Source organism: Pan paniscus, chromosome 4, assembly GCF_029289425.2.
Source record: "Pan paniscus chromosome 4, NHGRI_mPanPan1-v2.0_pri, whole genome shotgun sequence".
Classification (NCBI taxonomy): Eukaryota; Metazoa; Chordata; class Mammalia; order Primates; family Hominidae; genus Pan; species Pan paniscus.
This window is the reverse complement of record NC_073253.2, coordinates 131,446-274,253: the sequence shown is the minus strand read 5'-3', so window position 1 is coordinate 274,253 and position 142,808 is coordinate 131,446. Positions and strand designations below refer to the sequence as shown.

At 45.3% G+C, this 142,808-nt stretch overlaps 2 protein-coding genes, 5 long non-coding RNA genes and 2 pseudogenes across 27 annotated transcripts; 7 read left to right on the top strand and 2 right to left on the bottom strand.

The window, feature by feature from the left end:
- Positions 1-7,315: 7,315 nt before the first annotated feature.
- On the bottom strand, positions 7,316-8,120 carry LOC134730408 (transcription factor Spi-C-like; annotated as a pseudogene).
- Positions 8,121-26,370: 18,250 nt separating this feature from the next.
- On the top strand, positions 26,371-36,487 carry LOC134730407 (uncharacterized). Its single transcript, XM_063604357.1, has 4 exons — positions 26,371-26,792; positions 27,538-27,670; positions 33,121-33,152; positions 34,146-36,487. Exons 1-4 carry the CDS (start codon positions 26,371-26,373, stop codon positions 34,273-34,275), a joined length of 717 nt encoding a protein of 238 aa, XP_063460427.1. The 3' UTR covers positions 34,276-36,487.
- On the bottom strand, positions 34,355-34,834 carry LOC134730336 (protein FAM87A-like; annotated as a pseudogene).
- Positions 36,488-48,121: 11,634 nt separating the features above from the next.
- Positions 48,122-94,978, top strand: LOC134728417 (zinc-regulated GTPase metalloprotein activator 1A-like). Of its 21 annotated transcripts, none has more exons than XM_063604086.1 (13): positions 48,179-48,454; positions 51,487-51,573; positions 53,925-54,021; positions 55,122-55,213; positions 63,230-63,289; positions 64,822-64,859; positions 70,744-70,790; positions 72,473-72,559; positions 75,190-75,234; positions 81,100-81,156; positions 92,385-92,532; positions 93,479-93,702; positions 94,704-94,978. In XM_063604086.1, exons 1-12 carry the CDS (start codon positions 48,316-48,318, stop codon positions 93,491-93,493), a joined length of 912 nt encoding a protein of 303 aa, XP_063460156.1. In that variant the 5' UTR covers positions 48,179-48,315; the 3' UTR covers positions 93,494-93,702; positions 94,704-94,978. The 21 variants fall into 21 exon arrangements, with proteins under 21 accessions (XP_063460169.1, XP_063460156.1, XP_063460154.1 ...); XM_063604084.1 differs by lacking the exons at positions 92,385-92,532; positions 93,479-93,702; positions 94,704-94,978 and adding exons at positions 79,222-79,361; positions 80,081-80,200; positions 89,374-89,502; XM_063604090.1 differs by lacking the exons at positions 92,385-92,532; positions 93,479-93,702; positions 94,704-94,978 and adding exons at positions 49,451-49,548; positions 89,374-89,597; positions 90,599-90,891 and having other exon boundaries at positions 48,316-48,454.
- A 506-nt stretch (positions 94,979-95,484) lies between these two features.
- LOC134730340 (uncharacterized) lies at positions 95,485-99,167 on the top strand. Its single transcript, XR_010112095.1, has 3 exons — positions 95,485-96,637; positions 97,584-97,807; positions 98,809-99,167. It is a non-coding gene; the product is annotated as an uncharacterized LOC134730340 (long non-coding RNA).
- Positions 99,168-99,589: 422 nt separating this feature from the next.
- LOC134730339 (uncharacterized) lies at positions 99,590-103,272 on the top strand. Its single transcript, XR_010112094.1, has 3 exons — positions 99,590-100,742; positions 101,689-101,912; positions 102,914-103,272. It is a non-coding gene; the product is annotated as an uncharacterized LOC134730339 (long non-coding RNA).
- A 403-nt stretch (positions 103,273-103,675) lies between these two features.
- Positions 103,676-107,377, top strand: LOC134730341 (uncharacterized). Its single transcript, XR_010112096.1, has 3 exons — positions 103,676-104,847; positions 105,794-106,017; positions 107,019-107,377. It is a non-coding gene; the product is annotated as an uncharacterized LOC134730341 (long non-coding RNA).
- Positions 107,378-107,798: 421 nt separating this feature from the next.
- Positions 107,799-112,229, top strand: LOC134730337 (uncharacterized). The gene is made up of 3 exons (XR_010112092.1): positions 107,799-108,952; positions 109,899-110,122; positions 111,124-112,229. It is a non-coding gene; the product is annotated as an uncharacterized LOC134730337 (long non-coding RNA).
- A 212-nt stretch (positions 112,230-112,441) lies between these two features.
- Positions 112,442-115,613, top strand: LOC134730338 (uncharacterized). Its single transcript, XR_010112093.1, has 3 exons — positions 112,442-113,054; positions 114,001-114,224; positions 115,226-115,613. It is a non-coding gene; the product is annotated as an uncharacterized LOC134730338 (long non-coding RNA).
- Positions 115,614-142,808: the final 27,195 nt, after the last annotated feature.

Genomic DNA, 142,808 nt, shown 5'->3' with positions numbered 1-142,808 from the left:
CCAAGACGACCGAATAGGAACAGCTCCAGTCTATGGCTCCCAGCATGAACGACGCAGAAGATGGATGATTTCTGCATTTCCAACTGAGGTACTGGGTTCATCTCACTGGGACTTGTTGGACAGTGGGTGCAGCCACGGAGTGTGAGCCGAAGCAGGGTGGGGCATCGTCTCACCCAAGAAGTGCAAGGGATCGGGGAATTCCCTTTCCTAGCCAAGGGAAGCCGTGACAGACGGTACCTGGAAAATCGGGACACTCCCACCCTAATACTGTGCTTTTCCAATGGTCTTAGCAAACGGCACACCAGGAGATTATATCCCGCCCCTGGCCGGGAGGGTCCCACGCCCATGGAGCCTTGCTCACTGCTAGCACAGCAGTCTGAGATCAAACTGCAAGGCAGCAGCGAGGCTGGGGGAGGGGCACCTGCCATTGCTGAGGCTTGAGTAGGTAAACAAAGTGGCTGGGAAGCTCGAACTGGGTGGAGCCCACCACAGCTCAAGGAGGCCTGCCTGCCTCTGTAGACTCCACCTCTGGGGGCAGGGCATAGCCGAACAAAAGGCAGCAGAAACTTCTGCAGACTTAAATGTCCCTGTCTGACAGCTTTGAAGAGAGGAGTGGTTCTCCCAGCATGGAGTTTGAGATCTGAGAACGGACAGAACTGCCTCCTCAAGTGGGTCCCTCACCCCTGAGTAGCCTAACTGGGAGACATCTCCTAGTAGGGGCCGACTGACACCTCATACAGCCAGGTGCCCCTCTGAGACGAAGCTTCCAGAGGAAGGATCAGGCAGCAACATTTTGTGTTCTGCAATATTTGCTGTTCTGCAGCCTCCACTGGTGACACAAACAGGGTCTGCAGTGGACCTCCAGCAAACTCCAACAGACCTGCAGCTGAGGGTTCTGACTGTTACAAGGAAAACTAACAATTAGAAAGGAATAGCATCAACATCAACAAAAAGGACATCCACACCAAAGCCTCATCTGTAGGTCACCATCATCAAAGACCAAAGGTAGATAAAACCACAAAGATGGGGAGAAACCAGAGCAGAAAAGCTGCAAATTCTAAAATCAGAGCACCTCTTCTCCTCCAAAGGAACACAGCTCCTCACCAGCAATGGAACAAAGGTGGACAGAGAATGACTTTGACAAGTTGACAGAAGTAGGCTTCAGAAGATCAGTAATAACAAACTTCTCCAAGCTAAAGGAGGATGTTCGAACCTATCACAAAGAATCTAAAAACCTTGAAAAAAGATTAGACGAATGGCTAATTAGAATAAACAGTGTAGAGAAGACCTTAAATGACCTGATGGAGCTGAAAGCCATGGCACAAGAACTATGTGACGCGTGCACAAGCTTCAGTAGCCAATTCGATCAAGTGGAAGAAAGGGTATCAGTGATTGAAGATCAAATGAATGAAATGATGCAAGAAGAGAAGTTTAGAGAAAAAAAGAGTAAAAAGAAATGAACAAAGTCTCCAAGAAATATGGGACTATGTGAAAAGACCAAATTTACATCTGATTGGTGTACCTGAAAGTGATGGGGAGAATGGAACCAAGTTGGAAAATACTCTTCAGGATATTATCCAGGAGAACTTCCCCAACCTGGCAAGGCAGGCCAACATTCAAATTCAGGAAATACAGAGAAAGCCACAAAGATACTCCTCGAGAAGAGCAACCCCAAGACACATAAGTCAGATTTACCAACGTTGAAATGAAGGAAAAAACGTTAAGGGCAGCCAGAGAGAAAGGTCAGGTTACCCACAAAGGGAAGCTCATCAGACTAACAGCTGATCTCTCAGCAGAAACTCTACAAGCTAGAAGAGAGTGGGGGCCAATATTCAACATTCTTAAAGGAAAGAACTTTCAACCCAGAATTTCATATCCAGCCAAACTAAGCTTCATAAGTGAAGGAGAAATACAATCCTTTACAGACAAGCAAATGCTGAGAGATTTTGTCACCACCAGGCCTGCCTTACAAGAGCTCCTGAAGGAAGCACTAAACATGGAAAAGAACAACCAGTACCAGCCACTGCAAAAACATGCCAAATTGTAAAGACCATCAATGCTAGGAAGAAACTGCATCAAGCAACTGTTTCAACTAATGAGCAAAATAACCAGCTAACATCATAATGACAGGATCAAATTCACACATAACAATATTAACCTTACATGTAAATGGGCTAAATGCCCCAATTAAAAGACACAGACTGGCAAATTGGATAAAGAGTCAAGACCCATCAGTGTGTTGTATTCAGGAGACCCATCTCACGTGCAGAGGCACACATAGGCTCAAAATAAAGGGATGGAGAAAGATCTACCAAGCAAATGGAAAACAAAAACAAGCAGGGGTTGCAATCCTAATCTCTGATAAAACAGACTTTAAACCAACAAAGATCAAAAGAGACAAAGAAGGCCATTACATAATGGTAAAGGGATCAATTCAGCAAGAAGAGCTAACTCTCCTAAATATATATGCACCCAATACAGGAGCACCCAGATTCATAAAGAAAGTCCTTAGACACCTAAAAAGAGACTTAGACTCCCATACAATAATAATGGGAGACTTTAACACCCCACTGTCAACATTAGACAGATCAATGAGACAGAAAGTTAACAAGGATATCCAGGACTAGAACTCAGCTCTGCACCAAGTGGACCTAATAGACATCTACAGAACTCTCCATCCCAAATCAACAGAATATACATTCTCCTCAGCACCACATCGCATTTATTCCAAAATTGACCACATAGTTGCAAGTAAAGCACCCCTCAGCAATGTAAAAGAACAGAAATTATAACAAACTGTCTCTCAGACCACAGTGCAATCAAATTAGAACTCAGGATTAAGAAACTCACTCAAAACCGCACAACTATGTGGAAACTGAACAACCTGCTCCTGAATGACTACTGGGTAAATAACAAAATGAAGGCAGAAATAAAGATGTTCTTTGAGACCAATGAGAACAAAGACACATACCTAGAGATTTAGGACACATTTAAAGCAGTGTGTAGAGGGAAATTTATAGCACTACATGCCCACAAGAGAAACCAGGAAAGATCTAAAATCAACACCCTAACATCACAATTAAAAGAACTAGAGAAGCAAGAGCAAACACAGTCAAAAGCTAGCAGGAGGCAAGAAATAACTAAGATCAGAGCAGAACTGAAGGAGATAGAGACACAAAAACCCTTCAAAAAATAAATGAATCCAGGAGCTGGTTTTGTGAAAACATTAACAAACTTGGTAGACTGCTAGCAAGACTAATAAACAAAAGAGAGAAGAATCAAATAGAAGCAATAAAAATGATAAAGGGGATATCATCACCAATCCCACAGAAATATAAACTACCATCAGAGAATACTATAAACACCTCTATGCAAATAAACTAGAAAATCTAGAAGAAATGGATAAATTCCTGGACACATACACTCTCCTAAGACTAAACCAGGAAGAAGTTGAATCCCTGAATAGACCAATAACAGGCTCTGAAATTGAGGCAATAATTAATAGCCTACCAACAAAAAAAAGTCCAGGACCAGACAGATTCACAGCTGAATTCTACCAGAGGTATAAAGAAGAGCTAGTATCATTCCTTCTGAAACTACTCCAATCAACAGAAAAAGAGGGAATCCTTCATAACTCATTTTATGAGGCCAGCATCATCCTGATACCAAAGCCTGGCAGAGACACAACAAAAAAAAAGAATTTTAGACCAATATCCCTGATGAACATCGAAGTAAAAATCCTCAATAAAATACTGGCAAACCGAATCCAGCAGCATATCAAAAAGCTTATCCACCACGATCAAGTTGGCTTCATCCCTGGGATGCAAGGCTGATTCAACATACACAAATCAATAAATGTAATCCATCATATAAACAGAACCAAAGACAAAAACCACATGATTATCTCAATAGATGCAGAAAAGGCCTTAGACAAAATTCAATAGCTCTTCGTGCTAAAAACTCTCAATAAACTAGGTATTGATGGGATGTATCTCAAAATAATAAGAGCAATTCATGACAAACCCACAGCTAATATCATAATGAATGGGCAAAAACTGGAAGCATTCCCTTTAAAAACTGGCACAAGACAGGGATGCCCTCTCTCACCACTCCTATTCAACATAGTATTGGAAGTTCTGGCCAGGGCAATCAGGCAGGAGAAAGAAATAAAGGGTATTCAATTAGGAAAAGAGGAAGTCAAACTGTCCCTGTTTGCAGATGACATGATTGTATATTTAGAAAACCCCATCGTCTCAGCCCAAAATCTCCTTAAGCTAATAAGCAACTTCAGCAAAGTCTCAGGATACAAAATCAATGTGCAAAAATCACAAGCATTCTTATACACCAATAACAGACAGAGAGCCAAATCATGAGTGAACTCCCATTCCCAATTGCTTCAAAGAGAATAAAATACCTAGGAATCCAACTTACAAGGGATGTGAAGGACCTCTTCAAGGAGAACTACAAACCACTGCTCAATGAAATAAAAGAGGATACAAACAAATGGAAGAACATTCCATGCTCATGGATAGGAAGAATCAATATCGTGAAAATGGCCATACTGCCAAAGGTAATTTATAGATTCAATGCCATCCCCATCAAGCTACCAATGACTTTCTTCACAGAATTGGAAAAAACTACTTTAAAGTTCATATGGAACCAAAGAAGATCCCGCATTGCCAAGACAATCCTAAGCAAAAAGAACAAAGCTGGAGGCATCACACTACCTGACTTCAAACTATACTACAAGGCTACAGTAACTAAAACAGCATGGTACTGGTACCAACACAGAGATACAGACGAATGGAACAGATCAGAGCCCTCAGAAATAATACCACACATCTACAACCATCTGATCTTTGACAAACCTGACAACAACAAACAATGGGGAAAGGATTTCCTATTTAATAAACGGTGCTGGGAAAACTGGCCAGCCATATGTAGAAAGCTGAAACTGGATCCCTTCCTTACACCTTATACAAAAATTAACTCAAGATGGATTAAAGACTTAAATGTTAGATCTAAAACCATAAAAACCCTAGAAGAAAACCTGGGCAATACCATTCAGGACATATGCATGGGCAAGGACTTCATAACTAAAACACCAAAAGCAATGGCAACAAAAGCCAAAATTGACAAATGGGATCTCATTAAACTAAAGAGCTTCTGCACAGCAAAAGAAACTATCATCAGAGTGAACAGGCAACCTACAGGATGGGAGAAAATTTTTGCAATCTACCCATCTTACAAAGGGCTAATATCAAGAATCTGCAAAGAACTTAAATTTATAAGAAAAAGTCAAACAACCCCATCAAAAAGTGGGTGAAAGATATGAACAGACACTTCTCAAAAGAAGACATTTATGCAGCCAACAGACACATGAAAAAATGCTCATCATCACTGGCCATCAGAGAAATGCAAATCAAAACCACAATGAGATACCATCTCACACCAGTTAGAATGGCGATCATTAAAAAGTCAGGAAACAACAGGTGCTGGAGAGGATGTGGAGAAATAGGAATGCTTTTACACTGTTGGTGGGAGTGTAATCTAGTTTAACCATTGTGGAAGACAGTGTGGCAGTTCCTCAAGGATTTGGAACTAGAAATACCGTTTGACCCAGCCATCCCATTACTGGGTATATACCCAAAGGATTATAAATCATGCTACTATAAAAGACACATGCACATGTATGTTTACAGTGGCACTATTCACAATAGCAAAGACTTGGAATCAACCCAAATGTCCATCAATGATAGACTGGATTAAGAAAATGTGGCACATACACACCATGGAATACTATGCAGCCATAAAAAAGGATGAGTTCATGTCCTTTGCAGGGACATGGATGAAGCTGGAAACCATCATTCTCAGCAAACTATCAGAAGGACACAAAACCAACCACATGTTCTCACTCATAGGTGGGAGTTGAACAATGAGAACACTTGGGCACACAGCAGGGAACATCACACACTGGGGCCTGTAGCTGGGGGAAGGATGGTATTAAGAGAAATACCTAATGTAAATGATGAGTTAATGGGTGCAGCAAACCAACATGGCACATGCATACATATGTAACAAACGTGCACATTGTGCAGATGTACCCTAGAATGTAAAGTATATTAAAAAAAAGCCCCTTCTCTACTAAAAATACAAAAATTAGCCATGTGTGGTGGCACGGGCCTGTAATCCCAGCTACTTGGGAGGCTGAGACAGGAGAATCGCTGGAACCGGGAGGCAGAGGTTGCAGTGAGCCAAGATCACACCACTGCACTCCAGCCTGGGCAACAGACCAAGGATCTGTCTCAAAAAAAAAAAAAAAAAAAAATACACACACACACACACACACAAATAGCTGATAAGCTAAAAAAAAAATCACCAAAAAAATCTCATAATGTTTAAGAAAGTTTACATATTTGTGTTGAGCCACATTCAAAGCTGTCCTGGGCTGCATGCAGCCCACAGACCACAGGTTGGATAAACTTGCTCTAAAACTACCAGAAGAAAACAGAGAGTAAAAATTACACGACATTGGTGTTTGCAATTTTCTTTTGGACTTAACACCAAAAGTGCAAGCAACAAAAGTAAAACTAAACAAATAGGATTACATCAAACCAAAAAACTTCTACCCAGCAAAGGAAACAATCAACAGTGTGCAGAGATGACCTAAATACTGGGAAAAGCACCGGCCATACATCCACAAGGGGTCAATATCCAACATCTATAAGGGGTAAATATCCATCATCTATAAGCAGCTCAAACTTAGCAAGAAAACAGAAACCAATTTAACAATGGGCTAGGGATCTGAATAGACATTTCCACTGAAGTTTTTAAAGCCATGAATACATTTTGGCACAAACACTGTATCATATGCCATTATTTTCTGTAAATGATTTCTTGTGAAGCCATCAATACATGTTAGAGTGATTTTTCATCTATGAGAGGAAAATGTTTAAATCAATATATAAAGTATCCATATATATTGCATATTTAAATATCTATTTATATATCTATGTATTTAAATCAATGTATTCAGTATCTGTATTGGCACTTTAGTGCAGAAGAAAGTGACTGCATAGAGAACAGTTAAGAGCAAGGCCATTGAGCCTATATTCTCAAATGGGGCTTCATCACTCAAAACAATAAAGTTGTTCATTGGCAGAATTTCTAATCAAGTTAGTATAGATTTTATGCCATTGGATACAAGATAGCAACAATGAAATTAATTGGTTTCTTATCTTCAGTATTTGCTTTAAGGGAAAAAAATCTCAGGCTCATAGGGATTTCTGATACCAGGAAACCATGAAATGTGAGACTATATTTTGGAATCAGGGTGGCTTAGCTTCTGGTAATTGGCATTTGTATAGTTATAATCTGCATCACAGTTATAGAAACCAATATATTCTTAATCAGGTTGATCATATTGTAAGTAGAAGAACTCTTTCCCCAAGAAATAAGATGGAGTTTTTGGAGAATGGCCTCACTGAAATGGTACTGGGTTTCGGTGATTTCCCCAGTTCTTCCACAGCTCCTCAGTGCCCTGGCCATTTCTGGAAAGTCATGGTACTCTGGTTGCTTTTTCTCTTCCCCCAAAGTTCAGAAGTTTCCTGGGTTTTTGTTACAAACTGAAAGGTGTCTTTGGTTTTATCTTCCCAGTGAATACAAGATGCCATCTCAGAATTACACAGGGATTTGTGAAGGTATTCAATAGCCAGAGCTTCTTCCTGCCTTTTCTTCCTCTTGCTGGAGAAGAGCAGGTTGTACCAGCTGGTTTTCAGTTATGCTCTGCAGAGGCTGATGAATATTTCCTTCAAAATAGAAGTCCACAGTCCTGCTATTACAGTTCTCCAATTGTAGACAGGTTCCTCTGTAGGCAACACTCATAGCAGCTGGAATTTCCTCTGATATGAAGACAACAGTTAATGAAAGACACGTAATTTTTATCATCAGGGGAGTTCTGAGGATCTAAAGTTGGATGTTGCCTCAGTACCTCAAAAGCGTCTTCAAATGCTTGACCCAGCTTATCTTGTTCAATCCAAGTCATGCTTCATGAATAAATTGATGATTAGTACAATTAGTTGTGGAGGCTGAGAAGTCCAACGTTGAGAGACCAAATCTGGTGAGGGCCTTCTTCTTGGTGGAGACTCCCTGCAGAGTCCTGAGGCTGTGCAGGACATCAAACAACCAGGGGGCTGAGTGTGCTCTGTTCTTTACTGTAAAGATATTTTTATATACCGACAAGGGAACTGGGGCAGGTAGGGATGAGGGCATTTCAGGGACCACTTGTAGAAGGTGGAGCTGCCTTCTCTCCAAGGGACTCTCAGACACGGACAGGAAAGAGTTACTAGGGAGACAGAGATGGGGAGCAAGTCCAGAGAGAGATGGACCAAGCTGAACAAGAAGAGATATGGAGAGGGCAACAGGTAAGAACAGCAGGACCAAGTGGGATGAAGGCTGTGGGGGTTTCTGGGAGGAGGCAGGGCTCTCCTACCTGGCAGGCACCACCTTCCTTGTTCAAAAGACATGAAGGTGCCGGCGCTTGCCCCTCCTGGCTCCACCATCTGGCTAGCAGTTTATATAACTTAGTTATGTTTTAGAGATTCTTATCCAATGGTATTGGAATCATCATTTTATTTTTAATAAGTTATTCACAAAATTGTCCATTTCCTACCTATTTCAAACCATGTCATAATTTAGTTTATCATGATGCCCTTACATGCACAAATGTTGCATCTATCCATCTGTTTTGAAACAGCTTGAGGGCTCCTACATGGGAGAAATATCAATATGGATGCCATAAATATCAAACGCTATTGGAGTCTGAGGCATTGAGATTATCCATGGGGATCCCAAAGTCCTGCCATATACTTACACGTTCTGGGCCTACCATCTTTTCACGACTCCTGAAACTAAGCTCCTTGTGACCTCTACCTTAGGTAAAAGTATCGAATTTCAGGCTCAGTCAAAAAAGAGGGCAAAGCTGATCTGAGAAAGACCTTTAAGCCACTGGAGTCCTGAGCAGAGAGAGTTCCCATCTTGAGGACTGGAGCTCTCCAAGGTCCTGATGTGGGCAGATCCTCCAGCTAGTCCGTGCCTCACCTGTTTGTCTGTCCATCTGATATTTACAGGACAGCTTCTGTGTGCTGGATTCTGTGAGGGTGTTGCGTATACAGAGAGAAACAGCTCAGACCCAGCCCCCACCTCTGTTCTGCTTACAGTCTAGGGGAAGCCCTATTCAGTCTGAGTCTTCTTCTGAATCTGCCCATGCCAGTGGTGAGTCAGAGGTCGTGCTGAAACATAATGTTAGTTATCTAGGGCCACCATAACAAAATATCGCTTTCCCCTGAGGCTGCATGAAGCCTTGTGCTTTTTCCCAGCTTCCCAGAACCACTGGAGAACAGGGTTGCTGCTGCTTTGAATTTCTACCTGATCTACTGGTCTGTTGCTTGCCCGACAGAGCAGCATGACCTCAAGCAGCCTTGACGCTGACCTTCCTTGGCGGTCTGCCACCGATACTCTCCTGTTTCTGACAACAGCTGGCCATGGACTTTTCCACACTCTCCCCCAAATCAAGTCAGCTCTCCTGGTGGCTTGTCTTCCCCTCTAGTGCTACCATGCCATGGACCTGGGGAGACAGGAGCAGTCCCCGCTGAAATGCCAGAGGCTCCCACTGTTCTTGCCAATGGTTTCAATGCCTCTCAGTTTCTTGCAAGCCTTTAGTCCATTTCCAGAATTCTGAAATGACTGTTTTTGAAAATTCTTTTCAGCTTTGTGGTTGCTTTTGGGGAAGAGAATTTGCCAAGTTCCTCACTCAGTCATCCTGGAAGTCCCAGGCCCTCTTGTAGTTTATTGTTTCTAAGGGGACCTGTTTTCCATGGGGAAGTGTGTGTGTCTCTGTGTATGTGTGTCGAGTCTAACTGGAATTTGTCTGGGCAATACAGAGTGGTTGGTCCCCTTTTGCTTGTCAACTGTCACTTCAGTACATGTTATTGTAATAATTAAATCACTGCAAATTCTCTCCTTTTATCATATTTAGAATTAAGGGTGAAATGCACAGTCTTTGCTTCTAACACTTACATAGAGGAACTGAACCAGAGACAATCTGTCATCCTGTTGGCTTTTGGACTGCCTGTTATCACTTGTCCTAAAATTATTTATATCTTTTCTTTATAAGATATACTAATATTCCTTAGAAATTCCATTGAATGTAAAATAAAACACCCTAAATTTCCACCAACAGAGGGAAGTAGGTGTTAATCATTTTTAGTAAATACCCAAATTCGTCTATGTAAACATGAAAAACAACAACGTATATCTACATTTACTGTCATGGAAATGACACCCCTGACGCGCCGTTTCCGGAGAGAGGCAGGGCGCAGAGCGGCAGGTGCCATTTCCCCCATGTGACATCACTCACAAATACACAGTGTCATCAGGAGATTATCTTTCGGTGATAAAATTGTTAGCTCTGGGTTGAGAGAAGGTCTCAAGATTCAAAAGCGTCACCCCCAACCCCCTCTGACCTCACTCACCTCACACTGCAACACCCCCTCTGACCTCACTCACCTCACACTGCAACACACCCCATAAGATACACTGCCCCACAAGCACACTCTCACACAACCCACACAAACACTGGCAGTCCCCAGGGTCAAGAGCTCCACACCCCACGCTCTGACCCTGGCCCTCCTCACAGATCTCTCCTGATCTGCATGCTCTGTGGGCACCTTGCCTCAGACGCAATCCACACAAAACCTCTCACCCCCATCCCCTTCTGCAGAAAGCACCAGTGTGCAAAAAGCATGCAGAATTAGAAAGAACAGAAAACGAATGCAGGTAAAGCAAAAACAAACAACAAAAACTCAGGATACACAGCTCAGAAGAAAGCAAATACAAGAAGAAAGATTGAGTCCACGTGGGCAGGCTGGGAATGCCCAACTGTGCCTGGCAGATGACCAGGCCACTTGCTGCTCCGGAGCCACAGGGAGCTCCTGGAGAGCCTCTGCCCCGACTCCAGGCCCCCAGTCTGCCAAGCCTCCAAAACGCCCTTGCGTTTCCAATCCCCAGGCAACCTTAGGTCCCTCACAGCCCCAACCAACAGCCAGTGCGGACGCAGGTCCTCGGGCTGACGTGGCCGTCCTGGGAACAGCGGGCGCAATGCCGGGGTTGCAGTGACTGACCCTTCCCCGGTAACACCGGCGTGGACGCCCGGCTTTTCGCGCATTACATGCTGGAAACTGTTCACGGTACTTACATTTCCTTACACGGCACTGCAAGATGCCTACGTTTTGTGATTCAGTCACATCGCCTACAGAAGCCATAGGGAGGCGGGGGAGGCCAGACAAGCCGCAGTCCAGCCTTCCCTGGGGCCCCTGGCAACTGAAACTCGCCACAAATGCTCAAACATGTCTGACTTTGTTCAAAGTGTTAATTTTCCAGGCCTTTGCACAGGAGTTCATGTGGCCCAGGAGCCTCATTTCCACAGAAGCACGGCTTCCGGTTTGAAGCACAGGCCTAGGGACGGTCATCTGTCCACTCCCACCCCAGTTGCAAGGAAAAGGAAATCTCCCAGAAGCCGGAAGTGGCCGGGAGGCGACCCTGGTCCTGGCCAGAGCTGTGGTCTCTTCCAGAGTTGATGCCCCCCACCTCCCAGCGACCCCCGCACAAGTTGCCCCTCCTACCTGAGAGGCTTAGGTGTTAGGTGTGGGCAGAGACTTCCCCACAAATGTCAGGCTATGAAGGACTGCATATGGGGGGCGTGCCTGTGAACACGAGGGGCTGCCTATGAATATGAGGGGTTGCATATGAGGGGCTGCCCGTGGGCCCGGCGATGAGGGGTTGCATATGAGGGGCTGCCCGTGGGCCCGGCGGTGGGGGGGCGCTGCCTGGCCCTTCACGTTCCGCAATATTCATATGGACCTGACTTCCATTACCCTGAGGGTGCCCGGGCCACGGCGGCCCCTTCCTCTTCCTCCTCCTGGGTGGGGTCTGCAGTCTGGCCAGGCCCCTCTCGCACACAGGAGCGTGGGGGCTGAAGCAAGTGGAAACAGAATAAGGCAATTGGGGTTTGGGGGGCTGGGGCGGTTTTTGGTTGTTCGTCCTGGACGTAGCCACAAAGGAATTGCTTTCTAGGGGACTCACCAACTTTAGGGGCTTCCCTAGAAGGCGCGGGAGCGTAGGACCCACGGGGCGCTCAGCAGTCGGGCCAGGGTTCCAGGGCTCCCGGTTCCGCGCTCTCCTCCCGCAGCGCCGGGCAGCAGGTGAGTGTCCCGGGGAGCAGCGGATCTCCGGCGTCCCCAGGCGCCGCCCCCGGTCTCAGCAGCTCAAATCCTCCCTCTGGAAACTTCGCGCTCCGTCCCCTCGGCCCCGGCCCCCGGGCCCGCCCCTCTGCCCCTTTCTCTTCCCCAGCCTCCTCCCCGGTTCCGGCGCTCGCAGGAACGAACCGCCCCGCACGTCTGCGCGGACGCAGCGTGGACTCCCCGCACCCCCTCGCGGAGTCCAGGACTGGGGCGACTACCCCCCATCTGCTCGCCGGGCGCAGCGCGGTTACCTGGGCAGCAGCTCCGGGCACCGAGGTCCCCTTCACGTTTCAGTTCCTGGAGCTGCTCGGGAACCGCGCGGGGCCACACAGCCGGGAATGAAAGCCGGGGCGGAGACTCGGAAACCTGGGGGACCTCCCCGCCCCGTCTCCTCCTCACCCTCCGCCCCCGCCCTTCTCCTCTTTAACACCCGCCTCCCCCTAATTCCCCGCCCCCGCCCCCTCCTCCCGCCGCCGATGCCGCTGGCCCTCGGACCCCCGCAGGGGTAGGAAGAGCCTGGGCTGGGCCCGCCCGCCCCGAGCGCTCCGAGGTTCTCATTCTCTTTGCGGCGTCCGCTTGGGCTCGCGAAGCCCAACCCCAACCCCCACAGCCTGCCTGAGAAGGGGACTCGGGGGCGGCAGCGAGGCGGGGGTGGGGGGCGTTTTGCGCAGCCCCGGCCGCAGGGATTCTGACCTTGGGGACACAACAGCGAGCAGAGGCGGAAAAGACCCTCGGGCCCTCCCGCGGCCCAGAGGTCAGCCGAGGTCTGAGGCAGGTGGACGGTTTCGTGCCCGTCCCCGGTGCGTGGGACGCCCAGCAGGACCCGAACCCGCGGCCCTGAGCCCAGCGCGGGTGGGATCCAGGACCGGGTCAGCGCGGCGTCCCCGCCCTTGCCCCTTCTCGCAGCAACACTCCCCAACACACACATACGTTTTGTTCCCGCGTCCTTGTCTCCACCCGGCGGTCCCGAACAAGTTCTGACCTCAGGTTAGGGGCGAGCCCTTCCCTCCGCCAGGTGCGGAGGCTGGAGATGAAGAAGCCGGGCCCCAGGAGCCTTTCCGGAGCACCCTCACCTGTGCGGGTGGAGTGGGGGCTGAGGTGGAGGCGCAGTAGTGCTAGGGCCAGGCTTCCTGGTGTTTAGGTAAACGCCATTTCCTTAAAAATAAACTTCCAGCCTGGGCAACATAGTGAGACCCCCTTCTCTACAAAAAGTAAAAATAAAATTAGCCTGGCGCACCTGTGGTCCCAGCTACTCCGGAGGGTGAGGCGGGAGGATTGCTTGAGCCTGGGAGGCGTAGGCTGCAGTGAGCCGAGATCGCGCCACTGCCCTCCAGCCTGGGCGACAGGGCGAGACCCTGTCTCTAAAAAAGAAAGGAGAACAAACTTGAAACTCTGCTCCTCTGGGCAGTGAGCTTCGGGAAGCCCCTGTCGCCCTGACTCTCCCCCGCCATGCATAAAGGTCAATTTCTTGCCGAGGAAGCGTTTCAACTGCCTGCTTTTTTTTTTTTTGAGACGGAGTCTCATTCTGTTGCCCAGGCTGGAGTGCGGTGGCGCCGTCTCCACTCACTGCAACCTGTGCCTCCTGGTTCAAGCGATGCTCCTGCCTCAGCCTCCTGAGTAACTGGGATTACAGGCGTGTGCCACCAAGTCCAGCTAATTTTTGTATTCTTAGTAGAGACGGGGTTTCACTATGTTGGTCGGGCTGGTCTTGAACTCCTGACCTCAGGTGATCCGCCCACCTCGGCCTCCCAAAGTGCTGGGATTACAGGTGTGAGCCACCGAGCCCGGCCTCAACTGCTCTTTACGGACCTAAAGTCTCTCCATTGCGGTAGGAACTTAAGATTTGTTGAAAATAACATAGTTTACCTGATAACATAGTCCTGTTTGAGGTTGAAAGACGTTTATTAAGGCCATTTTTAATGCTTTTTTTTCATTCTTGTTAGCAAAACACAGTGAAGAAGTAGAGACACTTAAAATTTCCAAACTCTTTGTCCTCACAAGTGGCTCCAAAACGAGCACATTTTCAGAAAGGAACTGAAAAAACATTTTTGGTTTTATACCTTCTCTTATTTCCAAAAAGGATTGGTCAGTTTCAAAACTGCCAAAGGCAACGTAAAATAAAATGTAACAGAAGGTCAGTGACCCGCCATGGAGTAGAGCGGGCCGTTTCCCCCTTGTCCTTTCAGAATCCACCCAGGGACAACTTGAACGGTAATAGCGGAGACTCGGCTGCAGCGAAAGGAAGGGCTGCCCACACCGCGGGTCTACACCCAGACGTGGGAGACGCAGCCGGGACCTGCTCCAGAGTCTGGGCTAGAGAGGAGGCGAAGAGGGAGAAACAGCGTGTGGACCAGGCGCCTCTGCGGGAACCCGGCAGGACAGAGGCGCGCAGGGGCCATGGGTGCGATGAGCGCTCACACGCCTCGCAGGAGCAGGGCGCACACCTGGAGCCCACTCAGCACCACCCACCCCGAAAGATGGAAGATTTAGACAAGCCAGAAGGAACCGCTCACTCATACCTAGAAAGAGTGAACGAGGAACCAGCCCAGGAAGAAAAGAAAAAGAACAAGGAACCAAATACACAACAAAAATGGAAGTCAGAACAACACGTGATAAAACGTTGTCATTGAGTAGATGGAAATGATGACTTAACATTAACGCATTGCACATGGTTTAAGAGCCATTTTGAAAACGGGAGATGATGAAAAGGAATGAAGGATGAAAAAACAGACTTTCAGGAAAAGGGGGAAAGATATAAGATCAGTGGTGTGCTTACCATGGAGCCACAAAAAAACAACCAGAACTGCAGACCAGGGAGATGCCCCACCCAGGCCGGCCCCTCCGAGCCTCCGCGGGGATACTACGGCCCCGCCGGGACGGAGAAGGCGAGGCCGGAGGAGACTGCGTCCTGCAGCGCCGCGCCGCCACCGCCCATCTCTCGCCGCGGGGGCCCTGGACCGGGCAGGTCCCCGGGAACCGGGCAGCTGAGGTCGCCGGGTCAGCTTCCCTGGCCCAGTGCCCAGCGGGATGAAGATGCCGGGCCCCAGGCATCCCCAGGTTTGGGATTAGGATTAGGTGTTGGAGTTAGCCGGACTCCGCGGAGTTCCGGGGACCCGGAGACAGCGTGGGTCTCAGCGCGCAGTCAGCAGAGGCGGTCCTGGCGCCAGGGTGGGTGAGGGCACAAGCACCGAAGCGGGTGGGGCAGCAGCCGGGCGCCAGAGTGAGCGGGGGCACGGACGAGGGACAAGGTGGATAGAGGCGAGACCCGGCACCGGAGTGGGTGTGGAAATGAGCACCCGGGCGAGTTAGGGTTTGAGGTTAGCGTTAAAGTTAGGGTTAGGGTAAGGGTTAGGGTTGAAGTTAGGGTCACGGGTAAGTGTTAGGGTTACAGTTAGGGTTGGGGTTGGAATTGGGGTTAGGGTTTAGGGGCAGGGGTATGGGGTTAGGGTTAAAGTTAGAGTTAGGGAAGGGGTTAGGGTAGGGGTTCGGGTTAGGGGTTAGGGTTATGGCTGGCGCTAGGCTTGGGGTTGGGGTTGTGGTTTGGGCGGGGTTGGGGTTAAGGGTTAGGTTTATGGATTAGGGATTAGGGTTAAAGTTGGGGTTAGGGGATTGGTTTTAGGTTTAGGGTTAGGGTTGGGATTTATGGTTAGGGTGAGGTTCGGTTTGGAATTTTTTTGGGGTTTGTGGGGTTTTAGGGTTTGGTTTAGGGGTTAGAGTTAGGTTTTGGGTTGGGGGTGGGTTTAGTGTTAGGGGTTAGGGTTTTGCGGTTAGAGTTAGGGTTGGGGTTATGATTAGTGTAGTGTCGGTATTGGGGTTTGGGTTGGGGTTAGGGTTAGGGTTCAGGACTAGGGTTTGGTTTAGGGGTTTGGGATTAGGGTTAGGTGTTACAGTTAGCAGTAGGGTTAGAGGCTAGTGGTAGCATCAGGGTTAGTGGTAGGGTTAGGGTTAGCTTTTTGGTTAGGCTTAGATTAGCAGTGTGTTTTCAGAAAGAGTGGAATAATTTGTACGTTTTGAAAACTTATTTCGTTTATTTTCCTTTAAATATGCAGCAGAAGTTTACTACAACTAAATTATGTGGGTTCTCTGGCCACTTATTTTACCTCGATTAATATGTGGTTTATTTCAACTTGATGTTTTTAAAGACAAGCTTGTGGTTTGTGAGGGTTAGAACATGCACCATAAGCAAGGAGGCCGCTGGCAGCGCTGGAAATGCTGTACGCTGACCCTGACCCTAACCCGGAAATGCTGTACCCCAGGGTCTGCTCAGGGCCCGCTGCTCTGAACCTTCACACTTCTGAAATGGCTGCGCCTCCCGGAAATGCTGTACCCCAGGGTCTGCTCAGGGCCTGCTGCTCTGAACCTTCACACTTCTGAAATGGCTGGACGTCTCTGTACGAGCTGCTTTTACCCAATTCCATTTATTCTTATATTTTACAAGCATTTAGTAAATTCTTGAGCTAGGCCCTGGGGACTACCAAAGGAATAAGATATCTGCTGTTTTTATTTTATTTTATTTCAATAGTTTTGGGGAACAGGTGGTTTTTGGTTACATGTGTAAGTTCTTTAGTGATGGTTTCTGAGATTTTGATTCACCCATAACCCAAGCAGTGTACGCTGTACCCAATGTGTAGTGTTTTATCCCTCACCTCCCTCTCACCTTTCCCCTAAGTCCCCAAAGTCCATTTTGTCATTCTTATGCCTTTGAATTCTCATAGCTTAGGTCCCACTGATAAGTGAGAACATACAGTATTTGTTTTTCCATTTCTGAGTTACTTCACTTAGAATAATGGTCTCCAACTCCTTCCAGGTTGCTGTGAATGCCATTATTTTTTAACCTTTTATGGCTGAGTAGAATTCGATGGTGTGTGTATATATATAATATTTGATTTATCCACTCATTGGTTGATGGGCATTTAGGCTGGTTCCATATTTTTGTAATTGTGAATTTTACTGCTATAAACATGTGTGCAAGAAGACATCTGCTCTTAAATTGCTCACAGTTTAGTTAGGAATACTTAAAATAGCTGCAGTGCAGGATAGAAAGTGTGCACAAATGATCACCTTTTAAATAGATGCATGAGAAGAAAGAACTCTGAAATGCAAGTGTTACCTGGAGGAAGCCACAAAGGCTATGAGACCAAGACCTCACCTGGAAGACACTTGATAGTTCAGAAGCCGAGATCCTGTGAGGTGTCTCAGAGAGCTCAGCTGTGACCCCGCACTGTATGGAAGGGCAGGCAGTGGGGCCCAGGCAGGTGAAGAGAATTGTCCACTGTTGAGCAACATCAGCCTAAAACCCACATGCAATGCTATTGCTGCAAAACCGCTGACTGTTGAAGCCAAAAACCACAGAAACAGACTCCCTTTATGGTCCTCACTGTGTAACTGGTGACTTTTCAGAAGATGAAGATTAAACATATTAATCATAAATTCAAAGTATCACAAGAAATACTAGGAGATTTTCTAACCTCTGCTACCATGACTTTTTTTTTTGCAAGATTCGTGAATTGTTGTAAATAAGCTCGCAGAGGCCAAAGTGCTCCCCTGAAATCATCCAGAAAGAGGCAGGCTGCTAATCCCCACATCTGGGACATCTGTGTTTTTTATGATAATACAAAAATTAAAGATAAGGAAGAGAGAGAAGGACAGAAAGACACAGAGAGACAGAGAATTGGAGCTAAGAGGAAACATTTTCAGGTTTTGCCCCCCAAAATTCCCAGTGAACAGTCCCATTGCCAGCGGGTGAAATCCCAGGCCCTGGCTCCAGGATCCTGCTCTTTCGTTTGGTGACTCCTGTGCAGATTTGGCACTGAAACAATATGAAATTGTTACACTTCTCTGGACAAGTCATTATGCTTTCGGCTCACAGGCCCCACTTCCCTGGACACCCCTTCACGCTAAGCTTCAAGTAATTCAGCTTCACCCTTCAGAGCAGAGCTCAGCTGTCACTTCCTCTAAGGACCTCCCCACCCACCTCTCCAGCAGAAGGGCCCCCACCTTGCTCTTTGCACCTCTGTCCCTCGAGGTGCTGCTGTCCTTTGTGGAGGGTGGGACCCTGGGAACTACAGCCCTTCTCATGCTGGAGACACTCGGCACTCAGAAAGTGTGTGCTGAGTGGATACAAGTGCAGCAAGCTTGCACAGCCTTACAATGTGTACTCTCATGTCTGGAATAGATCCCCATTTTCATTCTTGGTAAAATGAGTAAGTGGGGCTGGGTGACCCATACTCTCTTTTCAACTCAGAAGTCCACATCGAGCCTGACATCAAATAGCTTCCCAGCCAGCGCCAGGCCAGGACCCAGGTTGTTCAATGTGCCTGTGTCCCCCACAGAGTGGGGAAAGCATAGAGAAATGGGACCAGCTCTGCTGCCTGCTGCCCAGTGCCAGCCAGCAACTCCAGGCTCACAAAGCCAAGGCAAAAGCACCTGCAGGAGAGCTTGGTTATTCATTAGCTGTGATTGGGCTGTGAGGGGAGTGTGTTCACTTCTAATTTTCCAGGGACTAGCATGAGACAGTAAAGTTTGAAATGTGGTGTTTTTTGGTCTTGGCTAAAAAAAAACAAAAAACAACAAAAAAACGGCTTTTTACTTTCTCATCCTTGGAGCCACTGGCATTAGCTATGGGCCTGATAGTTTAAGAAAACTTGAAAATGAACTATGTGAACCAGTAATCTCCAAAGTAATATTTTGATAAATAGTGTAATTCTTTATTACAGCAAAACCATTTCAACTAAAAATGCAAAAGTAGCCGGGCATAGTGGCGCATGCCTGTAATCCCAGCTACTCGGGAGGCTGAGGGAGGAGAATTGCTTGAACCCAGGAGGCAGAGGTTGTGGTGAGCCAAGAGCACAGCACTGCACTCCACCCTGCGCAACAGGGCAAGACTCCGTCTCAAAAAAAAAAAAAAGAAAGTGAAAAGACAACCCACAGAAAGGAAGAAAATATTTGCTTGCATGTTATATATCTAGCAGCCTGTTAACCACAATAAACAAAGAATTTGTATAACTCAACAACAAAAACGAAATTAAAAAAGGAGAAAGAGTTGAACACACACTTTGCCAAAAAACATGCAAATGGAAAACAAGCACATGAGAAGGTGATCAATATCATTATCATTATGGCCATCAAAACTGAAACCACAACCACATACTCCTTCACACACACTAGAAAGGCTATAATCCAACAAATGTAAAATAACAAGTGTTGGCAAGGTCAGAGGGAAATCACAACCCTTAAATACTGTATATGGAATATAAACAGTACAGACTATTTGTAACATAGTTTGGTATTTCCTCAAAAAGTTAAAAATAGGCCAGGCATGGTGGCTCATGCCTGTAATCCCAGCACTTTGGGAGGCAGAGGCAGGTGGATCCCTTGAATCCGGGAGCTCAAGACCAGCAAGAACAACATAGAAAAACCCCATCTCTACTAAAAATACAAAAAACAGCCAAGCATGGTGTCACACACCTGTAGTCCCAGCTACTAGGGAGGCTGAGGCAGGAGGACTGCTTGAGCCCAGAATGTGGAGGCTGCAGTAAGCTGAGGTTGCACCACTGCACTCCAGCCTGGGCAACAGTGCAAGACCCTGTCTCAAAGCAAACAAACAAAAAAGACCTGCCATGGTGGCTCACGCCTGTAATCCCAGCACTTTCAGAGGCCGAAGCAGGTGGATCACTAGAGTCCAGGAGTTCAAGACCAGCCAAGATGACATAGCAAAACCACGTATCTACTAAAAATACAAAAATTAGCCGGGTATGGTGGCCCGTGCCTGTAATCGCTGCTGCTCAGGAGGCTGAGGCAGGAAAATCACATGAACCCGGGAGGCGGAGGTTGCAGTGAGCCAAGACCGCACCACTGCACTCCAGCCTGGGCAAAAGAGCAAGACTCGGTCTCCAAAGAAAAAAAGAGAGGCTGAAAAGACAACCCACAGAAAAGAAGAAAATATTTGTGCATTATATATCCAACAACAGTCTGTTAACTACAATATATAAAAAATTTGTATAACTCAACAACAACCAAATTACAAATGGAGAAAGAGCTGAACACACACTTCGCCAAAAAGACATGCAAATGGAAAACAAGCACATGAAAAGATGATCAATATCATTATCATTATGGCCATCGAAACTGAAACCACAACCACATACTCCTTCACACACACTAGAAAGGCTATAATCCAACAAATGTAAAATAACAAGTGTTGGCAAGGTCAGAGAGAAATCACAACCCTTAAATACTGTATGTGGAATATAAAATGGTGCAGCTTATTTGTAACATAGTTTGGTATTTCCTCAAAAAGTTAAAAATAGGCTGGGCAAGGTGGCTCACGCCTGTAATCCCAGCACTTTAGGAGGGTGAATCAGGCAGATCACTTGAGCCCAGGAGCTCAAGACCAGCCAGTACGACACAGCCAAACCCCATGTCTACTAATACAAAAATTAGCCAGACATGGTGGCACACAGCTGCAGTCCCAGCTACTTGGGAGGCTGAGGAAGAAGGACTGCTTGACCCCATAATGTGGAGGTTGCAGTAAGCTGAGATCGCACTATTACATTCCAGCCTGGGCAACAGTGCAACACCCTGTCTCAAAAATAAAAATAAAAATAAAAAGGGCCAGGTAAGATGGCTCACGCCTGTAATCCCAGCACTGTGGGTGGCTGAGGCAGATGGATCACTTGAGGTCAGGAGCTGGAGACCAGCCTGGCCAACATGGTGAAACCTTTTCTCTAGGAAATAATAAAACAATTAGGGCCAGGCTCTGTGGCTCACACCTGTAATCCCAGCACTTTGGGTGGCTGAGGCAGGCGGATCACCTGAGGTTGGGAGTTCGAGACTAGCCTGACCAACATGGACAAACCCCATCTCTACTAAAAATACAAAATTGGCTGGGCGTGGTGGCACATGCCTGTAATCTCAGCTACTCAGGAGGCCTAGGCAGGAGAATCGCTTGAAGCTGGGAAGCAGAGGTTGTGGTGAGCCGAGATCGCGCCATCATACTCTAGCCTTAACAACAAAAGCGAAACTCCGCCTAAAAGGAAAAAAAAAATAGCCAGTGTGGTGGTGCAGACCTGTAATCCCCGCTACTCAGGAGGCTGAGGAAGGAAAATTGCCTGAACCTGGGCGATGGAGGTTGCAGTGAGCCGGTATCAGGCCACTTCACTCCAGCCTGGGCGAAAGAGCAAGACTTGTCTCCAAAAAACAGAACAAGAAAAAGGAAATGCATGGGACAAAGTGGTATATCCTGAAATGAGGACTTTCCTTCTGGACTAGGGTTTCCGATGAAGGTGACAGTTTATCCTTCAGTCTCCACAGGTTACAAATTTGTCATCCAGCAAGAGGCAACAGAGGGAGCCCCCCCAAGTCCCATGCCAGAACTATGACATAATTACATTCCCTCACTCATTTCAGTACCTAAATATTAATAATTCATCAACTTAAATATCTACACTTACTTTACCAATTTTCCATTGCATAGATGAAGAGGTTTCCAAATTTTATATAGGTTGTCATGATGTGGACAGGACTTTTTGATAGTTAACTATACCGAATGACTAAAATATAAGTGTTTAAACCTAAAATACCTTGTAACTGCTAACACAGGGCTAGAGAATACAGCAAGGTAACAGTCTGTCCAGTAAATTCTTCTGAAATTTCCTTTTTTTTTTTTTTTTAATACACGGAGTCTCACTCTGTCACACAGGCTGGAGTGCAGTAGCACGATCTCGGCTCAATGCAGCCTCCACCTCCTGGGTTCAAGCGATTCTCCTGCCTCAGCCTCCCGAGCAGCTGGGACTACAGGTGCGTGCCACCACACCAGGCTAATTTTTGTATTTTTAGTACAGATAGGATTTCACCATCTTATCCAGGCTGGTCTCGAACTCCTGACCTCAGGTGATCTGCCTGCCTCAGCCTCCCGAAGTGCTGGGATTACAGGAGTGAGCCACTGCACCCAGCCCTCTTCTGCAATTTCAATAATCAATTGTGCTATTTGCCTTTCTATCAGCAATGAGATTTTATTTTTCTTTCCTAATTATTTCAAACATGAACTTTGGTTCCAGAGAACTAGTATTTCCTTGATTTATAAATTGAGGGCAGCTGGGCATGGTAGCTCACGCCTGTAATCCCAGCACTTTGGGAGGCCAAGGCAGGCAGATCACTGGAGGTCAGGGGATCAAGACCAGCCTGGCAAACATGGCGAAACCCCATCTCCACTAAAACTGCAAAAAATAGCCAGCCATGGTGGCAGGTGCCTGTAGTCCCAGCTACTCAGAAGACTGAGACAGGAGAATTGCTTGAACCCGAGAGGTGGAGACTGTGGTGAGCCAAGGTCGTGCCACTGCACTCCAGCCTGGGTAACATAGGGAGACTCTATCCTCAAAAAAAAAAATAAAAAAATTGAGGGTCGTCTCACAGACGATCTAATAATGAATTATTTTTTTGTCTTTAGAAAATCAACATTAACTTTTCTACTTTTAGATATCGTAACTGCTGTGACTTGAAGGACTTATCTAGAAAAAGCCTTAAAAAAGTACGGTCAGCACTGGGTGAATGGGTTGGGGGAACCCACATAAAATCCCCAAGACACCTGGGAGTCCATGTCCCCATGAGTGGGACTGCAGGCAGCTGTAGCAGACTGGATGGGAGAGGACAGCAGGCAGGAGAACTCGGGGTCTGGAGTCCACGGTTCTAAGGCCAGGGAAAACCACTGGCAAAGTGAAATGCGGAGCTTGACAGGATGAAATTTGTGATTGTAAATGAATATTTGCCATTTCCAAGTGAGATCGCCAGTGGTGGTGGGATGGATGGGTGCTCCTCCAAGTGGGCTGCAGTGAGGAGAGCGCAGCCCCAGGCCAGGATGTTCCTGCCAGGAACACAGGATCTGGACACGTTTAGGAGGAAACGCCGGGCAGACCCAGCTTGGAGTCATCTCTGCTCTTTACATCTGTTAAGGCTGTGAAAACTGAGAGTCGGCCGGATGCAGTGGCTCACGCCTGTAATCCCAGCACTCTGGGATGCTGAGGCGAATGGATCACCTGAGGTCAGGAGTTCAAGACTAGCCTGGCCAACACGGTGAAACCCCATCTCTACTAAAAATACAGAAAATTAGCCGGGTGTGGTGGTAGGTGCCTGTAATTACAGCTAATCGGGAAGCTGACGCAGAAGAATATCTTGAACATGGGAGGCAGAGGTTGCAATGAGCAGAGATGGCGCCATTGCACTCCAGCCTGGGTGACAGAGGGAGACTCCGTCAAAACAAACAAACAAACAAAAAAAACCCCAGAAAACTGAGTCTCAGGAACAGTTCCCGAAAAGGAAAATTGGGCCCGCATGGAAATAGACATTTTTCTCCCACCTAGGGCAGGGAGTGAAGTGAAATAGGTCTGTAGACTGGACTTTCACATAGAAACTGTGTATTTCCTAAATTGGGGGTTATTTGGGGATCACCTGGAGGAGTATTCCTGCTTTTGGTGAAACACACGGGGGTATTTTTTGTGGAGCTGCAAATCTGGCACAGCAATAACAGCTGGGGAACTGGAGATAAAGGAGAAGGCATACTAAGTGCTGTTGCAAGTTTCCCAGAAGTATGACATTATTGGGAAGTAAACTACTTTTTAAAACAACCGTGGCAATACCACATCAGTAAGGCAGAGACAACAACATGAAGTCTCATGACAGAGGCCAAATGCAGCCCAAACCCAGGCCAGCAGAGGCTGTCAACTCAGCACCCCAGCGAGAGCCGGAAGGTTCCATCCTCAGAGCTGCAGACCCTCTCGTGTGGGCTGCAAAGGCCATGTCTGCATCCCGGGTGGTATGTACGCTCTGAGAGATACATGCGTGTTCCGGGGGTTATATGAGTGTGACGGGTGTGGTGTGAGTCTGACTGTGTCACGGGCGTTCCAGGGGTTACGTGTGTGCTCTGAGGGACACATGGGTGTTCCGGGGATTATATGAGTGTGACGGGTGTAGCGTTAGGTGACGATGTCACCTCCGCGTTCCAAGCGTTATGTGCGCACTGAGGGACACATCCATGTTCCCGGGGTTGGATGTGGACGGCAGCTTCCGAGTTACCCCGACGGGTGTGCTCTCTGTATACAACGGGTGCTAACACTAGCATCACAGATGCAGTGTTATTAGTACTACGGCGGTTATTATCAGTGTGGCGGGTGTTCTAGTTGCTTTCCTGATGCTACATTTCTGTTCCAAGACCGCAGCTTGGCCCTGTGGCTGCCTCACCTTGGGTGTGGAGAATGAACCTCGAGTGCGCTGGATTCACAGGGGATTTTGGTTTCTAATTTTCCACATGAAGGGCCAAGGCGGGTGGATCACTTGAGATCAGGAGTTCAAGACCAGCTTGGGCAAATAGCAAGACCCTTATGTCTACAAAAAAAAAAAAAAATTAGATGGCATGCTTGCACGTACCTGTAGTCCCAGCTACCCAGGAGGCTGAAGTGGGAGGATTGCTTGAGTCCAGAAGTTTGAGGCTGCAATGAGCCAGCCATGATCGCACCACTGCACTCCAGCCTGGGTGACAGAGTGAGACCCTGTCTCTCTCTCTCTCTCTCTCTCACACACACACACACACACACACACACGTTAAATTTGTTGGATTATATAGGGGGTTGAGCACTTTTGGTTATAAAATATTTGTGATTGTGGGAACAAGTTAATAAAGACACGAAGCTTATTTAAATGTCCCAGAACTTTAAGAACAAAAAGCATTATTAGTTTAAAAATAAGTTTTACTTTAAAGGTAATAGTACACACATAAATTGTTGTTAAAATCGACAGTAACAAAGAGAAGTACCAATACTAATAGCCTGTCACAAACTGATTCTTAATAACCTATATAAACAAACATTAAGCCCGGGCGCCGGGTGGCTCATGCCTGTTATCCCAGCACTTTGGGAAGCCGAGGCAGGCAGATCACTTGAGGCCAGGAGTTCCAAACCAGCCTGACCAACATGGTGAAGCCCAGTCTCTACCAAAAATACAAAAAATTAGCCGGGTATATTGGCACGCACCTGTAATCCCAGCTACTTGGGAGGCTGAGGCAGGAGAATCCTTGAACCCAGGAAGCAGAGGTCGCAGTAAGCCGAGATCATGCCATTGTGACAGGAGAGAAACTCTGTCTCAAAAAAAAGTTATATGTTTACAACAGGTGCATTCCTCCTCTTGCTTTCTGAAGACGCCCTGCTATGTAGCTGAGTAGTCGCTAATAAACTATCTTAACTTCACTATACTCTGTGACTTGCCAAAAGGTCTTTCCCATGTGAAATCCAAAAACCTGTTCTTGGGGTCTAGGACAAGACCCATTTTATAATGACAAAACTATACAAATTCTAGAGGAAAACATGGAAAGAAAGCTATGTGACCTTGGGTTTGGCCATGAGTTTTAACACGACACTATCAGAGGCATTTGAACCCCTCCTCTATATGAACTCCAGGGTGGTTTATGTTCCACTGGCTAAGAGAAAGTTTTCTTCAAAAATGTGACATGATTTGAGGTCAAACATTAATATCAAGTACACTCAAAAGATTGAGAAGCTAGCATTAGTTCTGGGAAAACCAGAAGTGTGCCTTTTTTGGAAATAATCATTGGTAGCACAAACTTAAGAATCTCCAAAGGAAATAAAAATGAGTTATTAACTTACAGTTTTCACCAATTAAGATATAAATGAAGCTAATGAAATCCGGAAATACAATTTCACTGTTTTTAATGTTCATTAAAAAAAAAAATTCTTATCAAATAGCCCCAGTAAGTCACCAATTAAGTCAAAATCCACCTATGTCCTGAACTACTTAAAAGCAAAATCCACCTGTGTCCTGAACACTATCCACTTTACAAGCCTCATTATATGTACTGGAGACAAAATTCAGAAATAAATAAATATATATGTACATATATACAAATATATTTCAAATTAAAAAATACTTTTAGAGAGTGGTATGTATTACATTTAGAAATTAATAACGAAGTAAATTATGGGATGTCATCCACGCCTGTCCCAAAGGTACCGAATTTATAAATCATCTCAGGTGCGGAGCAGGACAGGTTGAAAATAGCAATGACATGAACTCGCGCGGAACAGCTGCCGGCGCGGTGTCCAGGGCAGCACCCCGCCCGGTCCCGGCCCCTCCAGCCCCGGGCCCGACCCCTACTAGGCCTCTGCCTCGACGCGAACGCGGAGCCCGAGCGCGCGTCACGCCGTGTGGGGCCGAAGAGGCGGAGTGCGGGCTCGCGAGGGTCCCCGCCTCACTCTCGCTCCCGCCAGCACCAACGGACTCGCGTCCCCGCCGCGCGCCGACTCGGGAGCAGCACCGCCCCCGGCACAGGGGCCTCACGCGCCTCTTACCTAACAGGAAGTTGGGTGGAAGCAGCGCGGACCCACGGCGCACCGAACGCACTCCAACGGAACCCGACGCAGACACGCGCTTTCAACCGACGGAGACACCGGCAGGGCCAGAAACGCGGGCAGCGGGCGCGGGAGGTCGGTAAGCTACCCGCCCCTGCCCCGCCCCGGCCCGGCCCCGGCCCCGCCCCGGCCCCGCCCGAGGCCCCGCCCCTGCCCGAGGCCCCGCCCCTGCCCGAGACCCCGCCCCGGCCCGGCCCCGCCCCTGCCCGGGACCCCGCCCCTGCCCGAGGCCCCGCCCCTGCCCGAGACCCCGCCCCGGCCCGGCCCCGCCCCTGCCCGGCCCCGCCCCTGCCCGAGACCCCGCCCCGGCCCCGCCTTTTTCTCTGCCTCCCCTCCCTGCACGTACGGGCCCCGCCCCTCGCGCGACGTGTTTTGTTGACCGGGAAACGGGTTCTCCGGAGCCAAGGTCCGCTCGGGTGAGTGCCCTCCGCTTTTTGTGGCCAAACCCAGCCACGCAGTCCCCTTCCTGCGGCATCCTCCACACCCGGGGCCTGCTGGTCTCCGCGGATGTCACAGGCTCGGCAACCGCCCTCCTGTCGGCGGGGAGTCCCGCGACGCCCGGAAATGCTCCGGAGCCTGTCGCTCAGCTGCCAGATCTGCGTCTGTGTCCGGTTCCGTCACTGAGGTCGCCCCTGTCCGGCCCTTCCTCCCTAGGTCTCTTCACCGTCCGCCCATCCTATCGCGCGCGGCCTCAGGTCCCCATTCGGCATGTGGCTTGTCTTCCGTCGTCCCCACCCTCGCCCCTCTTGGCCCCTCAGGGCAGCCCTGGGATTCGGCAGACGCCAGTCCTCCCTGAGATGCTTCCCCATCCTTCCCTCCGCCAGGCCCTACGTCTCCGCAAACCCCACGCTTCGGGGTGGCCGCCTCAGACAGGACCCTGAGTCCGAGACTGGGGTAGGGGACCTGCCCGATCCTGTAACAACCCTCGTGCTTCTGCACAATCGCCTCCCACTAGCGGTGAGTGTTGGGTGTTTACCTTCCCGGTGTCCCACTGAGAAGTGGGCTCTTCCTTGGCAGGGGCTTCTTCATTGCCTCGCTGTGGATGTCGAGGTGGGGCAGGAGAGTGAGGAGAAAACAGAGAGGAGGGAGGTAGAGCCAACGAGCGAGAAAAGGGGAGGGAAATTTAGATGGGAAGTGGATGGGTCTGAGGAATTTGAACAAACATTGACAATGAAGGAGAGTGACCTGAGCAAGTAGTAGTGGGGTAAATGGAAATAGACAAAATGGGAATCAGCAGCGATATGGAGGACAGAATACAAGGAGGAGGCCTTGACCGTCAGTAGCAGAGAGGGCAACAGAAGCCTAATTCCCAAATTCCTTAGATGGTTTTCTGATTTCCAAACTAGTTTCCCTTTTAAATTTATTGTGTCAGGTTCAGCTTATGAGGCCTCAATACTTTTCAGTCTTAATTGTATACTGAAAATACTTTTTGTTTACTAAATACTTTTTACATTAATTCAGCGTGCACTCCGTAAGGATATTGATGATTTGAGTTAGTTTAGTATTCAACAGCTTCCTCTATTCCTTTATATGATCTCTGTATTTAATGGCTGTGGCATAAAGTTTCCAACTAAGTATAAGTATCAAGTTTTCTTTGTGCTGTTTTCTGCAAATATTGAAGGATGACCTGGATTGTCCTAGAACTTTGTTCCGACAGATTACATGTGTTCATAATGAATAAATTGCTCAAAGATATTTCCAAAGCTCACCTTTTATGTTTTTCAGTTCCAATAATTACATCTTTTTAAGGTTTATATTTTTTGATGACTTAATGTGATGTTCTGGAGAAGACAAATGCTTTTAATCAATATGATTAAAACCGTGAAAGACAAATCGCTGTTACTTAAGAGTGTGACATATGATCTGAAATCTTTAGGGGGCAGGGATGTTAAGGGAAAACTGCCGCTATCGTATCAAGGTCATGCCATTCCTGTGAAGCTGGTGCTGGTTACTCTCTACTGGCTTCTGTTCACCTTTCCACCGGCCCCAAGACACACACATAGTGACACAAGGCAGTGGATAGGGAAAGAGCAAGACTTTATAAAGTAAGCACAGAACAAAGGTATCTTTCTAATGAGGAGGAGGTGTTGGTTCTGGGAAGGAAGCTTGGGATTTGGGTATTCAGGATCCAGAAGTGAGAGAGCCTGGGAAGTTCAGGAACCAGAGAAAGAAAAAGACTTGCCCATTCTCACCCATGACCCTGTGCTCAGCAGGTACTAGCAGAGACTTCAGGCTCTGTGACTAAAAGGGGTCAGACCAGTTGATATACCCACAGCTGCCATGTAAGGATGTGTGTGGACTTCACTAGGGAAGAACGGTGTTATGAAAGAAGGGGCAGAAAAACTCACCTGTTGGTCTCCATGTAGACGTTTATTGTCCTGAATTCCTGGAGGTTCAGTGAAAAGCAGAAGATTGTCTTTTACACATGTTGAGTTATGCCCCCATATATGTGGTTGTGGTAAAGAAAGAGGATGTGTTGATGAGAGGTCCTGAAATGCATTTTCCTAATACTCAGCAGGGGCTTCTCAAGAAGGATCTTCCCTAAGAAAGAAGCTCAGAGAACAAAAATGGAAAAGGATTAGATATGGCACTTTTGCTGGAAAAAGTCATGTTATTCATTGATTGTTTTGTCATCTCCCTCCTTAAGTGTTGTTTTTAGGATGTGGTAATCTCTGACCCTGCCTAACACATTTCCCAACTCACCCATAGCCTTCCCTTAACGTCCTCCTATCTTCACACTATCACACTGTGACCCAGTGAATTCGAACTTGCGAAGTTCCATTCGGGGGATCATATGGGAAGGGCTTCACACCCAGACATAGATTATAGATGGGAAGTGGGCCACATGGTGTCAGTGAGGCAAGTATGGATCGTTTAGGGACAATGCACTGTCAGATCTTTCTTGACCATGATTAGAGAAACTGTGCATATTAGTAGTGAATTAATGTCAGGAATACCTGACAAATCCTGGAAAAGAAGATTGATGAGAGGAAATGTGTTCTGCCCAACTGTATAATGCATTTGAAGCTTAAAACAATGAATCAGTATTGATCTGGTCACAAAATATTAATGATTTGAATTAAAAAGAAAAGTTTAGAAAATGATAGCTTTGACAAATTAAGGTAGCATTTCATCCACACGATGGAGTGTGTTTTATTCAGTAATTGATTTAAAAATGGAATCAACCTAAGTGTCTAACAGGAGGGAGTTTTATAAATTGTTCACAGAGCATCTGTTCCAAGGAGACCTTGATGTTCCTAGATTTGTAAAGAATGCTGCTTACTAGCACACTGACTCCTCTGCAAATGTCTGAGGGTTCCTCCACTTGGGGCAAGTTGGGGGTTTGATCACAGAGTAAATAAATGGTGCATTTTATAATGTAATATATTCTAGCAAGATGCAGCCCACAAACTGTATAGATACTCTTATGTACCACGTAAAGTTCATCTACTACTTTAACCAGAACTTGATACTGTATGTATGTTTTTTTTTAGATTTGGATAAAATGACAACTCATTGTTATTTCCAGTTCACAAAGTAATTGTGAGGCTGAATAAATTTTATTATTTTATAGACATATATGTAAAATGAATTTTTCTATGAAACTCATTTTTGATGTATATTAGATGCTATTTTATATTCTGTAGTTTAATTATATGTACGCACACACAAACACACACTTCGGTGTCTTATTATGTTTCTGCAGTGAAACCAAAATCCTTCCTTCACGCCCTTTGATTTTATGTTTTCCTCAGGAAGGCAGGAGCTATTGTATATGATAAAATATTATGTTTTATTCAGTCCACTTATGAAATTGTTTAATATTGTTATAAATATTTATATAACTTATTTTAAATTTCCAAATAACATAGGTTACATGAAATTTGACAACTTTATTTTTTTCTTTTCACAACTATTTTGACTGTATACTCACCAAAAATCAAAATTTAGACAAAATTGACTTTTAGACTAATTCTCATTTTTTACATGTAAAAGACTACATGGGACTTTTAAGTCTAGGTTGCCCTGAGTCTACAGTCACAGAGGTTTTATGTCACTATGTCCTCCATTCTAATAATATGATTTTCAGGCTTTATTCATGTCATTTTTATATCCTCATTAAGTTTTAAAATTTATTTACATGGGTCTACAAATTTATTTCAAATCGTAGTCATAATATTTGGCTATTGTAAATAGACACTGATTTTGTGTGTTTGCTTTTTTTAAGGACTAATGTTGCTGGACAGGCAGGTAGTGTAGACAGGGTGGATCTGCTGGCCAGGCAGGTAGTGTAGACAGGGTGGATCTGCTGGGGAGGCAGGTAGTGTAGACAGGGTGGACCTGCTGGACAAGCAGGTAGTGTAGACAGGGTGGATCTGCGAGCCAGGCAGATAGTGTAGATAGCGTGGATCTACTGGCCAGGCAGGTAGTGTAGACAGTGTGGATCTGCTGGAGAAGCAGGTAATGTAGATAGCGTGGGTCTACTGTCCAGGTAGGGAGTTTAGACAGGGCGGATCTGCTGGGCAGGCAGGTAGTGTAGACAGGGCGGATCTCCTGGGCAGGCAGGTAGTGTAGACAGGGCGGATCTCCTGGGCAGGCAGGTAGTGTAGACAGGGCGGATCTCCTCGACAGGCAGGTATTATAGACAGGTTGGATCTGCTGGACAGGATGGTAGTGTAGATAGCATGGGTCTACTGGCCAGCCAGGTAGTGTAGACAGGGTGTATCTGCTGGACAAGCAGGTAGTGTAGACAGGGTGGATCTGCTGGCCCGGCAGGTAGTGTAGATAGCGTGGATCTACTGCCCAGGCAGGTAGTGTAGACACGGTGGATCTACTGGGCAGGGAGGTAGTGTCGACAGAACGGATCTGCTGGAGAGGCAGGTAGTAAAGACAGGGTGGATGTGCTGGAGACGCAGGTTGTATAGACAGGGCGGATCTGCTGTACAAGCAGGTAGTGTAGACAGGGTGGATCTGCTGGCCCGGCAGGTAGTGTAGATAGCGTGGATCTACTGCCCAGGCAGGTAGTGTAGACACGGTGGATCTACTGGGCAGGGAGGTAGTGTAGACAGGGTGGACCTGCTGGATGGGCAGGTAGTGTAGACAGGGTGGATCTGCTCGACGGGCAGGTAGTGTAGACAGGGTGGATCTACTGCCCAGGCAGGTAGTGTAGACACGGTGGATCTACTGGGCAGGGAGGTAGTGTAGACAGGGTGGTTCCGCTGGCCGGGCATGTAGTGTAGATAGGGTGGATCTACTGGCCAGGCAGGTAGTGTAGACAGGACGGATCTGCTGGACAGGCAGATAGTATAGACAGGGTGGATGTGCTGGAGAGGCAGGTAGTATAGACAGGGCGGATCTGCTGGACAGGCAGGTAGTGTAGACAGAGTGGATCTGCTGGAGAGGTAAGTAGTATAGAGAGGGTGGGTCTGCTGGACAGGCAGGTAGTGGAGATAGCGTGGATGTATTGGCCTGGCAGGTTGTATAGACAGGGCGGATCTGCTGTACAAGCAGGTAGTGTAGACAGGGTGGATCTGCTGGATGGGCAGGTAGTGTAGACAGGGTGGATCTGCTGGCCCAGCAGGTAGTGTAGATAGCGTGGATCTACTGCCCAGGCAGGTAGTGTAGACACGGTGGATCTACTGGGCAGGGAGGTAGTGTAGACAGGGTGGATCTGCTCGACGGGCAGGTAGTATAGACAGGGTGGATCTGCTGGACAGAGGGAGGAGTCACACCCCAGGTGGGGCTGAGTGGGACGGCATGAGACTTCATCACGCTACTCAGAATGAAACATGTTTTAAAACGTGTGTATTGTTTATTTCTGGAATTTTTCATTTAATGTTTTTGGACCATGACTGACTGAGAGTAACTGAAACCTTAGAAGGCAAAACAGTGGATAAGAGTGACTTGCGGACCTGAACAGTTTGCTCTTAGAAACTTTGTGTCGTTGGTTGTCTGATCTGTGACTTCCTTTAATTCACTTCTCTGAGTTCCTTAAAGGTAGGAATCATGTTTTATTCCTCTCACAGCCATATTTCCTTAAAAACTAGTTGGTGAACCGTGGAAAATCTAGATTGCTCAGGCCGCCTTCTGCCATCAGAAATAATGTTGCCTTTCAGCGGTGGTTTGCTTTTCTGAAATTTTCAGTCATCCCACCCTTTAGAAGGAACAACTTTAGAGAATAAGACTGGCCGGTATGCAACTCCCAGAATTTTCTCAGGAATGTTTCAAAAATCTGTTGTTATTCTGGATACTGGTGAACAGATGCGCGAACGGCTCAGGCTCTGCCACTGGCCTTCTCCATGACTGTGTTTGTAGGGACAAAGTATGGTAGCAAACAACTTCAAAAAACCTCTGTGGCTTGAAAACACAAAGTTTAATCACTTGTCCATGCTTCTCTTCCACTGCAGGCTGGGGGTAGCTCCTGTTTCCTCAGGCCCAGGTGAGATAATTTTCCCATCCTGAGCACTGCCAGGCTCATGGCAGAGGGGAGGGTGCAGGAACGTTGTGCGGCTTTTAAAGTTTCTGCCAATAAGGGGCAGAGTCACTTCCATTCTGTTCCATTGGCTGGGCCTGACCACGGGACAAGTAGCAGAACCTTTCCATCCAGGAGAAACAGAGAGTGTCTGGAGAAAGAATAGACACTGTCCCCAACTCCCAGAGTTAATGCTGTGAATTCATCAACAGGATGATACACTTGCCTCACTGGCTTTTTGTTCCAATAGACAGAATCATAGAGTCTTGTTGTGCTGAGAGCCTTGTAGGTCACGCAGTCCAGGGATGCAAAATTAGAAGACAATGACGAGGTGCAAACCTGAGAGCGGAGGCGAATGGAGTCCGGAGGGCGGGGGCTGCAGGCCGAGCACACACCCCACCGGGGAGCAGCCATCTCTGCTGCAGCCGACGTTGCCCTAGAGAGATGAATGCAGGCCCAATGTTGGCAGCTATTCCAATGTGAAAGAAACTAAAAATCCAGACTTTTATGTAACAATATTCTAATATTTACAACATTAATCAGCTGGGGGAAAAAGGGTCCACAGAACTTTTGCAGGCTGTGAGCCACCCATTTCTACCCAAATTCAGCCCAAACCTCTAACTGCACAAGCTCACACAAATAGAGAAAGCCAGGAAAAGTATCCAGAACTGCATGTGCACTTCACTACTAACAGGGGCCTCCAGCCCTGGTAAGCATGGGAACCACACATGTAAACACTGAGGTGCCCTGCCACGCCAGTGAAGTGCATGCTGCTCGTGTGTGACCCATTTTTAACCCCTAAAGGCATAAAACACGAATACTGTGAATTCAGTTAATAAGTTGAATTTACACCAGTCCTTCCTGATACAGCTGAATCAGATCTTTCCCATTATTCACTACTCAGTATATCACCCCTTCTGTTGAACAAAATTAAGTAAATATTTAAAATTTCTTACCCAGGGGTCAGCAGATTATAATCCAGAGGCCAAGCCCAACCTGTCTGCTTTTGTGTATAAAGTTCTCATGGAACAGAGCTGTGAGCCTGCCGTGTGTGGTCTACGGCTGCCCCTGGACACAGCTGCAGAGCTGATTCCTGCACAGACCTCGGGGCCCACAGAGGGAGGCGCCTTCCCTCCATCATCCCCACTGAGCACCAGCCGCCGCAGCCGCTAAAACCTGCGGAACTCACTCCATGCCCCTTGTTGGCTTTCTTCACATAAAGTGGATAAAACTGGGTGTTTACAGCCTAAAGCAGCCCATGCCAAGGCACTCCTCAGGGACTGAGCCTTAGTCACAGTCCTTGTGACTACAGCACATCCATAGATGGGAGCCGGCCGAGGGATCCGTGTGCCTCCAGCTTCTCGGAGCTGGAAAGAATCCATACTGGAAAAATGTTCCTTCAGTGCTCCTCCTTCCGGGAAAAAAAGACGGGGAGCTACATCAACCTTAAGGGTTCATGTTGCTTGAATGTAAGCATAATAAATATTCAGCATGTCTCCTAAGACCTGGAGTATCATCAGAGACCAAGCTGGGAAAACCACAAAGAATGACGCCCAGTTTCTAAGAGTCATTCCATGCTTTACAGTCAGCCCACAACCACCGAGTCCCAGGAAGCCCAGCCGAGACCGCGGCAGGTCCTGACACAGCATCAGCCTGAGTCTGAGCCCAGAGGAAGCTTCTGCTGCCACAATTGCTGCGTGTGCTCATGGCTTGGGTGCAGGCCCAACCACAGCGGACCAAGGGCAGGCTGAGATTTGGCCTGGACTGGAGGGCTGTCTCAAGGAGGGTGACGTGTCTTTGACTTTTGCATTCTTCCCTTTTCCTTTCTATTCTCTTGGTGACGTGAACACAGACAGAAGGTGAACGTTTTTTGCATAAGTTCCCTGTAGATTCTGGATATTAGGCCTTTGTCAGATGCATAGTTTGCAAATAGTTTCTCTCATTCCGTAGGTTGTCTGTATTCTCTGTCAAACATTTCTCTTGCTGTGCAGAAGCTCTTTCATTTAGTTAAATTCTACTTGCCAATTTTGTTTTGTTGCAATTGTTTTTGGGAACTTAGCCAAAAATTCTTTGCCAAGGCCAACGTCAAGAAGAGTATTTCCTAGGTTATCTTCCAAGATCTTACAGTTTGAGGTCTTACATTGAAATCTTTAATATATTTTGAGTTAATTTTTGTATATGGTGAAAGGTAGGGGTCTGGCTTCAGTCTTCTGTTTGTGGCTAGCCAGTTATTCCAACACCATATATTGAATAGGATGGTCTTTTTCCACTGCTGCTTTTGCTGGCCTTGTCAAAGATTGGATGGTTGTAGGTGTGTTGCTTTATTTCTGAGTTTTCTGTTCTGTTCATTGGTCTATGAGTCTGTTTTTGTACCGGAACAGAAGCTGTTTTGGTTACTGGGGCTGTATAGTATAGTTTGAAGTTGAGTAGTGTGATGCCTCTGGCTTTGTTCTTTTTGCTTAGGATTGCTTTGGCTATTTGGGCTCTCTTTTCATTCCATATGAATTTTAGGATAGTTTCTTCTTGTTCTTAAATGCATTTTATAATTAACTTGTTTAGCTCTAAGAAAAAAACTTGATTTTGTATTGGAATAGCATTAAATTTAATATTTTTAAAAAACGTTTCATCTACTTCTAACTTACTGCAAAGAGTTTTATAAAGTTGCCTGTAATGATTTTTTAATGTTTTTCTTCATTTTTATAAAGGAAACATCCTTGTAACCACACCCAGGTCAAGGAATAGAACTTTATCAATCATCCCAGAAGCGCCCACCACATGTCCCATTTCTATTATAACCTACTTCCTCTCCCCAAAAATAACCACTTCCCAAACTCTTATGGTAATCATTTCCCTAATCTTTATAGTTTTATCACCAAGTGTATATCCCTAGACACTATAGTTTAGTGTTGTTTTATTCTTAAAATTTGATATGTTTTTAAAGTCTCTTTTAATCTACACATTTTTCTCTCTATCCCTTTCTTTTCCTTATCTTTTACAATGTTTAAATTTTCTTCTGTTAGCACTTGTAACTTTCTTATTTTTTTTTTTTTTCTAATCAGATACCTAGTGGTTTGTTTTGGTTGATTATTTTCTCTTGAGAGCCAGCTTTCGGATTTACTTCTTAGTTCTATTCTTTTTCTACTTAATAATATCTGCTTTTATTTGTAATAATTCACTCCTTTCTTTTGGTTCACTTATTCTTTTTCTGGCTTTTTCAGTTATATGTTTAAATAATTTATTTTTATTATTTAAATTTGTATTGATATAGGTATTTAATGCTATAAAGTTTCCTGTGACAGTCACTTTTTTTCTGAGTCCTATAAATTCTCTCTATATTTTCCCAGCCTTTTATAGCTGTATATCTTATATGCAGTATGGTGTTTGATTTTGCTTTGTGAGCCAATCCAAGACTGTTTTCCGTTTAATAGGTGAGCCAAGTCCATTTTTTACATCACAGATAACAGGGAACCACCTTGTTCTATTTTATTTGCTTTTACCCTTTTGGTATTTAAGAGGGCTTTCTTCCTCCCTTTTTTTCCCCACTTTTATCCTAATGCCTTTATAGCAAACACTTAGTTTCTTTGGTTGGCTCCCCATAGTACCTGATACTGCAGTTAGCTGATGGACACCCCAGTCCCAGTTGGCCCCTGCACATCTTCTGCCCGCCCCTACCACTTCTCTGGTGGTTCTTCTTTGCATTGTCCAAGCTGGTAACCATGGCATGATGCACTTTTATCACTGTCATGTGCCAGCAGCTCCACAGATAAATACAGACCACCCTGCAGCTCACCTTTGCATCTGCCTCTAGTCATTTTGGTTTCCGGAGCTTATTCTTTAGTGGGTCATCCCTCAGCTCCTGGTCACCATACTTCCTGTGTTTGTGTGTACTCATAAAAAATATGTGTGACTTTTACCCTTGATAGTCACTATTTAGATGTTAAATCTTTGGCTTATATTTTTTCCCTTAAATATCTTAAATATGTTACTGAACCTATTCTATTCTGGACCTGTAATCCCTACTACAAAGCCGCTCACAAGTCCAGTTTTCATCATTTCTGATATTACAGACATGCATTCTTAAGGGGGAGGAATTTATAGAACTGGAAGCCATGTTAATATCCTAGTCATGAGGTGGCTGAGATTTAGTCTGTCCAGGTAAGATGGTGCAGGTAGGGAGTGTGGCGGTCCAAGTGGCACACGCAGGAAGTCACAGAATGTGGGAGGCATTGTTTTGTGTACCCTGTGCACAGAGTGTCTGATGCCCTTTGATAGGTTTACGGCCTCATCTGGTGGACTTTCTGGCACAGCCCTTCTTCAAGGTTGCTGCATCTGAAGCTCTTTAAGACGGCGTTTCCCTTCTGCCAGATTGTACTCTGTGCACAGTGCAGTTGCTTCTCCCTGCGGAGTGAGATGGGCCCACATTGGCTGTGGCTCCACCTGGCCTTGGTGCTCTTGTCGCCCTCTGCTCTGCTGCTCCCTTCATGTAAGAAGGGTGTGTTAAGAGTCCGTAAGTGTGTTGTGTTACCACACCCAGCTAATTTTTGTATTTTTAGTATAGATGGGGTTTTGCCACGTTGGCCAAGCTGATCTCAAGCTCCTGACCTCAGGTGATCCACCTGCCTTGGCTTTCCAAAGTGCTGGGATTACAGGCATGAGCCACTGTGTCTGGCTGAGATTGCTTTTTTGTAAGTAATCTGTTGTTACTTTGGGTTACTTTTCTGTAAGGGATAGAGCAGAGGGGACTTCCTTATTATACTGGAATCTTCTGTCTTCAGGAGAAGAAAAAAAAACTCGTCTATTTTGGGACCTGTTTTTTAAAGTTTTAGTTTGATTTTGTGGTGCTTAGCATGAGTGACTCCATTTTGGTTTGGTCTGGTCTGCTTGGGATTAGTGCAGGAGCTCAGTCCAAAACAATGGCCCCTCATAATTTTGTTTAATACATGAAATTCAAATTTCAAACTTGTAGACATTTGCTCTCTCTCTTATTATATAAGTACCTACACAATATCCTCAAATTTGCTTTTTGATCTGTAAAGACTAAGATATTTATCATCTAGTTTTACAGAAAAGTTTGCAGATCTTCTGGTTTAAAAGAGCAGGAGATTTAGTGTCAGGCAGGTTTGGATTGAGCCCAAGGGCTGCCATTTACTGATTGTATGACTTTGAGCAAGGTATTTATCTTGTTCTAAGCCTCAATTTCCTCATCTATAAAATGGGCACACAAATAGTATTTACCTTGGAGAGTTAAATGGGATAATGCATTTAATGTGCTTAACACAGTGCCTATCAGATGCTTAGGGGCTCAACACATTATTTTTGTTATTGTTGTTGTTTTACCCTAAAGTAAATGAGACAAAATAGCAAAGCTAAATGAGGAGGAATTTTTAAGTTACATCAGAAACTGTAATAGATTCTAAAATATTATAATTAAGAAATTTCATACTTATTTAAAAAGGCATTTTCAATTTAACAATTTAAAAATTTAACCCTCTTATAAGTTAAAAAAAAAAAAAAAAAAAAGCCCGGAACGGTGGCTCACGCCTGTAATCCCAGCTCTTTAGGAGGCTGAGGTGGATGGATCAGGAGGTCAGGAGTTCAAGACCAGCCTGGCTAACGTGGTGAAACCTCGTCTCTACTAAAAATACAAAAATTAGCTGGGCATGGTGGTGCATACCTGTAATCCCAGCTACTCAGGAAGCTGAGGCAGGAGAATCGCTTGAACCCGGAGGCAGAGGTTTCAGTGAGCCAAGATCGTGCCACTGCACTCCAGCCTCGGCAACAGAGCAAGACTCCATCTCAAAAAGAAAAAAGAAATAAAAATAAAAAGTCATGCCCAGCTATTTTGGGAGAACTGAAATTACAACTCTATCTGAGAAAATAAAATGACAGGACTCCACAGAATCCATAGATAAAAATTTAACTGAAGAGGAATATGGAACAGACCAAAGGAAAAATTTTATCAAGCTGTAATCTTTATACTTGTGCCTAAGGCCAGAACTTGAAACTGCTGAAGACAGTGTTTCTCTACAAATGCACACAAGCACCCCATTTTGATGCACAGATAGGTGTTTATTTCTTTTAAGAATAGCAGCTTTATTAAGATAAATTTCACATATGATACAATTCACCAATTTAAAGTGTACAAGTCAATGGTTTTCAGTATAATCAGAGTTGTACTACCATCACCATAATCAATTTTAGAACATTTTCATCACCGCCCAAAAACCACTGTAGTCTCTCCCCAGCCCTCCACTCCTGGGAACCATTAATGTACTTTCTGTCTCTATAGATTTGCCTATTTTGGATATTTTATATAAATGGAATCATACAACATGTGGTCTTTTGTGAATAGCTTTTTTCACTTACCATAATGTTTTCAAGATTGATTCATTTTGTAGCAGGTATCAGTCCTTTTTCCTGTTTATTGCCAAATAATTTTCCATTGTATGGATAGATCATATTTGTTTATCCATTTGTCACATTTTGGTTGTCTATCAGTTGATAGATATTTGTGGTGCATTTAATTTTTGGCCAATGTGTAAAACTTATTTTGCTCTCACTGAGGCTACATACTGTTACAACAATGCTATTTGGTCAACTTGACTGAGCTGGCCTCATAGGTTACAGGTTGCTCATTGTTAGAGATGAGACTTTAGACCAGACTGGACAACATAGTGAGACCCTGTCTCTACCAAAAAGAAAAAGAAAAATTAGCCAGATGTAATGGCATATGACTGGAGTCCCAGCTACTTGGGAGGCTGAGACGGGAGGATCACTTGAGCCCAGGAGTTTAGGACTGCAGTGAGCTGTGATCGTGCCAATGCAATCCATGCTGGGCAACAGAGTGAGACCCTGTCTCAAAAAACAGAAAGAGGGATTTTAGTATAACATTCAGCCAGTGCCATATTGGGAACCCACAAGAATGTACTTAAAAAAATATGTCAAAGAAGGTGGTGAGGGCTGTAATAGCTGCTATTCAGGCAGTAATGCAGTGCTGAAGGGACATCAAGCAAATAGTGTGATGCCTGTGGGTGCAATGTTACTCCTTCCCTTAGGTTGCCAAAAAAATCAATACTTCATAGCATTCCTGAAACGAAAAAGCTTATGAACCATTGTGTTTAGGGTGTAAGCTATCTATTTTGGGCTACCCATCACAGCTTCTCTCCTTTGGTAGAATAAAGTGAACTGAACCACCATGCCTAAGGTATTTGCCTTATTTCTTCCTCAGCTGGTTCATGGTTACATTGTCAAAGCTGGCAAAGCATTCAAGACCTGATTTCTCAGACGGAGTGTATGTGTGATAATATAATCATTTGCACAAATATAAACCCTCTGTCTTAACTGTGTTCTGCAAAAGGCGTGATAAATACTTTCAAGTTATATGTACTTATCAGTAGAACTAATGGAATACACACAGTATATTTTATGGGGAATTTCAGAGAAGGAAGGAAAAGTCAACCTTCTATTTGGCATCAGGATAGTAGTAAAACATTCTACTTGTGCATCAGATAGATTTTTATGACCTAACCTGGACAAGTAACTTAACTCTTGGTGCCTCATGTTTGAAAGAGGGATAACACTCTACAGGGTCATTCTAAGAATTAAATATTGCCAAAACACATGAAAAGATTCTCAACCTTGTTAGTAATCAAGGAAATGCAAATGAAGATCACAATGAAGTCTTCTTTTGTACTCAATTGATTGGTGAAAAATGCATGCCTGATAATATTGACATACAGACCAATGAGATCTCTTATAATTTGCTGGGAAAATGTATCAATTTGTACAAACATTTTGAAAAATAATTGTGCATTTTCTTGTGAAGTAAAACATTTGAATAATCTAGGACCCAGCAATTCAACTCTTACACAGACACTCAAGAGGAAGTTGCACACACATATGTCAGGAAAAATGTTCATAGCAGCCCTGTTCATAAGAGCAAAACCTGGAACAATTGAGAGGAAATGAATAAATTGCCGTGTAGCCACACAATAGAATACAAGACAGCAGTGATGCTGAAAAATATAGCAAGCCTCAGGAGTTTATATATTATATGGATAATTTTATGAAGCTCAAAAACACCCAAAATTAAACAACATATTCTCTAAGTACATACGTGGGATATGTGATAAAACTAAAAAGAAAACAGGGAATGATCAGCAATCCAGAACCAATTCATGACTGTTGTTACTATCTTATGGAGCAGGCTGTGGATTGGAAGCGGGGGCGGTGCACATAGGTACGTGTAACTTACTGGTAATGCTTTTAGGTTAGGAATGAGGTCAAAGGAGTTCACTATAAATTTATATTAGAAAGAAGGGCTATCTATGGATTAGTGATGAGAGTGTCATGCACCAGCAAATATGATTAATGAACTTAGGTTATCTGAGGTCCAAATAAATAATGAGAAAAAAGTAAATAAAAGTGATGCATGAATACTAAAAATTTGGAATTACATATATAATATGTAATAATAAAGAAAAAAGTGTACTGGTTATCCTTCAGGTATAAAAATTACAATTAAAATTGTAATGTTGGAGGAGGAGCCAAGATGGCCGAATAAGAACAGCTCCGGTCTACAGCTCCCAGCGTGAGCGACGCAGAAGACGGTGATTTCTGCATTTCCATCTGAGGTACCGGGTTCATCTCACTAGGGAGTGCCAGACAGTGGGCGCAGGTCAGTGGGTGCCCGCACCGTGCGCGAGCCGAAGCAGGGCGAGGCATTGCCTCACCTGGGAAGCGCAAGGGGTCAGGGAGTTCCCTTTCTGAGTCAAAGAAAGGGGTGACGGACGCACCTGGAAAATCGGGTCACTCCCACCCGAATATTGCGCTTTTCAGACCGGCTTAAAAAACGGCGCACCACAAGACTATATCCCACACCTGGCTCAGAGGGTCCTACGCCCACGGAATCTCGCTGATTGCTAGCACAGCAGTCTCAGATCAAACTGCAAGGCGGCAGCGAGGCTGGGGGAGGGGCGCCCGCCATTGCCCAGGCTTGATTAGGTAAACAAAGCAGCCCTGAAGCTCGAACTGGGTGGAGCCCACCACAGCTCAAGGAGGCCTGCCTGCCTCTGTAGTCTCCACCTCTGGGGGCAGGGCACAGACAAACAAAAAGACAGCAGTAACCTCTGCAGACTTAAATGTCCCTGTCTGACAGCTTTGAAGAGAGCAGTGGTTCTCCCAGCACGCAGCTGGAGATCTGAGAACGGGCAGACTGCCTCCTCAAGTGGGTCCCTGACCCCTGACCCCCGAGCAGCCTAACTGGGAGGCACCCCCCAGCAGGGGCACACTGACACCTCACAGGGCAGGGTATTCCAACAGACCTGCAGCTGAGGGTCCTGTCTGTTAGAAGGAAAACTAACAAACAGAAAGGACATCCACACCAAAAACCCAGCTGTACATCACCATCATCAAAGACCAAAAGTAGATAAAACCACAAAGATGGGGAAAAAACAGAACAGAAAAACAGGAAACTCTAAAATGCAGAGCACCTCTCCTCCTCCAAAGGAACGCAGTTCCTCACCAGCAACGGAACAAAGCTGGATGGAGAATGATTTTGACGAGCTGAGAGAAGAAGGCTTCAGACGATCAAATTACTCTGAGCTACGGGAGGACATTCAAACCAAAGGCAAAGAAGTTGAAAACTTTGAAAAAAATTTAGAAGAATGTATAACTAGAATAACCAATACAGAGAAGTGCTTAAAGGAGCTGATGGAGCTGAAAACCAAGGCTCGAGAACTATGTGAAGAATGCAGAAGCCTCAGGAGCCGATGCGATCAACTGGAAGAAAGGGTATCAGCAATGGAAGATGAAATGAATGAAATGAAGCGAGAAGGGAAGTCTAGAGAAAAAAGAATAAAAAGAAATGAGCAAAGCCTCCAAGAAATATGGGAGTATGTGAAAAGACCAAATCTATGTCTGATTGGTGTACCTGAAAGTGATGCGGAGAATGAAACCAAGTTGGAAAACACTGCAGGATATTATCCAGGAGAACTTCCCCAATCTAGCAAGGCAAGCCAACGTTCAGATTCAGGAAATACAGAGAACGCCACAAAGATACTCCTCGAGAAGAGCAACTCCAAGACACATAATTGTCAGATTCACCAAAGTTGAAATGAAGGAAAAAATGTTAAGGGCAGCCAGACAGAAAGGTCGGGTTACCCTCAAAGGGAAGCCCATCAGACTAACAGCGGATCTCTCGGCAGAAACCCTACAAGCCAGAAGAGAGTGGGGGCCAATATTCAACATTCTTAAAGAAAAGAATTTTCAACCCAGAATTTCATATCCAGCCAAACTAAGCTTCATAAGTGAAGGAGAAATAAAATACTTTACAGACAAGCAAATGCTGACCGATTTTGTCACCACCAGGCCTGCCCTAAAAGAGCTCCTGAAGGAAGCGCTAAACATGGAAAGGAACAACCGGTACCAGCCGCTGCAAAATCATGCAAAAATGTAAAGACCATCAAGACTAGGAAGAAACTGCATCAACTAACGAGCAAAATCACCAGCTAACATAATGACAGGATCAAATTCACACATAACAATATTAACTTTAAATGGAAATGGACTAAATTCTCCAATTAAAAGACACAGACTGGCAAGTTGGATAAAGAGTCAAGACGCAACAGTGTGCTGTATTCAGGAAACCCATCTCACATGCAGAGACACACATAGGCTCAAAATAAAAGGATGGAGGAAGATCTACCAAGCAAATGGAAAACAAAAAAAGGCAGGGGTTGCAATCCTAGTCTCTGATAAAACAGACTTTAAACCAACAAAGATCAAAAGAGACAAAGAAGGCCATTACATAATGTTAAAGGGATCAATTCAACAAGAGGAGCTAACTATCCTAAATATATATGCACCCAATACAGGAGCACCCAGATTCATAAAGCAAGTCCTGAGTGACCTACAAAGAGACTTAGACTCCCACACATTAATAATGGGAGACTTTAACACCCCACTGTCAACATTAGACAGATCAACGAGACAGAAAGTCAACAAGGATACCCAGGAATTGAACTCAGCTCTGCACCAAGCGGACCTAATAGACATCTACAGAACTCTCCACCCCAAATCAACAGAATATACATTTTTTTCAGCACCACACCACACCTATTCCAAAATTGACCACATACTTGGAAGTAAAGCTCTCCTCAGCAAATGTAAAAGAACAGAAATTATAACAAACTATCTCTCAGACCACAGTGCAATCAAACTAGAACTCAGGATTAAGAATCTCACTCAAAGCCGCTCAACTACATGGAAACTGAACAACCTGCTCCTGAATGACTACTGGGTACATAACGAAATGAAGGCAGAAATAAAGATGTTCTTTGAAACCAACGAGAACAAAGACACAACATACCAGAATCTCTGGGACGCATTCAAAGCAGTGTGTAGAGGGAAATTTATAGCACTAAATGCCCACAAGAGAAAGCAGGAAAGATCCAAAATTGACACCCTAACATCAGAATTAAAAGAACTAGAAAAGCAAGAGCAAACACATTCAAAAGCTAGCAGAAGGCAAGAAATAACTAAAATCAGAGCAGAACTGAAGGAAATAGAGACACAAAAAACCCTTCAAAAAATCAATGAATCCAGGAGCTGGTTTTTTGAAAGGATCAACAAAATTGATAGACCGCTAGCAAGACTAATAAAGAAAAAAAGAGAGAAGAATCAAATAGATGCAATAAAAAATGATAAAGGGGATATCACCACCGATCCCACAGAAATACAAACTACCATCAAAGAATACTACAAACACCTCTACGCAAATAAACTAGAAAATCTAGAAGAAATGGATAAATTCCTCGACACATACACTCTCCCAAGACTAAACCAGGAAGAAGTTGAATCTCTGAATAGACCAATAACAGGAGCTGAAATTGTGGCAATAATCAATAGTTTACCAACCAAAAAGAGTCCAGGACCAGATGGATTCACAGCCGAATTCTACCAGAGGTACAAGGAGGAACTGGTACCATTCCTTCTGAAACTATTCCAATCAATAGAAAAAGAGGGAATCCTCCCTAACTCATTTTATGAGGCCAGCATCATTCTGATACCAAAGCCTGGCAGAGACACAACCAAAAAAGAGAATTTTAGACCAATATCCTTGATAAACATTGATGCAAAAATCCTCAATAAAATACTGGCAAACCGAATCCAGCAGCACATCAAAAAGCTTATCCACCATGATCAAGTGGGCTTCATCCCTGGGATGCAAGGCTGGTTCAACATACGCAAATCAATAAATGTAATCCAGCATATAAACAGAGCCAAAGACAAAAACCACATGATTATCTCAATAGATGCAGAAAAAGTCTTTGACAAAATTCAACAACCCTTCATGCTAAAAACTCAATAAATTAGGTATTGATGGGACATATTTCAAAATAATAAGAGCTATCTATGACAAACCCACAGCCAATATCATACTGAATGGGCAAAAACTGGAAGCATTCCCTTTGAAAACTGGCACAAGACAGGGATGCCCTCTCTCACCGCTCCTATTCAACATAGTGTTGGAAGTTCTGGCCAGGGCAATCAGGTAGGAGAAGGAAATAAAGGGTATTCAATTAGGAAAAGAGGAAGTCAAATTGTCCCTGTTTGCAGACGACATGATTGTTTATCTAGAAAACCCCATCGTCTCAGCCCAAAATCTCCTTAAGCTGATAAGCAACTTCAGCAAAGTCTCAGGATACAAAATCAATGTTCAAAAATCACAAGCATTCTTATACACCAACAACAGACAAACAGAGAGCCAAATCATGAGTGAACTCCCATTCACAATTGCTTCAAAGAGAATAAAATACCTAGGAATCCAACTTACAAGGGATGTGAAGCACCTCTTCAAGGAGAACTACAAACCACTGCTCAAGGAAATAAAAGAGGATACAAACAAATGGAAGAACATTCCATGCTCATGGGTAGGAAGAATCAATATCGTGAAAATGGCCATACTGCCCAAGGTAATTTACAGATTCAATGCCATCCCCATCAAGCTACCAATGACTTTCTTCACAGAATTGGAAAAAACTACTTTAAAGTTCATATGGAACCAAAAGAGAGCCCGCATCACCAAGTCAATCCTAAGCCAAAAGAACAAAGCTGGAGGCATCACACTACCTGACTTCAAACTATACTACAAGGCTACAGTAACCAAAACAGCATGGTACTGGTACCAAAACAGAAATATAGATCAATGGAACAGAACAGAGCCCTCAGAAATAACACCGCTTACCTACAACTATCTGATCTTTGACAAACCTGAGAAAAACAAGCAATGGGGAAAGGATTCCCTATTTAATAAATGGTGCTGGGAAAACTGGCTAGCCATATGTAGAAAGCTGAAACTGGATCCCTTCCTTACACCTTATACAAAAATCAATTCAAGATGGATTAAAGATTTAAACGTTAGACCTAAAACCATAAAAACCCTAGAAGAAAACCTAGGCATTACCATTCAGGACATAGGCGTGGGCAAGGACTTCATGTCCAAAACACCAAAAGCAATGGCAACAAAAGCCAAAATTGACAAATGGGATCTAATTAAACTAAAGAGCTTCTGCACAGCAAAAGAAACTACCATCAGAGTGAATAGGCAACCTACAACATGGGAGAAAATTTTCGCAACCTACTCATCTGACAAAGGGCTAATATCCAGAATCTACAGTGAACTCAAACAAATTTACAAGAAAAAAACAAACAACCCCATCAAAAAGTGGGCGAAGGACATGAACAGACACTTCTCAAAAGAAGACATTTATGCAGCCAAAAAACACATGAAAAAATGCTCATCATCACTGGCCATCAGAGAAATGCAAATCAAAACCACTATGAGATATCATCTCACACCAGTTAGAATGGCAATCATTCAAAAGTCAGGAAACAACAGGTGCTGGAGAGGATGTGGAGAAACAGGAACACTTTTACACTGTTGGTGGGACTGTAAACTAGTTCAACCATTGTGGAAGTCAGTGTGGCGATTCCTCAGGGATCTAGAACTAGAAATACCATTTGACCCAGCCATCCCATTACTGGGTATATACCCAAATGACTATAAATCATGCTGCTATAAAGACACATGCACGCGTATGTTTATTGCGGCATTATTCACAATAGCAAAGACTTGGAACCAACCCAAATGTCCAACAATGATAGACTGGATTAAGAAAATGTGGCACATATACACCATGGAATACTATGCAGCCATAAAAAATGATGAGTTCATATCCTTTGTAGGGACATGGATGAAATTGGAAACCATCATTCTCAGTAAACTATTGCAAGAACAAAAAACCAAACACCGCATAGTCTCACTCATAGGTGGGAATTGAACAATGAGATCACATGGACACAGGAAGGGGAATATCATACTCTGGGGACTGTGGTGGGGAGGGGGGAGGGGGGACGGATAGCATTGGGAGATATACCTAATGCTAGATGACGAGTTAGTGGGTGCAGCACACCAGCATGGCACATGTATACAAATGTAACTAACCTGCACAATGTGCACATGTACCCTAAAACTTAAAGTATAATTAAAAAAAAAAAAAGAAACATAGAAACTATGAAGGACTAGCAACACACATAAAGCCATTATCTTGTAAAAAAAAAAAATTGTAATGTTATAACCTTCCATTCTTTCCCCTATGAATTAAAACTTTTTTTTTTTTTTTTTTAACGAGACTAAAAAATCAAGTTGATAAAATCTATGCCCTGTGGGAACTGGTTAGGTCAGGCTACCCACTCCAGATTTCCAGCAGGCTGGCCTCAGCTCTACCTACAGCCAGTAGCTTATTAAGGCTCTAGGCGCCAGTGACACCTTCAGACAGGTGGTTAGTGCGCCCTAAGGACTCTCCGCAGCGTCGCTCAGGTTCACAGAACACGCCCAGGGGCGTGTCCAGCTGTCGTCGGGGAGAGCCCACCTCCCCGGGGGGTGTGGCTAAGGGACGAGGCACTTCTCGTCCAGAGCCCAGGTAATCCGGGCGGGATCAGCTGGCGTCGCGATGTGATGACGTCAGGCCCCGGGCAGGCCTGGAGTGGCGCGCTGGGCGTGCGCGGCTGCGGTCGGGCGTGTTGGTCCCCGCGGTTCAGCTGAAGTAGGGACGTGCTGTAGGCCGGAATGTTACCGGCTGTTGGATCTGCGGATGAGGAAGAGGATTGTCCTGAATTGGTTCCCATTGAGACGACGCAAAGCGAGGAGGAGGAAAAGTCTGGCCTCGGCGCCAAGATCCCAGTCACAATCATCACCGGGTATTTAGGTAACTAACCATCCCAGTCACAAAATGCCGTGAACTCTGGTGTCGTGGGATTTTGCGGGCTGCCGGTGCCTCTTCTCCTGAGGCATTGGGGCCTCATGATCAAGAGCAAATGTCTTTGAGGTAGGGGCTGGGTCACTTGCTTCTCGTAGGGTTTACCTCTCATCTTGGGAGTTAATGATGCCCGGTCCCCTCTGCGTTCGATTCCCGTTTCTCAAGTGAGATGGAAAGTTAGCCTTTGAAACAAGGCTTTGAAGCTAAGACACGCCCCCCAATTGTCTCTGTGACCTCTTACCAGGTTATCTTACCTTCCTGACGCTCATCTACCTCACCTGAAAATGGAAAATTACCTGTCACCTGGGAAACAGGGCCGGAACCACCTACCTATTGCCGTGAAAGGATGTCCCGTCTGTAAAATGCCCGACACGTGGGGCTTTCGTCAGTAGATTCCCCTTCCCCACGAGCCACAGTCCTCCAGCCAGTTGGCAGGAAGTGCTCCCATCTTAAACACTTTTTTTTGGAGGTCTGTTTGTAAACCACTGCGTAGGAAGTAAGAATAAAATCTCTGTCCTCCAAGACTATTTCTCAAACTAAGAACGTTGAGAGTGTACAGGGATACTCGAAACCACAAGTTTGTGAAGTTGGTAGTTTCGTGAAGGGCGGTTTATGCACTTACACTAGAAGTTTCTTACTGGAAAAGTTTGAGAAATATATTTTTAAACCTTACAGTTAAATAGAAGGGCTAGAACAAATATATGACTGTGTTAGAAGTTTGGAAAAAGTTAAGAAATGTAAATAAAATGATACTGTTTCCGGGAAATAATATTCCTAGTTGTTGCTAGAGACAGGTACAGACTTGGGCCACTTCGTGACCTTTTATGTAAAAATAAGAAATAACTGCTTTTGTTTTTTTAAAAACTTTGTAGACTGTAAGTTTATTCCCGTTTTTTGCTCGGAAGTAATTTTATAAAGGAATTTATTTTTGGCGTTTCCCCACAGTTATTCAGAGGCTGCTCTGCTGAGAAGATGAACAAATTTCTTGTCCAAAACAATGTATTTCAAACGTGCCCCTCGGGCCTTTCCCGTGTTGCTCACTGGTAGGTCAGTAGATCATTGGAGAAAATGATCTGAAGCTCAGGAGTGAGAATTAATACCAGCAACCTTGTTGCTGAATCTAGGTATAGTTTCACTCCTATCCCTGACCATTTTCCCTTTTTGAAACACTGTTCTTTTGGCTTCTATTACATTTTTCTTCTGATTTTTCCACCTGCTTCTCTGGCTTCTTTTTAAGGCTCCATCCTCCTTCCCCCTTTGTCCATCTTTAGCTACACACCTGTGTAATTTCTATTTTGATGTCCTACAACTTAAAACTTAACATGTCTGAAACTTCATCTGTTACCATCCCCCCAAATCCTGCTTCTGTGATCCCAACCATTTGGAATACTCTAAAAGCCTCCTGACTAATCTGGAGTCTTGCTGCCCTTTAATTTATTCGTTGCATGTTAGCCTTAATGATCTTTATAAATGTCAATCCGACTGCGTCACACCTTTCAGTGGCGTCCCTATGGGTTAAAATTCAAATTCCTTAACATGAATTACAAGGACCTGTAGGATCTGGATCTTGCCAACCTTTCCAGCCTGCCAAATTGGCCCCGCACAATGAACTAATGTTACTTCAAAGGTGCCAAGTGTTTTAGCCCCTTGGAATAGGTACTTTTTTACTGTGACTCCTCTGGCTAGATGTCCCTCTTAGGTTCTCCATAGCATTTTGTGCATCTCCTATTGAATATGTCACCCTGTGACATAATTGCCTCCTTATTCACTGAATTCCCCTCCATTCCCCCCTTCCCTTAATATTTCTAAGCTCTATGAAGGCAAAGACTATCTTGTTCACTTTTTCACCAAGGCCCAGCATAAATCTGTAACGTATTAGAAACCTTCGAATGAATGAACTATGTCTTAAAGTGTTTTTTTTTTCATAATATGGTTAAAAAGCCCTAGTAAATCTTCTCTTAGAAGATTTCTTACATTCACCCTTTCCTTTCAGTTTTCACATCACTGCCCTGTGAAACACTCATGTTCAGGGCCTCTGTCTCAGGCTTGGACTGGTTTTAAGATCTTCCTCATTGCCCTAAGTCTCTCTCTTCCATTCTATACTTCATATTTTTGTGATGTTGAGCTTCCTAAAGTACTCTAAATATAAGCCTTCATCTCTTAAAAAGCTTTGAAAGGAATATGACCTAAAAGATATTAATACCCTAATACTCCGTAAAATCTTCCTAGTTATAGGAAGATCTAGTTATATACTAGAAAACTTAATGTATTTCAGAAGACATGTATAGCCTACATGTAAAAGTTTTTAGCAGCACTGTAATAGTAAAACACTGGAAACAAACCAAATGTCCAACAAAAAAAAAAAGATAAAGAAATGATATAGTCATACAATTGAACTACAATACTATGCAGTTAGGATTTTCTTTTTTTCCTCTATGAATTTTAGTGTGTACGGTTCACAAGACTATTTTTTTTCTACTGGAGATTGACATATTGGGTTTCATATGCCACCTGCTGGATAAAGTTGGTATAGCTTTATGAATTTATCTTACTGAACATTCTGTCCATTGTTGACACTACCTCGCTCTATTCCCCATTTCATAAAAACTTTTATAGATTGTTTAAAGCATACTATAAGTAGCCATATAGTCAGCCTGAAGTTGCGTCTCGTTAATGTTGAAATAAAAGGTCATTATAAATAAAAGAGTGTGTGTAAATTTTAGGGAAGGTTAGGCTGGGTTGAAGAAACTGTTTCAACTTGTAGGAGTGTTTGTAAATATTTATAAAATTTTATGTCTACATAAAGTATTTTGCAACAGGTTTCAAAGGATGCTTTAATCTTATCCTCTAGGATATTCTATACTAAAATAATATATGAAAAATAGCATGCAAATTCTCAAAAACGTTAGGATTCTTTATGTGTTTTTTGTATCTTTAAAATTATTTTGAATTTTTTTATTTACAAAAAATATGTTTTATAGGTGCTGGGAAGACAACACTTCTGAACTATATTTTGACAGAGCAACATAGTAAAAGAGTAGCGGTCATTTTAAATGAATTTGGGGAAGGTAAGTAAAGTTCAATAAATGTCATGTTGCAAGATTTTGTGTGACTGTTTATTCCTCTGGTGAATTGATATTCCATATTTAAAAATGAAAATGCAAGGTATTGTATTGATGTGGATAGCTTTAGAAAAATTAGATTAATTTCTGTTAAGATTTATATGGGTTGAGATACTGAAATTAGTTTTAATAAAATTTTATTTTGTATAACTTTGGAGTTCTTATTAACAGAATTAAACTACATTTTTACCTGAAATAAATGACTCCAGAAGTAAAAATCTAGACATATGAAAAAACGTTTATTTTTTGTTTTATTTTATTTTTTTTGAGATGGAGTCTCTCTCTGTCACCAGGCTGGAGTGCAGTGGTGCAATCTCAGCTCACTGCCACCTCTGTCTCCTGGGTTAAAGTGATTCTCCTGCCTCAGCCTCCCGAGTAGCTGGGACTACAGGCGTGCGCCACCATGCCCAGATAATTTTTGTATTTTTAGTAGAGACAGGGTTTCACCATGTTGGCCAGGATGGTCTTGATTGAGCTCCTGGCCTTGTGATCCACCCGCCTCGGCCTCCCAAAGTTGCTGGGATTACAGGCATGAGGCACCATGCCTGGCCAAAAAATGTTTTTTTTAGGAATTAGAAAGGCACTTTTGTATGGACTCTATTGCAACTCATGAAAAATATTTGAAAATGCTTCTGTTATTAGTTAACTTTGTTTAATGTTTATTATCTGCAATGCAGTTAAAACTCAGTATTTTAAAAATAAGGTAAACATATGGTCTTTATCCTCATGTATTTTAAGTTATCTGTGAAAATAAGTGTGCTTAACTTCTCAACTGAAATATTAAACTGTAGTCAAAAAAATAGCTCTAGACACAATACTTCTGTTATCTTTATAGGAGTTTTTCTTCATAAGTATGAATTGTAATCAAAGCTCACTTCTAGCCAAAAAACAATATCTATTAAACGATTTCTTTTAAAATGTACTATTTTTTTTCAGTTGTAAAAAGTAAAAGAGCTAGGTTTTATGAACAGGATGGGAAGCCAGTTATATTCGATTTCTGGTTTTAATAAACTAAAGAGAAAAGTGCTTTTTAGGCAAAAATCCTGAGATTTCTAATAACAGACTGTTTTTTTCATCATCTTATTAAATAACCTATTGCACACTGATTACATTTATTCTTACTATTTTCTTTATTTTTTCCCAGATCATTTTTGCAATTTTATTTTTCACAGCATTCTCAATACTTTTCTTCATGTTTCATTAATGTTCTGTATATAGTCCGAATTCTGTAGCAACCTCTTTAGAAGCTCTTTATTAATACCTAGCTGAAATATAAAAAATATGTAAGTGTAAAACTACTCGATTTTATGGGAGCTCATTTGCTTAGTGGACTTTTAGAACTTCACCATTTGGTATATTTCTTTATTAGAGGAAAAGTAAAACATTTAAAATAATTCTTATAGATAACAAGCATTTCAAATATAGTTTATTCTTTCTTAAGTAAGTATTGCTAGGAAAATATGTGAATTTGACTAAAAGTTTAGGTTTTTTTTTTTTTTTTTTTTTTTTTTTTTTTTGAGATGGAGTCTCGCTGTGTTGCCCAGGCTGGAGTGCAGTGGCACAGTCTCGGGTCACTGCAACCTCCGCCTCCCGGGTTCACGCCATTCTCCTGCCTCAGCCACCTGAGTAGCTGGGACTACAGGCGCCCGCTACCTCACCTGGCTAATTTTTTGTAATTTTAGTAGAGATGAGGTTTCATTGTGTTAGCGAGGATGGTCTCGATCTCCTGACCTCGTGATCCGCCCGCCTTGGCCTCCCTATAAGTTTAATTTTTAAATGAGCACATGGTACACTGGCCAAAAACCTTCCTCAAGATGAACTAGGGTTTTTACTCATTGGGAATATTCAGCAGTTTGTCTAACAGAAACAATTTAGAAGAAGAATGAAAAGAAAAAGATAGATAAGGCGGTCTCTTAAGAGGTTGAAGGGCATACAAAATCCAGTATATAAAACATACTAGTCTATTTAGAAAGTTTACCCTGGACAAGAAAAAAATGCCTTCAAGATAGCTACTTTATTAAGAAATGGGGGTGGCCAAGTAAGAGGCCTAAGGAGGAAGTAGGTATGTTTATTAGTTTAGGATGTGTCTTTTTCAGGGCTTAAGTCATCTTAAATAAAAGCTAAAATAATGTAGTGTACTGTAATTTAGATATCGAGGCTGCATGAATAAAATGAAAGAATATAAGTTATAAAATGCAGTTTCTGCTTTAAGATCTCCATTATTGAATTATCCTCATCTTTGTTTTTTGTTGGCTAATGGACATAAGCTAAAGAGTGCTGTTTGTTAATTATTCTAGGAAGTGCGCTGGAGAAATCCTTAGCTGTCAGCCAAGGTGGAGAGCTCTATGAAGAGTGGCTGGAACTTAGAAACGGTTGCCTCTGCTGTTCAGTGAAGTGAGGAATGTGTTTACTGTGTACATGGTTTACTAGAAATGTTTATTGATTATATTTCCAGCTTTAATTTTCTTGAGTAATTTAACTGAATTTACACAGTTTGCTTCATTGTATTTTCAAACAAATAGAAAATAAACTTATTAGGAAGCATTTTCTTAAAGTGTTTCTTGCTGTCTTTTCTATCTGCTCTAATGTTTTGGTCCTTTTATTGAGTTTTTATTGCTTTTGATGTCAGGGCTTATTTAATCTGTAGTGCATGAAAGTCTCATATGTAAAAAATGATTATTCTGAATTTAATCTGTCATTGGTCATATTTCTAAGTGTTCAACCTTATAAAAAAAATAAATGACTATCAAAAAAGAGAAAAACCTTACATTATGTTCTACTAGTTAAGTTTTCAAGGACAGTGTTCACTAGTCTACCATAGACCCTAGAAGAGTTACCCAACACATAGTAGCACTCAAATATTTGTTGAATGAATTATAAAAATGACTACTTGTACTGTTAATTTTGTGTATTCTAGTGAATTAAATCTCTTCGGCATCATTTACTCCCTTAGGTATTTGACTCTGTGTCAAATGTTTTGGCAAGGATAAAATTATAACAGACTTTCTTGAACAACCAAAATGTAATCTATTAAGGATTTTCCTTCACTTTTGATAAAATAAGAAAAAAGGAAATTAAAACCTTGCATCCTAATGTAAAATAGAATTATATGGTGTTTAATATCAGTGTCCCTTTAGCTATTATATTAAACTACTATAGTTAATAAATTTTATCATTATTTTGTATGTTGGTTTTTAAAAATTTCATAAAGCTATAAAAAGATACTTGGTCAGATAAAGTTTCCTCTGCTTTTAATTTTAATAAAGTATTATTATGTATATGATTTCTTTTTCCCTATTATATATATGCGTCTATTGTTTTCTCACTGGTAAATATGGGACGGACATTTTGTTAGAAGGCTAGAAGTGAGTTAAATTTTCACATTCCTAAGGATACTTTTGTCTTGGGTTGTTGAATACATTTTAAAGTGTTTATAATAATCACTTCAAAATATTTAGGTAGTTAACTGTAAGTTATGTTTTGGTATTCTCCAGGGACAGTGGCCTTAGAGCTATTGAGAATTTGATGCAAAAGAAGGGGAAATTTGATTACATACTGTTAGAGACCACTGGATTAGCAGATCCTGGTAAGAAGCGAGATTATTAATAACCAGAATATAGTTCTGTGATATATTGTAAATAGATGTATTAGAGGAATATCTAAAATGAGTATTAAAGCTTTTGTTAGTATTAAACCAAAAACTTTTTTTGGTTTAAATGAGGAAAAGTACTTGGTTGTCATTTTCTTTGGCAGTTGAATGAATGATCAGAGTATTTCTTGGTACTTTTAAGCTGTTAATAGAATTTGAAGTTTTATTGATTGACTTAGGATTATTTGTAAGAACAGAAGTTGTTAAAAATAAGGACATGTAGGAAGAGCAGAGACGTTCTACCTCTAAGTACAGTTGTCCCTTGGCATCCATGGGGTATTAGTTGCAGAACCTCTGAGGATACCAAAATCTATTAATGTTCAAGTCCCTTACATAAAATGGTGTAGTATTTGCCTATAACCTATGCACATCCTCCCATATACTTTAAATCATCTGTAGATTACTTATAATACCTAATACAATGTAAGTGCTGTGTAAGTAGTTATTATATTGCATTGATAAGGTAATCATGACAAGAAACTCTAAACTCTACTATGGAAAGCTACACAGAGTCAACCTGTTTCTAACAATGGGTTTCTGTTACCTTCTTACCAAGCTCTAATTCTTGATAAAGTCTGTTTATTTTCCCCAAATAACTTTTAGATAAAATCTTTATTTTCAGTTTGCATAAAAGTTAGTGCTTATTCTGTGAATCTGACCCATACCATTATTTTCTTTTTGATCTGGGTCTCTGGCATTGGGGCGATTTGTAAAACTATGTTAAAGTATTTGGGGGTAATTTACTAAACAGGTCATAGTTGTCCAAAAGAAATATTGAAGTATCCTGAGAGTTCAAATGTGATCAGTGGTTATTGTAATTAAAACAATTACATAATAACATCATCCCCATGTTTTCAAAGTAGTATTGAATTAGGCTATTTTGGTCCTTATAGTAGGCATGGGTTTTCATACCTTTCTGATAAATCTGACTGATGATAGGACTTGGACTAATATGTTGGCATTAAATATTATTTGAATCTGGTAAGAAAGAAAAATATATTGTATGCTTTTATTAGAAATAGCAAATATCAGTTTATTTCATCATAGCCAGTTTTGCCATTTTATAGACAAAAACTTGATACTTTTGAGAGTTTAATTAAACACGATTCAGCTTTTCAGAGGAAGAAAGAAAAACTAAAGATCACAGAGAAAGCTTTTATACAAATTGTAGTTATAAAAAATGTTAATGTTTCTTGCTTCTAACTTTCTTTACAATAAAGATTTTATTGTTTGGGTAAAGATGGAACATTCATTGTAAAAAATTTAAATACCTAAAAAATACAAAGAAGAAAGTTGAAAAGTAATCATCTCACTATTGTGATATACAAGTAGGGGCTGGGCATGGTGGCTCATGCCTGTAATCCCAGCACTTTGGGAGGCTGAGGCAGGTGGATCCCTTGAGGCCAGGAGTTCAAGACCAGCCTAGCCAACATGGTGAAATCCAGTCTCTACTGAAAATTCAAAAACTAGCCAGGCGTTGTGGCGCACCCCATAATCCCAGCTACTCAGGAGGCTAAGGCATGAGAATCGCTTGAAAGCTGGGAGGCGGAGGTTGCGGTGAGCCGAGATCACGCCACTGCACTCCAGCCCAGGCAACAGAGCAAGACTGTATACACACACACACACACGCACATGCGCACACACACACACACACATTCATACACACACACACAAGTAGGTAAATTTTATTCCAGGGATCTCTCTATGCCAGTGCTACTTGGTAGTATGTTGAATGGCAGCCTCAGCCTCAGCTGGGAGCTTGTTAGAAATGCAAATTCTTGACCAACCCAGATCTACTGAATTGGAATCTCTAAGGGAGGGGGTCAAGCAAGCTGTTTTTAATAAGCCCTTCAGGTGATTCTTATACTGTACAGCCATACCGCAGGGATGTTGTGGGCTTAGTTCCATATCACTGCAGTAAACTGAATATCACAATAGAGTGAGTCACACACATTTTTTTGTTTCCCATTGCATATAAAAGTTATGTGTTTTGGCCGGGTATGATGTCACAGGCCTGTAGTCCCAGCTACTTGGGAGGATCACTTGAGCTCAGGAGTTTGAGGCTGCAGTGAGTCATGATTGCACCACTGCACTCCAGCCTGGATGACAGCATGAGACCCCATTTCTTAAAAAAAAAAAAAAAAAAAAAAGCTGTGTTTATACTATACTGTAGTCTATAAAATGTGTAATATAATTGTCTAAAAAACATACATACCTTAATTAAAAATATTTATTGCTAAAAAATGCTAACGATCATCTCAGCTTTCAGCAAGTCATAATCTTTTTGCTGGTAGAGGGTCTTGCCACAATGTTGATGGGTGCTGACCAATCAGGGTAGCAGTTACTGAAGGTTGGGGTGGCTATCGCAATTTCATAAGATGATAATGAAGTTTGCTGCATTAGTTGACTCTCCCTTTCATAGAAGATGTCTCTATGGCACATGATGCTATTTGATAGCATTTTACCCACAGTGTGACTTCTTTCAAAATTGGAGTCAGTCCTCTCAAACCCTGCTTCATCAATGAAGCTTCTGTCATATTTTAAATCCTTTGTTGTCATTTCAACAGTGTTCATAGCATCTTCACCAGGAGTAGATTCCATCTCAAGAAACCACGTTCTTTTCCCGTCCATAAGAAACAACTTCTCATTAGTTAAAGTTTTCTTATGAGATTGCAGGAATTGAGTCACATCTTCAGACTCCCCTTCTAATTCTAGTTCTCTTACTGTTTCCACCACATCTGCAGTTATTTCCTCCATTGAAGTCTGAAATCCCTCAAAGTCATCTGTGAGGGCTGGAATCATCTTTCAAACTCATTCATGTTGATACTTTGATCTCCCATGAATCACAAATGTTCTTAATGGCATCTAGAATGATGAATCCTTTCCAGAAGGTTTTCAATTTACTTTGCCCAGATCCATCAGAGGAATCACTGTCTATGGTAGCTATAGCCTTATGAAATATATTTCTTAAATAAGACTTAAAAGTCAAAGTTACTCCTTGATCAGTGGGCTGCAGAATGGATGTTGTGTTAGCAGGCATGAAAACAACATTAATCTCCTTGTACATCTCCATCACAGCTCTTGGGTGATCAGGTGCGTTGTCAATGAGCAATAGTGTTTTGAAGGAATCTTTTCTAAGCAGTAGATCTCAATGGTGGGCTTAAAATAAACCATGCTGTAAACAGATGTGCTGTCATCTAGGCTTTATTATTTATAGAAAACAGGCAGAGGAGATTTAGCATAATTCTTAATGGCCCTAGAATTTTCAGGATGGTAAATGATTATTGGCTTCAACTTGAAGTCACCAGCTGCTTTAGCCTCTAACAAGAGAGTCAGCCTGTCGTTTGAATCTTTGAAGCCAGGCATTGACTTCTCTATAGCTATGAAAGTCCTAAATGGCATCTTCTTCCAAAAGGAGGCCATTTCATCTCCATTAAAAATCTGTTGCTGGCCGGGCTCGGTGGCTCATGCCTGTAATCTCAGCACTTTGGGAGGCCGAGGTGGGCAGATCACGAGTTCAGGAGTTCAAGACCAGCCTGGCCAACATAGTGAAACCCCATCTTGACTAAAAATACCAAAAATTAGCCTGGCTTGGTGGTGGGAGCCTGTAATCCCAGTTACTTGGGAGGCTGAGGCAGGAGAATGGCTTGAACCCGGGAGGCGGAGGTGGCAGTGAGCTGAGATTGCACATTGCACTCCAGCCTGGGTGACAGAGCGAGACTCCATCTCAAAATAAATAAATAAATAAATAAAAAATAAGTCTGTTGCTTAGTGTAGCTACTTTCATGAATGATGTTAGCTACATCTTCTAGGTAGTTTACTACAGCTTCTATATCAGCATTTGCTGCTTTCCCTTGCACTTTTATGTTATGGAGATGGCTTCTTTCTTTAAATCTTGTGAACCAACCTCTGCTACCTTCCAACTTTTCTTCTCTAGCTTCCTCACCTCTCTCAGCCTTCATAGAACTGAAGAGAGTTAGGGTTGCTCTGAATTAGGCTTTGGCTTAAGGGAACATTGTGGCTTGTTTGATCATCTATCCAGACCACTTCATATCAGCAATAAGGCTGTTTTATTATCATTTGTGTGTTTACTGGAGTAGCACTTTTAATTTCCTTCAAGAACTTTTCCTTTGCATTCACAACTTAGCTAACTGGCTCAAGAGACCTAGCTTTTGGCGTATCTTGGCTTTCAACATAACTTCCTCACTAAGCATAATCATTTCTAGCTCTTGATTTAAAGTGAGAAACAGGTGACTGTTCCTTTCACTTGAACACTTAGAGGCCATTGTAGGATATTAATTGGCCTAGTTTCATGTTGATCATATTCTTTATGTTGTCATGGTTCTGTCATAATTCTTTTAGTTCTATGTTTTAATAGTTTTGGTGCTCATTACCAGTACTGTTGCTTCTCCATTCCCGAGTTAGTCTATCTCCTGATTGAATTTCATTGTCAGGCAGTCTTTTCAAGTTACAGGTACTGCATGCATTCTTTGGGTTCTTATACACTTCATTGATTCAAAATATTTGTCTTTTGTTTTTATATTACTTGAAGGATTACTTGGCTAGGTATAAAATTTATCAGTCACACTTTTTTCCCCCTCAACTTTGTAAATGTTGTTCCATAATCTCCTAGTGTTTGATTGGCTGGATTTCTTTGTGCAATGTTTTCTCCTTTTATTAGGAAGAATTTGTGAGTATTATAGTCTCTGAGTTTCAATGCTTGCTGTTTTCTTTAATGCTTGAGAATGTCTGTCTATTGCTTTCGTTCCTGAAAAATAACTTGTTTGGGAACACTTTCATTAGAACTTTGTGGTCACTGTTTTATTATTTTGGGACATCTAGTGTTACTGTAGAAAAGTCTGATTTTTCTCCCTCCCTCCTTGAAGGCACTTTTTTTTTTTTTAAATCTAAAATGCCTGAGAGTTTTCTTCTTTATTTTTGAAATTCAGTAATATAAACAAGGTATATCTAAGTGTCACTTATAATCATTTTTCCCTAAATTATAATATGCCCTTAGTTCTTCTAAGAACGTTTTCCTTGTTTATTACCATGAATACTTTTTTTTGGTCAAATTATTAGATCCTCTACTTCATGACACCAGTTTTTTTAATACTGAATTTTCTTTTGTTCTTCGTATGTATTCTAATTGCTTTGATTTTGTCTTTTCAGATGCTGTGATCATCTGAAGGCTTTCTTTTTGTCAATAATTCTGTTTTCTCCAGTGTCTGTCCTGTTTTTGATATTTTAAATGAATTAATTGGTTAAATCATTGTGTTATATAGGCTCTAAGTTTCTTTAGCACTACAAACTGCATTTTCATCTTATTCTGCTTCTTCTTGCTTTTGAGCTTGTTTATTATAAGGTTGTATTGTTTTCAAGTTCTTCATTATGATGAAGTTGTTGAGAATTTTCTTTAGTTTTTATTGGGTTGTGTATCCTTCCAGAATGGGTTCTTTGCCACTTGTGTGCCCTATTCATTTCTTCATTTTGTGTTCTTTCTTGCTTTTTATTCCCTGTATGTGTGTGTTTCTTTTTGTCAGGCTGTAATACATATGCATACATGTTTCTTCTTGATATGGGAGAACTTCTATGTGGTGCTGATGGGAAATATTTTTAATACTCCACTCTCCTTACCCAAGTTTGTTTTTCTCCTGAGCCCTAGTTTGAAAGCTGTATATTGTTGGAGTGGAGGGAAAGAGAAGGGAAAAGTGGTGATTCAGAGAGCCAAAGGGGACAATGTGGCTTTTAGGCTCTGCTCTCTTGAAGTACCAAGTATCTCACTCTTGGGTCTGCCCAACTGCTTATGAATAAAATTCCTTTGCCTTGTATGGGGACATCATTCGACCTCAGACCTCTCATTTCTCTTTGTTCTGAGCCCTAGAATGTGACCTGACCTTCTCCTTCCCAAAGCATGGAGATGGTTAAAACTCACTCTTGAAATTTTTTTGTTGACTTTTCCCTGTGTTGCTTATTCATTCCTCGGCTCTACTTTTTGCCATTTTGGAGTGTATTTCTGGTAAGTGTTTAGGATTTTGTAAACTATTTCCCTACAACCTCTTATTGGAGGTAGGGGTAGAGTTGGGAATGACCATCAATCACCTATAACTTTGTTTCTTATTTTGACTATCAGTCTTCAAAATTTATGGCAGGCTCTTTTATATTTGGTTGCTGCTAATAAAATGTTGGCCTTTTTGTTTTATTTTTTATTTTTTGTTTTATTAGATTTTGAAGAAGGGAGATTCTAAAATGTAGTTCAGGTTTTCTCAGTGTCAGCACAAATAACATTTTGGGTTGGATCATTATTTGTTGTGAGGGGGTTGCCCTGTGCAGAGTAGGATATTTAACAACATCCCTGGCCTCTACCCACTAGATGCCAGTAGCATTCCCCTAGTTAAGACAACCAAAAACATCTTCAGACATTGCCAAATATTCCCTGGGGAGAAAAGCACCCTGGTTTGAGAGCCACTGATCAATTTTGTTCATTCATCTTTACTCCTCCTAAATACCTACATCCAAATTTTAAATAGATCTTTCTCATGTAGTCTGGCAAGTATTATATCAAAGATAAATACCAGTTTTAGAATAAAGCATTAATATACTCTTGCATTTCAACTTAAGAGGCAAATATTAACAGTAGGATTTGTAAACTATTTATTGGAATAAAAATCAATGAATTTTTAAAAATTACAAAATGATTTATATATGTTAGATATTTTACTGAGTGAAAAAATTCATGCTTTTTTAAATGACTTATTGTTTGGAGTAGTGATACAGTAGGTTTAATTTTCCCCCTCATTAATTAAAATCATGTTTTAGCCAAGAAAGTGAACAAAATTCTTATTGGCAATTCAGTTGTTTCCCGTTTTGGAGACTGACACTCTCCAGTTCTAAGTTAAATAATCGTCATGGTAAAGTAATTTCCTTGAAAAGAACGGACATTGATTCAGCCCCTGTTACTCACAAATCCTATTTGAGTCAAATTGGAAAACTATTAAGTTTTTGGGAAAAAAGTCAATAGGTATCAGGAAACCATTAGATCTTGTGGCCCTTGCTATATCTTGCATGAGTAATCACTGTAAACAGCTGACAGGTATTTCATTGTTGACACCGAGTGATGCTTGGGGGACCACATCTTGTCAGAGTAGGTGGACAGCTTTAGACGTTGGAATGAGTTTGATTATCCTTGTTTTTCTCCTACACTCATTCTTTTAGACAGCCCTGTCACTAACTGGGCCTGTGATGCTTTCAAAAATCAAATACTTTCCTTGCTGTCGGTTTTCTTTTTCTTGGGTTGTGGCATACTAATCAGGGTATGTGGTTTGGTACTGAACCAGTTTCTGTCAAAAGCAAGTTTTAATTTATTATTTAGGAAAAATTTTTCCTAAGACCCAGGTTTTATACAGTACTAAATAAATAGTGTGAGAAATAATTAGTAATGCCATAGAGTATATAATTTTACTTCTAGTTCTACACAGATTGCAAGTAAATTTTTTTTGGGCAAGTGATTTTGGAATTATCTATGTTTTGTTTTCCTTTTCCTTTAGAGTGATAATTCACTATTTATGATTGAATGATTATCATATTAAAGAGGTGAGAAAATAAAAATAAGTCTGATGTGCACAAAGCCATACTGCTCAAATTGTTTGATAATATCTGTTAATTAAATTATTATGGCATTGGTAGAAGAATGATGTTTTGTTTATATGTGGTTAGAATTGGTCTTTTTTAAAGGAAATAACGAGAGATGGAAATGGAATGGGTATAAATAGTAAAAGGTTCTGTCACTATAATTCCCTTTTGCTATAAATAGTTAAAGGTTCTATCACTATAATTTCCATAAGAAGATATATGTGTTTACCTGTTAGTTTTATCAGGGCAAATTAAAACATGGATAGAATCATGTTTCTCAGTGTGAAGAAATATTTTTATTTGATGAATATTATATATTTTCAGGTGCAGTGGCTTCTGTGTTTTGGGTTGATGCTGAATTAGGGAGTGATATTTACCTTGATGGTAAGTTAAAAAACAGTTTTCTTTTATCTTTCTTGTTTTTTTTTTTTTCTGAGACAGAGTCTCACTTTGTTGCCCAGACTGGAGTGCATGGAGTGCAGTGGCATGATCTCGGCTCACTGCAACTTTTACCTCCTGGGTTCAAGTGATTCTCCTGCCTCAGCCTCCCGAGTAGCTGGGACTACAGGCGTGCACCATCGTACCTGGCTAATTTTTGGATTTTTAGTAGAGACGGGGTTTCTCCATGTTGGCCTGACTGGTCTTGAACCCCTGACTTCAGGTGATCCGCCAGCCTCGGCCTCCCAAAGTGCTGGGATTACAGGCATGAGCCACCACACCCTGCCTCTTTTGTTTTTAAGTAAAATCTTTATGGTTAAGCTTATTGTTGTTCATTCATATTATAACTTTAATTCCTTGCATTGTTGTTCTTTTCACACTTTAGTTTAATGATGAAATCTTTGTTCATATAGATTAAAAAACCCCAGACAGTGGTGGAACTCGATGTCACTCAACTTCGAATTTAGTGCTTCCACTAAGGTTTTCTTTAAAAAAAAAAAAAATGCTTTGTAGGTTTTCTGTATCCTCTGTTGTTTGATTTATGCCCTTAATATAATGTTAGAGCCTTTTATTTTAATCCGCCAGGCAATATGAGGATCATATTTTTGCTTTTATTTTCTCTTGAAGATAAGAATTAAACACTCCTCCCTTACTTTATTTACCTGAACACTTTTGGGCAATGACATGCCTTCATTGAAAATATATTAGAAACTTTCTTAGTTAAGCGACTATGTTTTCTCCCTTTCTCTTTCCCTTTTTCACCTTTTTAAAAACCAGTCGAAATTTTTTACTTTTTCAAAAGTAATAATCATTAAGAAATTTAAGAATTATTAAGCTGGGCCCCATCATTGAGCTCTAATATATGTGGCGGGTAACTGGTTGAATTCCTTAGGCATAATTAAACTCATTCTTTTGTTATCAGCATATATTCAGAGATTGCAAAATGAATTGGTAGTTTGGAAACTTAGGCATATGTTATGTAAAACATTTATGAGTTGGATTTGGATTTGGTGAGAGATGTTAGGAATGATACCTTAAGATGTCTCATTCTTTAGGCAATAATTTAAATCTTAAGAAAAGTCTTGATTTTGATTATGTGAAAATAAACTAGAAATAACCTGTCTTATGTACTTATCACATTTGACTATGTTATGAAATTTGACTTATATTTTGGATTGTAAGCTTTTTCAGTGCCAAGGAAATCTTATTTTCTTATTTATTTAATTTAACATTTTTATTTGTTTTATATCTTCTCTAGTGCCTTAAAGTAGTGCTAGCCACTCATGAAACACATTGACTTATTACTGGAATTTAATTAAATGGCAGCACTGGCAAGAGAAAAAAACAGTACATTGTTTTATTGAGTAGTATTTGTGAACTGAAATAGGTTAGTTTTAATTTTCATTCTGAAGTATGGTTGCATAAATATTAATAAACATTCTTTTTAAAAAGTGATTAAAATGTTTTTTCCTTTGTAGGTATCATAACTATTGTGGATTCAAAATATGGATTAAAAGTAAGTTGAAAGATTGCTATGAGTGGCTCATTATTGAGAGCTGGGAATATGGGGATTGATTGTTTAATTTTCTTTATGTTTGTATCTGAAATTTTCTTTAACAAAAACCTTTCTCAAAAAGATATCCTGAACAATAGGTGAAATTTGTGTTTTAATTATTAGTTTGTGTTAAATATTTCTTTTCTATTACTCTGAGTTTGAGTTGGTGATAAAATTTGGAATTATAATTTGTAATAAGCATATGGGGTTAGGATAGAGTTTGGTATGTATAACTCTTCACAAGGATTCAACCCCAATATTGGTAAGTTTTTCTGTTCCATAGAAGAAGCTGAGCTTGATAAAGCATCTGAGATCTTATTTTTCTTGTTGAATTACTATTAAACACACACTGGAAATGAGTTTTTAAAAAATATTGAAGACCTAGGTGATGGGTTAATAGGTGCAGGAAACCACCATGGCACCTGTTTACCTATGTAACAAACCTGCACATCCCGAGCATGTACCCTGGAACTTAAAATTTAAAAAGTACATATCGAAGAAAATCAGGATATACACATAGGATTAGTAAGAAGACTCTCTCCATTAAAAGGCATCTTGCATCACTTCTTGGTCTTTTGGCTGAGATCAAGTGTAAAAGACATCCTGCTATGAATGTTTTTGTTAACTTCTAAGGTCCTAGAATGCATTTAAATGAGGTTTAATTTATAAAATGCATTTAGTAAGATCTTTAAAAGTATGTTGTTACATACAGTAAAATGATGTTTCTCAACTTCCCAAGTGAAATACCACTAAAGGCAGAAGAGAATGAAATCATCCCACCCACTGACCCGTTCCCAATCTGAGCATATGGATAGGGCCCAAAGCAGTAAGTTCTTAGAAGTTTAAATTCAGTGTTTAAAAATTAGTGTCTGTTTTGTATCCAACCTCATATCTGAACGTGTTAATTTTTTTTTTTTTTTTGAGACAGAGTCTCACTCTGTTGCCCAGGCTGGAGTGCAGTGGCACCATCTTGGCTCACTGCAACCTCCACCTCCCAGGTTCAAGCGATTCCCTTGTCTCAGCCTCCTGAGTATCTGGGATTACAGGTGCACACCACCATGCCCAGCTAATTTTGTATTTTTAGTAGAGACCGGATTTTACCATGTTGACCAGCCTGGTCATGAACTCCTGACCTCAAGTGATCCACCTGCCTCGGCCTCCCAAAGTGCTGGGATTACAGGCATGAGCCACCACGCCCGGCCTGAACTTGTTAATGTTTAAGTTTGCTTTTTTTTCCCCAAATCTTTGCTGAAATTATGCTCTAAGGGGATATGTCAGGTTTGTCAAATAGCTACCAATACCTCTTCACTGGGTCTTCTCTCCCTCGTTGATAGAGTGCCCTAATTTGAAAAGTTTGGAAGAAAACTCCTTTTTTAGAGTTTAAAATCTCAATTTATGAATTTATGAATATAATTTAAGAATCAAAGAATGATCCCAAATACAGTATTACAGTTTCACGCAGAAAAATTCCAATGACTGTTGGAAATCATATTTCTTGCAAAATGCTTATGGAGGTAGCAAAAAAGCCCCAAATTATTCATTTTGAATGTTTATTATAGGCATGTTTGAATCTACCTCTTCCATAAATTTATTACAAAATTTGATATACCTATGTGACAGATAACTGCTAAGACATTTTTTTTATTTTGATAGACTGAAAATGCCATGCTAAAAGTCAAACTGTTTATGTATTTTATGATTATAGGAATAATTTTATATGTATAGTTGGGTATGGAGAAGAGTTAAATAGAATCTATTATCAGCATGATAGAGGCCAAAAAAACAAAGCAACATTCTGAATAATGCAAACACAGTAAACGTTTAACCTCCTGCTACCTTGATAAAACCTCTTAAATTATTAAATCAGTATACCTACACAAAACTGACACACTGTCAGGATAATGGAAACTTTAGATTTTCTAAGTCGGATGCCAGATAAATAACTTTGCCTTGATATAAAGAATTTTCCAACTTGTCCAATTCCTCTGGTTGCAAAGCTTGACCTCAGTAGCTGCTTGTGATTCAGAGAATTCTGAGGCAGTACAAGTAATGACACTTGGATAATGGGCAGCAATTTAAGAATGTCATGCTTCACAGAGCCAGCCCATCACAAGTAAATTTGAGAAATGGTACCCTGTGGCCAGCCAGCCAAATTGAAACTGAAGTGGTAATTGATATCATGGGGTATCATGCTAATAGGATTGTCACCCATTGATCTGAAATATTCATTTTTTAATCATAGGCAAAGAATTGGACAACTTAAAATGACAGCTCTCTATTCTCAGGACTTGACACCCAGGCTACTGACATTGTTCTTTTCAGTTCCACAAATGTGACAGCATTTAATGCAATAGAAGCAATGAATGAAGTTACCCAGAGAAGGTCAAGTGAGAGGTTTCTTCTTGGTTCCTCTGTTATATTGCACAATCTGTTGAAACAATTCAGTCAGAAAACAGTTAGCTTGGAAAAGATCAGAACAATAAATAGACTGACATTATGCAATAATTTTTTAAAAACTAAAATAGTGTTACATCTGTAACCAATCCATTTGAAAGAAATAGTTCCTGCTGCTGCTTTTTAAAAATGACACCAGACGTCTTTGACACTAGATTTATTTCCACTCTGGTCAACAGCAGTGTTCTTTCATAGCCAGTGGGTTTTAAGATAGTTTTTTCTTTTCTTTCTTTCTCTTTTTTCGGTCCTGCTTCTTTCTTTCTTTCTGCAGAAAAGGACACCCTATAGCCCTTCATGAATTTAGGTCTACAGTGGTGTTATTTCAGAGAGTTCCTTTGTTTCTCTCCCTAACCCCCCCAGCTTTATTGAGGTATAATTGACAAGTAAGAATTATATATATTTAAGGTATACAATGTGTGAAATATAAAACAATCGAGCTAGTTAACCTATCCATCACCTCACATTGCTATTTTTTTGAGAGGGGGTGGTAAGAACAATTAAGATCTATGTTTTAGCAGATTCAAGTATACAATAGAATTAACTACAGTCATCATGCTGTAATTAGCTCTCCATGACTTATGCATCTTGTATAACAAACTTTGTATTCTTTGACCAACATCTCACACCACTCCCCTTTAATTTCCTTTGTTTCTTGTGGTAAGTTAAATTGGGGTTTTGATCCTTAGCCTTTTGAATATGTTGGATTAATTAGTATCAAAATTATTTTTGTCTTTTTTGATATATAAGCAAAAGCCATAGTTGTTAAGCAGAGATAAGGAATACTTTGGACATCTATGTAGTATAAAATATTTAAAAAATATTTTGCAAAAATTTTTTCTTCACTTATACAGGTGGAATAGAATGCCAAAATTTCCATTTTGTTTTATTTTATAAATGAAAGTCATCTGACTTAATGACCAAATGGTATATAATGTATTATTGGAGAATGTTCTTTTGAATAGAAGACATTGATTTTATACTTTTTGCAGAGTTTGACTTGGGAAGGTAGGAAGTCACATGAGGGAAATGCAGGGCTGATGTCTAAAGAAAATAAATGTTAATATGCACTTATTTTTTAAAATGTTTGTATAGCTTTCCTATGGGCATAGAAGAGGACATTTATCTCTTCTGCTATAATTATATATGATTACATATAATTTTAATACAGCTGTAAATATTGGCAGGCTCTCATTTGGGGTGATTTTCATTTATTTTTATATTTGATACTTTCTGACTGCCTGGAAGTAGTAAAACGTTAGTCTACCACTGTTAGCTTTGAGTGAAGAATTCTAATATTTTGGAGAGGTAAATGCATTTAAAACATTGCACATTACCTTGTGAAACTAACATTGTATTAGTTACATTTAGGCATGGAAATGCAAAAACAAATCTGTAATTCTTCTGTCATATCATTTTTATGCCTCACAAACTCATAGCCAAATAACCCCAATTTCATATGTTAAAAAAGCTTTCATAAGGTCAATAATATAATATCTTGAAAAATATTTCAGTTTAAAAAGAATTTTCAGTACTATAGGATCATTCAGAGGCAGATGCCTTGCCAAAAATATATCATTGTTAAGTAGATTTACTGCTTAATGGGAAGAGATTTGTTGCTGCATGTTAGATGGCATTTTTCATGTAACATCTTTTATGTATCCCCACAACAGGAGGTGTTAATTACAATTCATTCAACAAATATGTCTTGAGCCTTTGTGCCAGGCACCATTCCAAGGTCTGTTAGCAGCCTCATTCTCTAGAGGCAGAGTATATAACAATAGGACTTGTTGTAGCCTCAGGCCAAGATGAATTATGAAAAAAATATTAAACTTGATCTTTTGGCATGGAATGATTTTTGATACAATACTTGTCAAGTTCTGTGACTTCAATAATTGCAGAGTGGATCTGCAGTTGAATTGAACAAGATTTTGCCTGAAGTAGAAGTATCATTGCCATGATTTTATTTCAGTTTTGTTTTCCTCAAAATAGAATTTGCTGAACTTTTAGAAGGAAAAAATGTTTCTTCTATAGACCTAATCAAGCTTGTTAAATAAAATTATTACCTGCTTGCTCTGAGGTTCCAAACTATTCAGATACCCCTAATGATCATCTCCCCGTGAATTATGAAACTGGTTTGGCTCTGATATATGGTTATTGACATTTGTGTAGCATTGTACACAGACTGATTTTATGTGGCATAAAAGATTTCACAAAGACTTTAAAATTATGTTCATTTTACTTGATGGGTGTGTGTTCAATTAAAAAAAAAGTCCCTGTGATTGTATATAAAATATAGTATCCTGTGATGATGAGGGTGTTAGATTTAGTTTCTTCCTTTATAAATGAAAATAGCCATCTCCCATAATTATTATGAAAGCTAAATGAGAAAAATGTATATAATTTATAAAGTTAGATTCAAGGATTTAATTCATTTGTAAAGTTGGCTTGAAATATAGAGTATTACTATAATCTAGTTGCCTCTAAACCTCAGTAGCCAGCTTTTTATTGTGACAGGGAACCTCTATTGAGGTTTGAGGTAATGAGGGTAAAAGTGTAATTTCCCAGAGAAGAAGCTTGTGATGTTGATGATGTTAGGGATGTAAACAGGATTATGAGGGGGGGAAAAAAAAAACAGACAACAAAACTTGCCTCCAGAGAGATGAAAACTACCACTTGGGCTCTAAGTCAGTGTCAAAATATTTTTTGGAGTTAGCCTGACTCTGGAGAGGTCAGTAAAATAAACAGTTGCACTGAGAGGCCAGATTAGCAAGTATAGGTTTCTAAATGATAAACTGCTTTTAGGCTAGAATCAGGGCTGAATCAGCCTTCCCACCACTTATTTGTTTCTAGGGTGTTTGAAAGGCCTAGTACTGAGTTCACGTGGTGCATGATTGTGGGCTGGGGTGTAGGGAAGTATTTTAGATTCTAATATGGGGGTTTGGTGTGAAGGGAAGTATATTAGATTCTAAGAAAGTATATTTCAGTGGTTATCCTTTTTTAAAAATAAGTAATAATGAATATTTAGAACCAGAACAGTTTTGTAAGAAGGAAAATACCTAAAATCTGAACTGTAATCTTCTATGTTTTTATGACATTATGTGAATCAAAGGGGTTTTCCTTTTAAGTAAAAGAAAAGGTCAGGAGTATGAAATCCTAAGCGCTCTTCCTCCCCGTATAAAACCCCACAGGTTCACTTGTAGAAAAAAATTGCAAATGGGGAAGAAAAATGCTTTCAGCTAGAAAAGTTAGTTTTGGATTTGTGTATTCAGTAACAGAACATGTTGAAGTTTTTATTAGATGCAAGAAAATGTCTCTAAAGTAAAATCCTTTGTGTTGACATTAGATTTTTTATTGTATTATAGTAACTTTATTCAAACTTTTTTTTGTTTAGCATTTAACAGAAGAGAAACCTGATGGCCTTATCAATGAAGCTACTAGGTATTCATATTTAAAGTATATATTGATTGCTGGCTAATTGTAAAGAGAAAAATCACTAAGATGAAAACCAAAAACAAACTAAGAAAATTTAAAACATAGTCAAGGAAAATTTATTTTCTTTTTTTCCCTTAGTTGAATTATTGCTATCTATTTATAATGATCTCATAACTGAACTTTTACTTAAAGTCATTTTTGTCATAGCATAAAGTGAATGCTGAACACAGGAGTTCTGTAATTTTGAGGAACTCGGGAAATATTAACATTTAAAAATATTTTCTTGTCATACAATTTCTTTGGGATTGAAGATTTTATATATATATATATGTATAATAATAATAATAATTATTTTTTGAGACAGAATCTCACTCTGTCACCCAGGCTGAAGTGCAGGCTCACTGCAACCTCTGCCTCCCAGGTTCAAGCGATTCTCCTGCCTCAGCCTCCCAAGTAGCTGGGATTACAGGCACCCGCCACCATGCCCAGCTAATTTTTGCATTTTTTTAAAATTTATTTTATTTTATTTTATTTTTTTTTAGTAGAGATGGGGTTTCACCATGTTGGCCAGGCTGGTCTCGAGCTCCTGACCTCAGGTGATCCACCCGCCTCGGCCTCCCAAAGTGCTGGGATTACAGGCATGAATCCACTGCGCCTGGCTGAACTTAAGTATTTTTATAACTTTTTTCCTTATGAAAATATGGTTATTATAGAAAATATAAATAAGCCAAATAGAAAATAGCCAAATTGGATTTGTGATGTACATACTGTTGAAACCTGCTCTTTCAGTGAACTAAAGTTAATTTAGTTTTGAGAATTTAGTTGTATTCTTTGAGATAAAGCATAAGACCCTGAATAATTGAGGAAAATTGAAAGAATTTCCAGTTTTACTATCCTGTTAATAGAAAATAGAGCTTCTGATTATTATCATCTACTTTGTTATCTAGCATTCAGTCAACTGGATTCTTTACAGAGATAATATACAGTATATTTATAGTGATAAAGAAGACATATGGGCAATATCCTGATATATCTTCTGAAGTATAGCTTATTTTTTTTAAGAAATGGAGTCTTGCTATGTTGCCCAGGTTGGACTTGAACTCCTGGGCTTAAGGGATCCTCCCTCCTCAGCCTCCTAAGTAGCCAGGACTACAGGTGTGCTCTACCATGCCCAGCTCTGAAGTATAGTTTTAAAAAACCTGTTTAATACAGTTTTTAGTATTAAGTGAAGTTATTCTATTTCTTTGAAAATTTTGGTAAATATTACAGTATTTTAGTAGGTAAACTCTTCTTCTTTTTACCATATTGGATATCTGAATTTTATGCTTTTCTTCACAAAGAAAATTATGAGTTTAAAATCATCCTTTTGATTGTAAACTTTTTGAGACTTATCTTTGTAGCACAAGAGTAGCAAGTAACAGAACTTAGTAAATACTTTGCGAATGGGTAATGTGAAATCTGAACTTGCATAGTAATGAATACAATTCATTCACATTGAAAAATTAGCGGATTAGGAGTAAACTGAATCACTCCTATAGAGCACTATATAATTCTTAACTGATATATTGATCTACGTGAGGTGTTTTTATTTATTTTTAATTTGTTAACATTTCTCTTTTGATGTATTAATCTGCATGCGTGTATATTATTTAAAATTTCTTAACATTTCTTTTTGTTTGCTATTTTAGGCAAGTTGCTTTGGCAGATATCATTCTCATTAATAAAACAGACTTGGTGCCAGAAGAAGATGTAAAGAAATTAAGAACGACAATTAGGTACAAAATGATAAGTGTGTTAACTGCCTACAGATCCATATTGTATACACAGAATATTTTTTACTCTGATTGTTGCCCTGTAGAAACTTAAGGTATAAGGTTGACCTGCTTCAAGAACGTTAGGGAATCACATATATTGTTGATGGCTAATTGTTATATAAATGGTAATACATAAAATTAGTCCCCAGTGCTTGCAGAATATAGTTCACAGTTAATAGACTGATATTCAGGGTCTTCTCACTCCATCTTTCTTTTCCTGTCTTCTCTTTGACTCTTTCCTAATGTCAATCTTCCCTAACTTTACCCAGGATGGTTAATTCACTTTCCCATGGATGCATCCTGTCAGTTCCTGTCTTTACTCATAATGTATTCTCACTCTGCCAATCCCTGAGTTCTTTCTTGTTCTGTTTTTTTTTTTTTAAATTTATTCTATAGAGCCTATTCTGTCTCTCCCCACTTCCTATGTGAAGTCTTCCCTGACTCAAGTGGTCTCAGTTTTCTCTGAACTCTTGTTGACTTCATCTTCCTTAACTGTCAACCATGCCTTGTCGTCCAGCTTGCTTTAATATCTTCTTTGTCCATAGCCAAGGCTGATCAGCATAGGACAATCAGGACAATATGAATGATGCTCAAATACGTGCTAACAGTCATTTTGCTGACTGTTCTGGAGACTCCCATTCCTTTTGAAAACAAAGATGGACTTTTCAAATGAGGTTATAGTTCAGGGGCTTTGTTTTGAATTATTTTGTAAGACCTGAACTAATAAAAGCCCTATACAGAGAGACATTCGGTAGCTATTATTATTCGTTATGTTTAATGTGTACAATGCTTTGAGCGTGATGGCTCAAAATTACTATTCTTAGTATTTATAAGTTCTACTGACATTAGATTTTGAATCTGTCATCTCAGTTCATATAGTATATATTATAAATTGAATCAATAAAGGTAAGGCTCATTAGGAGATTATTTGCCATGATTAATGATTGTGGAAGAAAGAGATTCATATTTTTTCCACATATTTCATCTTATTTTAATAGTAATGTCCTTAAACTTTACTATAAAAAAATATAATGTCTCCACGTGGAGGGTAGGTCTTGTTGCGTAGTGTTAAAGATCACAGACCTTGGAATCTGCTTGGGTTCTAATCCTTGGTCTGTTTCTCATTGTCTTCTTAGGGAGCTTATTTACCCTTTTAAAGCCTCCTCTGTAAAAGGCATAATGCCTATCATAAGTTTGCTTTGAGTATTACATGAGACAATGTTGGTAAACTTTGCACAGTGCTGACACATAGTAAGTGCTCTGTTAGCTATATTATGTAATTTTTTTTCTTAGCTTACATAGTAAGTTCAAGGTATAGTAAAAAAGGGAAGAAAGAAAAAGATGGCTGATTTTGAAAAGGAGAAAGTGATGAATGAAGATTGCTTTTACATTTTTTGACACTGGTCTTCTAATCTTGTTTCTCTTCATAAATCTTGTGCACCATTGTGATTGCTAAGAAGAACACAATCTATTTAGCAAACGTTTTTGGCATAAAAGGAATGATAATTATTACTTGACTTTTATATCCTTATAGAGACCTAAGCTAAATCTCTGACACTGACAATATTGATTATTAGCCAGCTTGTTAACAGTACTAGAAATGAATTTGGAAGAAGCAATTTGATAAATTACACACCCTTTTGGCTTTTACCCTCCCTTTATATCAGACTTGTGACTGACTCAGAATGATATTTGGGGAGGTGAAAAAAGGTAAACATGTTTGAGAGGAATTAGCCATCAGACTAGAGTGTATTCAAAAAAGAAGATTTAAGAATTTTGTAAAATAGTGGAGAGACTTGCCTCAGAATCATTATATGTGGGAAGCCTTACCCATGAGAACAAACTTGAACAAGTAGCAAGAATCTTGGGTAAGTAACCCTAAAGACAATTGAATTCATGATAGAGAATTGATGACTGATGATAGGCAATGGAAAAGATAAATAGATGAGGTGTACAGTGTGTTGAAAAGAATTTAACAGGTACTTTTTGGTGCCATACAAAGCCATATTCTATAGTATCAAAAGAGGGAGAACAGGCATAACGGGTAGAGAGCCTAATTAGGGAACTGACGAGGTTATTCTATAAAGGAACCTGGGATGTGTGACTTAGAATTACTGTGAATACTATGGACAGGCTGGGGGCAAAGCAACTTACAACTAGGTTTTTATTTTTAGTGTGTATATAGCCATTTCTACCATGTATGCCTGAGGAAAAAAGTGACCACCGTAAAAATTTTGAGTATCTACTCATTTTTAAGAACACTAGGATAACTGACTATTTATGAATGATTTTTTCTAAAGTGAAGCGTCTTTTTATTAACCACAAAGTAGCCCTTAATCGGACAGTTGTGCGAATTTTTGCATATATGCTTTATTGATGTATGAGTGGAATATATGTGATTTATTGTTTGAAGGAAAATCATAATTATTTTTTAAAGCAAGTTTTGTTTTTCTGTTTTTAATTATTTTCTGGTTCCAGATGTATTTGGGTATGCTTATTTCCTGTTTTAGAAACAATATACTTTGTATACTTTTTTAAAAAGTTAATTTTTACTTTTAAACTTTGTCTTCCTCATTTATTATTTATTTCAGATCCATAAATGGACTAGGACAAATCTTAGAAACACAAAGATCAAGGTACTTTAAAAAAGCTATTCCTATTAATAACAAATCATTTTAGTTATTAATAATAAACATTAAGTAATTGACAAATATGCTTGATTCTGATATAAGAAAGATCTAAGTGCATTTAAAAAGAATTGGATCCAAAATGTTGTTTGGAATGCTCTTAATAAGTTAGTTTGGCATATTTGGCTAGTACATTTGCCTGTCTTCAAAACTAAGATTACAAAGCCATGATAACACTGTGTAAGTGTTTGCTTAATGAGGAAGAAAAGACTTACAAACACTCGAGAGGGTAACTCAGTACAGAAATCTGAAGTATATTGAGGAATCTTAATTTGAAGTGTTTAAATGGCTTTTTAATATTTAAAAAGCCTTCTTAGTGTTTTATAGTTGCCAAAAAATACATGGAGTCTTTACCTTGAAGTTCCTGACAAATTCTTTTATTAAATTTTGACTTTCATTTTCTCTAGGTTCTGTTCCTAAAACATCTGTGAAGTGTATTTCTGTAGATTAAATTCTGTTTTCCATTGAATGTTATCTTAATTTCAGAAAATTTCTGTGCAGGGTTATTTTATTAAGCTCTTTTTTTTTGGTGAGAAAGGCTCAGCAGCTGATAGACTCAGCAACAGGCAGCCAGGAGCTCTGAGGCTCACAGCTGGCAGTCTAGTTCCACTCAGTCTCTACTTGAGAAATTCTTTCTTTGGAAGTACAGCAGAGGCCTTAGGTGAGTGGCTTGTCTGCTATGGCAGAGATTAGAGGTGCTGACAGACTGCCATAAAAGTATTAGGCAGTAACAGCAGCAGCTGCTTATATGCATGTGAACAGCTGGGGAATTAATTTGGTATGCATTCTCAGGAGCCACTCATCTGCTGGCAGAGGTAGCAGAAGAATGCCCTTAGTGTAAGTCCTCTGCAACCATACACCAAATGTGCTCCCTGCATTTCAAATTCCATTGTAGAAAGTCTCTGATAATCTCACTTATACCATGAGCCATTCCTCAGTATCTGTCCTCTTCCTGTTAGTGTTCTACAATTCCTTTCTCCTTAATTTTTCTCCGCTTTACAAAATGTCACACAGACAAGTGCGTAATACTTAAACAAGCTTTTAAAAATAATGCTCATAAATAGCTTTGGTTCTGTCATAATATTCGTATTTATAAACATTTTAAGTCAATTCTCTTCTTTTGTTTTCATTTCAGAAATATCCATGTCCTGAATAAAAGTTGTGTCTTGATTAGTTTATTATGTAACAATTTAGTGTGTTTGACATTTCTAACTTTTATTTCTAACATTTGCTTTATTATAGAACAATAAACATGCAGTGATTGATTTTTCTTACTTCAAGTGGATGAGTGAGCAAGTGACTAAAATCTTCTGTGAGTTCTTCAGTGTATGGTGCTTGCCAATGCATCTGAGAATCTAGGGACTTTCTGAAAGAGTACTTCCTTGCTATGAGGACTGAAGTTGGATTAGAATCCTTTTCAATGAAGATCAGATGTCCTGAGTAGAATTCTTACTATTGGGTCCTGAATCTTACATTAAATATTCTCTCAAATTCCTTGAGGCATAGCAACTTGAGCTTACCAGTTTAGAAACTGGAGATTTGGGCTGGGCGCGGTGGCTCACGCCTGTAATCCCAGCACTTTGGGAGGCCAAGGTGGGCGGATCACGAGGTCAGGAGATGGAGACCATCCTGGCTAACACTGTAAAACCCCATCTCTACTAAAAATACAAAAAATTAGCTGAGCCTGGTGGTGGGCGCCTGTAGTCCCAGCTACTCAGGAGGCTGAGGCAGGAGAATGGCGTGAACCCGGGAGGCGGAGCTTGCAGTGAGCTGAGATCGCACCACGGCACTCCAGCCTGGGTGACAGAGCGAGACTCTGTCTCAAAAAAAAAAACAAACAAACAAACAAACAAAAAACCCAGAGATTTGGTTAACAAAATAGTCAAAGTCACTCTTATAGAAGTTTTGTTTTATTTTTTGTTTTTAAAAAATTTTTTACCATTTTGTAGCCGACAAGTACTGACAATAAACTGCTATAAGCATGTGTAGAAAAAGGCTCACCTTGAGTAGTTAAGAGTAAGGAAAAGGAATAGTGTGTAGCATCGTCTTAGTGGTAAGACTTAAGTTGATTTAGTAGCAAATGGAAGTACTAGTGAACCACATAGATTTCAGAAGTAGGAGTAAAAGGTTAGAAGATGTGTCATTTTAATCTTCTCTAGACTTTTTCTTAATTTTTAGAAATGTAAGTGGACTGAACAGAGGAAAACCAAAACACAGCTGGTCAATAATAAGTTAAATTAATTTCACAAACTGCCTGCTATGCATTTCATAGCATTTTAAGGACTATATAAGCAATGGATAAGGCAAAAACTCTGCCTTTAAGGAGATCAGTCATTGGGGGGAAACAGAAGCAAACAAACAAAAAGGCAACATAATAGATATTAATATTAATACAAGAATTTTAAAAGCACAGAGTTCTATAATAATAGGAAAATAGAGGGAATGATTGCTCAACTTTTCTTGAAAAAGAGTCAGGAAAATATTGACCGAGAAGGCAGTCATTGACCTGAGTCTTAAAGAATGAATAAGGCTTTTACAGATGGAGTAGGGTAGGGATAACTTTCCAGGTATAAGGAAGATTTTGTATTCCAGGGACCTTTGAATATTTTAGAATGGCTAGAAAACTTGGTATTATGTAGCACAGAAAAAGTGGTATGACTGAAGAGATAGAGAACTTACCACAAAGGGTCTTGAATGCCATGATACATAGTTTGGATTTTCTTCTGTAGGGAGCAAGGAGTTAGTGAAGGATTTTAAAAGCAACATGACTCTTGGGAGGTAGATTCAATGTGAGGCTAATCTCCGAGGTATAGGAAATACAGGAAGGAGGAGCAACAGGTCGGGTAGTGGTGGAAGCAGGTTTGGAAAATGTGATTAGTTTTGTAAACGTTTTTGAGTTTGAAGTGCCACTGGGGAAGGCTTTTGGAAATTTATTTCCAGAGTTCAAGACTGAGCTATCATTGCAGTTTGCTCAGCTATTTACTGAGCTATCTACTGTCAATTTGGATAGTATCTACAGTTTGCATTGTAGATACTGGATACTTGGATTGGCTGGTGCACCCTGTTTGTGAGACTCACTGGAGTTTGAAGAGATGACCACTGGAAAATATCCCTAAGCAGTAGCTGCAATTCCACCCCCACCTTGGAGAGCCAAAACCCTCTTCGTTTTCACTCTCCTGTCTTTGGTCTTAGGCTACTTAAAGCAGCCTTTAGACCTAGGGAAAAATTGAAAGCCTCTCTTTTAAGAAAAACATTAGGTACTTCTGGAATAGAGAGTTCAAGAAATGAGGAGAAAAACGAACTTTTGAAGCTTTTTCTTTCCCTTTTTTGTTTACTTCATTCTCTTACTCAGTTTTAAAATGCTGGTAATGGTCTTTTTTTTCTTTTTTTTTTTCTTGGCGATTTTAATGCTTTGGAAAAGATCTCATGGTTTTATCTCCAAAGGAGGAAATTAATTTGATGCCATGGAAATTAGTTTTCTAGTCGTATGCCTTGAATGAGTGAAGAATTTCTTTTTCATGGTGGTACTAAATTTGGGGAAAGCTATAGAAACTTTCATCTGGAAGCTTACACTTTTCCTCTTTTTTGAAAATTTGGTGAGAGACTTGGATATTTTATGATTTTCTGTAAAAGAGTGTAATTTGTTGTACAGGTCTAATATTGATCCTTTTTTGGAAGTATGGAAAGAATCTGAGTATAAAGCAGAATTACCTCAGGATGACATGTATTCTCAAGGACACTGTCACAGTGAAACAGTTTATTTAGAAGCTTGTGTTTCCAAACTGTTGAATTTGATATTCACAAAATTGGCATGTGTAAACTTTATTAAACTTTAAGCTATTTCCTAAGATGAAGATGACAAACTTGGAGGGAAACTTCATTCATTTGGTTTATTTTTATTTTTATTTTTATTTATTTTTTATCTATTTGAGACAGAATCTCACTCTGGTTTGAGACAGAATCTCACTCTGTCCCCCAAGTTGGAGTGCGGTGGTGCGATCTCGGCTCACTGAAACCTCTGCCTCCTGGGTTCAAGCGATTCTCCTGCTTCACCCTCCAAGTAGCTGGGATTACAGGTGTGCACCACCACACCCAGCTAATTTTTGTATTTTTAGTAGAGACGGTTTGGCCAGGTTGGTGTCAAACTCCTGGCCTCAAAGTGATCCGCCCACCTTGGCCTCCCAAAGTGGAGCCCCCATGCCCCTTGTTTGTGACCTGTCAATATAAATATGCTCAGTAGTGGGGGGAGGGGTGGGGGGTGAAAAAGGAAATATGTTTAATATTAGACTTTGGCCTTTTAGTGTAAACTGATATTCAAAAATTTCTTCATAGAACATTTGCTTCTTTGCTTGATCATTTTTCTAATTCTGTACACCTAAAATGCCCAGAATTTGAGTTGCTGTTACAGTCTACTAACATAGAACTTTGGAGTAATAAGATGGGAATTTGTATCTCTTTTGCCAAGACAAGCATTCGTAATCTAACACAGTATTGTTGTCACGAGTGCGAGTATGTGATAGACTGTTGAGAATAAAGAAAGCAGGCACAGTTGGTCAGTCCTAAGATAAAGGAGATGTTTTTTCTTATATGTTTGTGCATTAAAGAAAAAAAAATCTTGAATCTGACCAATGATGTTTTTTTTCCTTGTAAGAAAATTTAAGAAATGTTTGGCAAGCTTCTGGAATCTAAATTTGAAACTATACATTTGTCATTTTCTTTAAATATTTCTTCACCTTAGCTTTGATTATGAGAAATCACTGTCCTCTGCTGTTCTTTTTTTTTTTTTCCTTTTGAGGCGGAGTCTCACTCTGTGCCAGGCTGGAGTGCAGTGGTGCAATCTCGGCTCACTGCAACCTCCACTTCCTGGGTTCAAATGATTCTCCTGCCGCAGCCTCCCGAGTAGCTGGGACTACAGGTGCGTGCCACCACACCCAGCTAATTTTTGTATTTTTGGTAGAGACAGGGTTTCACCACGTTGTCCATGGCCAGGATGGTCTTGATCTTGACCTTGTGATCTGCCCGCCTCGGCCTCCCAAAGTACTGGGATTGCAGGCATGAGCCACCGCGCCCGGCCTGTCCTCTGTGGTTTTCTGGGCTTATGTTAAAATTATAACTCAATCACCAGTCTTTATAAATTTGCTTTTTTATATTTAAACCAAACCTAATGCTAATTGTGATATGTTATTTATTCTCACCTGATTTGAATCATTTGATTCAATTAAATGAGTTTAATTATCATTAAATAATTCTAAGAGAAATAATGTCTATTCGGATGGTGGGAATTTTCTTTCTACATGCAGCCCCATTCTGAATGAATGAAATCAAATCACGTGAAGATCAGGGTCCTAGAGTAACTTAATATTTTGTACATTGGTTATTTGACTCCTCATTTTTATATTACATGTTATATCAAGGGAGGGGGTATAAAAGAAATACAAAAATTGCAGAGGTATCTGGAATGTACCTATTTATTAATTCTATTTGTCATTTCTTTTGTTTCATCTTTTGAGTAATAAGCTGCTTGGAAAAGTTTCTGTTCTTTAGCTGATTTTTTAGCTATAAAAATGTATTTGAAAAGCTCATAAATTTCAGGATTGAAAAGATAATTGAAAGTTTAAAAAAAACCTAATTCATTGAAGTAATAACCAAATAATTTTCAATCTTGATTCAACTGTGATTCAAATGTTACACCATTTGCCCACTTCTATGAATTTTATGTGTAAAATTTTTTAAGAGTCAGAGTTTTTTTTTCTTGATTAATTGGATGTATTTCACAGAATTTCCAACTGCTCACGTTAGTTTTCTTCCTTTTAGAGTTGATCTCTCTAATGTATTAGATCTTCATGCCTTTGATAGTCTCTCTGGAATAAGGTATGTTTTGTATAATTTGGTTACTTTTATTGTTATGTACCTTTTTTCCCCATAGTTAACAGGAATGATTCGCACAATTGCATCCATGATTTAAGCTTCCTGCCATTCCTTTGGCATACAAGACCATTCTTAATGAGGTATATTCTTGGAAGTTTTACTAATTGGTTGTTTGGAAATCATATTGCATTTTCCTGTAGAAATTATAGTGTAAATGATAGTTAACTTTAGAGGCTAATCGTTAACACTTCTACACCAAACACTATGTCTAATACTCTTTCTATGAGAAAATGCATGAAATACATAGAAAATTTTAGCTTAGCGTTTTCACACAAATAACTCTCTTCACTTTATTTTTTTATTTTTTATTTTTTCTTGAGTTTTTTAAAAATTTCTTTATTTATTATTATTATACTTTAAGTTGTAGGGTACATGTGCACAATGTGCAGGTTAGTTACATATGTATACGTGTGCCATACTGGTGCGCTGCACCCACTAACTCGTCATCTAGCATTAGTTATATCTCCCAATGCTATCCCTCCCCCCCACCCAACCCACAACAGTCCCCAGAGTGTGATGTTCCCCTTCCTGTGTCCATGTGTTCTCATTGTTCAATTCCCACCTATGATTGAGAATATGCGGTGTTTGGTTTTTTGTTCTTGCAATAGTTTACTGAGAATGATGATCTCCAATTTCATCCATGTCCCTACAAAGGACATGAACTCATCCTTTTTTATGGCTGCATAGTATTCCATGGTGTATATGTGCCACATTTTCTTAATCCAGTCTATCATTGTTGGACATTTGGGTTGGTTCCAAGTCTTTGCTATTGTGAATAATGCCGCAATAAACATACGCGTGCATGTGTCTTTATAGCAGCATGATTTATAGTCCTTTAGGGTATATACCCAGTAATGGGATGGCTGGGTCAAATGGTATTTCTAGTTGTAGATCCCTGAGGAATCGCCACACTGACTTCCACAATGGTTGAACTAGTTTACAGTCCCACCAACAGTGTAAAAGTGTTCCTATTTCTCCACATCCTCTCCAGCACCTGTTGTTTCCTGACTTTTTAATGATTGCCATTCTAACTGGTGTGAGATAGTATCTCATTGTGGTTTTGATTTGCATTTCTCTAATGGCCAGTGATGGTGAGCATTTTTTCATGTGTTTTTTGGCTGCATAAATGTCTTCTTTTGAGAAGTGTCTGTTCATGTCCTTCGCCCACTTTTTGATGGGGTTGTTTGTTTTTTTCTTGTAAATTTGTTTGAGTTCATTGTAGATTCTGGATATTAGCCCTTTGTCAGATGAGTAGGTTGTGAAAATTGTCTCCCATTTTGTAGGTTGCCTGTTCACTCTGATGGTAGTTTCTTTTGCTGTGCAGAAGCTGTTTAGTTTAATTAGATCCCATCTGTCAATTTTGGCTTTTGTTGCCATTGCTCTTGGTGTTTTAGACATGAAGTCCTTGCCCATGCCTATGTCCTGAATGGTGATGCCTAGGTTTTCTTCTAGGGTTTTTATGGTTTTAGGTCGAACGTTTAAGTCTTTAATCCATCTTGAATTGATTTTTGTATAAGGTGTAAGGAAGGGATCCAGTTTCAGCTTTCTACATATGGCTAGCCAGTTTTCCCAGCACCATTTGTTAAATAGGGAATACTTTCCCCACTGCTTGTTTTTGTCAGGTTTGTCAAAGATCAGATAGTTGTAGATATGTGGCGTTATTTCTGAGGGCTCTGTTCTGTTCCATTGATCTATATCTCTGTTTTGGTACCAGTACCATGCTGTTTTGGTTACTGTAGCCTTGTAGTATAGTTTGAAGTCAGCTACTGTGATGCCTCCAGCTTTGTTCTTTTGGCTTAGGATTGACTTGGCGATGCGGGCTCTTTTTTGGTTCCATATGAACTTTAAAGTAGTTTTTTCCAATTCTGTGAAGAAAGTCATTGGTAGCTTGATGGGGATGGCATTGAATCTGTAAATTACCTTGGGTAGTATGGCCATTTTCAGGATATTGATTCTTCCTACCCATGAGCATGGAATGTTCTTCCATTTGTTTGTATCCTCTTTTATTTCCTTGAGCAGTGGTTTGTAGTTCTCCTTGAAGAGGTCCTTCACATCCCTTGTAAGTTGGATTCCTAGGTATTTTATTCTCTTTGAAGCAATTGTGAATGGGAGTTCACTCATGATTTGGCTCTCTGTTTGTCTGTTGTTGGTGTATAAGAATGCTTGTGATTTTTGAACATTGATTTTGTATCCTGAGACTTTGCTGAAGTTGCTTATCAGCTTAAGGAGATTTTGGGCTGAGACGATGGGGTTTTCTAGATAAACAATCATGTCGTCTGCAAACAGGGACAATTTGACTTCCTCTTTTCCTAATTGAATACCCTTTATTTCCTTCTCCTGCCTGATTGCCCTGGCCAGAACTTCCAACACTATGTTGAATAGGAGCGGTGAGAGAGGGCATCCCTGTCTTGTGCCAGTTTTCAAAGGGAATGCTTCCAGTTTTTGCCCATTCAGTATGATATTGGCTGTGGGTTTGTCATAGATAGCTCTTATTATTTTGAAATACGTCCCATCAATACCTAATTTATTGAGAGTTTTTAGCATGAAGGGTTGTTGAATTTTGTCAAAGGCCTTTTCTGCATCTATTGAGATAATCATGTGGTTTTTGTCTTTGGTTCTGTTTATATGCTGGATTACATGTATTGATTTGCATATATTGAACCAGCCTTGCATCCCAGGGATGAAGCCCACTTGATCATGGTGGATAAGCTTTTTGATGTGCTGCTGGATTCGGTTTGCCAGTATTTTATTGAGGATTTTTGCATCAATGTTCATCAAGGATATTGGTCTAAAATTCTCTTTTTTGGTTGTGTCTCTGCCTGGCTTTGGTATCAGGATGATGCTTGCCTCATCAAATGAGTTAGGGAGGATTCCCTCTTTTTCTATTGATTGGAATAGTTTCAGAAGGAATGGTACCAATTCCTCCTTGTACCTCTGGTAGAATTCGGCTGTGAATCTATCTGGTCCTGGACTCTTTTTGGTTGGTAAGCTATTGATTATTGCCACAATTTCAGCTCCTGTTATTGGTCTATTCAGAGATTCAACTTCTTCCTGGTTTAGTCTTTGGAGGGTGTATGTGTCAAGGAATTTATCCATTTCTTCTAGATTTTCTAGTTTATTTGCGTAGAGGTGTTTTTAGTATTCTCTGATGGTAGTTTGTATTTCTGTGGGATCGGTGGTGATATCCCCTTTATCATTTTTTATTGCGTCTATTTGATTCTTCTCTCTTTTTTTCTTTATTAGTCTTGCTAGCGGTCTATCAATTTTGTTGATCCTTTCAAAAAACCAGCTCCTGGATTCATTAATTTTTTGAAGGGTTTTTTGTGTCTCTATTTCCTTCAGTTCTGCTCTGATTTTAGTTATTTCTTGCCTTCTGCTAGCTTTTGAATGTGTTTGCTCTTGCTTTTCTAGTTCTTTTAATTGTGATGTTAGAGTGTCAATTTTGGACCTTTCCTGCTTTCTCTTGTGGGCATTTAGTGCTATAAATTTCCCTCTACACACTGCTTTGAATGCGTCCCAGAGATTCTGGTATGTTGTGTCTTTGTTCTCATTGGTTTCAAAGAACATCTTTATTTCTGCCTTCATTTCGTTATGTACCCAGTAGTCATTCAGGAGCAGGTTGTTCAGTTTCCATGTAGTTGAGTGGTTTTGAGTGAGATTCTTAATCCTGAGTTCTAGTTTGATTGTACTGTGGTCTGAGAGATAGTTTGTTATAATTTCTGTTCTTTTACATTTGCTGAGGAGAGCTTTACTTCCAAGTATGTGGTCAATTTTGGAATAGGTGTGGTGTGGTGCTGAAAAGAATGTATATATTCTGTTGATTTGGGGTGGAGAGTTCTGTAGATGTCTAATAGGTCTGCTTGGTGCAGAGCTGAGTTCAATTCCTGGGTATCCTTGTTGACTTTCTGTCTCATTGATCTGTCTAATGTTGACAGTGGGGTGTTAAAGTCTCCCATTATTATTGTGTGGGAGTCTAAGTCTCTTTGTAGGTCACTCAGGACTTGCTTTATGAATCTGGGTGCTCCTGTATTGGGTGCATATATATTTAGGATAGTTAGCTCTTCTTGTTGAATTGATCCCTTTACCATTATGTAATGGCCTTCTTTGTCTCTTTTGATCTTTGTCGGTTGAAAGTCTGTTTTATCAGAGACTAGGATTGCAACCCCTGCCTTTTTTTTGTTTTCCATTTGCTTGGTAGATTTTCCTCCATCCCTTTATTTTGAGCCTATGTGTGTCTCTGCACGTGAGATGGGTTTCCTGAATACAGCACACTGATGGGTCTTGACTCTTTATCCAATTTGCCAGTCTGTGTCTTTTAATTGGAGCATTTACTCCATTTATATTTAAAGTTAATATCGTTATGTGTGAATTTGATCCTGTCATTATGATGTTAGCTGGTTATTTTGCTCGTTAGTTGAGTCAGTTTCTTCCTAGTCTCGATGGTCTTTACATTTTGGCATGATTTTGCAGCGGCTGGTACCGGTTGTTCCTTTCCATGTTTAGCGCTTCCTTCAGGAGCTCTTTTAGGGCAGGCCTGGTGGTGACAAAATCGGTCAGCATTTGCTTGTCTGTAAAGTATTTTATTTCTCCTTCACGTATGAAGCTTAGTTTGGCTGGATATGAAATTCTGGGTTGAAAATTCTTCTCTTTAAGAATGTTGAATATTGGCCCCCACTCTCTTCTGGCTTGTAGAGTTTCTGCCGAGAGATCAGCTGTTAGTCTGATGAGCTTCCCTTTGAGGGTAACCCGACCTTTCTCTCTGGCTGCCCTTAACATTTTTTCCTTCATTTCAACTTTGGTGAATCTGATAATTATGTGTCTTGGAGTTGCTCTTCTCGAGGAGTATCTTTGTGGCATTCTCTGTATTTCCTGAATCTGAATGTTGGCCTGCCTTTCTAGATTGGGGAAGTTCTCCTGGATAATATCCTGCAGAGTGTTTTCCAACTTGGTTCCATTCTCCCCGTCACTTTCAGGTACACCAATCAGATGTAGATTTGGTCTTTTCACATGGTCCCATATTTCTTGGAGGCTTTGTTTGTTTCTTTTTATTCTTTTTTCTCTAAACTTCCCTTCTTGCTTCATTTCATTCATTTCATCTTCCATCGCTGATACCCTTTCTTCCAGTTGATCGCATCGGCTCCTGAGGCTTCTGCATTCTTCACGTAGTTCTCGAGCCTTTGTTTTCAGCTCCATCAGCTCCTTTAAGCACTTCTCTGTATTGGTTATTCTAGTTATACATTCTTCTAAATTTTTTTCAAAGTTTTCAACTTCTTTGCCTTTGGTTTGAATGTCCTCCCGTAGCTCGGAGTAATTTGATTGTCTGAAGCCTTCTTCTCTCAGCTCGTCAAAGTCATTCTCCATCCAGCTTTGTTCCGTTGCTGGTGAGGAGCTGCGTTCCTTTGGAGGAGGAGAGGCGCTCTGTTTTTTAGTTTCCAGTTTTTCTGCTCTGTTTTTTCCCCATCTTTGTGGTTTTATCTACTTTTGGTCTTTGATGATGGTGATGTACAGCTGGGTTTTTGGTGTGGATGTCCTTTCTGTTTGTTAGTTTTCCTTCTAACAGGACCTTCAGCTGCAGGTCTGTTGGAGTACCCGGCCGTGTGAGGTGTCAGCCTGCCTCTACTAGGGGGTGCCTCCCAGTTAGGCTGCTCGGGGGTCAGGGGTCAGGGACCCACTTGAGGAGGCAGTCTGCCCGTTCTCAGATCTCCAGCTGCCTGCTGGGAGAACCACTGCTCTCTTCAAAGCTGTCAGACAGGGACACTTAAGTCTGCAGAGGTTACTACTGTCTTTTTGTGTGACTGTGCCCTGCCCCCAGAGGTGGAGCCTACAAAGGCAGGCACGCTTCCTTGAGCTGTGGTGGGCTCCACCCAGTTGGAGCTTCCTGGCTGCTTTGTTTACCTAAGCAAACCTGGGCAATGGCGGACGCCCATCCCCCAGCCTCGCTGCCGCCTTACAGTTTGATCTCAAACTGCTGTGCTAGCAATCAGCGAGACTCCGTGGGCGTGGGACCCTCCGAGCCAGGTGTGGGACACAATCTCCTGGTGCGCCGTTTTTTAAGCCCGTCGGAAAAGCGCAGTATTCGGGTGGGAGTGACCCGATCTTCCAGGTGCCCTCTGTCACCCCTTTCTTTGACTAGGAAAGGGAACTTCCTGACCCCCTGCGCTTCCCAAGTGAGGCAATGCCTCGCCCTGCTTCAGCTCGTGGATGGTGCACGCACCCACTGACCTGCGCCCACTGTCTGGCACTCCCTAGTGAGATGAACCCGGTACCTCAGATGGAAATGGAGAAATCGCCTGTCTTCTGCGTCTCGCACGCTGGGAGCTGTAGACCGGAGCTGTTCCTATTTGGCCATCTTGGCTCCTCTCTCCTCTCTTCACTTTAATAATGGATTAGTTTTCTGCCTTCTCCTGTGGGGAATCTTTTTGGTAAGGGAGGGAAGAAAATTTAGTTATTCTTGTGCATCAGTATCTTTTTCTTTTTTTATTGTAGTAAGAACATCTAACATGAGATCTACCTTCTTAACAATTTTTTAAGTGTACAATACGGTATTGCTAACTATAGGCATGAGGATGTGCAGCAGATCTCTGGAATGTTTCACTCTTTATAACTGAAGCTTTATACCCCTTGAATAGCAGCTTCCCATTTCCCTGTCTTCATAGCCCCTGGCATCCACCATTCTACACTCTTTCTGTGGGGTTGACTATTTTAATTACCTGACACAAGTGGAATCATGCATTATTTGTCTTTCTGTGACTAGTTTATTTCACGTAGCATAAAGTCATCAAGGTTCATCCATGTTTTTGCACATGGCAAGGTTTCCTTTTTAAGTCTGAATAATATTCCATTTTCTACATATACCACGTTTGCTTTATCCCTTTTTCTGTTAGTGGACATTTAACTTGTTTTCACAGCTTGGCTATTGCAAATAATGCTGCAATGAATATTTCATAAGTCTCGTATGTGTCCATAGAAGATCATGAAAATGGACATGTGTCTGGGTATTTTGAATTGGTGGGGCAGTTTTGCTTAAGGGTAGGCATAGTGGGTGGCTCTATACTTGAGAGTTCTAATTCCCATTCCTATATATATTTCCTTTCTTTTTATTTATTTATTTTTTTGAGATGGGGTTCTCTGTCACTCAGGCTGGAGTGCAGTGGCACAAACGGCTTACTGCAGCCTCAACCTCCTGGGCTCAAGTGATCCTCCCATCTCAGCCTCCCAAGAAGCTGGGACCACAGGCATGTGTCACCATGCCTAATTTTTTTTTAAATTTTCTGTAAGCGTGGGGTCTTGCTATGTTGCCTAGGCTGGTCTCAAACTCCTGGGCTCAAGTGATCCTCATTCCTCAGCCTCCCAAAGTGCTGGGATTACATGAGTAGGCCACCACACCCAGCCTGATATATATATATTTCTAATTTTGCCTTAGCCATGCCCTTAAAAACCAATTCTACTTTCAACTAGGGTGCCGCTCCCCCTGCGAGGGGGGGCCCAAGAGCCAGGGGGGGTAGAGCAGCTGGTTCTAAGTCCACGTCTCTCGAGGGGTGCATCCCCCCACTGCGATGGGGGTCCTAAGAGCCAGGGGGGGAAGGAGGGCTGACTCTCAGTCCCTGCCCCGCGGGGGGTGCCTCACCCCCTGCGATGGGGTTCCTAAGAGCCAGGTGAAGAAGAGGGGCTGGCTCTCAGTCCCCACCTCCCTGGGCGTGCCTCCCCTTCCTGTGATGAGTGTCCTACGAGCCAGGAGGGGAAGAGGAGCTGGCTCTCAGTCAACACCTCGCGGGGGGTGCCTCCCCCACTTGCGATGGGGGTCCTAAGAGCGAGTGGGGGAAGAGGGGCTGGCTCTCAGTCCCCGCCTCGCGGGGAGTGCCTCCCCCCCTCGCGATACGGATCCTAAGAGCCAGGGGGGGAACAGGGGCTGGCTCAGTCCCCGCCTCGCGGGGGGTGGCTCGCTCCGCTGAGATGGGCATCCTAAGAGCCAGGGGAGGAAGAGGGGGAGAGGATGATAATAATTTCAGCATCGCAGGCTGTGTTCACCCAGCCTGTTAAACTGTTATTAGTATCCTGAAAGGGAGAGGATGATATTACTCCCCATAACAGACAGATATGACTCCCCATCGTAGAGCACGAGGTGTACACCCGCCCTGTGATTTTCTTCCTCATATTCAGAGACCGAGAGGTTGATGTCACTCCCAATATCGGAGGAAGTATACACCCCCGTGTGAGATGTTCCTTAATGATATTCCACGGCGGAGGGGGTGATATGACTACATACATGGCAGAAAGTGGAAACCCCCCAGGGATATTATTCCCACGATCCTGGAGGGAAGAAGATGATGTTACTTTCAATATGACAGAAGGTGGATGAAGTGGTGGACTGCCCCTCCACACCTGTGAGTATTTCTAGTTGGGTGGGACGAGAGACTGAGAAAAGAAATAAGACACAGAGACAAAGTGTAAAGATACAACAGTGGGTCCAGGGGACCGGCGCTCAGCACACCAAGGACCTGCACCGGCACCAGCCTCTGAGTTCCCTCAGTTGTTATTGATTATGATTTTCATGATTTTAGCAGAAAGGAATGTAGTAGGAGAGCAGGGTGATGATAAGGAGAGAGTCAGCAGAAGACATGTGAGCAAAAGAATCCATGTCATAATTAGGTTCAAGGGAAGGTACTATGACTGGACGTGCACGTAAGCCAGATTTGTTTCTCTGCACCCAAACATCTCAGTGGAGTAAAGAAGAACAAGGCAGTGTTACTGCAAACATGTCTCGCCTCCCGCCACAGGGCAGCTTTTCTCCTATCTCAGAGTTGAACAAATGTACAATCGGGTTTTACACCGAGACATTCAGTTCCCAGGGGCAAGCAGGAGACAGTGGCCTTCCTCCATCTCAGCTGCAAGAGGCTTTCCTCTTTTACTAATCCACCTCAGCACAGACCCATTACGGGTGTCGGGCTGGGGGACAGTCAGGTCTTTCTCATCCCATGAGGCTATATTTCAGACTATCAGATGGGGAGAGAGCTTGGACCATACCCTGCTTTCAAGGGCAGAGGTCCCTGCGGCTTTCCACAGTGCATTGTGTCCCCGGTTTATTGAGACTAGAGAATGGCGATGACTTTTACCAAGTATACTGCTGGTAAACATTTCGTTAACAAGGCACGTCCTGCACAGCCCTACATCCCTTGAACTTTGATTTTATACAACACATGTTTTTGTGAGCTCCAGGTTGGGTCAAAGTGGCTGGGGCCAAGCGGCTAGGGCAAAGCTACAAATTAACAACATCTCAGCAAAGCAATTGTTTAAAGGACAGGTCTTTTTCAAAATGGAGTCTCTTATGTCTTTCCTTTCTACATGGACACAGTGACAGTCTGATCTCTCTCTCTTTTCCCTACAGGTGGACACGCCCCCACTGATATTCCTTCTAATTGCAACGTGGGAGAGGAGGATATGACACGCGATATCGCAGGGAGTAGAAACACCCCTGTGATACTGTTCTTCATATTCAGGGAGGAAGAGGATGATATTACTCCCAATACAGACGGGTGTACACCCTCTGTACACCGAGGGTGTACACCCGTCTGTGAAAGAGTTCTTAATCTCCAGAGGGGGAGATGATATTACTCACAATATGGTAAAGAGGCTGTGAGTCCACGGAGGATCCTCAGAGCCAGCGGGGGAAGAGGGGCTGGCTCTGAGACCCCGCCTCGCGGGGGGTGCCTCCCCCCCCTGCGATGGGGGTCCTAAGGGCCAGTGGGGGAAGAGGGGCTGGCTCTGAGACCCCGCCTCACGGGGGGTGCCTCCCCCCCCTGCGACGGGGGTCCTAAGAGCCAGCGGGGGAAGAGGGGCTGGCTCTGAGACCCCGCCTCGCGGGGGGTGCCTCCCCCCCCTGCGACGGGGGTCCTAAGAGCCAGCGGGGGAAGAGGGGCTGGCTCTGAGACCCCGCCTCGCGGGGGGTGCCTCCCCCCCCTGCGACGGGGGTCCTAAGGGCCAGCGGGGGAAGAGGGGCTGGCTCTGAGACCCCGCCTCACGGGGGGTGCCTCCCCCCCCTGCGACGGGGGTCCTAAGGGCCAGTGGGGGAAGAGGGGCTGGCTCTGAGACCCCGCCTCACGGGGGGTGCCTCCCCCCCTGCGATGGGGGTCCTAAGGGCCAGTGGGGGAAGAGGGGCTGGCTCTGAGACCCCGCCTCGTGGGGGTTGCCTCCCCCCCCTGCGATGGGGGTCCTAAGGGCCAGTGGGGAAGAGGGGCTGGCTCTCTGTACCCGCCTCGCGGGGGGTGCCTCCCCCCCCTGTGATGGGGGTCCTTAGAGCCAGGAGCAGAAGAGGGCCTGGCTCTCTGTACCCGCCTCGCGGGGGGTGCCTCCCCCCCCGCGATGGGGGTCCGAAGAGCCAGAAGGCTTAGAGGGGCTGGCTCTGAGTCCCCGCCTCGTGGGGGGTGCCTCCTCTCCCTGCGACGGGGTTCCTAAAGGCCAGTGGGGGAAGAGGGTCTGGCTCTGAGACCACGCCTCGCTGGGGTGCCTCCCCCCACTGCGATGGGGGTCCTAAGGGCCAGTGGTTGAAGAGGGGCTGGCTCTGAGACCCCGCCTCGCTGGGGGTGCCTCCTCCCCCTGCGACGGGGGTCCTAAGAGCCAGGGGGGGAAGAGGGGCTGGCTCTCAGTCCCCGCCTCGCGGGGAGTGCCTCCCCTTCCTGCGATGGGGGTCCTAAGAGCCAGGTGGGGAAGAGGGGCTGGCTTTCAGTCACCACAGCTTGGGGGGCCTTTATGTTCTGGTTTTACCCAAGAGTCAGCTGATTTGCTTCTTGTACTAGCAGGGCAGTTGCTGCCAAGGCCCTCAAACAGGGGGGCCATCCTTTAGAAACCCTGTCTAGCTGTTTAGAGAGGTAGGCCACCGGCCTCAGCCAGGGCCCCACAGTTTGGGTTTAAAGTCCAGCTGCCATCTTTTCTCTGACGCATACAGTGGAAAAGGCTTTGTGAGATCCGCTAGCCCCTGGGCTGGGGCTTTCAGAAGTTTTTCCTTTAAGTCATGAAAGACTTGCTGTTGTTGGAATCCCCATTCCAAAAGTTGCCGGTCCCCGCCCCCCTTTGTGACGTCATACAAAGGCGTGGCTAAGACTGCAAAGTTGGGCTCCGCAGTCTACAAAACCCCACAGCTCCTAGGAATTCTCTCACCAGCCTTCTGCCCTTAGGCTCCGGAAGATTGCAAATGACCTGCTTTCTTTCGGATCCCGGGCTGCTTTCGGACACCTGTCGAATAGTAAATCCCAAGTAAGCTACCTGCGGTCGTCGGCAGATCTGAGTTTTCTTCTTGGACACCTAATACCCACAGCCCTCCAGGTCAGTCCTAAGGATCTTAGAATCCTCGATGGGGGTCATAAGCCGGGGGGGAAGAGGGACTGGCTCTCAGTCCCCGCCTCACGGGGTGTGCCTCCCCCGTGTGATGGGGATCCTGAGAGTTGGGCGAGGAAGAAGGGCTGGCTGTCAGTCACCGCCTCGCGGGGGGTGCCTCCCCTCCCTGCGATGGGGGTCCTAAGAGCCAGGGGGGAAAGAGCGGCTGGCTCTCAGTCCCCGCCTCGCGGGGGGTGCCTCCCCCCCTGCGATGGGGGTCCTAAGAGAAATGGAGGGAAGAGGGGCTGGCTCTCAGTCCCCGCCACGAGGGGGTGCCTCCCCCCCTGCGATGGGGGTCCCAAGAGCCAGGGGGGGCAGAGCGGCTGGCTCTAAGTCCGCGCCTCGCCAAGGGTGCATCCCCCCACTGCGATGGGGTTCCTAAGAGCCAGGGGGGGAAGAAGGGCTGACTCTCAGTCCCCGCCTCGCGGGGCGTGCCTTGCTACCCTGCGATGGGGGTCCTAAGAGCCAGGCAGGGAAGAGGGGTTGGCTCCCAGTCCCCGCCGCGCGGGGGGTGCCTCCCCCCCACAGCGATGGGGGTCCTAAGAGCCGTGGGGGGAAGAGGGGCTGGCTCTCAGTCCCCGCCGCGCGGGGGGTGCCTCCCCCCCTCGCGATACGGATCCTAAGGGCCAGGGGGGGAACAGGGGCTGGCTCAGTCCCCGCCTCGCGGGGGGTGGCTCGCTCCGCTGAGATGGGCATCCTAAGAGCCAGGGGAGGAAGAGGGGGAGAGGATGATAATAATTTCAGCATCGCAGGCTGTGTTCACCCAGCCCGTTAAACTGTTATTAGTATCCTGAAAGGGAGAGGATGATATTACTCCCCATAACAGACAGATATGACTCCCCATCGTAGAGCACGAGGTGTACACCCGCCCTGTGATTTTCTTCCTCATATTCAGAGACCGAGAGGTTGATGTCACTCCCAATATCGGAGGAAGTATACACCCCCGTGTGAGATGTTCCTTAATGATATTCCACGGCGGAGGGGGTGATATGACTACATACATGGCAGAAAGTGGAAACCCCCCAGGGATATTATTCCCACGATCCTGGAGGGAAGAAGATGATGTTACTTTCAATATGACAGAAGGTGGATGAAGTGGTGGACTGCCCCTCCACACCTGTGAGTATTTCTAGTTGGGTGGGACGAGAGACTGAGAAAAGAAATAAGACACAGAGACAAAGTGTAAAGATACAACAGTGGGTCCAGGGGACCGGCGCTCAGCACACCAAGGACCTGCACCGGCACCAGCCTCTGAGTTCCCTCAGTTGTTATTGATTATGATTTTCATGATTTTAGCAGAAAGGAATGTAGTAGGAGAGCAGGGTGATGATAAGGAGAGAGTCAGCAGAAGACATGTGAGCAAAAGAATCCATGTCATAATTAGGTTCAAGGGAAGGTACTATGACTGGACGTGCACGTAAGCCAGATTTGTTTCTCTGCACCCAAACATCTCAGTGGAGTAAAGAAGAACAAGGCAGTGTTACTGCAAACATGTCTCGCCTCCCGCCACAGGGCAGCTTTTCTCCTATCTCAGAGTTGAACGAATGTACAATCGGGTTTTACACCGAGACATTCAGTTCCCAGGGGCAAGCAGGAGACAGTGGCCTTCCTCCATCTCAGCTGCAAGAGGCTTTCCTCTTTTACTAATCCACCTCAGCACAGACCCATTACGGGTGTCGGGCTGGGGGACGGTCAGGTCTTTCTCATCCCATGAGGCTATATTTCAGACTATCAGATGGGGAGAGAGCTTGGACCATACCCTGCTTTCAAGGGCAGAGGTCCCTGCGGCTTTCCACAGTGCATTGTGTCCCCGGTTTATTGAGACTAGAGAATGGCGATGACTTTTACCAAGTATACTGCTGGTAAACATTTCGTTAACAAGGCACGTCCTGCACAGCCCTACATCCCTTGAACTTTGATTTTATACAACACATGTTTTTGTGAGCTCCAGGTTGGGTCAAAGTGGCTGGGGCCAAGCGGCTAGGGCAAAGCTACAAATTAACAACATCTCAGCAAAGCAATTGTTTAAAGGACAGGTCTTTTTCAAAATGGAGTCTCTTATGTCTTTCCTTTCTACATGGACACAGTGACAGTCTGATCTCTCTCTCTTTTCCCTACAGGTGGACACGCCCCCACTGATATTCCTTCTAATTGCAACGTGGGAGAGGAGGATATGACACGCGATATCGCAGGGAGTAGAAACACCCCTGTGATACTGTTCTTCATATTCAGGGAGGAAGAGGATGATATTACTCCCAATACAGACGGGTGTACACCCTCTGTACACCGAGGGTGTACACCCGTCTGTGAAAGAGTTCTTAATCTCCAGAGGGGGAGATGATATTACTCACAATATGGTAAAGAGGCTGTGAGTCCACGGAGGATCCTCAGAGCCAGCGGGGGAAGAGGGGCTGGCTCTGAGACCCCGCCTCGCGGGGGGTGCCTCCCCCCCCTGCGATGGGGGTCCTAAGGGCCAGTGGGGGAAGAGGGGCTGGCTCTGAGACCCCGCCTCACGGGGGGTGCCTCCCCCCCCTGCGACGGGGGTCCTAAGAGCCAGCGGGGGAAGAGGGGCTGGCTCTGAGACCCCGCCTCGCGGGGGGTGCCTCCCCCCCCTGCGACGGGGGTCCTAAGAGCCAGCGGGGGAAGAGGGGCTGGCTCTGAGACCCCGCCTCGCGGGGGGTGCCTCCCCCCCCTGCGACGGGGGTCCTAAGGGCCAGCGGGGGAAGAGGGGCTGGCTCTGAGACCCCGCCTCACGGGGGGTGCCTCCCCCCCCTGCGACGGGGGTCCTAAGGGCCAGTGGGGGAAGAGGGGCTGGCTCTGAGACCCCGCCTCACGGGGGGTGCCTCCCCCCCTGCGATGGGGGTCCTAAGGGCCAGTGGGGGAAGAGGGGCTGGCTCTGAGACCCCGCCTCGTGGGGGTTGCCTCCCCCCCCTGCGATGGGGGTCCTAAGGGCCAGTGGGGAAGAGGGGCTGGCTCTCTGTACCCGCCTCGCGGGGGGTGCCTCCCCCCCCTGTGATGGGGGTCCTTAGAGCCAGGAGCAGAAGAGGGCCTGGCTCTCTGTACCCGCCTCGCGGGGGGTGCCTCCCCCCCCGCGATGGGGGTCCGAAGAGCCAGAAGGCTTAGAGGGGCTGGCTCTGAGTCCCCGCCTCGTGGGGGGTGCCTCCTCTCCCTGCGACGGGGTTCCTAAAGGCCAGTGGGGGAAGAGGGTCTGGCTCTGAGACCACGCCTCGCTGGGGTGCCTCCCCCCACTGCGATGGGGGTCCTAAGGGCCAGTGGTTGAAGAGGGGCTGGCTCTGAGACCCCGCCTCGCTGGGGGTGCCTCCTCCCCCTGCGACGGGGGTCCTAAGAGCCAGGGGGGGAAGAGGGGCTGGCTCTCAGTCCCCGCCTCGCGGGGAGTGCCTCCCCTTCCTGCGATGGGGGTCCTAAGAGCCAGGTGGGGAAGAGGGGCTGGCTTTCAGTCACCACAGCTTGGGGGGCCTTTATGTTCTGGTTTTACCCAAGAGTCAGCTGATTTGCTTCTTGTACTAGCAGGGCAGTTGCTGCCAAGGCCCTCAAACAGGGGGGCCATCCTTTAGAAACCCTGTCTAGCTGTTTAGAGAGGTAGGCCACCGGCCTCAGCCAGGGCCCCACAGTTTGGGTTTAAAGTCCAGCTGCCATCTTTTCTCTGACGCATACAGTGGAAAAGGCTTTGTGAGATCCGCTAGCCCCTGGGCTGGGGCTTTCAGAAGTTTTTCCTTTAAGTCATGAAAGACTTGCTGTTGTTGGAATCCCCATTCCAAAAGTTGCCGGTCCCCGCCCCCCTTTGTGACGTCATACAAAGGCGTGGCTAAGACTGCAAAGTTGGGCTCCGCAGTCTACAAAACCCCACAGCTCCTAGGAATTCTCTCACCAGCCTTCTGCCCTTAGGCTCCGGAAGATTGCAAATGACCTGCTTTCTTTCGGATCCCGGGCTGCTTTCGGACACCTGTCGAATAGTAAATCCCAAGTAAGCTACCTGCGGTCGTCGGCAGATCTGAGTTTTCTTCTTGGACACCTAATACCCACAGCCCTCCAGGTCAGTCCTAAGGATCTTAGAATCCTCGATGGGGGTCATAAGCCGGGGGGGAAGAGGGACTGGCTCTCAGTCCCCGCCTCACGGGGTGTGCCTCCCCCGTGTGATGGGGATCCTGAGAGTTGGGCGAGGAAGAAGGGCTGGCTGTCAGTCACCGCCTCGCGGGGGGTGCCTCCCCTCCCTGCGATGGGGGTCCTAAGAGCCAGGGGGGAAAGAGCGGCTGGCTCTCAGTCCCCGCCTCGCGGGGGGTGCCTCCCCCCCTGCGATGGGGGTCCTAAGAGAAATGGAGGGAAGAGGGGCTGGCTCTCAGTCCCCGCCACGAGGGGGTGCCTCCCCCCCTGCGATGGGGGTCCCAAGAGCCAGGGGGGGCAGAGCGGCTGGCTCTAAGTCCGCGCCTCGCCAAGGGTGCATCCCCCCACTGCGATGGGGTTCCTAAGAGCCAGGGGGGGAAGAAGGGCTGACTCTCAGTCCCCGCCTCGCGGGGCGTGCCTTGCTACCCTGCGATGGGGGTCCTAAGAGCCAGGCAGGGAAGAGGGGTTGGCTCCCAGTCCCCGCCGCGCGGGGGGTGCCTCCCCCCCACAGCGATGGGGGTCCTAAGAGCCGTGGGGGGAAGAGGGGCTGGCTCTCAGTCCCCGCCGCGCGGGGGGTGCCTCCCCCCCTCGCGATACGGATCCTAAGGGCCAGGGGGGGAACAGGGGCTGGCTCAGTCCCCGCCTCGCGGGGGGTGGCTCGCTCCGCTGAGATGGGCATCCTAAGAGCCAGGGGAGGAAGAGGGGGAGAGGATGATAATAATTTCAGCATCGCAGGCTGTGTTCACCCAGCCTGTTAAACTGTTATTAGTATCCTGAAAGGGAGAGGATGATATTACTCCCCATAACAGACAGATATGACTCCCCATCGTAGAGCACGAGGTGTACACCCGCCCTGTGATTTTCTTCCTCATATTCAGAGACCGAGAGGTTGATGTCACTCCCAATATCGGAGGAAGTATACACCCCCGTGTGAGATGTTCCTTAATGATATTCCACGGCGGAGGGGGTGATATGACTACATACATGGCAGAAAGTGGAAACCCCCCAGGGATATTATTCCCACGATCCTGGAGGGAAGAAGATGATGTTACTTTCAATATGACAGAAGGTGGATGAAGTGGTGGACTGCCCCTCCACACCTGTGAGTATTTCTAGTTGGGTGGGACGAGAGACTGAGAAAAGAAATAAGACACAGAGACAAAGTGTAAAGATACAACAGTGGGTCCAGGGGACCGGCGCTCAGCACACCAAGGACCTGCACCGGCACCAGCCTCTGAGTTCCCTCAGTTGTTATTGATTATGATTTTCATGATTTTAGCAGAAAGGAATGTAGTAGGAGAGCAGGGTGATGATAAGGAGAGAGTCAGCAGAAGACATGTGAGCAAAAGAATCTATGTCATAATTAGGTTCAAGGGAAGGTACTATGACTGGACGTGCACGTAAGCCAGATTTGTTTCTCTGCACCCAAACATCTCAGTGGAGTAAAGAAGAACAAGGCAGTGTTACTGCAAACATGTCTCGCCTCCCGCCACAGGGCAGCTTTTCTCCTATCTCAGAGTTGAACGAATGTACAATCGGGTTTTACACCGAGACATTCAGTTCCCAGGGGCAAGCAGGAGACAGTGGCCTTCCTCCATCTCAGCTGCAAGAGGCTTTCCTCTTTTACTAATCCACCTCAGCACAGACCCATTACGGGTGTCGGGCTGGGGGACGGTCAGGTCTTTCTCATCCCATGAGGCTATATTTCAGACTATCAGATGGGGAGAGAGCTTGGACCATACCCTGCTTTCAAGGGCAGAGGTCCCTGCGGCTTTCCACAGTGCATTGTGTCCCCGGTTTATTGAGACTAGAGAATGGCGATGACTTTTACCAAGTATACTGCTGGTAAACATTTCGTTAACAAGGCACGTCCTGCACAGCCCTACATCCCTTGAACTTTGATTTTATACAACACATGTTTTTGTGAGCTCCAGGTTGGGTCAAAGTGGCTGGGGCCAAGCGGCTAGGGCAAAGCTACAAATTAACAACATCTCAGCAAAGCAATTGTTTAAAGGACAGGTCTTTTTCAAAATGGAGTCTCTTATGTCTTTCCTTTCTACATGGACACAGTGACAGTCTGATCTCTCTCTCTTTTCCCTACAGGTGGACACGCCCCCACTGATATTCCTTCTAATTGCAACGTGGGAGAGGAGGATATGACACGCGATATCGCAGGGAGTAGAAACACCCCTGTGATACTGTTCTTCATATTCAGGGAGGAAGAGGATGATATTACTCCCAATACAGACGGGTGTACACCCTCTGTACACCGAGGGTGTACACCCGTCTGTGAAAGAGTTCTTAATCTCCAGAGGGGGAGATGATATTACTCACAATATGGTAAAGAGGCTGTGAGTCCACGGAGGATCCTCAGAGCCAGCGGGGGAAGAGGGGCTGGCTCTGAGACCCCGCCTCGCGGGGGGTGCCTCCCCCCCCTGCGATGGGGGTCCTAAGGGCCAGTGGGGGAAGAGGGGCTGGCTCTGAGACCCCGCCTCACGGGGGGTGCCTCCCCCCCCTGCGACGGGGGTCCTAAGAGCCAGCGGGGGAAGAGGGGCTGGCTCTGAGACCCCGCCTCGCGGGGGGTGCCTCCCCCCCCTGCGACGGGGGTCCTAAGAGCCAGCGGGGGAAGAGGGGCTGGCTCTGAGACCCCGCCTCGCGGGGGGTGCCTCCCCCCCCTGCGACGGGGGTCCTAAGGGCCAGCGGGGGAAGAGGGGCTGGCTCTGAGACCCCGCCTCACGGGGGGTGCCTCCCCCCCCTGCGACGGGGGTCCTAAGGGCCAGTGGGGGAAGAGGGGCTGGCTCTGAGACCCCGCCTCACGGGGGGTGCCTCCCCCCCTGCGATGGGGGTCCTAAGGGCCAGTGGGGGAAGAGGGGCTGGCTCTGAGACCCCGCCTCGTGGGGGTTGCCTCCCCCCCCTGCGATGGGGGTCCTAAGGGCCAGTGGGGAAGAGGGGCTGGCTCTCTGTACCCGCCTCGCGGGGGGTGCCTCCCCCCCCTGTGATGGGGGTCCTTAGAGCCAGGAGCAGAAGAGGGCCTGGCTCTCTGTACCCGCCTCGCGGGGGGTGCCTCCCCCCCCGCGATGGGGGTCCGAAGAGCCAGAAGGCTTAGAGGGGCTGGCTCTGAGTCCCCGCCTCGTGGGGGGTGCCTCCTCTCCCTGCGACGGGGTTCCTAAAGGCCAGTGGGGGAAGAGGGTCTGGCTCTGAGACCACGCCTCGCTGGGGTGCCTCCCCCCACTGCGATGGGGGTCCTAAGGGCCAGTGGTTGAAGAGGGGCTGGCTCTGAGACCCCGCCTCGCTGGGGGTGCCTCCTCCCCCTGCGACGGGGGTCCTAAGAGCCAGGGGGGGAAGAGGGGCTGGCTCTCAGTCCCCGCCTCGCGGGGAGTGCCTCCCCTTCCTGCGATGGGGGTCCTAAGAGCCAGGTGGGGAAGAGGGGCTGGCTTTCAGTCACCACAGCTTGGGGGGCCTTTATGTTCTGGTTTTACCCAAGAGTCAGCTGATTTGCTTCTTGTACTAGCAGGGCAGTTGCTGCCAAGGCCCTCAAACAGGGGGGCCATCCTTTAGAAACCCTGTCTAGCTGTTTAGAGAGGTAGGCCACCGGCCTCAGCCAGGGCCCCACAGTTTGGGTTTAAAGTCCAGCTGCCATCTTTTCTCTGACGCATACAGTGGAAAAGGCTTTGTGAGATCCGCTAGCCCCTGGGCTGGGGCTTTCAGAAGTTTTTCCTTTAAGTCATGAAAGACTTGCTGTTGTTGGAATCCCCATTCCAAAAGTTGCCGGTCCCCGCCCCCCTTTGTGACGTCATACAAAGGCGTGGCTAAGACTGCAAAGTTGGGCTCCGCAGTCTACAAAACCCCACAGCTCCTAGGAATTCTCTCACCAGCCTTCTGCCCTTAGGCTCCGGAAGATTGCAAATGACCTGCTTTCTTTCGGATCCCGGGCTGCTTTCGGACACCTGTCGAATAGTAAATCCCAAGTAAGCTACCTGCGGTCGTCGGCAGATCTGAGTTTTCTTCTTGGACACCTAATACCCACAGCCCTCCAGGTCAGTCCTAAGGATCTTAGAATCCTCGATGGGGGTCATAAGCCGGGGGGGAAGAGGGACTGGCTCTCAGTCCCCGCCTCACGGGGTGTGCCTCCCCCGTGTGATGGGGATCCTGAGAGTTGGGCGAGGAAGAAGGGCTGGCTGTCAGTCACCGCCTCGCGGGGGGTGCCTCCCCTCCCTGCGATGGGGGTCCTAAGAGCCAGGGGGGAAAGAGCGGCTGGCTCTCAGTCCCCGCCTCGCGGGGGGTGCCTCCCCCCCTGCGATGGGGGTCCTAAGAGAAATGGAGGGAAGAGGGGCTGGCTCTCAGTCCCCGCCACGAGGGGGTGCCTCCCCCCCTGCGATGGGGGTCCCAAGAGCCAGGGGGGGCAGAGCGGCTGGCTCTAAGTCCGCGCCTCGCCAAGGGTGCATCCCCCCACTGCGATGGGGTTCCTAAGAGCCAGGGGGGGAAGAAGGGCTGACTCTCAGTCCCCGCCTCGCGGGGCGTGCCTTGCTACCCTGCGATGGGGGTCCTAAGAGCCAGGCAGGGAAGAGGGGTTGGCTCCCAGTCCCCGCCGCGCGGGGGGTGCCTCCCCCCCACAGCGATGGGGGTCCTAAGAGCCGTGGGGGGAAGAGGGGCTGGCTCTCAGTCCCCGCCGCGCGGGGGGTGCCTCCCCCCCTCGCGATACGGATCCTAAGGGCCAGGGGGGGAACAGGGGCTGGCTCAGTCCCCGCCTCGCGGGGGGTGGCTCGCTCCGCTGAGATGGGCATCCTAAGAGCCAGGGGAGGAAGAGGGGGAGAGGATGATAATAATTTCAGCATCGCAGGCTGTGTTCACCCAGCCTGTTAAACTGTTATTAGTATCCTGAAAGGGAGAGGATGATATTACTCCCCATAACAGACAGATATGACTCCCCATCGTAGAGCACGAGGTGTACACCCGCCCTGTGATTTTCTTCCTCATATTCAGAGACCGAGAGGTTGATGTCACTCCCAATATCGGAGGAAGTATACACCCCCGTGTGAGATGTTCCTTAATGATATTCCACGGCGGAGGGGGTGATATGACTACATACATGGCAGAAAGTGGAAACCCCCCAGGGATATTATTCCCACGATCCTGGAGGGAAGAAGATGATGTTACTTTCAATATGACAGAAGGTGGATGAAGTGGTGGACTGCCCCTCCACACCTGTGAGTATTTCTAGTTGGGTGGGACGAGAGACTGAGAAAAGAAATAAGACACAGAGACAAAGTGTAAAGATACAACAGTGGGTCCAGGGGACCGGCGCTCAGCACACCAAGGACCTGCACCGGCACCAGCCTCTGAGTTCCCTCAGTTGTTATTGATTATGATTTTCATGATTTTAGCAGAAAGGAATGTAGTAGGAGAGCAGGGTGATGATAAGGAGAGAGTCAGCAGAAGACATGTGAGCAAAAGAATCCATGTCATACTTAGGTTCAAGGGAAGGTACTATGACTGGACGTGCACGTAAGCCAGATTTGTTTCTCTGCACCCAAACATCTCAGTGGAGTAAAGAAGAACAAGGCAGTGTTACTGCAAACATGTCTCGCCTCCCGCCACAGGGCAGCTTTTCTCCTATCTCAGAGTTGAACGAATGTACAATCGGGTTTTACACCGAGACATTCAGTTCCCAGGGGCAAGCAGGAGACAGTGGCCTTCCTCCATCTCAGCTGCAAGAGGCTTTCCTCTTTTACTAATCCACCTCAGCACAGACCCATTACGGGTGTCGGGCTGGGGGACGGTCAGGTCTTTCTCATCCCATGAGGCTATATTTCAGACTATCAGATGGGGAGAGAGCTTGGACCATACCCTGCTTTCAAGGGCAGAGGTCCCTGCGGCTTTCCACAGTGCATTGTGTCCCCGGTTTATTGAGACTAGAGAATGGCGATGACTTTTACCAAGTATACTGCTGGTAAACATTTCGTTAACAAGGCACGTCCTGCACAGCCCTACATCCCTTGAACTTTGATTTTATACAACACATGTTTTTGTGAGCTCCAGGTTGGGTCAAAGTGGCTGGGGCCAAGCGGCTAGGGCAAAGCTACAAATTAACAACATCTCAGCAAAGCAATTGTTTAAAGGACAGGTCTTTTTCAAAATGGAGTCTCTTATGTCTTTCCTTTCTACATGGACACAGTGACAGTCTGATCTCTCTCTCTTTTCCCTACAGGTGGACACGCCCCCACTGATATTCCTTCTAATTGCAACGTGGGAGAGGAGGATATGACACGCGATATCGCAGGGAGTAGAAACACCCCTGTGATACTGTTCTTCATATTCAGGGAGGAAGAGGATGATATTACTCCCAATACAGACGGGTGTACACCCTCTGTACACCGAGGGTGTACACCCGTCTGTGAAAGAGTTCTTAATCTCCAGAGGGGGAGATGATATTACTCACAATATGGTAAAGAGGCTGTGAGTCCACGGAGGATCCTCAGAGCCAGCGGGGGAAGAGGGGCTGGCTCTGAGACCCCGCCTCGCGGGGGGTGCCTCCCCCCCCTGCGATGGGGGTCCTAAGGGCCAGTGGGGGAAGAGGGGCTGGCTCTGAGACCCCGCCTCACGGGGGGTGCCTCCCCCCCCTGCGACGGGGGTCCTAAGAGCCAGCGGGGGAAGAGGGGCTGGCTCTGAGACCCCGCCTCGCGGGGGGTGCCTCCCCCCCCTGCGACGGGGGTCCTAAGAGCCAGCGGGGGAAGAGGGGCTGGCTCTGAGACCCCGCCTCGCGGGGGGTGCCTCCCCCCCCTGCGACGGGGGTCCTAAGGGCCAGCGGGGGAAGAGGGGCTGGCTCTGAGACCCCGCCTCACGGGGGGTGCCTCCCCCCCCTGCGACGGGGGTCCTAAGGGCCAGTGGGGGAAGAGGGGCTGGCTCTGAGACCCCGCCTCACGGGGGGTGCCTCCCCCCCTGCGATGGGGGTCCTAAGGGCCAGTGGGGGAAGAGGGGCTGGCTCTGAGACCCCGCCTCGTGGGGGTTGCCTCCCCCCCCTGCGATGGGGGTCCTAAGGGCCAGTGGGGAAGAGGGGCTGGCTCTCTGTACCCGCCTCGCGGGGGGTGCCTCCCCCCCCTGTGATGGGGGTCCTTAGAGCCAGGAGCAGAAGAGGGCCTGGCTCTCTGTACCCGCCTCGCGGGGGGTGCCTCCCCCCCCGCGATGGGGGTCCGAAGAGCCAGAAGGCTTAGAGGGGCTGGCTCTGAGTCCCCGCCTCGTGGGGGGTGCCTCCTCTCCCTGCGACGGGGTTCCTAAAGGCCAGTGGGGGAAGAGGGTCTGGCTCTGAGACCACGCCTCGCTGGGGTGCCTCCCCCCACTGCGATGGGGGTCCTAAGGGCCAGTGGTTGAAGAGGGGCTGGCTCTGAGACCCCGCCTCGCTGGGGGTGCCTCCTCCCCCTGCGACGGGGGTCCTAAGAGCCAGGGGGGGAAGAGGGGCTGGCTCTCAGTCCCCGCCTCGCGGGGAGTGCCTCCCCTTCCTGCGATGGGGGTCCTAAGAGCCAGGTGGGGAAGAGGGGCTGGCTTTCAGTCACCACAGCTTGGGGGGCCTTTATGTTCTGGTTTTACCCAAGAGTCAGCTGATTTGCTTCTTGTACTAGCAGGGCAGTTGCTGCCAAGGCCCTCAAACAGGGGGGCCATCCTTTAGAAACCCTGTCTAGCTGTTTAGAGAGGTAGGCCACCGGCCTCAGCCAGGGCCCCACAGTTTGGGTTTAAAGTCCAGCTGCCATCTTTTCTCTGACGCATACAGTGGAAAAGGCTTTGTGAGATCCGCTAGCCCCTGGGCTGGGGCTTTCAGAAGTTTTTCCTTTAAGTCATGAAAGACTTGCTGTTGTTGGAATCCCCATTCCAAAAGTTGCCGGTCCCCGCCCCCCTTTGTGACGTCATACAAAGGCGTGGCTAAGACTGCAAAGTTGGGCTCCGCAGTCTACAAAACCCCACAGCTCCTAGGAATTCTCTCACCAGCCTTCTGCCCTTAGGCTCCGGAAGATTGCAAATGACCTGCTTTCTTTCGGATCCCGGGCTGCTTTCGGACACCTGTCGAATAGTAAATCCCAAGTAAGCTACCTGCGGTCGTCGGCAGATCTGAGTTTTCTTCTTGGACACCTAATACCCACAGCCCTCCAGGTCAGTCCTAAGGATCTTAGAATCCTCGATGGGGGTCATAAGCCGGGGGGGAAGAGGGACTGGCTCTCAGTCCCCGCCTCACGGGGTGTGCCTCCCCCGTGTGATGGGGATCCTGAGAGTTGGGCGAGGAAGAAGGGCTGGCTGTCAGTCACCGCCTCGCGGGGGGTGCCTCCCCTCCCTGCGATGGGGGTCCTAAGAGCCAGGGGGGAAAGAGCGGCTGGCTCTCAGTCCCCGCCTCGCGGGGGGTGCCTCCCCCCCTGCGATGGGGGTCCTAAGAGAAATGGAGGGAAGAGGGGCTGGCTCTCAGTCCCCGCCACGAGGGGGTGCCTCCCCCCCTGCGATGGGGGTCCCAAGAGCCAGGGGGGGCAGAGCGGCTGGCTCTAAGTCCGCGCCTCGCCAAGGGTGCATCCCCCCACTGCGATGGGGTTCCTAAGAGCCAGGGGGGGAAGAAGGGCTGACTCTCAGTCCCCGCCTCGCGGGGCGTGCCTTGCTACCCTGCGATGGGGGTCCTAAGAGCCAGGCAGGGAAGAGGGGTTGGCTCCCAGTCCCCGCCGCGCGGGGGGTGCCTCCCCCCCACAGCGATGGGGGTCCTAAGAGCCGTGGGGGGAAGAGGGGCTGGCTCTCAGTCCCCGCCGCGCGGGGGGTGCCTCCCCCCCTCGCGATACGGATCCTAAGGGCCAGGGGGGGAACAGGGGCTGGCTCAGTCCCCGCCTCGCGGGGGGTGGCTCGCTCCGCTGAGATGGGCATCCTAAGAGCCAGGGGAGGAAGAGGGGGAGAGGATGATAATAATTTCAGCATCGCAGGCTGTGTTCACCCAGCCTGTTAAACTGTTATTAGTATCCTGAAAGGGAGAGGATGATATTACTCCCCATAACAGACAGATATGACTCCCCATCGTAGAGCACGAGGTGTACACCCGCCCTGTGATTTTCTTCCTCATATTCAGAGACCGAGAGGTTGATGTCACTCCCAATATCGGAGGAAGTATACACCCCCGTGTGAGATGTTCCTTAATGATATTCCACGGCGGAGGGGGTGATATGACTACATACATGGCAGAAAGTGGAAACCCCCCAGGGATATTATTCCCACGATCCTGGAGGGAAGAAGATGATGTTACTTTCAATATGACAGAAGGTGGATGAAGTGGTGGACTGCCCCTCCACACCTGTGAGTATTTCTAGTTGGGTGGGACGAGAGACTGAGAAAAGAAATAAGACACAGAGACAAAGTGTAAAGATACAACAGTGGGTCCAGGGGACCGGCGCTCAGCACACCAAGGACCTGCACCGGCACCAGCCTCTGAGTTCCCTCAGTTGTTATTGATTATGATTTTCATGATTTTAGCAGAAAGGAATGTAGTAGGAGAGCAGGGTGATGATAAGGAGAGAGTCAGCAGAAGACATGTGAGCAAAAGAATCCATGTCATACTTAGGTTCAAGGGAAGGTACTATGACTGGACGTGCACGTAAGCCAGATTTGTTTCTCTGCACCCAAACATCTCAGTGGAGTAAAGAAGAACAAGGCAGTGTTACTGCAAACATGTCTCGCCTCCCGCCACAGGGCAGCTTTTCTCCTATCTCAGAGTTGAACGAATGTACAATCGGGTTTTACACCGAGACATTCAGTTCCCAGGGGCAAGCAGGAGACAGTGGCCTTCCTCCATCTCAGCTGCAAGAGGCTTTCCTCTTTTACTAATCCACCTCAGCACAGACCCATTACGGGTGTCGGGCTGGGGGACGGTCAGGTCTTTCTCATCCCATGAGGCTATATTTCAGACTATCAGATGGGGAGAGAGCTTGGACCATACCCTGCTTTCAAGGGCAGAGGTCCCTGCGGCTTTCCACAGTGCATTGTGTCCCCGGTTTATTGAGACTAGAGAATGGCGATGACTTTTACCAAGTATACTGCTGGTAAACATTTCGTTAACAAGGCACGTCCTGCACAGCCCTACATCCCTTGAACTTTGATTTTATACAACACATGTTTTTGTGAGCTCCAGGTTGGGTCAAAGTGGCTGGGGCCAAGCGGCTAGGGCAAAGCTACAAATTAACAACATCTCAGCAAAGCAATTGTTTAAAGGACAGGTCTTTTTCAAAATGGAGTCTCTTATGTCTTTCCTTTCTACATGGACACAGTGACAGTCTGATCTCTCTCTCTTTTCCCTACAGGTGGACACGCCCCCACTGATATTCCTTCTAATTGCAACGTGGGAGAGGAGGATATGACACGCGATATCGCAGGGAGTAGAAACACCCCTGTGATACTGTTCTTCATATTCAGGGAGGAAGAGGATGATATTACTCCCAATACAGACGGGTGTACACCCTCTGTACACCGAGGGTGTACACCCGTCTGTGAAAGAGTTCTTAATCTCCAGAGGGGGAGATGATATTACTCACAATATGGTAAAGAGGCTGTGAGTCCACGGAGGATCCTCAGAGCCAGCGGGGGAAGAGGGGCTGGCTCTGAGACCCCGCCTCGCGGGGGGTGCCTCCCCCCCCTGCGATGGGGGTCCTAAGGGCCAGTGGGGGAAGAGGGGCTGGCTCTGAGACCCCGCCTCACGGGGGGTGCCTCCCCCCCCTGCGACGGGGGTCCTAAGAGCCAGCGGGGGAAGAGGGGCTGGCTCTGAGACCCCGCCTCGCGGGGGGTGCCTCCCCCCCCTGCGACGGGGGTCCTAAGAGCCAGCGGGGGAAGAGGGGCTGGCTCTGAGACCCCGCCTCGCGGGGGGTGCCTCCCCCCCCTGCGACGGGGGTCCTAAGGGCCAGCGGGGGAAGAGGGGCTGGCTCTGAGACCCCGCCTCACGGGGGGTGCCTCCCCCCCCTGCGACGGGGGTCCTAAGGGCCAGTGGGGGAAGAGGGGCTGGCTCTGAGACCCCGCCTCACGGGGGGTGCCTCCCCCCCTGCGATGGGGGTCCTAAGGGCCAGTGGGGGAAGAGGGGCTGGCTCTGAGACCCCGCCTCGTGGGGGTTGCCTCCCCCCCCTGCGATGGGGGTCCTAAGGGCCAGTGGGGAAGAGGGGCTGGCTCTCTGTACCCGCCTCGCGGGGGGTGCCTCCCCCCCCTGTGATGGGGGTCCTTAGAGCCAGGAGCAGAAGAGGGCCTGGCTCTCTGTACCCGCCTCGCGGGGGGTGCCTCCCCCCCCGCGATGGGGGTCCGAAGAGCCAGAAGGCTTAGAGGGGCTGGCTCTGAGTCCCCGCCTCGTGGGGGGTGCCTCCTCTCCCTGCGACGGGGTTCCTAAAGGCCAGTGGGGGAAGAGGGTCTGGCTCTGAGACCACGCCTCGCTGGGGTGCCTCCCCCCACTGCGATGGGGGTCCTAAGGGCCAGTGGTTGAAGAGGGGCTGGCTCTGAGACCCCGCCTCGCTGGGGGTGCCTCCTCCCCCTGCGACGGGGGTCCTAAGAGCCAGGGGGGGAAGAGGGGCTGGCTCTCAGTCCCCGCCTCGCGGGGAGTGCCTCCCCTTCCTGCGATGGGGGTCCTAAGAGCCAGGTGGGGAAGAGGGGCTGGCTTTCAGTCACCACAGCTTGGGGGGCCTTTATGTTCTGGTTTTACCCAAGAGTCAGCTGATTTGCTTCTTGTACTAGCAGGGCAGTTGCTGCCAAGGCCCTCAAACAGGGGGGCCATCCTTTAGAAACCCTGTCTAGCTGTTTAGAGAGGTAGGCCACCGGCCTCAGCCAGGGCCCCACAGTTTGGGTTTAAAGTCCAGCTGCCATCTTTTCTCTGACGCATACAGTGGAAAAGGCTTTGTGAGATCCGCTAGCCCCTGGGCTGGGGCTTTCAGAAGTTTTTCCTTTAAGTCATGAAAGACTTGCTGTTGTTGGAATCCCCATTCCAAAAGTTGCCGGTCCCCGCCCCCCTTTGTGACGTCATACAAAGGCGTGGCTAAGACTGCAAAGTTGGGCTCCGCAGTCTACAAAACCCCACAGCTCCTAGGAATTCTCTCACCAGCCTTCTGCCCTTAGGCTCCGGAAGATTGCAAATGACCTGCTTTCTTTCGGATCCCGGGCTGCTTTCGGACACCTGTCGAATAGTAAATCCCAAGTAAGCTACCTGCGGTCGTCGGCAGATCTGAGTTTTCTTCTTGGACACCTAATACCCACAGCCCTCCAGGTCAGTCCTAAGGATCTTAGAATCCTCGATGGGGGTCATAAGCCGGGGGGGAAGAGGGACTGGCTCTCAGTCCCCGCCTCACGGGGTGTGCCTCCCCCGTGTGATGGGGATCCTGAGAGTTGGGCGAGGAAGAAGGGCTGGCTGTCAGTCACCGCCTCGCGGGGGGTGCCTCCCCTCCCTGCGATGGGGGTCCTAAGAGCCAGGGGGGAAAGAGCGGCTGGCTCTCAGTCCCCGCCTCGCGGGGGGTGCCTCCCCCCCTGCGATGGGGGTCCTAAGAGAAATGGAGGGAAGAGGGGCTGGCTCTCAGTCCCCGCCACGAGGGGGTGCCTCCCCCCCTGCGATGGGGGTCCCAAGAGCCAGGGGGGGCAGAGCGGCTGGCTCTAAGTCCGCGCCTCGCCAAGGGTGCATCCCCCCACTGCGATGGGGTTCCTAAGAGCCAGGGGGGGAAGAAGGGCTGACTCTCAGTCCCCGCCTCGCGGGGCGTGCCTTGCTACCCTGCGATGGGGGTCCTAAGAGCCAGGCAGGGAAGAGGGGTTGGCTCCCAGTCCCCGCCGCGCGGGGGGTGCCTCCCCCCCACAGCGATGGGGGTCCTAAGAGCCGTGGGGGGAAGAGGGGCTGGCTCTCAGTCCCCGCCGCGCGGGGGGTGCCTCCCCCCCTCGCGATACGGATCCTAAGGGCCAGGGGGGGAACAGGGGCTGGCTCAGTCCCCGCCTCGCGGGGGGTGGCTCGCTCCGCTGAGATGGGCATCCTAAGAGCCAGGGGAGGAAGAGGGGGAGAGGATGATAATAATTTCAGCATCGCAGGCTGTGTTCACCCAGCCTGTTAAACTGTTATTAGTATCCTGAAAGGGAGAGGATGATATTACTCCCCATAACAGACAGATATGACTCCCCATCGTAGAGCACGAGGTGTACACCCGCCCTGTGATTTTCTTCCTCATATTCAGAGACCGAGAGGTTGATGTCACTCCCAATATCGGAGGAAGTATACACCCCCGTGTGAGATGTTCCTTAATGATATTCCACGGCGGAGGGGGTGATATGACTACATACATGGCAGAAAGTGGAAACCCCCCAGGGATATTATTCCCACGATCCTGGAGGGAAGAAGATGATGTTACTTTCAATATGACAGAAGGTGGATGAAGTGGTGGACTGCCCCTCCACACCTGTGAGTATTTCTAGTTGGGTGGGACGAGAGACTGAGAAAAGAAATAAGACACAGAGACAAAGTGTAAAGATACAACAGTGGGTCCAGGGGACTGGCGCTCAGCACACCAAGGACCTGCACCGGCACCAGCCTCTGAGTTCCCTCAGTTGTTATTGATTATGATTTTCATGATTTTAGCAGAAAGGAATGTAGTAGGAGAGCAGGGTGATGATAAGGAGAGAGTCAGCAGAAGACATGTGAGCAAAAGAATCCATGTCATAATTAGGTTCAAGGGAAGGTACTATGACTGGACGTGCACGTAAGCCAGATTTGTTTCTCTGCACCCAAACATCTCAGTGGAGTAAAGAAGAACAAGGCAGTGTTACTGCAAACATGTCTCGCCTCCCGCCACAGGGCAGCTTTTCTCCTATCTCAGAGTTGAACGAATGTACAATCGGGTTGTACACCGAGACATTCAGTTCCCAGGGGCAAGCAGGAGACAGTGGCCTTCCTCCATCTCAGCTGCAAGAGGCTTTCCTCTTTTACTAATCCACCTCAGCACAGACCCATTACGGGTGTCGGGCTGGGGGACAGTCAGGTCTTTCTCATCCCATGAGGCTATATTTCAGACTATCAGATGGGGAGAGAGCTTGGACCATACCCTGCTTTCAAGGGCAGAGGTCCCTGCGGCTTTCCACAGTGCATTGTGTCCCCGGTTTATTGAGACTAGAGAATGGCGATGACTTTTACCAAGTATACTGCTGGTAAACATTTCGTTAACAAGGCACGTCCTGCACAGCCCTACATCCCTTGAACTTTGATTTTATACAACACATGTTTTTGTGAGCTCCAGGTTGGGTCAAAGTGGCTGGGGCCAAGCGGCTAGGGCAAAGCTACAAATTAACAACATCTCAGCAAAGCAATTGTTTAAAGGACAGGTCTTTTTCAAAATGGAGTCTCTTATGTCTTTCCTTTCTACATGGACACAGTGACAGTCTGATCTCTCTTTCTTTTCCCTACAGGTGGACACGCCCCCACTGATATTCCTTCTAATTGCAACGTGGGAGAGGAGGATATGACACGCGATATCGCAGGGAGTAGAAACACCCCTGTGATACTGTTCCTCATATTCAGGGAGGAAGAGGATGATATTACTCCCAATACAGAGGGGTGTACACCCTCTGTACACCGAGGGTGTACACCCGTCTGTGAAAGAGTTCTTAATCTCCAGAGGGGGAGATGATATTACTCACAATATGGTAAAGAGGCTGTGAGTCCACGGAGGATCCTCAGAGCCAGCGGGGGAAGAGGGGCTGGCTCTCAGTCCCCGCCTCGCGGGGGTGCCTCCCCCCACTGCGATGGGGGTCCTAAGAGCCAGTGGGGGAAGAGGGGCTGGCTCTGAGACCCCGCCTCGCGGGGGGTGCCTCCCCCCCCTGCGATGGGGGTCCTAAGGGCCAGGGGGGAAGAGGGGCTGGCTCTCTGTACCCCCCTCGCGGGGGGTGCCTCCCCCCCCTGTGATGGGGGTCCTTAGAACCAGGAGCAGAAGAGGGCCTGGCTCTCTGTACCCGCCTCGCGGGGGGTGCCTCCCCCCCCGCGATGGGGGTCCGAAGAGCCAGAAGGCTTAGAGGGGCTGGCTCTGAGTCCCCGCCTCGTGGGGGGTGCCTCCTCTCCCTGCGACGGGGTTCCTAAAGGCCAGTGGGGGAAGAGGGTCTGGCTCTGAGACCACGCCTCGCTGGGGTGCCTCCCCCCACTGCGATGGGGGTCCTAAGGGCCAGTGGTTGAAGAGGGGCTGGCTCTGAGACCCCGCCTCACGGGGGTTGCCTCCCCCCCCTGCGATGGGGGTCCTAAGGGCCAGTGGGGAAGAGGGGCTGGCTCTCTGTACCCGCCTCGCGGGGGGTGCCTCCCCCCCCTGTGATGGGGGTCCTTAGAGCCAGGAGCAGAAGAGGGCCTGGCTCTCTGTACCCGCCTCGCGGGGGGTGCCTCCCCCCCCGCGATGGGGGTCTGAAGAGCCAGAAGGCTTAGAGGGGCTGGCTCTGAGTCCCCGCCTCGTGGGGGGTGCCTCCTCTCCCTGCGACGGGGGTCCTAAAGGCCAGTGGGGGTAGAGGGTCTGGCTCTGAGACCACGCCTCGCTGGGGTGCCTCCCCCCACTGCGATGGGGGTCCTAAGGGCCAGTGGGGGAAGAGGGGCTGGCTCTGAGACCCCGCCTCGCTGGGGGTGCCTCCTCCCCCTGCGACGGGGGTCCTAAGAGCCAGGGGGGGAAGAGGGGCTGGCTCTCAGTCCCCGCCTCGCGGGGAGTGCCTCCCCTTCCTGCGATGGGGGTCCTAAGAGCCAGGAGGGGAAGAGGGGCTGGCTTTCAGTCACCACAGCTTGGGGGGCCTTTATGTTCTGGTTTTACCCAAGAGTCAGCTGATTTGCTTCTTGTACTAGCAGGGCAGTTGCTGCCAAGGCCCTCAAACAGGGGGGCCATCCTTTAGAAACCCTGTCTAGCTGTTTAGAGAGGTAGGCCACCGGCCTCAGCCAGGGCCCCACAGTTTGGGTTTAAAGTCCAGCTGCCATCTTTTCTCTGACGCATACAGTGGAAAAGGCTTTGTGAGATCCGCTAGCCCCTGGGCTGGGGCTTTCAGAAGTTTTTCCTTTAAGTCATGAAAGACTTGCTGTTGTTGGAATCCCCATTCCAAAAGTTGCCGGTCCCCGCCCCCCTTTGTGACGTCATACAGAGGCGTGGCTAAGACTGCAAAGTTGGGCTCCGCAGTCTACAAAACCCCACAGCTCCTAGGAATTCTCTCACCAGCCTTCTGCCCTTAGGCTCCGGAAGATTGCAAATGACCTGCTTTCTTTCGGATCCCGGGCTGCTTTCGGACACCTGTCGAATAGTAAATCCCAAGTAAGCTACCTGCGGTCGTCGGCAGATCTGAGTTTTCTTCTTGGACACCTAATACCCACAGCCCTCCAGGTCAGTCCTAAGGATCTTAGAATCCTCGATGGGGGTCATAAGCCGGGGGGGAAGAGGGACTGGCTCTCAGTCCCCGCCTCACGGGGTGTGCCTCCCCCGTGTGATGGGGATCCTGAGAGTTGGGCGAGGAAGAAGGGCTGGCTGTCAGTCACCGCCTCGCGGGGGGTGCCTCCCCTCCCTGCGATGGGGGTCCTAAGAGCCAGGGGGGAAAGAGCGGCTGGCTCTCAGTCCCCGCCTCGCGGGGGGTGCCTCCCCCCCTGCGATGGGGGTCCTAAGAGAAATGGAGGGAAGAGGGGCTGGCTCTCAGTCCCCGCCACGAGGGGGTGCCTCCCCCCCTGCGATGGGGGTCCCAAGAGCCAGGGGGGGCAGAGCGGCTGGCTCTAAGTCCGCGCCTCGCCAAGGGTGCATCCCCCCACTGCGATGGGGTTCCTAAGAGCCAGGGGGGGAAGAAGGGCTGACTCTCAGTCCCCGCCTCGCGGGGCGTGCCTTGCTACCCTGCGATGGGGGTCCTAAGAGCCAGGCAGGGAAGAGGGGTTGGCTCCCAGTCCCCGCCGCGCGGGGGGTGCCTCCCCCCCACAGCGATGGGGGTCCTAAGAGCCGTGGGGGGAAGAGGGGCTGGCTCTCAGTCCCCGCCGCGCGGGGGGTGCCTCCCCCCCTCGCGATACGGATCCTAAGGGCCAGGGGGGGAACAGGGGCTGGCTCAGTCCCCGCCTCGCGGGGGGTGGCTCGCTCCGCTGAGATGGGCATCCTAAGAGCCAGGGGAGGAAGAGGGGGAGAGGATGATAATAATTTCAGCATCGCAGGCTGTGTTCACCCAGCCTGTTAAACTGTTATTAGTATCCTGAAAGGGAGAGGATGATATTACTCCCCATAACAGACAGATATGACTCCCCATCGTAGAGCACGAGGTGTACACCCGCCCTGTGATTTTCTTCCTCATATTCAGAGACCGAGAGGTTGATGTCACTCCCAATATCGGAGGAAGTATACACCCCCGTGTGAGATGTTCCTTAATGATATTCCACGGCGGAGGGGGTGATATGACTACATACATGGCAGAAAGTGGAAACCCCCCAGGGATATTATTCCCACGATCCTGGAGGGAAGAAGATGATGTTACTTTCAATATGACAGAAGGTGGATGAAGTGGTGGACTGCCCCTCCACACCTGTGAGTATTTCTAGTTGGGTGGGACGAGAGACTGAGAAAAGAAATAAGACACAGAGACAAAGTGTAAAGATACAACAGTGGGTCCAGGGGACCGGCGCTCAGCACACCAAGGACCTGCACCGGCACCAGCCTCTGAGTTCCCTCAGTTGTTATTGATTATGATTTTCATGATTTTAGCAGAAAGGAATGTAGTAGGAGAGCAGGGTGATGATAAGGAGAGAGTCAGCAGAAGACATGTGAGCAAAAGAATCTATGTCATAATTAGGTTCAAGGGAAGGTACTATGACTGGACGTGCACGTAAGCCAGATTTGTTTCTCTGCACCCAAACATCTCAGTGGAGTAAAGAAGAACAAGGCAGTGTTACTGCAAACATGTCTCGCCTCCCGCCACAGGGCAGCTTTTCTCCTATCTCAGAGTTGAACGAATGTACAATCGGGTTTTACACCGAGACATTCAGTTCCCAGGGGCAAGCAGGAGACAGTGGCCTTCCTCCATCTCAGCTGCAAGAGGCTTTCCTCTTTTACTAATCCACCTCAGCACAGACCCATTACGGGTGTCGGGCTGGGGGACAGTCAGGTCTTTCTCATCCCATGAGGCTATATTTCAGACTATCAGATGGGGAGAGAGCTTGGACCATACCCTGCTTTCAAGGGCAGAGGTCCCTGCGGCTTTCCACAGTGCATTGTGTCCCCGGTTTATTGAGACTAGAGAATGGCGATGACTTTTACCAAGTATACTGCTGGTAAACATTTCGTTAACAAGGCACGTCCTGCACAGCCCTACATCCCTTGAACTTTGATTTTATACAACACATGTTTTTGTGAGCTCCAGGTTGGGTCAAAGTGGCTGGGGCCAAGCGGCTAGGGCAAAGCTACAAATTAACAACATCTCAGCAAAGCAATTGTTTAAAGGACAGGTCTTTTTCAAAATGGAGTCTCTTATGTCTTTCCTTTCTACATGGACACAGTGACAGTCTGATCTCTCTTTCTTTTCCCTACAGGTGGACACGCCCCCACTGATATTCCTTCTAATTGCAACGTGGGAGAGGAGGATATGACACGCGATATCGCAGGGAGTAGAAACACCCCTGTGATACTGTTCTTCATATTCAGGGAGGAAGAGGATGATATTACTCCCAATACAGAGGGGTGTACACCCTCTGTACACCGAGGGTGTACACCCGTCTGTGAAAGAGTTCTTAATCTCCAGAGGGGGAGATGATATTACTCACAATATGGTAAAGAGGCTGTGAGTCCACGGAGGATCCTCAGAGCCAGCGGGGGAAGAGGGGCTGGCTCTCAGTCCCCGCCTCGCGGGGGTGCCTCCCCCCACTGCGATGGGGGTCCTAAGAGCCAGTGGGGGAAGAGGGGCTGGCTCTGAGACCCCGCCTCGCGGGGGGTGCCTCCCCCCCCTGCGATGGGGGTCCTAAGGGCCAGTGGGGGAAGAGGGGCTGGCTCTGAGACCCCGCCTCGCGGGGGGTGCCTCCCCCCCCTGCGACGGGGGTCCTAAGAGCCAGCGGGGGAAGAGGGGCTGGCTCTGAGACCCCGCCTCGCGGGGGGTGCCTCCCCCCCCTGCGACGGGGGTCCTAAGGGCCAGCGGGGGAAGAGGGGCTGGCTCTGAGACCCCGCCTCACGGGGGGTGCCTCCCCCCCCTGCGACGGGGGTCCTAAGGGCCAGTGGGGGAAGAGGGGCTGGCTCTGAGACCCCGCCTCACGGGGGGTGCCTCCCCCCCTGCGACGGGGGTCCTAAGGGCCAGTGGGGGAAGAGGGGCTGGCTCTGAGACCCCGCCTCGTGGGGGTTGCCTCCCCCCCCTGCGATGGGGGTCCTAAGGGCCAGTGGGGAAGAGGGGCTGGCTCTCTGTACCCGCCTCGCGGGGGTGCCTCCCCCCCCTGTGATGGGGGTCCTTAGAGCCAGGAGCAGAAGAGGGCCTGGCTCTCTGTACCCGCCTCGCGGGGGGTGCCTCCCCCCCCGCGATGGGGGTCCGAAGAGCCAGAAGGCTTAGAGGGGCTGGCTCTGAGTCCCCGCCTCGTGGGGGGTGCCTCCTCTCCCTGCGACGGGGTTCCTAAAGGCCAGTGGGGGAAGAGGGTCTGGCTCTGAGACCACGCCTCGCTGGGGTGCCTCCCCCCACTGCGATGGGGGTCCTAAGGGCCAGTGGTTGAAGAGGGGCTGGCTCTGAGACCCCGCCTCGCTGGGGGTGCCTCCTCCCCCTGCGACGGGGGTCCTAAGAGCCAGGGGGGGAAGAGGGGCTGGCTCTCAGTCCCCGCCTCGCGGGGAGTGCCTCCCCTTCCTGCGATGGGGGTCCTAAGAGCCAGGTGGGGAAGAGGGGCTGGCTTTCAGTCACCACAGCTTGGGGGGCCTTTATGTTCTGGTTTTACCCAAGAGTCAGCTGATTTGCTTCTTGTACTAGCAGGGCAGTTGCTGCCAAGGCCCTCAAACAGGGGGGCCATCCTTTAGAAACCCTGTCTAGCTGTTTAGAGAGGTAGGCCACCGGCCTCAGCCAGGGCCCCACAGTTTGGGTTTAAAGTCCAGCTGCCATCTTTTCTCTGACGCATACAGTGGAAAAGGCTTTGTGAGATCCGCTAGCCCCTGGGCTGGGGCTTTCAGAAGTTTTTCCTTTAAGTCATGAAAGACTTGCTGTTGTTGGAATCCCCATTCCAAAAGTTGCCGGTCCCCGCCCCCCTTTGTGACGTCATACAAAGGCGTGGCTAAGACTGCAAAGTTGGGCTCCGCAGTCTACAAAACCCCACAGCTCCTAGGAATTCTCTCACCAGCCTTCTGCCCTTAGGCTCCGGAAGATTGCAAATGACCTGCTTTCTTTCGGATCCCGGGCTGCTTTCGGACACCTGTCGAATAGTAAATCCCAAGTAAGCTACCTGCGGTCGTCGGCAGATCTGAGTTTTCTTCTTGGACACCTAATACCCACAGCCCTCCAGGTCAGTCCTAAGGATCTTAGAATCCTCGATGGGGGTCATAAGCCGGGGGGGAAGAGGGACTGGCTCTCAGTCCCCGCCTCACGGGGTGTGCCTCCCCCGTGTGATGGGGATCCTGAGAGTTGGGCGAGGAAGAAGGGCTGGCTGTCAGTCACCGCCTCGCGGGGGGTGCCTCCCCTCCCTGCGATGGGGGTCCTAAGAGCCAGGGGGGAAAGAGCGGCTGGCTCTCAGTCCCCGCCTCGCGGGGGGTGCCTCCCCCCCTGCGATGGGGGTCCTAAGAGAAATGGAGGGAAGAGGGGCTGGCTCTCAGTCCCCGCCACGAGGGGGTGCCTCCCCCCCTGCGATGGGGGTCCCAAGAGCCGGGGGGGCAGAGCGGCTGGCTCTAAGTCCGCGCCTCGCCAAGGGTGCATCCCCCCACTGCGATGGGGTTCCTAAGAGCCAGGGGGGGAAGAAGGGCTGACTCTCAGTCCCCGCCTCGCGGGGCGTGCCTTGCTACCCTGCGATGGGGGTCCTAAGAGCCAGGCAGGGAAGAGGGGTTGGCTCCCAGTCCCCGCCGCGCGGGGGGTGCCTCCCCCCCTCGTGATACGGATCCTAAGGGCCAGGGGGGGAACAGGGGCTGGCTCAGTCCCCGCCTCGCGGGGGGTGGCTCGCTCCGCTGAGATGGGCATCCTAAGAGCCAGGGGAGGAAGAGGGGGAGAGGATGATAATAATTTCAGCATCGCAGGCTGTGTTCACCCAGCCTGTTAAACTGTTATTAGTATCCTGAAAGGGAGAGGATGATATTACTCCCCATAACAGACAGATATGACTCCCCATCGTAGAGCACGAGGTGTACACCTGCCCTGTGATTTTCTTCCTCATATTCAGAGACCGAGAGGTTGATGTCACTCCCAATATCGGAGGAAGTATACAGCCCCGTGTGAGATGTTCCTTAATGATATTCCACAGCGGAGGGGGTGATATGACTACATACATGGCAGAAAGTGGAAACCCCCCAGGGATATTATTCCCACGATCCTGGAGGGAAGAAGATGATGTTACTTTCAATATGACAGAAGGTGGATGAAGTGGTGGACTGCCCCTCCACACCTGTGAGTATTTCTAGTTGGGTGGGACGAGAGACTGAGAAAAGAAATAAGACACAGAGACAAAGTGTAAAGATACAACAGTGGGTCCAGGGGACCGGCGCTCAGCACACCAAGGACCTGCACCGGCACCAGCCTCTGAGTTCCCTCAGTTGTTATTGATTATGATTTTCATGATTTTAGCAGAAAGGAATGTAGTAGGAGAGCAGGGTGATGATAAGGAGAGAGTCAGCAGAAGACATGTGAGCAAAAGAATCTATGTCATAATTAGGTTCAAGGGAAGGTACTATGACTGGACGTGCACGTAAGCCAGATTTGTTTCTCTGCACCCAAACATCTCAGTGGAGTAAAGAAGAACAAGGCAGTGTTACTGCAAACATGTCTGGCCTCCCGCCACAGGGCAGCTTTTCTCCTATCTCAGAGTGGAACGAATGTACAATCGGGTTTTACACCGAGACATTCAGTTCCCAGGGGCAAGCAGGAGACAGTGGCCTTCCTCCATCTCAGCTGCAAGAGGCTTTCCTCTTTTACTAATCCACCTCAGCACAGACCCATTACGGGTGTCGGGCTGGGGGACAGTCAGGTCTTTCTCATCCCATGAGGCTATATTTCAGACTATCAGATGGGGAGAGAGCTTGGACCATACCCTGCTTTCAAGGGCAGAGGTCCCTGCGGCTTTCCACAGTGCATTGTGTCCCCGGTTTATTGAGACTAGAGAATGGCGATGACTTTTACCAAGTATACTGCTGGTAAACATTTCGTTAACAAGGCACGTCCTGCACAGCCCTACATCCCTTGAACTTTGATTTTATACAACACATGTTTTTGTGAGCTCCAGGTTGGGTCAAAGTGGCTGGGGCCAAGCGGCTAGGGCAAAGCTACAAATTAACAACATCTCAGCAAAGCAATTGTTTAAAGGACAGGTCTTTTTCAAAATGGAGTCTCTTATGTCTTTCCTTTCTACATGGACACAGTGACAGTCTGATCTCTCTTTCTTTTCCCTACAGGTGGACACGCCCCCACTGATATTCCTTCTAATTGCAACGTGGGAGAGGAGGATATGACACGCGATATCGCAGGGAGTAGAAACACCCCTGTGATACTGTTCTTCATATTCAGGGAGGAAGAGGATGATATTACTCCCAATACAGAGGGGTGTACACCCTCTGTACACCGAGGGTGTACACCCGTCTGTGAAAGAGTTCTTAATCTCCAGAGGGGGAGATGATATTACTCACAATATGGTAAAGAGGCTGTGAGTCCACGGAGGATCCTCAGAGCCAGCGGGGGAAGAGGGGCTGGCTCTCAGTCCCCGCCTCGCGGGGGTGCCTCCCCCCACTGCGATGGGGGTCCTAAGAGCCAGTGGGGGAAGAGGGGCTGGCTCTGAGACCCCGCGTCGCGGGGGGTGCCTCCCCCCCCTGCGATGGGGGTCCTAAGGGCCAGTGGGGGAAGAGGGGCTGGCTCTGAGACCCCGCCTCGCGGGGGGTGCCTCCCCCCCTGCGATGGGGGTCCTAAGAGCCAGCGGGGGAAGAGGGGCTGGCTCTGAGACCCCGCCTCGCGGGGGGTGCCTCCCCCCCTGCGACGGGTGTCCTAAGGGCCAGTGGGGGAAGAGGGGCTGGCTCTGAGACCCCGCCTCACGGGGGGTGCCTCCCCCCCCCTGCGACGGGGGTCCTAAGGGCCAGCGGGGGAAGAGGGGCTGGCTGTGAGACCCCGCCTCACGGGGGGTGCCTCCCCCCCTGCGATGGGGGTCCTAAGGGCCAGTGGGGGAAGAGGGGCTGGCTCTGAGACCCCGCCTCGTGGGGGTTGCCTCCCCCCCCTACGATGGGGGTCCTAAGGGCCAGTGGGGAAGAGGGGCTGGCTCTCTGTACCCGCCTCGCGGGGGGTGCCTCCCCCCCCTGTGATGGGGGTCCTTAGAGCCAGGAGCAGAAGAGGGCCTGGCTCTCTGTACCCGCCTCGCGGGGGGTGCCTCCCCCCCCGCGATGGGGGTCCGAAGAGCCAGAAGGCTTAGAGGGGCTGGCTCTGAGTCCCCGCCTCGTGGTGGGTGCCTCCTCTCCCTGCGACGGGGGTCCTAAAGGCCAGTGGGGGAAGAGGGTCTGGCTCTGAGACCACGCCTCGCTGGGGTGCCTCCCCCCACTGCGATGGGGGTCCTAAGGGCCAGTGGTTGAAGAGGGGCTGGCTCTGAGACCCCGCCTCGCTGGGGGTGCCTCCTCCCCCTGCGACGGGGGTCTTAAGGGCCAGTGGGGGAAGAGGGGCTGGCTCTGAGACCACGCCTCGCGAGGTGCCTCCCCACCTTGCGATCGGGGTCCCAAGAGCCAGGTGGGAAGAGGGGCTGACTCTCTTTGTGGATGATTCTTTTTCCATTCTCAGGCAGTTTTCTTTTTTCTTTCTTTTTTTTTTGAGACTGAATCTTGCTCTGTTGCCCATGCTTTGCTGGATCTCGGGTGACTGCAACCACTGCCTCCGAGGTTCAAGAGATCCTCCTGCCTCAGCCTCCTGAGTAGCTGGGACTAGAGGTGTGTGTCACCACACCCAGCTAATTTTTGTATTTTTATTAGAGATGGGGTTTCACCATGTTTGCCAGGATGGTCTCTATCTCCTGACCTCGTTATCCACCCACCTCACCCTCCCAAAGTGCTGGGATTGCAGGTACGAGCCACTGGGTCCACCCTCTCAGGTGATTTTCATACCTGCATACTCTGATCACTACTCTGTTAAACAGTCAAGGAGGGTAAGTATTATCTGCAGATTTTCAGAGCTCTGTCTCTGTACAGCCCTCTCCTCCTCAATATTCTGCCCTATGAATTCTAGCCACATTGGCCTTCCCAGACTCATAGTTCTGTCCTCTCAACTCAGGAAGATCTCTGAGCTCCATCTGCATTCTTTCTTCCTGTGCTGTGGCGTGGAAAGTTTTCTAAGGTGTTTGGGAAGTCAATTGTGGGGCTAGCCTCATACGTTTCTCATTTCTTGAGGATCACTGCCTTTTGATGCTTGATTCCAGTGATTGATTCCCTTTGTTGCTTGAGGGCCATAGTTTCATATATTTTGTCCAGTATTTTTGTTGTTTTAGGTCAGAAAGTAATTTTGGTCTCTGTTACTCCATCTTGGCCAGAAGTGTAAGACCTAAGCATTTACACATCCAAATACTGCACACATAATTTTAGTTTAAGCTACTTTTTAAAAAATCTCCTTCATTTTCCATTTAGCATTGTATTTAGGGTATTACATTGGTTTTTTTGAAATTCTGTTATTGGCAGTTTCTATTGCCTATCAATCCCATTTAAAGATAGTGCATAGGGTATTCTAAAATAGCTGTTAAGCAAAGAGAAAATTGGGCCTGATAGGGTGAGAATCACAGCTCTAATACCTAGAGTGACCTTATAATGTGTTGTCCAAAGGAGTTATTTTTGACAGTGAAAGAAGGTCTTGTTAGTAGTTATATCAGGACTATGGCCTAAACCAGGACTATCCCAGGCAGCCTGGGACATATTTGTACCCCATCTCTATTTAATGCCTTTATACAATTCTTTACTTAATTCTACCAGCCTTTATTGAGCCTGCTTTCTTTGTCTAGCTGAGTGCCACGTGCTGACATCACTAAGATCAATACAGCAAACTCTGAAAGATGGACAGAGAGACAGGAGATGGTCCTTTATAATGCAGTATGATCTGTGCTGCAATAGAGGTGAGCACAAGGGCCTTACGAAGGCTCAATGAAGAGCATGCTTGACTGCAGGGGAGGGTACTTAGGTTAGAAAAGATGAGTCGAAGTATGTTCATAGGGAGCATGGGAGGAGAGGTGGTGGGAAAGGTGTTCCAGACACTGTGTGTCAAGGCCAAGAGCCAGGGGAACACAGGTGGGGCTTCTTTTTTTTTCTTCTAAGATGGAAGAGTGTTCTGATCGGCTGGAAAACAACGCACATGGGAAGCTGTACAGAAATGAGTGGGGAAAGGTAATACTTAACAGCAATAGCAGTTAATATTTAGTGCCCACTTACGACATGCTGGACACAGTTCCGGGTACTCTGAACATATTCACTCATTTAATCTTTACAACAACCCTATGAGGTAGGTACTATTTTTATCCCCATTTTCAGGTGAGGAATCTGAGGCACAGAGAGAGTAAGTATGTTGCCCAGGGCCACGCACCAAGTATGTGGTAGGTCCTGGAGTTGAATGCAGAGCCCCTCCACTCTAAACTCCTGAAAGCCAGATGCTACGAGGCGTTGTTATTCCAAGTGGAGGAATGCTAAGGACAGCATCCTGCAGGTGACCAGGAAACCCTGAAGCATTCAAAGCAGGGGAATGGCTTAAAACAAGGTGGTATAAGAAAGTGCTCCCAGAGCAGCATGAAAGTCTGGTGTAGTGGAGGTCTCCGCTAGCCACAAGAGGTGGTAAGAGGCTGAGCTGAAGCAGCTGCAGCAGGGATGCAGAGGATACATTCCCCAAACCCTTATGGGCAGAGTCCTTTGGCTTCAGTGACCACGGCCAAGAGTGCAGAGGAGAAGCCCAAGAAGATGCCAGGTGTCTGGCTTATGCCCCTGTGTGAACGTGAAGCCTCTCATTGACATGCAGGTTACAGGAGGAAAAGCAGGTTTATTTGGGAAGGCTTCTAGACCATGACTTCCATTTTAGCCATGTAGTTTTTGAAGTGCTTGTACAAGTTCTAGGTGGAAATGTCCAGGAGCCAGTGGGGAACTCAAAGTAGATCTCAGGAGAGAGGCTTAGGCCAGAGGGCTTGGGGAATCATCAGCATGGGGGTGGGAGGAGAGCTGGTATTTGGATGAGATTGCGGTGGAGCAGGAACAGAGTGGGAAAAGGCGGTGATGAACCCAGGGACTCCAGTATGCAGTAGCTGGCTGTGAGATTAGGAAGCAATGAAAGAGGCCGAGAAGGATGTGGGGGAGAAGCATCAATAAGGAATAAATGAGTTGCACGTGCTCCAGAGAGGCCAAATAAAGACTGGATTTGGCTCTCGCAGGTCATACACGAAAGAATCTCGGAACCAAAAGGAAAACAGTGGTGGTTTAAAGGGTATATTCAGTTTCTAGGTCTGCTGTCACAAAATACCAGAAACTGGGTGTCTTGTTAAAACAACAGAAATTTTTTCTCTCACAGTTTTGGAAGCTAGAAGTTCAAAACGAGGTGTTGGCAGCACCATGCTCTCTCTGAAGATGCTAGGAAGAATCTGCTCCATGCCTTTCCATTCGCTTCTGGGGTTTCCTGCAAGCCCTGACATTCCTTGGCTTATGGATGCATCACCCCAGTTTCCGCCCCCATCATCACATGGCCTCCTCTCTGTGTGTGCCTCTGTGTTCCCTCTATTCTTCTTCTAAGGACACCGACACCAGTCACAGTGGATTAAGGGTCCACTCCTAACTAATTACATCTGCAACAACCCTATTTCCAAATAAAGTCACATTCTAAGATTCCTAGGGAGAACATGAATTTTTGGGGGTGTGTGGATACTGTTCAACCTGGGACATGGAGTAAATAAATGGCAAGGAAGATTACAGATGACTTTAAGCTAAAGAGGGAGATAGGGTTAAATGTAGGACTTTTTTTTTTTTTTCCAGGACGGGAGAGGTTTAAACATGTTACTACATTGAATAAATGAAATAACCATGAACATGGAGTGGCTAAATATTCTGAACTAAGTGCAAGTAATTGATAGCGCAAGCTCCCAAGGGGCTGGGGCCTGGAGCGCAGATGGATGGATCCACTGTGGGCAGAACTGGGGCGTGGGAGGGGTGTGCCGATGCAGATGTGTTTGAGAGTGGGGGGCCAGAAGCTGATTGGGGTGAAGCGTGACAGTGCAGCTCCAAGCCCGCTGGAGGTGTTCACCAAGCAACTCAAGAGCAGATGGCAGAACGAGCAGGTAAAATAACAGCTTGTGAAATCAACCCTACTTTGTGGGGAGAGGATTGGTTAAGGATTCTAGCCATGAGAACCAAGAAGAGGAGGATAATCTGTTCATGCCTATTATGGGGCTTTGGGGGAGCAGTTTCAGCCTCAACCTGGAGAATGTTTTAGAAGGCCAGAGAAAGGAACCCTGCAAATCATGTGAGCTGGCCCCTCACTTTGAGATGAAGTGTCCATACAGCAGTGACGCCACCCTCTGTAGTGGTTCTAGAGTGTGGCAATCTGGAGGGGTCATTATGGAAAAGAGCTGAAGCATAAGAATGTAGACCCAATACTGAGATAGAAAGAGGATTCTCTGAGATGACTTAGGCAGGGTGATGGTGGTGGAGGTGGGTGTAAGAAGCCCTCTGCTGCCTCAGTCCGAGCATGGAATTCAATTGGTCAAGAGCAGAGCCAATCACCATTTAGGCCCCCTTGTTAGCCTTAATTTATTCCTCAGGTATGGAGAATACTCCTCAAGATGCATTCAGAGTGTAAGCTACCTCTTCCTCAGCAGAGGACTGCCCTGCAGGTTTGCAGTTCTGTCATTTGGAAACTCCCTGATGTGTCCCTTGGCTCTTCCCATTCTTTTGCTTCAACACATTTCAAGACCAGGCACCTTAACTGCAGAAACAGCATGAAAAACAAGTAGGTTTCAGGAAAAATTATCCCAAGTGGAGTCTCTACTGTGCTCTGTTTATCAGATGTAAAGCTTAAAACAGTGTAAGAGTTTTTACAGAGTGTATTCATATCACACCAGTTTTGGGTCCATAGAGAGGGGCTTTTTCTAGATCAAACAGTTCAATTGTCCTGTTGATCCTGGCCTAAAATCTGAGTGGATAAAAAATATTTTAGGAGAGATGAGATTCTAACCCTCAATGGCAAAAAGCAGGGCTGAGCCCTAAGCCCACGTTTTTACACATATTTTACAATTGAATGTGTTGCACTACCGCTAGAACACTAGTTCTCAACCAGGGGCGATTTTGCTTTCCAGGGGACATTGGCAATGTCTGGAGACATTTTTTTTTTCCATTTTCAAAAATTGTGGCAAAGCACATAACATAAAATTAGCCATTTGAACCATTTTCATGTGTATAGTTCAGTGGCACTAAGCACCTTCACACTGATGTGCAACCATCACCACCATCCATCCATAGAACTCTTTTCATTTTCCAAAACTGTAACTCTGTACCCATTAAACACTAACTCGCCATTTCCCTCTTCTCCCAGCCCCTGACAACCATCATTTGACTTTCTGTCTCCATGATTTTGACTATTCTAGGTACCTCAAATAAGTGGAATCACACTGTTGAGGGATTTTTGATGGTCACAACTTGGGATGGGGTGCTGCTGGTGTCTAGTGGGTAAAGGCTAGGGATGCCACTTAACATCCTGCAATGCACAGGATGGTCCCCACAAGAAAGCAATAACTAACCCCAAACGTCAATCCTACCAAAATTGAGAAACTCTGAGCTAGAAAAATCCCATGAGTAATCTTACACCATGGAGTATCAGTCAATAGAGACTAGTTATGTTGCAATAAGAAACCACCTCCAAATTTCTGTGGTTTAAAACAACTTATATTTTTGCTCTAACATGGAGCATCCTTAATCAGCAATCCAGGCTGGTGGGAGTTCCATCCTGACCTGGGCTTCTACGATGACTGAAGCAGAACAAGGATCAGTGATAAATTGTGCACTGGCTTTTAAAGCTCCCATTGGAAGTGTCCAGGTCATTTTCGGTCACACCTTCTTGGCCAGATCAAATCACAGGTCCACATCTCACTTCAAAGGGAGGAAGGAAATGCATTTTTACTCTGAGGAAATACAACCACCACACCTAGCAATTAAAAATAAACCTCATAGTGTTATCACCTGCTTGAAGTGCTGATATCAGAGCAAGCCTACCAGTAGGAGTGGTGCAGGCTGCAGGTTTTTGGTTTTGTCTTGTTTTGTTTTGTTTTGTTTTTGGAGACTGCACTCCAGCCTTAGTCTGTCATGCAGGCTGGAGTACAGTGGTGTCATCACAGCTTATTGCAGCCTTGACCTCCCCACACAAGCGATCCTCCCACTTCAGCCTCCTGAATAGTTGAGACTACAGGCCCGTGCCACCACGCCCGATGAATTTTTTGTATTTTTTTGTAGAGATGGGGTTTCACTATGTCGCCTAGACTGGTCTTGAACTCCTGGATGCAAGTGATCCACTTGCCTCGGCCTCCCAAAGTGCTGGGATTACAGGCGTGAGCCGCCATGCCTGGCCTAGAAGCTCATTCTTATTGGCCAGAAGCTAGAGAGTGATCTAAAGGCTCCAAGCCAGGCCAGACTGGTTTCAAGCCTTAGGGCTAGTGTATTAATGAATGAGGTTCGAGCTTCTATGGCATGGGAACTGAGGGGCACCACAACACTCAGCTTACTCAAGGGACCAATTCTAGCAGTCTTCGAAGGAGTCTGAAAAAGGTAGCCTTGAATTAGTTTCCGGGTGAAAAATATTTGTCCCAATTGAAGCAAGTACTACTAGTGACTGCCTCTGCTATGGAAGCAGGGGTTACCTGCTTACCTGTGAGCAATAGGATTTCTTGGGGTTGATTTTGCAGGAACATGTACCTCCATGTGGCCAAACAAGCAGGCTTGCTTAGGTTTGCACCACAGGATATTAAAGTGGAAAGGAATCTTAAACATCTAATTGAGGGATGGCAAATTGGGTTCATTGTAAGGGTCACCTCTGACCCTTTGGTTGTGGCTGCTAGGAGCACTGGGTGGGAAGAATTCTGTAGTTTTTTCCAGAGAGAGACAGCCACGCTTCATTAGAGAGTCTAGTGGGCATGGAAGGGAGGGGGTGAGTTGTGCCTGTAACAGGATTTTGCCATCCCTAGTTCTAATCTAACACTTTGAGAGCTGAGGCTCAGCTGCACAAGTGATTTATAGAGGTCCTTCCTTTATTGCTTTTATGTCACCACATCTAGAATTAGGTCTTCTGCTTCCAAGAAAGTCAGCTGCCTCATTACCATGTAGCATAGTTAGATTCCCCATTTCACCTAGAAAATAAATATTTATTGAGGGCTGGCCAAGTGCGGTGGCTCACGCCTGTAATCCCCGCATTTTGGGAGGCCAAGGTGGATGGATCATTTGAGGTCAGGAGTTCGAGACCAGCCTGGCCAACATGGTGAAACCCTGTTTCTACTAAAAATACAAAAATTAGCCAGAAATCCCTTGAACCCAGGAGACGGAGGTTGCAGCGAGCCAAGATCGCACCACTGCACTCCAGCCCGGGCGGAAGGGAGAGATTCCGTCTCAAAAAATAAAATAAATAAATAAATAAATTCACAAAAATATTTATTGAGGGCCCACTTGGTTTTTAGCACTGAAATAGGAGCCGAACATAGAGCAGTGAATGAATAGGCCAAGTCCCTGCTCTTCTTTGCCTTACATTTTGGGGGAGGAGACAGATTAGTAATTATTAGGAGAATTATTAGTAATTATTAGGAGAAAGCAGGAAATTTCTGCTTTCATGGGTGGGATACCAGAAGGTAAATCATTATGCAAGGATATTTTGGGACAAGTTTCTATAGCATAGATGTATTTTAGGATGATTGGGGCTGTGTGTTGTGAGCACGGGATCTCTGAGGCAGTCAAAGGGCACCAGGAACCTCATCTCTTAAGACGTGCATGCACCGTAGGCTGCCGTTTGTGTCCCTCACTCTGGCCAAGCTCCCTTCTTCATCATGGCCTTTGCACTTGCTGTTCTCTGTCTGGGGAAGAATGCTCTTTCCCTAGAGATCCAAATGGCTCACTCCTTCAGTGTCTTCAAATCTCTGTCAAATATCACCTAAAGAGAGAGGCTTTCCCTGGCCTCTAGAGGACAAAGTAGCACACTTTCTCACCCACTTACCCTGCTCATCCTTCTTTATAGCACCCCTCACCACCTGCTGTATTATTTGTTTATCGTTCAGCTTTCTCTCTAAAATGGAAGATCTATGAGAACAAGAACCTGTCTGCTCATTGAGGTGTTACTCTAGAAAAATGTCTGGCCCATGGCAGGTGCTTAATCAACAATTTCTGAAGGAAAAGTGGAGGAAAAAAAGATAGGAGAAAGCAAACTCATGAAGAAGAGTGCTTGGGTGGGGCGGGAGGAGAAGAGGGCAATGGATCCAGGCCCTACAGGGATTCACTGTTCAAGCAGAAAGTCCAGGGAAAGCCACATGGCCTCCTTCAATCGGATGAGCTGGAGCTGCTGACATCCCCTGCAACCTGGGAGCCAGTGCATGCAATGCTCCAGCTGGGTCTAAGGACAGAAGGAGGCTAATGAACAGCCACCTTCGGAGCAACAGGGTCACTTCAGTCCTCCCTGTTTACTTCCAAGCTGCTGGGAGTCTTATGCACATTTCCTCTTCTCACTTGCCTCTTCACATCCCTAGCTGCCGCAGGAATTTATGGCTTAATTAAAGTGGGAAGCAGGGTTTATACATGTTTATATAAAGTTATATTTTCCTCCACCTCTTTGTTGGAAGAAAACTCAAATGTTAAAATTCTTAGGAGCCCAGGAGTTCGAGACTAGCCTGGGAAACATTGCAACCCCATCTCAACAAAGAATAAAAAAATTAGCTGGGAGTGGTGGTCCCAGCTACTTGGGAGGCTGAGGCAGGAGAATCATTTGAGCCCAGGAGGTTGAGGCTGCAGTGAGCCATGTTAGTGCCATTGCACTCCAGCCTGGGTGAGAGAGTGAGATCTTGTTTAAAAATAAAGAAAGAAAGAAACACCTAGAAAGGACACTAGAGATAAATCTAGTTCATGCTCCTTGTTTTCTATGGGAGGACACTGAGGTCCAGGGTCACACAACTCACAAATGGCCAGCCTACGGAAACCCTGTAAGAGGCAGAGTGTGAGGAAAAGGCAGGCACTTGTGATAACCCCACTGGTGGGCAGGAGCTAAGCCTCCATAGGTGGGGAAGGGAATTAACCCCAGGACACAGGCTCCAGTCTGGGGGCTTGAGATGCTCAGGGGACACCAGTTAGAACTAAGGCAGGAGGCCAAGGCAGAAGCTGTGCTCCTCTGCCTGGATGTATGAGGGCAGCAGAGGAAGAAGAGTTGGCAAAGCAGCCCAGAAACACATGAAGAGGAGGAGTGAATGTAAGTAGAGCATGCCAGAGATGGCAGATCAAGGCAGGGAGTTAAATTGAAGGAGGAGGCGGCCGCGGCCAAGGGTGCACAGTGATTCAAAGTTACAGCTGGTTATGGGCTGGGGAAACAGCTTCCTGTTTCACTGCTGTGAGGGGCAACCAGGTTGCAAGGAAAGGAGGGGAAGAGGGAGGCGTTAACATGGAGGAGTGAATGTAGACAGAACCTTCCAGATGTTGGCTGAAGATAGAAAGGAGAGGGAGGAGGGGTTCTGGAGGGAGAAAGAAGTTAAAGAGTATTTTTTTATATGGGGAGATATGGGAGTTTTGGGTTTTATTTTTGGCTTGTGAGAATGAGCTAATCTTGTATAAAGGGATTAAAGATTTTTTTAAAAATTTATCTCTGAGCCTTAGGTCTTTCAACTTTAAAACGAAGATAAAAAATCTATGTCTTTGGCTTATGAGGATTAAAATGTGAAAACACATTACTCCAGTGCCTGGCACATTATAAACACATAATACATGGTAGCTATTTGAAACATTTGATTATAAACTTATGTAGTGCTCATCTGGAGGCCTAGGAAAGTGTTATTGAAAGTATTTTAAATCTTAGTATCTTATATTTATCATTTATAGGGTATAGTAGGTTAAGAAATACTTCACGTATTTTGAAAGATTGGGCGGAAACATACCCGAAGAAGCATTCTTTTTATCTCTCATGTACATGTGGACATTATACATTTTAATTAAGTGTTATTATATGAGCCAAATTCCCTCCTCATGGGTGTTAGTAGGAGTTGACCTCGAAGGAGGGAGGATTTGGTTGTGGATTTATGACTCACATCTGCGAAAGGAGTAAGGGCGAATAAGAACAGGAAACTCTCTGATAAGCAATTTTACTATGTTTTCATTTTTATCTGAAACTCTGTAATCCAAGACTGGGGTAACTTTTCATATTTTTAAAAAATACTTTTTTATAGGCTGGAGTGATCTTGTGTAAGCAAGGATAAATCATAGACGTTAGAGATATGTTTGTCTCTGTGCTGTTTGGTGCAAATTCCATGAAAAAGAGCCAAGGCAGGGGGTGGGGGTGGTTGTCAGGAAACCAAGGGATGAGATGTTTTTCTTTTTCAAAGATGACACCTGTGATGCCAACTAGTGAGCATGGGCGAACAGAGCGGAAAGGAATTCGTTACAGTCCTAAAGAGGGATAAATGCATCTGGTGTCAGATTAACTCCAGCGAACAGCCTCACTCAGTCCTAAATACTGACTCAAAAGCATGTTGATTTCAGTGTGAGAAACAGATGTGTAAAGGTGACTTCTCATGAGGTAAAATATAAAGCAACATGCCTAGGTCTTAAAATCATGATGTTGAGTGCAACTATAAGAAAAAAATGGGCTTACTGATATAATGTTATTATGTAATTTAAAGCCACATTTGCATATCAAACAACCTTGCCTATTTCTACAGAGATAGTTGCTTTTTCTTTCTTTTTTTTCTTGTGACAGGGTCTCACTCTGTTGCCCAGCCTGGAGTGCAGTGGCACCATCTCAGCTTACTGCAGTCTTGACCTCCCAGGCCCAAGTGATCCTCCTGCCCCAGCCTCCCGAGTAGCTAGGATTACAGGCACAGGCCACCATACCTGGCTAAAGTTTTTTGTTTTTTATTTTTAGTAAAGATGAAATCTTACTATGTTGCCCAGGCTGATCTCAAACTCCTGGGCTCAAGTGATAGACCCACCTCCATCTCCCAAAGTGCTGAGATGACAGCCACCACGCCCCCAGCCAAGATAGAAAGTTTAAGGACACATATCAAACATACTAGAGAGGTTGCTGATGGGATAGGGAGGATGAGTGTGAGCATCACAGACGAGGGAAAAAGCAAAATGAGACAGCGGCTTTGCCCAGATGGACAATGAAAATGTGCTATGAGTTAAAGAGCATGATTTTTAAAAGGAGAGAAATCTTTTAGTCATTGGTCTTCTCTTTGTTCTGGCTTAATGAATCTGCTGCAAAGGCAAATAGTTTTCAGGCAAACTTGCTGTCCTAGTGGTAACATTGGCTTCAAGGACTCCTCGAGCGGTTTGGGATGGCTTCCTGAGGGTGACAAAGAGGAGCTGTGTTTTCAGCCAAATATCAGAACCAGGGCCACTGCCTGCCACCAAACCCCAGTGGGCACCCCTACTTTGTGTTTATCTGTGGTGGCTACGCTTGCCCACCTGGGTGGGAACCCCGAGAATGACTCCAAACTTTTCCAGGGACTGCATGCCAGGGTATTTTTACAATTTATGTGTAGACTTTGTTCGGGTGGAAAAGTTATTTTATGAAGATGAAACAAGCAATTGGGGCACCTACCTTATGGCATTTTTTACATTGAGAGTGTTAAAAATACCCCTCCCCTAACCAAAACCCTGACAAATAGAGCCAGGGAAGGCCATGCAAAAAAGGATTCTTGGGCTTGTATGCCTGATAACAAAAACTTATCACAGAAGACTGCAAAAAACACAATCTTGCACAAAGCCCATTGCAACTTTGCACACAACAATGCTTCTGAAGGATATTTGCCCAACAACTGCCTGTCCAACCTGGGCCTGGCATCACCTTTGTTATTGATCTTTGTAGCCAAGGATAATCATTTCCAAATGATCATATAATCTTCCTCATTTTTTCTTTTGTCTTCCTTTACCTCCGTGAATATGCATATAGTTTACTCTGGCTTGCCTATTTCTATTGCAAGGCTCTGTTTCCAAACGAATATCTTTTTCTTGTGGAGAGCCTCTCTCTGTTTGTTATTTAGGTTGATAGCATCTAAGGGTGCAAACTTTTTTGCACCCTTAGATGCTTACTTCCACTACAACTTGCAGGTGGGCCTTGAAAAGTTCTTGGAATAAGTTTGAGCTTTGATCTTGTCCGGTTCATTTAGCATAGATTCTGAAAATGTGGTCCCTGGACCCACAGCATTAGCATCGCCTGGAGATTGTTAGAAATGCAAATCATCGGGCCTCATTCCAGACCCTCAGCTGGAAACTCTAGGGGCATGGCCAGACCCTCTGTAGCTGAACAAGCCATCCAGGTGGTTTTGATGCAGCTAAAGTTCTGGAACAACTAATGTAGCCCCATTTGGAAAACTTGGCTGTACAGGCCTCCCTAGCTGGTAAGCTGCTAGCATTTTTTGTTTGTTTGTTTGTTTGTTTTGATACAGGGTCTTGCTCTGTTGACCAGACCGTGACCTCCAGGGTTCAAGCGAGGACTCAGCCTCCTGAGTAGCTGGGACTACAGGTATGTGCCACCACCATGCCCAACTACTTTTTGTATTTTTTTTTGTAGGGATGGGGTTTTAGCCCAGGCTAGTCTCAAACTCCTGGACTCAAGCAATCTGCCCACTTTGGCCTCACGAAGTGCTGGGATTATAGGCATGAGCCACTGTGCCCGGCCCTGCCAGCTTTGTATAAGCTGAGGAGTTTTTAAAAATACCTAGACTCAGGGCAAACCCCAGACACTTAAGTCAGATTCTCTGGGAGGTGAAGCCCAGGCACTGGTATTTTTAAAGTCTCTACAGATGGTTCTAATGTGCTGCTAAGTTAGAGAACCGCTGATCTAGACCAGGCCTTTTCAAACTTAATGTGCACGTGAATTACCTGGACCTTGTTAAAATGCAGATTCAGTCTGCATAGGCCTGGGGTGGAGCCTGAGCTTCTGCATTTTTAACAAGTCTCTAGAGGATGCTGCTGCATCTGGGCTGCTAACTACACTTGGAGATAGGAGGTTCTGGAGAGCAGAGGAAAGAGCATGAACCATAACCTAGGGGCCGGTAGTCCTGACTTCCGAGCCAAGGTTTGCCTTTATGTGGCTGGCAACTTGCTTGGACTCCTACCTCAATTCTTTGGGCCCAAGGTTTGTCCTGCCTCAGAAGGATGTCAAGAAAATTGAGTGAGTAATGCAGAATTGTTTCTTAAAGTGTGTGCAGATGCTCCATGAATTTATAGAGTATGTGGATGCACATTACTAAATTTTAATAGTTGTGAACATGTTGTTATGAGTACTTAGAACAAGTAATAATGGCTTTTGATGTATAGTAGTAAGAAAGCTTCCTTTTAAAAGGCATGTATTTAAGTTTCAAAAGTGGGGCTATTTAAAAATATATGAAATAAATAATAGTAGAGGTAATTGACAGAGCAAAATTATGAAGGCAGGATGAGAATGACTCAAGTTTGGGAAATGCTGAGAAAGCAGATGCCCAAGGGCTATGAAAACTTAAAAAAATAGGTAGCACTTGATTTTGATTGGCTGAATGAGATGATGTGTTTGATCATTTATGGGGTTGGCATTTGGCAACATGCACTGGGTGGCTGGGATCACTGTTTATTAAAAAATATTTGAGTCTCTACTTTGCACTAGATACTCTTTTAGTCTCTTGGAAAAGGGATTGGGGGGGCAGGCAGGATAAAAACAAATCATTTATGCCCACAAGAAAATTGCAGGAAGATAAAAGTCATGAAATAACCTCTGTGCTTCTAATTTAATATTTTTTTATAGATTATGAGAAAAAAGTTTTGCTCACTATCAGCTAGGAAAGCTGTCTTAGCACAACCATTCATTCTTGCACAAATCAAAATCAAGATGAGCCAGAAGGCTCCATTCTGACAGCTTCTAGTGGAGAAGCTACATTTACTGGACATGGGGAAAGTTGCTGGGCTCTAAGGACTGTGCTCATTTCTTGAACTAGATAAATGGTCTTGGTGTAGCATAATACCAAAACTTCTTGTCGCAGCCCATAAGGACAGAACTCAATCAGCCTGAAAAGGAAGTCAGTGACTCCGACTCAACACAGGAATGTTCTGTGATTCCTAAAGAAGGATGTAGGAGTGTGGCACAATTCAACCACAGTCTGTGGCCCTGTGCCTCTGCCTTGACATGAGTGGGATTTCCCAGCTGGTCATTTTCTTCTTATCTAAGACATTGAACAAATTACTTGACCTCCTCTGGGCTTCAGTACTCCCACTCATCAAATTAGAGGACTGGGCAGTTGCTAGGCTCTCTTTAGGCATCATATTTTAGTTTCTGTGATTTTAAATTTGAGAAGGGGTGTCTAAGGGAGAATACATAGGGGAGGGGGAAAGGCTTATTAAAAGTGTAGTTAGACACTGAATTTTTAAGAATTGCATTTTGTAATAATACTTTTACCTAATCGGGACTGACAATCTTACCTGATGATAGCACCTGGAGGAATGGCTGCATTCAAAAATAAAAATGAAATAAAACAAGACCTTATTTGAACTTAGCAATAATGCTGATTCCTCTTTTTGATTTGAGGAGGTTATAGCTGTTGTAAATGCTTGAATTGGGTCTGCCCAGGCAAAACGGAGTCAAGAGTCCATGTCTGATGAATTTTAACAATGTAGACAATAAAAAGGGTTGCTTAAACTGCCCCTCTTTTACCAAAACACATTTACAAATGAAAGAACAACACTTCCATTTTTTAAAAACATTTTTTGAGATGAAGTCTTGCTTTGTCACCCAGAGTGGAATGCAGTGGTGCGATCTTGGCTCACTGCAAACTTTGCCTCCCGGGTTCAAGTGATTCTCCTGCCTCATCCTCCCGAGTAGCTGGGACTACAGGCGCCCACCACCATTCCTAGCTAATTTTTGTATTTTTAGTAGAGACAGGGTTTCACCATGTTGGCCAGGCTGGTCTCGAACTCCTGACCCCAGGTGATCCGCCGACCTCGGCCTCTGAAAGTGCTGGGATTACAGGCGTGAGCCAACACGTGTGGCCAAAAAATTTCCATTTTTAATTGCAGGGTCTGGGGAATTAAAATGCATCCATAATATCTTGCATCTCTCCGCTCGGGCTTGCATGAATGCAGAGGGATGGGGAGGACTTCTTGAGGCAAGCATCCCCCTCTTGTCGCCTGCCATCTGGAGAGAGAGGGCTGTGATTTATCTCACTTTAATCAGGAAGGACCCGATGGGTGGATGGAGAGGTCTGATGGCTTTGTTGCTCCGTGTGGGAAAGAAACGGACAGAGTGAATTTGTGTATGATCCCTAAGGAGAAAGCGTCTTTGTGCTCTATTTCTTTTTGACCTGGAGCCCCTGAAAGCAAGCTAGTTACAAGTTGAAATAGGCCGTTTCTAAAGTGTGATTTTGTTTGTGTATGAGCCTTGATTACAAAGGGGAAAAAAACCCGCTTAATTTACATACAGCAGATGTAGTGCAGGATCCCCTGGGCTGTCTTTTCAGGTATCAGGAAACTTTGATGAAAGTCGCTTGTCTCATCTAGGAGTCATTTCATATTGTTTAGCAGAGCCTGGTATTAACATTTCCTTCCAAATGTTTACTGGAATCTGTGTGTTCCCTTCAAGTGATGCATACTAGGTGCACAGGCTTCCTGCCACTGTCATCCTAATCTTTCCGTGCAGACAGGAGCAGAGGGGAGAGCGCTGAGCCAGGCCCCAGCTTGCTTTTCTTTCCTGACACAGCCTGGCTCCGCTGCACTTCTGAGCTCTTGCTGTAGGTGGTGCTGTTTGACCATTTTCTTCATGTGACCCTCCCCTCGGTAATATAAATTCATTCGGAGGATGACCTGATATCAAAAAAATTCCTTTTGATTAGTAGAATCAACTTGTTTCTTCACACGATACTCTTCCCACTGAGACACATGGAGACAATTCTGACTCCAGGTTTGCAACCTTGAGATTTCTCTCAGATGCAATTAAAAAAACAAAAAAGCATTTTGAGTGGCACAGTGATGCCTAGTGCATGATCATGTTTGTCTGCTCAAACATAAAAGGGAAACTGGTGGGTTTGAGGATGCCCAGCAGCACGACAGCTGCCAATGTAAATGAGCCGTATAGAGAGAGAGGGGGCGGGAGGGGACTACAAACTTCAGAATATGAGCTGATCGTTTATAAGTTAAAAAAAAAAAAAAAAAAAAACAAGTCAAAAGGGAGCCCAGGATGGTGCAGGAAAAAGGAGAAAGGAAGATTTTCCTTGCAGCTAATCAGGAGAGTTCATAAGGGCTGATTACATGTGTGGAAGCCTTAAGTTCTTTTTTTTAAAAAATGTGAAAGTTTGCATGTATGTATGTATGTATGTATAGCTTCGTGTATTACCATTATTATTGCAATCAGCAAATGGATTTACTTCCTTTATCTCATGGGCTCCTTCCCACTCACTTCTGGCAGCACATTTTCCTTTCTCCTTCATCCCAGAACACCAAAGAACAGATGCGCTTCCTAACCCTGGCTCCAGGGGACTTTATACAATGTAAACAGTGCACCTCTAACGTGGTTCACCGCTTAGAGAACGTGTGTCCCATTTTAAAACTGTGACTCCTTTATATTTTGCAGTGCTTATTTTAATAAGAGACATTGGACTTGTGACTTATTTTTCATGGAGGAGTGAGCTTAATGGTTGAAAGTAATCGATAAACTTGTTTTTCCTCTGATGCCATCAGCCAAGATCCTATGGCAATAGTAAGCGGATGACACTGGGCTGGCACCCCCTCCATAACATATTTGGACCATTTTTTTCCCCCAGAAGGCACATGCAATAGCTTTGGTTTGTAAGAGAGAGATGGTGTACTTGGTTTCCTTCTGTCACACTTTTGGTGAAATGAATTAGACTTTTAAATCAGGAAATTCAGCGAGATGAGTTAGATTTTTACACAAGAGCAGTGGAGGACTTCCAGCTGGTTGGGGGAATGATACAGAAATATCTTGCTAAATCAGGGTCTGGTGGAATGCTGCTCCCCTGGCAGGCTCCTCTTCACAGGGAGCAATCTGTGGGTTGCTTATAGAACAGAGCGAGCAGGAGGCATAGCATGGTCTTGCTCGTGGGAAGACCCGGTGTTCAGATGTTTGTCATTAGGAACTGGGTGTGGGCTTTTTCAAGCTAAACTGAAGCAGCAGTTCTATCAGGAAGAGCCTCCCAGATCAGCATCTTCTGTTTCTGGATACTCTCCCTTTGAAAAGCCAGATTTCAGCAAAAAGCTTTGCTAATGGTGAAATTGCACAACTGAAACCCTATGGGAGCAATGGGAAAGATGGAGAAAGAGGTGGTTATATCATGTACTTCAACAGTTTATTTAGAGGCTGTTGACGTTAGAATAACAAGCCAAGACAAACAAAAATACTCATTTTGGATGAAAATATTGTCTTTTCATGTTATTATAGATAGCTGAGTCCTAAGACTTATACAGAAACACATTTTCCTAATGAGTGGCTGATTTTTCTGGTTGTGCAAGTAATATCCAAATTATTGTACAAATTTTTGGCTCAGGAGCAAACATTGTATTGCATATTGAGCTAATCACTTGCCCTTTCTAAGGTAAGCCCTTACCTCTGCTTTCCCTTCATCTTGTCATTTCTGTTTGTTGGGTACAGGTTTCCTGTTGGTTCTTTCTTTTGGCTCTGATGTAACATGAATGCAGTTCTTAACATCCTTTCAGACATAAACACAACCTAGCTCATTGTTTCTGAGTTCATATAGAGGTTTTCTTGCCCCTGAGACTTTCGTGTCAGACAGCTGGATGTTGCTGTGTTCAAGGCTCTATATGTTGATTTTGTATCCTACAACTTTACTGATTTCACCTATCAGTTCAGTTCTAACAGTTTTCAAATTTTATTTATTTGTTTTTGTTTTTAAAATATTGTATGTTTCATTTTAGAGTCAGGAGGGTAGATGTACAGGTTTCTTACACAGGTATATTGCATGGTGCTGAGGTTTGGGCTTCTAATGATCCCACCACCCAAGCAGTGAGCATAGTAATCGATAGGTAGTTTTTCAACCCTTGCTCCCACCATCCTTCCCTCCCACCTTTGGAGTCCCACAGTGTCTATTGTTCCCTTCTTTGTGTTGAGTTCTAACCTTTTTTAAGTGAAGTTTGTAGGGTTTTCTATATATAACAAGATCACGCTGTCAGTAGAGACAGTTTCACTTCTTCCTTTCCTATTAGGATGCCTTTTATTTCTTTCTTTTGCCTAATTACCCTGAGAAGTGGTGTCCGTGGGCATCCTTGTCTTGTTCCTGATGGTAGAGGAAAAGTTTCAACTTTTCACCACTGATTATGGTGTTAGCTATGGGTTTGTCATATATGGCCTTTATTTTGTTGGGATACAGTCCCTCAATACGTGATCTGTTGGGTGTTTTTTTTTTTTAACCATGAAAGGCTTTCGAATTTTGTCAAAAGCTTTTTCTATATCTATTGAGATGGCCATATAGTTTCTATCCTTTATTTTTCTAATATGGTATATTATATGTATTGATTTGCTTATGTTGACCCATGACATGATCATGGTGAATGATTCTTTCAATGTGCTATTGAATTTGGTTTGCTAGGATTTTGTTGAGGATTTTTGCATCTATGTAGATCAAGGATATTGGCCTGTCATTTTCCTTTCTTGTAGTGTTCTTGTCTGGCTTTGGAATCAGGGTAATGCTGGCCCTGTAAGATGAGTTTGGAAGTATTCCCTCCACTTCAGCTTTTGGAAGAGTTTGAGAAGGACTGGTATTAGTTCTTCTTAAAATATTTGGTAGAATTAATCTGGGAAGCCATCTGGTTTTGGGTTTTTCATTGATAGGAGACGTTTTCTTACTGATTCAACCTCCTTGCTTGCTATTAGTCTGTTCAGATTTTTTAATTTCTTCATGAGTCAATCTTGGTAGGTTTTATGTGTCTGGGAATTTATCCATTTCTTCTAGATGATCCAATTAGTGTGTAATTATACCTAGCAGTTTCTTAGGATCCTTTGTATTTCTGTGATATTGGCTATGATGTTTCATCTTTCATTTCTGATTTTATGCTATATTGAAAACATGAGGCATAGCAGGTAGGGGGCATTGGTCAGGACTTGGGGTATAAACTGGCAGATGTTAAGGTGGGTGATTCTGGTTAACTCAGAAACTCCGAAGTCCCGTGTGGAAGAATTAACTGCCTGTACTCACCTAGTAATGTATATCCTTGGTCAAAAAAAGATCCAGCTGAGAATGTTGGATGAAGGGACCAAATCAATATTCATCATTATATTGAAAACAAGTCAGATTGGCTGTGGTCTTTTGACAGCAGGTCAGTGGCTAAGTCTATTTGAACAAAGTTAGGGCAGGTTCAAGGGAGAATCCTGAGATCGGTATTCTTTGTTCCATACAAACTTGCCTTTCAGTTTCTTCTCCCCATGCCTCCAGGATGTCCCTGCACAGCCCGTAGGGCCCCCTCGTTCAGTACCTTGCCTTACAAAGGGGAGAAAATGAGTTTTCCAATGTTAGCATATATTTAGCCTTCCAAAATTTCTATTTCTATTTTAGGGGAGCTCTAGGAAAACAGCAGATTACTCTAAATCCCCAGGTAAAAATCTGAAATAGTGGAATTTCATATGACCAGGAGACATATTTTGGGGCAAGTGGGCTTTTCACAATCACTTGGACATGAAGGCATCTGCTTCTTCTATGCCTAAAATATTCCTTCAATTTAGTAGTTTAATTCCTCTTCCTCTTTTTCAAATTTCAAGACAATACATGTAGTGACTGAACAATTTGGATCCAAGTTTCACTATTTAACTGCCAGTGTGACCTTGGGTGAGTCGCTTAATCTTTTCAAGGCTCAATTTCATCATGTAAAGTGGAAGTACAAACAATCCCTGACTTACAATATTTTGACTTATGATTTTTCAACTTTAAGATAGTTTGAAAGCAATACACATTCAGCAGAAGCTGTACTTTGAGTACCCATACAACCATTCGGTTTTCCACTTTCAGTACAGTATTCATTATATTACATGAGATATTCAAAGCCCACTTTATTATAAAATGGGCTTTCTGTTAGATGATTTTGCCTAACCGTAGGTTAATGTGAGTGTTTAAGGTAGGCCGAGCTAAGCTATGATGTTTAGTAGGTTAAGTGTATTAAATGCATTTTCAGCTTACAATATTTTCATAAGTTTATTGGAATATAACCCCATTGTAAATTGAGGGGTATTTGTAATAATGATATCTCTTCAAGGAGACTTTGTGAGCCTCTCATAGGAAAATGCATACACAGATGCATATAAATATATAATCTTTATTTTCCATACATATGATATTCTTTAAGGATATTCAAAAATCTGGAAACAGTTGCCTCCAGGGAGATAAATGGTAGTGGGTTGGGAAACTTTTAGCTGTATATGCTTTTGTACCTTTTGCATTTTGAATCAGATGAATGTATAATCTACATAAAATATTAAGATTAAAACATCACCAAATAACTTATCAGGAGTTTGGTGAACATAAGGGAAGGCCGCCTATGGTGGCTGTATTTTATTCAGTGTTGGTCACTGTTGGGCACTTCATAGAGTTTATTTCATTTCATCCTCACAAGCGCCGTAGGAGGAAGGGGCCCCAGAGGGATTCATGGTTAGAATAGCAGAGTAGGAGCATTTGGCAGCTATATTCTGTGTAGGCGATTACTTAAAAGATATTTTTGTTATAAAATGTTTCAAACATACAAAAAATATAGAGAATCAGTTTTCTATAGTTATTAAATATTCTTAATGGGTAGTCACAGAAATTATCATCCAAAGTGGGATATTCTTGAGAGAAAAAGGAGGTTCTATTTATAATTATGGCGGGATAACAAACTTAAGATGAACAGCTCTGGACAAACTGGGTTGTATGGTCCCTGGAAAACAAGGATTATTGTAAATGTGAGTCCCGCCTTGTGCTTCTCTCTGTCCCACCAAGAAAATATGATCTTGATACAGATGTTCATTGTGTCAAGGCAACCATGGCAACCATGATCTAGATACACTGTTCAAGTTTTATGCTGATCCTACCTATATATGTCTCAGGAACTTTCCAGAGTTTCCTTTGAGTGCTTCTAAATTTTGCATAAATGGTATGTTGTCCCTTGTCTCTTTTTAAAACCAGTAAGCCATTTTCCCTTCTTTTCCTGGAAAATTAAAGGAACAAAGACCAGGAAATAATGTATTAGCTAAGGTTCTGTTGATTGAAAGCAGCAGAACCTAATTCTGGCTAGCTTAAACCATGCTAGGATTTAATGAAGAATACTGCAGAATCTTAGATATCTTATGACTGGGAAAGAGGAAGTTCAGGCAGTTCCTGGGATGTCAGCAACAGGTAGCTGTCAATTAACTGCCCCCACACCACCCACTGCTGCCGTCATCAATATAGCACACCACAATGACTCCCAGCCTCTGCACGTCTGGGTTCCGGTGTTCAAATTCTAGAGACAGCAAGAGAAATCCCATTGAGTCAGGGATCCTTCCCTGGGTCACACTCCCTGCATATGGTCAGAAATGCAGGATTATGTACTAAAGACACAGCTAAAGAGGACCCACTTCACTGTTTTGGGACCATTTGCAGGGGAGGCAAAATTGTGAGCTACGCACTTAAAGAGGTGATAACCATAAGTTTGCAGGAAAAAAAAAATTGGAGAAGAGAAGGATAACACTATGCTACAGTTTCTTCTGAAAATGGATGAAGGGAATAGCATTTCCATTTGGAAATTCTCTCCTGGCATTTCAATATTTATGGATTCTGAATTCTGAGAAAAATCAGTTGAGAAATTAGGAAAATGGGAAGGAACATTCTAATTTTCCTGTGAAAATTACAGCTTAATAGTCAGTATAGAGAACTTACTGGCTTGAAGAAATGCACTGACTTCAAGTCAAGCAAGATGAGGAAGCACTGACATGTGGAGATGAAAGTTAAGGTGAACAGGACAGGAGCATTAAAGGAGCCTCAGTCAGACTTTCTTGTATCTGTTGCTCTGTTACAAGTGTGTGTTCATGGCCTTGTCCACGGCTAACAGTGAACCATTTCTGCAAATAAATATTAATGTGTTCATAGGCATAGTATATGTTTTACAAATCCTATGAGAGGTTTTCTAAGAAATGCCAAGTTTTAGAAACAAAATATGCCCTTAAATCGGCAATTTTGACAGTTGCTTCTTTCTAGTGCTATTCATCTTGCCAGGAGATCAGAATGTTATGTTATTTAAATGGTATTGGAGGGGATGATTGATGCCTTGTTTAACAATGTCATGTAAACAATGATTAAAGCATTAAGTATTTGTGGTGTTACCTTTCAATCTTTAAAGGACTTTTCTTTAGCATTTATTTTGTGATAATATTCATTTCTTTTTAATGTTTTCTCTATTAATGCTATTGGATTTTATAATCTTGTTACAATATGTTGGCTCATAATAATAATAAATCATTTGTTATCATATCTTTTTAAAACAGAAGACTACTAAAACTTTTCATATAATCCTGTTACAGAAAAAAACGACTATTTGCTTGTTATTATAGTCACTTATTATTTTTCAAAAACTTGTAAGTGAAGTGTTATGAAAATCATATGAATTTGGGAATTCCCAAGCATTCTCAGAAATTCTATTTCCTTGTTCCCAAATCCCAATGATTAATATCTGCCAGGAGTCGGAAAACAGTGAAAGGAAGTAACATCCTATGTTGGATACCTGGTAGGGTTAGTGAAGAAACGTTATTGCTGAGCTCTGTGTTATGCTCACGAATGATGCCATTGAGGAAGTCACACTTGT

Coding starts and splice junctions, on each gene's coding strand:
- LOC134728417 (XM_063604080.1), top strand. CDS start 48,316: ATGTTACCGGCTGTTGGATCTGCGGATGAGGAAGAGGATTGTCCTGAA. Junction 48,455..51,486: donor AATCATCACCGGGTATTTAG/GTAACTAACCAT, acceptor TATGTTTTATAG/GTGCTGGGAAGACAACACTT. Junction 72,560..75,189: donor AAATTAAGAACGACAATTAG/GTACAAAATGAT, acceptor TATTTATTTCAG/ATCCATAAATGGACTAGGAC.
- LOC134730407 (XM_063604357.1), top strand. CDS start 26,371: ATGAACTCGCGCGGAACAGCTGCCGGCGCGGTGTCCAGGGCAGCACCC. Junction 27,671..33,120: donor ACAATCGCCTCCCACTAGCG/GTGAGTGTTGGG, acceptor CTTCCACTGCAG/GCTGGGGGTAGCTCCTGTTT. Junction 33,153..34,145: donor TCCTGTTTCCTCAGGCCCAG/GTGAGATAATTT, acceptor TTTCTTACCCAG/GGGTCAGCAGATTATAATCC.